This window comes from Prionailurus bengalensis, chromosome X (genome assembly GCF_016509475.1).
Source record: "Prionailurus bengalensis isolate Pbe53 chromosome X, Fcat_Pben_1.1_paternal_pri, whole genome shotgun sequence".
In the NCBI taxonomy this organism is placed as follows: Eukaryota; Metazoa; Chordata; class Mammalia; order Carnivora; family Felidae; genus Prionailurus; species Prionailurus bengalensis.
Window position 1 is genome coordinate 94,339,049 of NC_057361.1, and position 144,179 is coordinate 94,483,227.

Below are 144,179 nucleotides of genomic sequence, written 5' to 3' on the forward strand. Positions count from 1 at the left end.
ACATCTAATTAACAAGTAAAAATGGTTTACATTTGAAGTGTTCAATGCGATGTTTTGATATATGTATATATTGTGAAATGATGACTATAACCAAGCTAATTAATATTTCCCTCATCTCACATAGTTATCTGTGTGTGTGTGTCTGTGTGTGTGTGTGGTGAGAATATGTAAAATTTACCCTCTTAGCAAAGTTCAAGTGTGCAATATAGTATTGTTAATCATAGTCCCGATGATGTGCACTAGATCTCCATCACCATTCTGCTTCTCTAAATGTTTGGTAGAATCCTCCAGGGCATCTCTCTGCTCTTGGACTTTCCCCTGTCGTGAGATTTTTTTTATTTCTCATATGAGCCCTTTACTTGTTATAGGTCTATTCAGATTTTTCTTTCTTCTTGATTGGTCTGGTAGTTTGTGTGTTGCTAGAAATGTGTCCATTTCATTTACGTGATCTCATTTTCTGGCATACTGTTGTTCACAGTATTCTCGTATAATCCTTTTTTTTTAATTTCAGTAAGTTTCGGTATTAATGTCCCCACATTCATTTCTGATTTTAGTAATTTGAGGCTTTTTCTTTTTTTTTCCTTAGTTTAACTAAAGTTTTGTCAACTTTGTTGCATTTTTTGAAGAACAAACATTTAATTTCATTAACCTTACTGCTTTTCTGCTTTCTATTTATTCTGTTTATCTCTGTTCCAGTGTTTAATATTTCCTAGGTGAAATATACTTCATTGAAAATGAGGGATATAATTCGAGCAGAGGGCAACAATGTTGCTAATTGAAGTTTCCAAACAGCCTGAAAATTGATTGGAAGAATTCTGGGATGGAGGGACCCACAGATGGAGGTGACCAAAATTTACATACAAATTATCCTTATATACTCTGCCGACACTGTCTGCATAGGGTGAGACTCCAAGAAGTCCTTAGAAAAGTCCTTAGAAAAGTCCTTCTGGAAAGGTCCGAAGAACTGAGTAGATATTTTTGCATTTTCCAATAGTTGGAGAAACATAGGAGTTCAAGTTTTGCTAAGTCAGGGGAGTTTGATGAACACCCAGGGTTTCCATTAGAAACTCAGAAGGTTTACACTTTAGAACTAAGTGCCATATCCCAGGTCTACATACTGTGCCTAACAAATAAAGGCAAAACTGAAGTAGGTCTGCCCTAAAAAGCCTAAAACCAAACATTCAGATGATAGCCATGATTTGCTAGTAATTTTACTGCCTCCTGTGACAAAATTTAATACTCTTTGGGGGAGAAATAACAGAATCTAGAGTCAATAGAACAAATACGCTGCAATGCTCAGTAAATACGCAAAATATCTAGTCATGTCGAGAAGCAGGGAGATGTGAGCCCCTAAACAAGAAATGGGCAATAAAATCAGATCCACAGATAACCCAGATGTTGAAATCTGCAGACAAGGACCTTAAAATAGCTACTATAAACATGCTAATATATGTATAAGAAAATGTGAACATAGAGAACAGTAAGATGGTTGGGTGCCTGGGTGGCTCAGTCAGTCAAGCATCTGACTTGTGATTTCGGCTCAGGTCATGATCTCACGATTCGTGAGTTCAAGCCCTGCACCGGGCTCTGTGCTCACAGTGCAGAACCTGCTTGGGATTCTCTCTCTCTCTCCCTCTCTCTCTCTCTCTTTCTCTGTCTGCCCCTCCTGGGTGCTCTCTCTGTCTCTCGAAATAAATAAATAAATACACTTTTAAAAAAAGAAGAAGAAAAAGAAGAAGAAGAAGAAGAAGAAGGTGAATTGCAAAGTGATATGAAGTCTTCAAATAGAAGCAAATGAAATCTGAGAACTGAAACCCATAAACTCAGAAATAAAAAATTCACTAGATGTCGTCAATAGTAGATTTGACAATGCAGAAGAAAGGATCAGGGAAGTTGAGGGCAGTAAAATAAATGATTCCATCTGAAGCACTGAGAGAGGAAGCAAATGAATGCAGCCTCAATAATTTGTGGGCCAGTATTATACGGTCTATCGTACAAGGAGGAAAAGAAAGAAGAGGGGGGAAAGGTGTTTGAAAAAAAATGACGGCTGAAAAATTCAATGAAAAGAAAAATCCCCCCCCAAATCCAAAAAGCTGAGCAAACGCTAGGCAAAATCAACGCGAAGCATGCTGCATTAAGCAAATCATAATGAAACTGCTGTGATATACACATAAAGGAAAAATGTTTCCCAGCTAGGATGAAAAGAGACACTCTACGTAGGGAGGAACAGCGATAAGAAGAGTTTCTGACTTTTCTTTATTGACCACAGAGGACAAGAGACATCTTTAATGTGGAAAAAAAAAAAAGTTAACCTGTGTCTTAATTTCCTATTGCCATTGTAACACATATCACAAATTTGGTGGCTAAGACAACATAAATTTGTTATCACCCAGTTCTGGAAGTCAAGAGCCTGAAATGGGTTTCAGTGGACTGAAAGGAAGGTGTCACCAATGCTGCACGGCTTCTCGAAGGTCTGAGACGGTGTTTATTCCCTTGCCTTTTCCAGCTCTTAAAAGCTTCCTGCATACGTTGCTTCAGGGTCCTTTTCTCTAACTTCAAAACCAGCAGTAGAAGCATCTTCCAATCTCTTTCTGACTCTGATCCGCCCACCCTCTTACAGAGTCTCTTATAATTACATTTGGCCCGCCCAGATCATCCAGTATAATCTCCCAGCAAGATCCTTAACTTAATCATATCTGAAGAGTCTTTTTTACTATGTCAGGTAATTATTCACAAGTTTCAAGCACTAGGTTATAGACGTCCTTGGGAGGGCATTGTTTTGCCTGTACCAAAAACTGAAACTCCGTTGAAAGATACTCTTTAAAGAAATAAATAAATGAAGATAAAGACAGCAACAGGAACAAAATCTGAGGGAATTCATCTCTAGTAGCTCAGCAGTACAAGAGCCGAAAAGAAGGGACTGTAGCTGGGAAGAAATGATACCAGACAAGAGCCTAGATCTGCAGGAAAGAGCAAAGAGGATTAGAATAAGGCAAATATGTGGGGAAATATACTAGTTTATTTTCTGTACCATTTGTACGAGAAAATAAAGACAAGGATACTTCCAGTAATGGCAGGATAAGCCGTCATACGAATCCCCGTGCAGATCGTAGCTATAACAACGGGACAAAAATTATTTTAAGGTGAACGATTTGAAAATAACTGGGGAAAGACCACAGGCAGGTTGAAACTAGCTAAGGGTTTACTCTGGAATAACTGCTACTTAAAGAACTGCAAGTTTGTGTATTCTTTTCCTGCAAGTGCTTTCAATTCCCAAACCCTAGTAGTGGAAAAACTCAGCCCCTGGCTCAAGGTGGCAGATTATAGAACGGCCAGCAGCAGAGCAGGGAGAAATTTAAGGTGGAAACTTTGAAGGGGAGAGAGCTATAAAAAGGCTGGTGCCAGGGGCACCTGGGTGGCTCAGTCAGTTAAGCGTCCGGCTTTAGCTCAGGCCATGATCTCACGGTTCAGTAGTTCAAACCCCGCGACAGGCTCTATGCTGACAGCTCAGAGCCTGGAGCCTGCTTCGGATTCTGTCTTCATCTCTCTCTGCCCCTCCCTCGCTGATGCGCGTGCAGGTTTTCTCTCTCTCTCTCTCTCAAATATAAAACATCAAAAAAATTATTAAATAAAAAGGCTGATGTCCAAACTGTGAATACAATATTTGCCCAAATTTCTAGACCGGTCTTAAAACTAGGCATGTAGACATGTAGATAACCGAAGGGAATCTTTTGAAAAATCAAATAGAATCTAGAAGGTGGGAAGTTACCTTGATACACAGAACTCTTCATGATCAGATTTGGGACCTTGCTGTGATTTTGACATAATACATTCTCCAACACACACGCATGCACGCACACACACAGCTTAAATGATGTAAACTAGAGACCTTACTGGCTTGAGAACTCAAGCCTGGAATAACAACGGAAAATTTAGGAAGGAAACTCTAGAAGCAAAGGAACATAGAGTGAGCAAAAGTCTTGGACTGAATCTGCCCAATTTTTAAATTTTGTTAAATGTTTGTCTATTTTTGAGACAGAGGGCATGTGAACAGGGGAGGAGCAGAGAGACAGGGAGACCCAGAATCCGAAGCAAGCTCCAGGCTCTGAGCACAGAGGCCGACGTGAGGCTCGAACCCACAAACCGCGAGATCATGACCTGAGCCGAAGTCGGGCGCTTAACCGACTGAGCCACCCAGGCGCCCCGCTTCCAGCATCACTGGAAGAAAGACTGTGAATCTCGAGTCCATGCAAGTTCAGTGCTTGGTACAGTAAATGAGCAGTAATCTTCAGATGAACAGGTTCCCGTGTCACTGCAATGTGTAATCTACAATGGCCAGTTTTTAATAAAAAAAAAAAAAATCACTTGATGTGCGAAGAAAGAGGAAGTGTGGCCCAAAGCCAGAAAATGAAGCAGTCAACAGAAAGGGGATCTGAGTGAGTTCAGAAGTCAGGATTAGCAGACAAAGCTCAGGGGCAGAGCAACGTCATATATACTATGGTGCTCGTGGATACGTGACTCTGTTCATTGGCAAAATTCATACAACCATTCACCACAAAGAGGACACTTCGTTGTACGCAGACCTAAAAAAAAAAAACAAAAAACAAAAACGAAATCAACCAGAATGTCAGAGGGAAACCAGGAGGGAGCGCAGATTTGGACGAATGAGTCTTCCTGTATTAGAAACGTATAATATAACTTCACCGAGAAGAGTGGGAAAAAGGAGCTGACCTGAGTGTCTTTGTAACATAGTGTTTTGGCTGAATAGTGTAAATCTAAATTAAAAAAATAACTGTATATAAATCTTGTCCTTTAGTTGGTAAAGTTGTTTTCTCAGAGGGTATGGGTGGGCAATTATGGAACTAGATTTGAATCCATAAGTAAAGAGATTGTAGACAGTGAAGGCTGAATTTCTCACTGCCAGCTGAAGAATCGACAAATAGCAAGCAGGAAAAGCTAGAGTGAGTATGGGGTGCCATATGAGAGCCAGAGATATCAGTGGAACCCATGTGTATTTTGTTATAGATAGAAATACATACATACACGCAGGGACTGAAAAGACCTTAGGAATACAGTGAAGTTGCAAGACTATGCCAAACACACATCTTAGTTTCTAAATACCATTTGCCAATAAAACCTCAACCACAGCAACCAAAGAACAGGTCTCCTTGGAGAAATGGCTGATTCAAGGGCTAAAGTCACAAAAATCCAACATGAGCCGGAAGCATCTCAGAGTTCCAGGGAGTAAGGAAGTGTTCAGAACACAAAGGATGGGGGCATGTCAAAAGAATACAGGAACCAAAGGGACACAGCTCTGAGAGAGCTCCTAAACAGAATGATTTGAGCAACAAAATGAATATTGAGAGTATCAGTTTATAACCCTTAAAGGAAACGAAACAAATGCACATGAAATCATACTCCTATGAATAAATTATTGCATAAATAAAAAAAGAAGGTATAAATCATTTTTATAGAATAAGTCCAAGTAATAAATGCAGAAGAAATGCAGGAAGTAGAAAATCACCATTAGGACGGTATAGTAATAATTGCTGAAAGGAAGATCCACAGGGAAATGCTAAAGCGAGGGGGTGAGATGTAAAAGAGAAACAGAATATTTACATAGCCTCCAACTGTCTCACTCAAGAATGCTTTTGCAAGCCATGGAATTTAGGGATCAGTAAACTACGGCCCATGGGCCAGCTTATTTTTACATAACTAAACTTTTGTTAGAACACAGTCATGCCCTTCTGTTAAAGTATTGTCTATGGCTGCTTTCGCGCTACACGGCAGAGGTGAGCTGTTGAAGCGGGATCCGTATGGCCGACAGAGCCAAAAATACGGTAAAACCTTGGATTGCGAGTAACTTGTTCTGCGAGTGTTCCGCAAGACGAGCAAACATTTCTAAGAAATTTTAACTCGATGAACGATGTACGAGTAGGACATGACGCCAGGGGTCACATGATCACAACTGAGCCAATGGTTCTTGAAATTTGTTTGGATTTGCAAGTGCTGTGGATTACAAGCATGTTTCCAGAACGAATGATACTCCCAAACCAAGGCTTTACTGTATTTATTCTCTGACCTTGTACAGAAAACATCTGCTAAGCCCTGATAAAACAACTAAAAGTCTTACGTCCAGAATATATAAAGAATTATTGCAGCTAAATAAGAAGAAATACAGCCATTAAAAACGGGCAAATTAGGGGCACCCGGGTGGCTCAGTCAGTTAAGCGTCCGACTTCAGCTTCGGTCATGATCTTGCGGTTGGTGAGTTTGAGCTCCTCATCAGGCTCTGCGCTGACAGCTCGGAGCCTGGAGCCTCCTTTGGATTCAGTGTCTCCCTCTATCTCTGCCCTCCCTGCTCATGTTCTGTCTCTCTCTCTCAAATAAATAAACATTTCAAACCAAATATTTAAAAATTGGCAAATTATTTGAATAGGCATCTCAGTATCACCAAAAAAGATATACAAACTACTCTGTAAGTACCTGGAGAGATACCCATAATTACTCAGGAAGTGCAAATTAACACCACAATTAGATATCGCTATAAACTCACTAAAACCCCTACAATAACAAAGACTGAAAGTACCAACTGTTGTCAATGATGTCAAGAAACTGGAACCTTAATACCTTGATAGTGAGAATGTAAAATGTACAGCCACTTTTGATAAGAATTTGGCAGTTACTTAAAAGTCACATACGCTAACCATAGGACCCAGAAATTCCAGTAGATGTCTGACCAAAATCAATGGAAATCAAATCTTATGCAAATGTTCAAAGCAGATTTTCTTTCTTCTTGGTGGTGAAAAACTGGAACCTAACTACCGAGCAACTGACTAAAATAGATTACCTGAGGCCACATAGCTGATACGTGGGCGTGCTGAGTTTCGAACCTAGGAAGTTTCATTGTGGGATCCAAGCGCTTAACCGCTCTACTGTCTCTCACATCTGACAGTGATATCTGTGTTAAGGGTCGAAAGTTCTCTCCATTATAAAGAAGAGGAACAGCTACAGGGGTAAACATTAATCAGAAGGTACACTGAAACCTGAAAATCAAAGCACACCGAAGTGACGTGATCAGCAAGCATGATCGTGTTATTTCACCATTCCAGGTATGAAGCAAAAGGAGCAGTTAAAACACAAAGAGGTTACTACTGAAGTCAATAACCAGGAGAACTTAGATCTCTCCTTTGGAAGAAACTAAGAGAAAGTACACTTCGAGAAGAAGGCCCCAAACCATTGTAGGACGTATTTAAAAATATAAGTCAGGGCCCAATTATCAAGACATTCAGCATGAGTTTAAGATGATTTACTTAGTAGTTTAGAGCATAACAATTAGTTCTCGTCTTTATATTCCAAATCCTCTTTAAAAAATTTTTTAACATTTATTTATTTCTGAGAGAGAGAGAGAGACAGAGACAGAGACAGAGGCCAAGCAGGGAAAGGGCAGAGAGAGAGGGAGACACAGAACCTGAAGCAGGCTCCAGGCTCTGAGCTGTCCACCCAGGCGCCCCCCAAATCCTCTTTAAATAGGTAAAGTCTTCAATATTCAAAGAATACCAAAGGGATCTAGAAAGCAACATGGGTCAGAGAAAGAAGGAAAGTACTGGGCAACTGCCTACTTTTTATAGATTTAGAAATTGCCCAAGTTGTTGATTAGAGCTGAAAAGATGCCTGTTGTCAGAAGGGTGGGGGCTACATCTGAAAAGCATTTGTCTTCCTTTCCATTTCTCTTCAAAGATTTGACTGGCCTTTCATTTTCCTGGCTCAGTAAACGACTCAAAAGGTCAGAGTGATTGCCGTGCAAACTGAGAGACAGAACATACAGATTACAGAAAATTCGCGATGATACGCTGCATGCTTGCAAAGTGTCTTCCCCCATCTGGGATAACATTACTGACTTAAGACCGATGCCTCTGAACTTGGACTCACCTGCTTGCACTGCCCCACCTTGCTGAGTGGCTAAGGTTTTGGCTGACACCATCTATGCCAAGTCCCCGATATTAGCATCTTTTGAGAGCTATTTTTGGCTCTCTTCACTTTCCTCTGGCTTTTAATAAATTGAAAAGTAGTTTGGACCACTTTAAAACAATTCCGTTTTCACACTGTGATTTTAGACAACCTCATTTTTCTCTTGTCAAACAGAATGATGTTTCTTTTAGGCAATTTTATTTATGCTCCAACTTTCATTAATATCTTAACTTTACTTAGCTGTACTTAGCTGTTTGATGTGAATAAATTTTTGGTTTTGATTGCCTGCTTAAAATAAATGATTGATCTTAGCAGTCCATCAGAAATCTAAGCTATTTGGTCAGGCATTGGAAGCTACAAGAGCCATTATCTTCTGGAGACAAGATACTTGATGGTGTTTCAATAAGTGATTTAGAGAGAGCAGCATTTCTGATTTCCATCAATCAATTTATACAGTATATACACTCTATGCCTTTGAGAATACAGGAATAGGACAGAGCCAGCTGAATAGACATGACATGAACAATGATTCAATGTATTAATGTATTAAAATACTATCAAAAAAGCACCATTTTTTTTATTAGCCACATGCCTACCATCCAAGTGGTTGGTTTAAAGAAAAACTTTTAGGGAAACCTGGTGAATTATTGATATGAAATATCTCCTCCAATATCAAGTGTCAGATGGGTATTGAAGTGTGTCTGCAGAGTTGATTTTAGTCTGTTTCCATCGTTTATAGTTTATGCTGATTTTTATTCATGTAGCCTTTTCTTCTTTTGTACCTGATTATTCTTTATTTTTCCCTGGCCATTGTATTTGAACAATTGTTGGAAGAAACAGTCTTTCACCAGGAGGGATTTGCGTCTCCTTTTGCTGGGTGCCTATTGACAGTAGCAATTTGAGATCACCTCCATCGAATTTTAGAAGTAAGATGTCCTGCCTACCCATCAAGTGGGTGCTGGACTTTAAACCTTACCTCCCTACCCCTGAAAGGTATTTCAAAGTTCTACTCAGCCTTTCAGACTCTCAGTTGCCTCCTCTAGAATCACCCAATACCCTAATGATCAATTAGTAAGTATTTTAAGTTCTGTAGGCCATAAGGTCCCTGTTATACCCACTTAACATTGCTATCGTAGCATGAAAGTAACCACAGATAATATATAAATAAATGGGCGAGTCTACGTTCTAATAAAACTTTAAATACAAAAATAGGAGCTAGGCAAGATATGGCCTGTTGGTCACAAGTTACCAATCCCGCCATAAAAGTAAAATGGTTCTATATGTCCAACCACCTCCAAAATTTCCATACTATCCCAAATTTTAACACAGTAATTTTATGCTATCTTGTTAGCTCCCAAATACATCTGAGCAGATGATTTTTATATTTTAATCCGCTATCCTGGTTGTTTTAAGTGGGAGAATTAGTCCAAAGTACCTGCCCCACCATTACTTGAAATACAAGTACCCTTTATAGGATTTTTGGATCAGGAAAAGTCCATGAAAAGAAAAGTCATTAATTGTAAGAAAATTTATAATTTCTACCGGTTATAATTAACTATCTGTACTTTGTCAGAAGAAGTATGTTTTTATTAAAATCTCTAAGGGCTCAAAGCATCCCCATTAAGATCAGGAACAAGGCAAGGATGTTCCCTCTCACCAATCCTTTTCGACATCATACTACAAGTACTGACTAATGCAACAAGACAAGAAAAAGAAATGCAAAAGGTATACAGATTGGTAAGGAAGACATAAAACCATCTTTATTCACAGTAGACATGATTGTCTATGTAGAAAATCTAAAAGATCGGCAATGACAAAAATCCTGAAACTAAAAAGTGATTATAGCAAGGATGCAGGATATACGAGATGAATATACAAAAGTCAAACACTTTCCTATGTACGAGCAATGAATATGTAGAATTTGAAATTAAAAATACAATATCATACATTAGCATCCCCAAAATGAAATACTTAAGTATATATCTAACAAAATATGTACAAGATCTATATGGGGAAAAATTTTTAAACTCTGATAAATTAAATCAAAGAATGAATAAATGGAGATTTACCCATGCTCATAGATAGAAGAACTCAGTATCATCAAGATGTCAGTTCTTCCCAACCTGATTTATAGAGTAAACGCAATCACAGTCAAAATCTCAGCAAGTTATTTTGTGGATATGGACAAACTGGTTCTAAAGTTCGTATGGAGAGACAAAGACCCAGACCGGCCAACACAATATTGAAAAAGAACAAACTTGGGGGACTGACACTGCCCAACTTCAAAACTTATTACAAAGCTACAGTAAGCAAGACCATATGACATGGCTAAAAGAACAGACAAAAGATAACTGGAACAGAATCGAGAGTCCAGAAATATACCCAAATAAATCTAGTCAATTAACCTTTGACAAAGAAGCAAAGACAATACAATGGAGGAAAAATAGTCTGTTCCACAAATGGTGCCGGAATAATTGGACATCCACATGCAAAAAAAATCTAGACGTGACCTTACACACTTCGCAGAAATTAACTTCGAATGGACACAGACCTAAATGTAAAATATAAAAGTATAAAATTCCAAGAAGATAACATAGGGGAAAACCTAGATGACCTTGGGCATGGCAATGACTTTTTAGGTGCAACACCAAACGCATGATCCATGAAAGAAATAGTTGGTAAGTTGGACTTGATTAAAATTAAAAGCTTCTGCTGAGTGAGAGACAATGTCAAGAGAAAGCCAAGCCAAACCAGATGGGGATAAAATATTTGCAAAAGACCCCTGATAAAAAAAAAAAAACCGTTATCCAAAAAATACAAGAACTCTTTTTTTTTTTAACTTGTTTCTACATTTATTTATTTATTTATTTTTGAGGGAGTGAGGCACAGCACGAGCAGGGGAGGGGCAGAGAGAGAAGGACACACAGCATCTGAAGCAGGCTCCAGACTCTGAGCAAGTGTTCAGCACAGAGCTTGAGGAGGGGCTCAACCCCACGAACCGTGAGATCATGACCTGAGCCGAAGTAGGACACTCAACCGACTGAGCCCCCCGGGCACCCCCAAAGAACTCTTAAAACTCAAAAACATTTAAAAATGTGCCAGACATTAATAGATACCTCACCAAAGAAAATATACAGGTGGAAAATAAGTACATGAATAGATGCTCGACGTCATACATTATCAGGGAATTCCCTGCTCATTTAAAACAATGATGTATCACTACGCACCTTTTAAAAATGGCCCCAATCTATTATTCTGACGAGACCAAGTGCTGGTAAGGATGTGAAGCAACAGGACTTCTCATTTATTTCTTACGGAAATGCAAAATGGTACAGTCACTTTGGAAGACAGTTTGCTGAATTTTTGCGAAACCAATCATACTCTTTCCATACCGTCCAGCAACCATACTCCTGGGCATTTACCAAAAGGAGTTAAAGTTTAGGTCTATACAAAAACCTGCACATGGCTGTTGATAGCAGCTTTATTTATAATCCCCCAAATTAGAAGCAACCAAGATTCTCTTCTGTAAGTGAATGGTTAAATAAATTGTGGTACATTCAGAAAATCGGGTATTATTCAGCATGCAAAAGGAATGAGCTCTCAAGCCATGAAAACATGTGGGGGAAAGTTAAACGCACATTACTAAGTGAAGAAGCCAATCTGAAAGGCTATGTGCTGTACGATTCCAACTGTATGACATTCTAAGAAGGCAGAACTATGAAGAGGGTAAAAAGATCTGTGGTTTCCAGGGGTTATTTGGGGTAGGGAGAATGAATAGGCAGAGCACAGAGGATTTCTGGGGCAGCGAAAACATCCGGTGTGTTAGTATAACGATGGATACATTTCTCTAGACCCATGGATTATACAACACCTAGAGTGAATCCCAATGTAAACTATAGACTTTGGGCGATTATGATGTTTATCAGTTGTAACAAACGTACCTGTCTTGTGGCGGGTATTGGTAATTGGGAGGGTATGCAAGTGTAGGGGCCGGAGGTGTAGAGGAAATCTCTTCATCTTCCTCTCAATTTTGCCATGAACCTAAAAGGGCTCGAAAATTGTCTTTGAAGAGATAAAACTAAATAAAAACAAAAAAAATTCTTTGGGAAAGAAACAACATTTAAGGGACAATTCCCCCCCCCCCGGGGTTCATTATCAAATGCCTAGAAGTTGTCTTTTATGTCCATGTCTATGAAATTTTTAATAGTTACTGAGCAATTTTATGTGCTTTCCATTTAATTAACCGCCAAAACTACAATCCTGAAATATTTTCATTTCAGTATCCAAAGCGAGACATAATGGGGATGATCCTGATCCCTGGGAAAGGCCTCCCAACGCATTTGTCTTTATTGTCACTAGTTACACTACCGAATTTGCCGTATGTGAATGTGTGTCATATGGACTCCTGAAGGGCTGAACAGCTTTCTTAACGAGCTTAAATAGCTGGGAATTCAAGGTTCCTTTTAAATCTTTTTTTTTTAATGTTTATTTATTTTTGAAAGAGAGAGTGAGAGAGACAGAGCATGAGCAGGGGGAGGGGTAGAGAGAAGGGGACACAGAATCCAAAGCAGTCTCCAGGCTCCCAGAGGTCAGCACAGAGCCCGACACGGGGCTTGAACTCACGAACTGTGAGATCACGACCTGAACCCAAGTCAGACGCTTAGCCGACGGAGCCACCCAGGCGCCCCGTGGGTTCCTTTTAAATCATAGTAATCACAGTGGCATGCTCCAATTAGCAATATAATTTCCTCAAAAACTTAATAGTCTTCTTATCTATTATAGTCCGTTTTGTGTGCCAAAAACCTCAACAGCAGTTCTGTTCAAGACATATTTTCTAGAAAGATTTTATTTATTGGATCTAATGCTTCCCTGTTTCTATGTCAAATCAATGGCCAATTATTTAAGCCAAGGGGTTCAGAATGAGAGCCGTTCTTTTAGATGTTTTTCCTTGAGTCATTACTTCCACTGTAAAAGATTTATTGACCATAACACTCTTAATTTGACCTTTGTTTTGAAACACCTATATCCATTTGTAGAGTTTAACAAGCGAGGAGTTTTATTCTCCATTGGCCTCTGCTTCGAGGGTCAGTTTTACTTAACCTGAGTTTTTCAAAGTCTCTCTTCATTTTATCCTTTACTGTTTATCCTCCAAGAAGCAGTTGCCTTTTCCAACACTGTATTGTTCCTGATCTCGAACTCTCTTTCCTTTTCTGAGCTCATTTTTTCTTATGATCAAACGTTGCCAAAAGCAAGTAACTCCTGCTACTAACATTCTGCTTCCCGATCTCTTCTGAAGTTGCAAGTTCATTAGGTACATGAGCTACATTCCAAAATATAACAGAAGACCTATTTGGCAAATGTTTTGTCAATATATCCTCATCTTTTCAGCCTCAGGTGGTCGTTTCCTCTTCCAAACATTACTGGACTTCAAAGCTAATGTCATTTATCACAGGGTTTTTGTTTTGTTTTGTTTTGTTTTTTTTGGTTATGATGTTCTACTACTGGTACCAACATTTGTGTCGGTCGGGAAAGGCTAGATTATGCTATAAAGAACACACAACTCCTAACTCTCAGCGGCTTCAAAAGAACAAGGTGTATTTCTCATCTCACCACTTGCCCATTTCATGTTCACAGGCCTCTCTGCTTCATGTTATTTCCACTCAAGAGCACAAGGGTGATGGAGCCTCCACCATCATCAATGTTCACGTAGCTGCAGCAGGAAAAGGCAAAACAGAGAATTGTTCACTCTCTCTTCAATGCTTCCACCCAGAAATGACCCATCTCACATGTACCCACGTTTCATTGGCCAAAGCAAATGACTGACTTTAGGAAAGTAGGGAAGTGTGGGCCCCAGAGGGCAGGAGAAGCAAACATATAGTGAGCATCACTAGTATCTGCCATAGAGGAAAGGTCCTTAGAGATCTACTTGGATTTCATCATTTGATACTTGAAACATCTGAGACCCATAAAAGAGGAATTGCTTTTTCACATAGATAATACTGGCTTAAATCCTGGACTAGAACAGTCTCCTGAATCCTATTCCCATCTTTCAACTATGTGGTTTTATTTCAGCTGATTCTTATCAGTCTCTCATATGATACTATAACTTTTGGGATGTTGTACTCCAGTTCTCATGTGCAACCAACATATGGAAATGACTTAAAATTAACCATGTAGCACATATAAGTTTACAAGTATATCCATCACTAACAAAATTGAATTATGTGACTCTATATCAATGGCATTGGAGTCATGTAACATAATAGTGGTTGAAAGATTATTTTTTATCAATAGCCAATGATAAACCCAAAATAAAAAAAAATCTTTGTAAAACAGAGCACACCTTATTACATTGAAGACTTTCTTATTTAGAAAAATATACAAAATATTCAATCAAATTAACCTTATGAAATTAAGAAGAACCAAAATATCTATATATTAAGTGTATGCAATACATCCTAAAAGATTTTTTTTATTTATTTAAAGGCTTTTCTTCATATATCCTCAACCACTCCGAAGGGTCTATTTCCATAGTAGCAAAGCAATATGGTATATCGGACTCAAGGAAATAGGAAAATTTATAATGTTCACTTGGTCTAACCTAGGCTCTCAGACCTCCAAACTTTTAACCAATAGAGTCATATAGTCTATGTCCTCCATAAATATTTTATAAGCTTTTCCTTTTGATTGTGTTATTTATTAACACACTGATAGAATGAAATATCTTGAAAATGATTTCAAGGTTACCAAGCAATGACCTTAAAAATATTGTTATAACAGGGGCGCCTGGGTGGCTCAGTCGGTTGAGCGTCCGACTTCAGCTCAGGTCATGGCCTCGCAGTTCGTGGGTTCAAGCCCCGCGTCAGGCTCTGTGCTAACACACAGCTCAGAGCCTGGAGCCTGCTTCAGATTCTGTGTGTCTCTCTCACCCTCCTCTGCTCGTGCTCTGCCTCTCTCTGTCTCTCAAGAATACATAAACGTTTAAAAAAATGTATTTTAAACAAAAAAATTATTATAACAAAATAGGAAATTCAAAATTTACTTAATATTGTACTAGACTTATCAGGCAAGAGACATTATCTGTCTGCAAGTAGCCTATGGGAATGAGTTAAAATTAATGTATGGTACCTATATGTTTACAAGTATATTCATCACTAAGGAAATTGAGTTATGGGACTACATGCTTTTCTAAAGTAGCTGCCTTATACCTCCTACTGCTTAGGTGGTTTTATGCTGTGTGGCCTTTTCACATTTTACAGCAAATTGGAGAAATTCACACTGGGCAGGAGCCAAAGTGTAGCCAATCCATAGGCTTGCTAGCAACTTATGATTTATAATCTGGTTAAAAAACAAAAACGAAATATGACTTCATCTACTCAGTCACCAGTGAGGTATTTATGTGAAGTCATAGGGAGATAGAGTTTACCTAATGGGGAGGGGCACGCTAAAGTTGAGCGTATGCCAAAAAAGCCATCTTGAAGGCAAAATTTTGAGGAACAGTAAAAAAAGACCATCGAGAATACAGATGCCAGGCAAAGAATGGAGCAAACTGTCAAAGAAGAAGGGACAAAGGGAAAGAAAAACGGAGTGAGAGTGGAGATCTCTGGTGTAACTACCTTGATTTCTTGACCAGTTTTCAGTTTTAGTCTCCATATGCCATAAGCTCTTTGTTTTGAAATCATTTGAATTTTTCTCTGGTCCTTACACTTCATTTATACTGAGCTAAGACACCATCTCATTTTTTTTTTAATTTTTTTTTAACGTTTATTTATTTTTGAGACAGAGAGAGACAGAGCACGAACGGGGGAGAGGCAGAGAGAGAGGGGGAGACACAGAATCGGAAGCAGGCTCCAGGCTCTGAGCCATCAGCCCAGAGCCCGACGCAGGGCTCGAACTCACTGACCACGAGATCGTGACCTGAGCTGAAGTCGGACGCTTAACCGACTGAGCCACCCAGGCGCCCCAGACACCATCTCATTTTTTTTAATTTTTTTTTTAATTTTTTTTTCAACGTTTTTATTTTATTTTTGGGACAGAGAGAGACAGAGCATGAACGGGGGAGGGGCAGAGAGAGAGGGAGACACAGAATCGGAAACAGGCTCCAGGCTCTGAGCCATCAGCCCAGAGCCCGACGCGGGGCTCGAACTCACGGACCGTGAGATCGTGACCTGGCTGAAGTCGGACGCTTAACCCACTGCGCCACCCAGGCGCCCCACCATCTCATTTTTAAAAAGGTTGAAGATTGTTCGTTCCTAAGTGCAGAAGTGAAATAGAATACTAAAAGCATAAAAGAGAAAATACAACCTTGACTTTGAGAACAATATGCTTTTGATTTACTTGTGGTATCTGTGTTATCACAGAAATGAATGTTCCCACTTAGACACTGTTGTACTTTTACTCGCTCTGGTGTAGAGGCTTTAATTACTGTTAATGCCTTATGTTTCATTTTATTGACAGATTTCTACTTTCTGCATGCAACAAGGATTCTTTATACTTTAATAACATATTGCTTTTCTAGGATAATTACTGAGCATCGAGCTCATTGAAGCTTGTTTTATATTGCTAATGGCTTTTCTAAATGTAATTGCATTTCAAGTTGAAATGTCCATATGGACACATTATACTTGGTAATCATTTGAACTCACCTCTCAGCAGTGAAATAAAGCAGATTCTATCACACAGATTAACAGACATGTTACTAACATCTTTGTATCGTATTTGCAATGGGTTATACTTAGAATCATCTGTAATCACAAAGCAGTTTGTTACTGTCACTGTCTTTTGTTGTAAGAGTTTTACTGAGCGTAACGTTCACAGTATAAAAGTCACCCATTCAACATGTACAATTCACTGGTTTTTAATGTATTCACAGAATTGTGGAACCAACACCGTAATACATTTTAGAGTATTTTAATCACCCCAAAAGAAATCCCATACTTTGGTCAAAACTTTCCATTTCCGTATCCCTCCATGCCTACACAACAGCTCATCTCTGTCTCTATAGACTTGACTATTCTGGACATTTCAATTCATGGCCTTCTGAGATTGGCTTCTTTCACTTAGGATAGTTTTCAAGGGTCATCTACATATAACACGTATCATTACTTTATTCCTTGTTAAGGCTAAATCACATTCCTTAGTATGGATTTTACCATATTTTATTCATCCCTTTATTAGTTGACTGAAATTTGCCTTGTTTGGACCTTCTGCAACCAGAAGGTATTTAATTATTTAATTATATTTAATTATTCGAGAAATTTCCAGACGGTTTTCCACGGTAATCATACTTCTTTCCATTAGTACGAGCAGCTATAAGTGTTCCAGCTACTCCAAATCTCACCAACACTTGTAATTGTTAAGTGTTTTTGATTATAGTCATCATAGTGGGTGTGAAGTCATATCTCATTTTGGTTTTGATTTGCATTACCCTGATGATTAATGGTGATGAGCAACTGTTTCTACCCTGATTGGCTATGTATATCTTTAGAGGAAAGTCTATTCAGATTCCTTCCCATTTTCAAGTTGGGTTAGTTGTCTTTTTACTGTTGAGTCCTGAGAGTTCTTTATGTGTTCTAGATGCAAGCCCCTTATCAGATCTGTGATTTGCAAATATTTTCTCCCATTCTAGGAGTTGTCTTTTCACTTTCTTGGTGGTCCATTGAAGTACAAAAGACTCTAATTTTGATGAAATAAAGTTTATCTATTTTTTCTTTCTGGTTGCTATGTTTGCTGTTTTTTTTAATTTTTATTTTTAATTCCAACATATTTAACATACAGTTTTATGTTAGTTTCAGGTGTACCATATAGCTATTCAACAAGTCTATACATTACTCAGCACCCATCATGATAAGTATACTCTTAATCGCCTTCACCTAGTTCACCCATCCCCCACAACCACCTCCCCTCTGGTAACCATCAGTTTGTTCGCTATGGTTGAGTCTGGGTTTTTGTTTGTTTGTATCTTTGTACATTTGTTTTGTTTCTTAAATTTCACACATGAATGAAATAATATGGGACTTGTCCTTCTCTGACTTATTTCACTTGGCATTATACCCTCTAGATCCATCCATGTTGTTGCAAATGGCAAAATTTCATGGCTGAGGAATATGCCATTGTGTGTGTGTGTGTGTGTGTGTGTGTGTGTGTGTGTGTATTCTTTATCCATTCATCTATTGATGGACACCTGGGCTGCTTCCATAATTTGGCCATTGTAAATAATGCTAGAGTAAACATAGAGGTGCATGTATCCCTTTGCATTATTGTTTTCATATCTTTTGGGGTAAATGCCCAGTCGTGCAAATACTGGATCATATGGTAGTCCTATTTTTAACTTTTTGAGGAACCTCCATACTATTTTCCACAGTGACTGCATCAGTTTGCATTCCCACTGACAGTGCACAAGGGTTCCTTTTTCTCCACATCCTCACCAACATTTATTTCTTCTGTTTCTGATTTTAGCCATTCTGACAGGTGTGAGGTGATATATCACTTGGGTTTTGATTTGCATTTTCCTGTTGGATGATGTTGAATATCTTTTCATGTGCCTTTTGGCCATCTGGATGTTTTCTTTGGAGAAATGTCTGTTCATGTCTTCTATTTTTTAATTGGATTATTTGGTTTTTGGGTGTTGAGTTGTATTTATAGATTCTTTATGTATTTTGGATGCTAGCCTTCTATTGGAAATGTAATTTACAAATATCTTCTCCCGTTCACCAGGCTTTTAGTTTTGTTGATTGTTTCCTTCACTGCACAGAAGACTTTTATTTTGATGTAGTCCTTGTAGTTTATTTTTGCTTTTGTTTCCCTTGCCTCAGGAGACATATCTAGAAAACCGTTGCTGTGTCTGATGTCCAAGAAATCACTGCCTATGCTCTCTATTAGGATTTTTATCGTTTTGCATCTCACATTTAGGTCTTTAATCCATTTTGAGTTTTTGTGTATGGTGTAAGAAAGTGGTCTAGTTTCATTCTTTTGCACATGGCTACCCAGTTTTCTCAACACCATTTGTAGAAGAGACTGTCTTTTCCCATCGCATATTCTTTCCACCTTTGTTGCAGATTAATTGACCATGTAATTATGGGGTTTCTTTCTGAGATTTCTATTTTGTTCTATTGCTCTCTGGGTCTATCTTTGTGCCCACTACCATACCATTTTGTTACTATGGCTTTGTAGTGTATCTTGAAATCTAGGATCTGGATACTTCCAGTTTTGTTCTTCTTGGTCAAGATTGTTTTGGTTATTTGGGGTCTTTTGTGGTTTCATACAAATTTTAAGACTATTTGTACTAGTGCTGTGAAAAATGCTGCTGATATTTCTGCTGTCTTTTAAAGCAAATGTCTAGTTAGTCTAAACGGTGAAACCATTTTCCCCCCATGGCTATAGACACAATTTTAACATTTGTTTCTCTAATCTCTACATAACGGAATCAATTCACTTATATTTCCTTTCTTTTTGAATACCAACTTTTTTTAACTTAGAATAAAATTTCAAGTAACTGGTAAGTTTATTTTCTTACCGGTATGGAAGGGTTCAAGTGACATTTGTTTTTTTTACTCTAGTAACGTTTGCTTTATGATTACGCAAACCCAGCTTATATTTGAATTATTGTAAGGTTTAATAATTTGGAGGGGTTTTGGCAACCCATGGTTGTTGTAGGAAATTCTTCTCGTCGTTTTTGTCCACCTTTGATCTGGTTAACAAATCCTAATGCTTTACAGAAACAAATGACCACGTGAGATGTCAATCTAAGTGTGAAGGACTGTGGCAGCCATGAATATGCACCAGCGAAATACCCCACCATGGGGAGCACAGTTGAGTGATAGCCCCAGCTGCTGCTCATGTGGATTCACCACCCTGTTAGTGCCAAGACCACACTTTCCCGGGACTGTTCATGGCCACTGACTGAACATGGCAATGACACTATTTCTGGCCCATTCCTGTGGGGCATGGGATTCTGCTAATGGGCAGTTTGGTTTGTGGACACAACTCCACTGCTCTCTCGGATTTTTCCTACCAAGCCCTACTTTAGTCCCCTCTTCCTTAGGAAGTGTCAGAGTCTGAAGCCTCTCTCTGCCTACCTGTTTCACAGGCTGTAACCTTGCTCTGCCTTCTCCTGCCTCCTCCCTATTTATCCTTCACAGAATCCATTAATTCTATTTTATATTTAATTGCATCTTGGAGTGTGCTCCTCAGAGGGCTTCAGCTAACACAATAATGTTACCTCACTTCCTCTAAATGATAAAAATGAATATAAATCTTGGCCGTGACCTGGATAAACTTCATGGGATGGGGGGCAGGGGGGGTCAGAGTGATTATTTGAACCACCAGTGAAGATTTACATGAAAGCAGTCTCCAGGAGAGAGACCGTAAGGCACACTTTCACACACATGCACAGGGGTCACAGCGCTTAAGGGAAAGAAGATACAGGAGGAGAGGAATCTGTGAGTTTAGAGGAAATAAAAACACGCTCTATGACATAATAACGGAAGTTGAATCTATAGGCACTGAGGAGATGTCAGCTATCACTAGCCATTTTGAATATAAGAAAAGTGCAAAGGGCCTACTACGATGGCACTTGCGGGAAATTGAATGTCTTGTTACTTTGCAAAAATAATTTCCTGCCCCTCAGGGATCCACACAAACAGTATTTAGATGGATGGCTCCTCGCTGTGAGAAGGGGATGAAAATGCTTCACCTGATCTAAAATGGAAGAAGGACGCTCTCGTTGATTTTCTATTTAAGAAAACATTAACACAGGATTCTGGTTGAGGGGACAAACGCTGAAGTCATATGTGAACTCAAGATGCGGCTCAGACACTCAAAAGATGTGACAGAGACCTAGCTTTATCATTATACAGTGAGGGTAATACTACCTACTTTATAAAGATACAGGGAGGAGAATATGGGATGATCCATGCCATGTGAAGGATGCATGCCAGGTCGTCAAACAATATTAAATCGGAAAGAAAGGAAAAGATGACATTGATGAAAAATGGCTATTCGAAAGCAAGTAGTGAAGGATAAGGTAAACTAGTAGAATTCCTAGCTGGTTTCCAAGGCATGCCCCAATATGCACGCAGAGCCCCTCAGAAAAGACTTGAGAAGCTTAGTGGTTCCAGGCATTTAAGGAAATTTCTGCCGATTAGCTATTAAACTAACTGAAAAGAGATTTCAGAGTCCACACAAGAAAAAAGATACAGAACCTATAGACAGTGCAGAAAAGTCACTAAACAAACTACAACAACCAGCAGCAGAAACAAACCCTGGGAAAGAGAATCAGATTTCCAGGTTTGTCATGGTATATAAAATATATAGTGTACATTTTACAAATATATATACATAGTACATATACTATAAACACACGGTATATATAAAATATATAATTATATATAAAATTATATGCAAAACAATCACCTAAGATAAATAGAAAACAAATAGCAAAACAGCAGAAGTAAATATAAACTTATCAGTAATAACATTAAATTTTTTTAAATTTATTTTTATTTATTTTGAGAGAGACAAAGAGAGCAAGCAGGGTAGGGGCAGAGAGAGAGAGAGAGGGAGACAGAATACCAAGCAGGCTCCATGAACTGTCAGCACAGAGCCCAATGTGGGTCTCGAACTCACAAACTGTGAAATCATGACCTGAGCTGAAACCAAGAGTCAGATGCTTAACCAACTGAGCCACCCAGGTGCCCTAATAACATTAAATTTAAATGGAATAAAACTCCAACTAGAAGGAAGAGATGTTCAAACTGGATAAAAATAAATGATCTAACTATATGCCGTCTACATATAGTAGACATATAGCATCTGCTCACTTGGTTTCAAGGATGTAAATAGGTTGAAAGTAAAGAAATGGTAACTGATAGGCCATGAAACCAGTAACCAAAAGACTTTAAGACAAAAATTGTCATTAGAGAAAAAGAAGCACATTTTGTAATGCTTAAAAAAAGTCAATTCAGGGGCGCCTGGGTGGCACAGTCGGTTAAGCGTCCGACTTCAGCCAGGTCACGATCTCGCGGTCCGTGAGTTCGAGCCCTGCGTCGGGCTCTGGGCTGATGGCTCAGAGCCTGGAGCCTGTTTCCGATTCTGTGTCTCCCTCTCTCTCTGCCCCTCCCCCATTCATGCTCTGTCTCTCTCTGTCCCAAAAAAAAAAAAAAAAAAAAAAAGTTGAAAAAAAAAGTCAATTCATCAGGAAGATATAACTATTATGTTTAACAACAGAGCCCCAAAATACATGAAACAAAACGGACAGAATTAAAGGAACAATAGACAATTCAAGAATTATAGTTGGAGTCTTGACCTCCCACTTTCCATAACAGATAGAACAACCACAGGTCATAAAAACTCCACTTGCATTAATGGATACAACTAGACAGAAGATCAGCTAGGAAGGAAATAGCAGACTTTAACAACCCTATAAACCAAGTCGTCCTAATAGACAGCCATTGAACACTTCTCTGGTGCACATGGAACATTCTCTAGGACAGACCGTATGCTAGGCCATAAAACAAGTCTCAATTAAGAGTACCGAAATCATACAAATATTGTTGTCTGACCAGGGACCTAACGTTAGAAATTATTTCCAGAAGTAAATTTGAGAAATTCACAAATATATGGAAATTAAAGCATAGTTAAATAAACAGTGAGTCAAAGAAGAAATAAAAAGAGAAGTTAAAAGTGTTTTAAGATAAATAAAAACATAACATGCTGCAATTTATATGCAATGCAATGCAATTAAAGTTATACTCAGAGGGAAATTTATATCTGTACATGCTTATGTTTTAAATAAGAAAGATCTCAAGTCAGTAACCTAAGCTCACGCCTTAAGAAACTAGAAAAAGAAAAAGAAATCAACCAACCCAAAGCAAGCAAAAAGAAGTAAATGGTAAAAATTTTTGCATAAATAAATGAGATAGAATATAGTAAACAAAAGAGAAAATTCAGTAAAACTAAAAGTTGGCTTTTTGCAAAAATCAACAAAACAGATAACCCTTAGCTAGACTGACCAAGAAAAAAATAGGGAAAACTCAGATTACCAAAATGAGGAATGAAAAATGGTACAATATTACCAACCTTAAAAAATAAAGGGGATTATTGCAGAACACTATGGATGACTGTATGTCAAAAAATTAGATAACCTAGATGAAATGGATATATTCATAGAAGGACAAAAACTTCTGAAACTAACTTAAGAAGAAATAGGAAATCTGAATATACTTATTTCAAGTAAAATGATTTAATTAGTAATCAATGAACTTATGAAGAAAAGTCCAGGACCACGTGTTTTCACTAGTGAATTTTATCTAAAGTTTAAAAAAGAGTTAACACCAATCCATCTCAAACTCTACTGAAATATGGAAGAAAAGAGAACACTTCCCAATTCATTCTATGAGACTGATGTTACCTGATAACAACACCCAAAAGAACATCACATGAAAATAAAACTATGCACCGGAGTGCTTGGGTGGCTCACACGATTGACTGACTTTGGCTCCGGTTCTCATGGTCTCATGGTTCGTGGGCTCGAGCTCCGCATCGGGTTCTGTGCTGATGGCTCAGAGCCTGCTTCAGATTCTGTGTCTCCCTCACTCTCTGCCCCTCCCCCGCTCATGCTCTGTTTCTCTCTGTCTCAAAAATAAATGAACATTAAAAAGAAACTACAGACCATGCAGCCACTCTGGAAAACAGTGTGGAGGTGCCTCAAAAAATTAAAAATAGATGTACCCTATGACCCAGGAATAGCACTGCTAACCATTTACCCAAGGGATACAGGAGTGCCTATGTATAGGGGCACGTGTACCCCAATGTCTATAGCAGCACTTTCAACAGTAGCCAAATTATGGAAAGAGCCTAAATGTCCATCAACTGATGAATGGATAAAGAAATTGTGGTTTATATACACAATGGAATACTACCTGGCAATGAGAAAGAATGAAATCTGGCCTTTTGTAGCAACGTGGATGGAACTGGAGCGTGTTATGCTAAGTGAAATAAGTCATACAGAGGAAGACAGATACCATATGTTTTCACTCTTATGTGGATCCTGAAAAACTTAACAGAAGAGCATGGGGGAAGGGAAGGAAAAAAAAATTAGAGAGGGAAGGAGCCAAATCATAAGAGATTCTTAAAAACTGAGACTAGGGGTGCCTGGGTGGCTCAGTCGGTTGAGCGTCCGACTTCGGCTCAGGTCATGATCTCCCAGTTTGTGAGTTCGAGCCCTGTGTCAGGCTCTGTGTTGACAGCTTGGAGCCTGGAGCCTGCTTCAGATTCTGTGTCTCCTTCTCTCTCTGCCCCTTCCCCACTCATGCTTTGTCTCTCTCTGTCTCTCAAAAATGAATAAACGTTAAAAAAAATTAAAGATAAATAAATAAATAAAATCTGAGAACAAACTGAAGGTTGATGGGGGGTGGGGGCGAGAGGAAAGTGGGTGACGGGCGTTGAGGAGGGCACCTGTTGGGATGAGCACTGGGTGTTGTATAGAAACCAATAAATTTCATATTAAAAAAAAAAAGAAAAGAAAAAAACAACTCCTAGGAATAACCTTAACCTGATAAAGGGCATCTATGAATAACACACAGCTAACATTACGCGTCATGGTGAAAGGTAAAATGCTTTCTCCCTACGATTTAGGTAGAAGATGAGGATGTTCACTCCCACATCCACTATTCATGTTCATGGATCGGAAGACTGAATATTGTTAAGAACTAAGTACCCCCCAAATTGATCTACAGATTCAATGCAATCATCAAAATCCCTGACAGCCTTTTAGGAGACATTGATGAAATTCTTCTGAAATTTATATGAAAATTTAAGAGGCTTCAGATAGCCAAGACTATCTTGAACAAAAAAATAACAAAGAACTCACACTACCCGATGTCAAAACTTACTGCGAAGCTATACTAATCAACACTATCTGGTACGGGCATGAGAACAGACTTATAGTTCAGTAGAATAGAATGAGAGTCCAGAAATAAACCAACACATTTATGGCAATCGACTTGGGCAGGGGTGTTAAGGCAATTCCATGGGGAAAAGAACAGTCGTTTTTTCTTTTCTCAACAAATATTGCTGGAACAACTCGATGGCCCCATGCAATCAAATGAAGGTGGACCCCTACCTCACACGATATATAAAAATTAACTCAAAGACCTATGTGTAAGAGCTAAAACTATAAAACTATTGGTAGTAATCCTAGGGCGAGACCTTCCCGTCTTGGACTTAGCTATGGTTTCCTAGATAAGACACCAAAAGCACAAGTGACAAAAGGAAAAAAAAAATAGGTAAGCAAGGCTTTACCAAAATTATGCTAAGTGAAATAAGTCGATCAGAGAAAGACAAATCCCGTATGATTTCACTCACATGTGGAATTGAAGAACAAAACAGATAAACATATGGTAAGGGGGGGGGGGAAGAGAAGAGAGGGAAACAAACCACAAGAGACTGTTAATGATAGAGAACAAACTGAGGGCTGACAGAGGGAGGTGGGTGTGAGATAGGCTAGATGGGTGATGGCTCGTAAGGAGGGCACTGGTTATGATGAGCACTGGGTGTTGTATGTAAGTGATAAGTCACTGAAATCTTCTCTTGAAACTAATATTTCACTGTATGTTAACTAAAATTTAAATTAGAAAAAAAGACGCTATCAAGACAGGAAAAAGAGAACCCACAAAAGGGGAGAGAATAGTTGCGACATATAGAGAATACATAAAGAACTCTCATAACTCAACAAAAAAGGTCAAACAACCCAATGAAAAACTAGGCAAATGACTTGAACAGCTATTTCTCCAAAGAATGTATACAAATGACCATCGAATACATGAAAAGTTGCTCAATATTATTAATCTTGCAAGAAATATAAAGCAAACGCACAATAGGACACCACAGCACATCCACCGGAATGGCTATAGTGGAAAAATTGGATAACAAGCGATGTCAAGGATGTGGGAAAATTGGAGTCCTCATACATTGCCGGTGGGAAGGTAAGACGATGCACTTTGGAAAACAGTTTGCAGTTCCTCAGAAAGTTGGAGTTGTCACATGACCCAATAATTTCAGCGTTTGCTCTAGACCCATAAAATATGAAAACCTGGATCCATGAAACCCTTATATATGAATGTTCATGGCACCGTTATCTATAATATTGAAAAAGTGGAAAGAGCCCAGATGTCAATCAACTAATGAATGGATAAAGAGAATGTGGTATATCCCTAAATGGAATCTTATTCAGCCACAAAAAGAAATGAACAGATGATGTCTGCTATGACATGGCTGAGCCTTTAAAGTATTTATGCTAAAATGAACAAAGCCAGACATGAAAAGCTACATGTTTTATGATTCCATTTATGAATTTCCATAATTGGCAAATTAATAGAGACCACAAACTGATTAGTAATTACGGGGGGGGTATTTAGAGGAGGGGAAGGACTCTAATAGGTACAGGGCTTCCTTTTGGGATGATGAAAATGTTCTGAGATAGATGGTGTTGATGGTTGCACAAATTTTGTGAATATACTAAAAACCACTGAATTGTACACTTTAAAAATGTTAAGACGGTGAATTTTATATTCTGTGTGTTTTATCATAATAAAAAAGAAAATGAAGTCTGAACAGAATGTCAATACGCACATATCAATTTTATTTCTGTGTCTCTCCGTAAGCAAATAAAAATTAAAGTTAAGGGGCACCCGGGTAGCTCAGTCGGTTAAGTGTCTGACTTCAACTCAGGTCATGATCTCGCAGTTCATGAGTTCAAGCTCTGCATTGGGCTCTGTGCTGACAGGTCAGAGCCTGGAGCCTGCTTCGGATTCTGTGTCTCCCTCTCAATCTGCTCCTCCCCCACTCGCGTTATGTCTCTGTCTCTCTCTCAAAAATAAATACACACTTTAAAAAGATAAAATCCATAGTGTCAAAATCAAGAAATAAGTCTACATGGGAATCTACAAACATTATTGAAAGACATTAAAGAAACCTTAAATAAATAAAGGAAATACATCATATCCATATATTAGAATGCTCAAGATTATAAACTTACATTTCTCCAAAATTTAATCCATACATCCAGGGCAATCAACATCAAAATCCGGGTTTTCTTTGTGTTTGTGGGAACTGAAAGTTTGATTCTAAAATTTCTATGCAGAGTGTTACATTTTTTCAGGGTCATCAAATAGACTAGTGGAACAGACCAAAGCTCAGATTCAGACCCACATATATAGACACAAGTAAGTTATAACACAGCTGCCATAGCTCAGGAGTGGGGCAAGAATAATCTCTTTTTTTAAGTTTTTATTTATTTATTTGAGAGAGAGAGAGAGAGCATTAGTGGGGGCGGGACAGAGAGAGAAGGAGAGAAAGAATCCCAAACAGGCTCCACACTGTTAACTCAGAGCCCTACTCAGGGCTCGAACTCACAACCTGTGAGATTATGACTTGAGCTGAAACCAAGATTCAGAGGCTTAACCAAATGAGCCACCCAGGCACCCCCAAAATAATCTTTTAAACCGATGCTGCTGGGATAACTGCTATCCAAATGAAAATAAAATGAAATCGGATCTCTATTCCACATTATACCGAAAACACACACACACACACACACACACACACACAACCCTACAGTTAGATTTTAGAATTTAATGTGATAAAAAAAAAGTAAAGATCTATAAAGTAACAAAGAAGAATATCTTTATGACCTTGAGATAGGGAACAACGTCTTGAACACAGAGTTCACCAACTGTAAAATAAATGATTGATAAATCTTGCCTCAATATAACTAAGAACTTTTTGGATCAAAATACACCATTAATAGGAGTGAACATGCAAGTCATTGAATGAAAGAAGATATTTGCAGACAAATGAATAAAAGGATTCATATCCGGAGCATATAAAGAATTCCTACAAATCAAAAAGAAAACGACAGGCACACCAAAACAAAACAAAACAAAACAAAACAAAACAGAAAAGGACTTGAACAGGTACTAGTCGAACACAAAACCAATTAGCCATTAAGCATTTGAAAAAGTTCTCAACCTGACCACTCATTAAGGAAATACAAAATAAAACCACATTTTAACGCTATCCACTCCCCCCAAAAACGGTTGAAATTTAAAATTCTGTCAAACAAAAACGTAGGGAAGTGTATAGAATACATCTCTTATGTACTGCTCCTGAGAGTGCACAACCACTTTGGAGAAATGTTTGACAGTGTATAAGAAAGCCAAGCCTTGTGTTTTGTAGTTTGTGATTACACTTTGACCTAGTGATTTCATTCACAAAAGAATGTATATCCTATACAGTGGTTGGCAAACTATACTCCTTGGATCAAATCTTCTCCAAGAGGTAAGAATGGCTTTTACATTTTAAATTTTTTCATTTATTTTTAGAGAGAGAAAGAGAGAGAGAGAGAGCGCGCGACTGGGGGAGGGGCAGAGAGAAAGAGAATCCCAAGCAGGCTCTGCACTGTCAGCACAGAGCCCGACGCAGGGTCCGAACCCACAACCCATGAGATCATGGCCGGAGCCAAAGTCAGACGCTTAACCGACTGAGCCACCCAGGCGCCCCTCCGCTTGTTTTATTTATAAAAGCTTTGTCCTTCTTTTAGTTTCTCTTAAAGCAGATTCCGAGAAAAGATTTGAATTCAGGTAGTTTATTTGGGAAGCGATCCCCGGAAACACAAATTGAGGAAACAAGAAGGCGACAGGGAGAAAGGGCAGACGAATAGTTTGCTTTATTAAGCTAAGTAGTATTCTCGGTAACTGGGGCCCACTTCTACTGTGAGGAAGTACATAGCATTCACCTCAAAATTGTCCCTCTAAAAGACTGCTGTCCCTCATTGGTTGACAATTAACCATGGGTAAATTAGCTCCTGTGCTCTCATGAGCTGACCTGCTAGCCAGCAAAGCAACCAACTGAGGCTTTGGGAAAAGACCTGGCGCAAAAGCCAAAATAAATAAATAAATAAATAAATAAATCCAAAATGACTGTAGGCACCGATTCACGTGGGGTCCTTCCGGTCCATCACGCAGTGGTCCTGCTGAGCAAATCTGATGTTGGCCACAGGAACATGGTGCAGGGTGTAAACCAGAAAAGCCCAAACATCAACAGACAGTGGATATATAAGTCACAGTATATTCATACAGCAGTAAAAATAAGGCGAGTACGACTAAGAAACGCAACGTGAATGCATCTGGAAAACAGTGAAAAAAGCAAGACACACATATATGCAGTGTGATTACAGTTATGTAAATGTCGGAATTTGGCAAAACTAAACAACTTAGTTTACGGATACATACTTACGTGACCTCTGTGATATAAAGAGTGTCAAGGAGGGGCGCCTGGGTGGTGCAGTCGGTTAAGCGTCCGACTTCAGCCAGGTCACTATCTCGCGGTCCGTGAGTTCGAGCCCCGCGTCGGGCTCTAGGCTGATGGCTCGGAGCCTGGAGCCTGTTTCCGATTCTGTGTGTGTCTCTCTCTCTCTGCCCCTCCCCCGTTCATGCTCTGTCTCTCTCTGTCCCAAAAATAAATAAACGTTGAAAAAAAAAATTAAAAAAAAAAAGAGTATCAAGGAAATGATGGAGAAGATCAAGATAGTGGTTTGCTCTCAGGGGCAGGGAAAGTTTTCTGATCAGCAAGGGCCAACACGGGATTTCCAGGACGCTGCCATGTTTTATTTCTTTTTAAATTTGTTTTAACGTTTATTTACTTTTGAGATAGAGAGAGACAGAGCATGAATGGGGGAAGGTCAGAGAGAGGGAGACACAGAATCCGAAACAGGCTCCAGGCTCTGAACTGTCAGCACAGAGCCCGACGCGGGGCTCGAACTCATGGACCGCGAGATCATGACCTGAGCCGAAGTCAGCCGCTTAACCGACTGAGCCACCCAGGCACCCCTGCCATGTTTTATTTCTTGATTTAGGTAGGTTACATAGCTGTTCCCTCTGTAATTACTTATTAAACTGAACGTTTTCATACTTAACTACAGGCCCGAATGTACCATCGTCTAGATTGCCAGTGTCTCCACATTGCTAAATTTGGTTATCCCTGTGCATCTTTATTTTTTTTATTAAATATAATTTATTGTCAGGTTGGCTTCCATACAACACCCGGTGCTCATCCCAACAGGTGCCCTCCTCAATGCCCATCACCCACTTTGCCCTCTCCACCCACCCCCCCCGTCAACCCTCAGTTTGTTCTCAGTATTTAAGAGTCTCTTGGGGCGCCTGGGTGGCGCAGTCGGTTAAGCGTCCGACTTCAGCCAGGTCACGATCTCGCAGTCCGTGAGTTTGAGCCCCGCGTCGGGCTCTGGGCTGATGGCTCAGAGCCTGGAGCCTGTTTCCGATTCTGTGTCTCCCTCTCTCTCTACCCCTCCCCCGTTCATGCTCTGTCTCTCTCTGTCCCAAAAATAAATAAACGTTGAAAAAAAAATTTTAAGAGTCTCTTATGGTTTGCCTCCCTCCCTCTCTGTAACTTTTTCCCCTCTTCCCCTCCCCCATGGTCTTCTATTAAGTTTCTCAGGATCCACCTATGAGTGAAAACATATGGTATCTGTCTTTCTCTGCCTGACTTATTTCACTTAGCATAATACCCTCCAGTTCCATGCATAGTATCCAAACTCTATAAAGGACTCACCATAATCCCTGTGCATCTTAACTTACCTACCATCAACTCTTGATTCAATTGATCATTTCCTTCTTAAAACAGTTATTTGACTTGGTCTCCAGATCTTCATCGACTCCTATGCTCTTATCTGTCCTCCTGTTCCCTTCTTCTTAACATAGTAGTGGCCCAGGACTCAATCCTTGCTTAGATTTGTTTATCTCCAGTTAGTGATCAAATTATTCTCATGTTTTTCATTGCTATTTATTTTCTGATGATTCTTGGGGCACCTGAGTGGCTCAGTAGGTTGAGTGTCCAACTCTTGGTTTCGGCTCAGGTCATGATCTCAGGATTTGTGGGATCGAGCCCCACCTCAGGCTGTGTGCTGACAGCACGAAGCCTGGTTGGGATTCTGTCTCTCCCTCTTTCGCCCCTTCCCCTCCCCCCCCCAAAAAAATAAATAAACATTAAAAATTAAAATAAAAATATTTTCTGATGATTCTTGAATTTTTTATATTTCTTTGTTTCTGTAAGTTGGTATTTTAATTACAGTTCACCTAGAGTGTTATATTAGTTTCAGGTGTACAATATAGCGATTCAACAGTTCCACACATCACCCGGTGCTCATCGTGACCAGTGCACTCCTTCATCCCCATCACCTATTTTAACCGATCTCCCCACCTCCTGATGATTCTTACATTTTTATCTCCAGCCCCCCCCCCAGATACCTCTCCTGAAATACGGACTGCTATGTCAAATTACCAACTTGACATTTTCACCGAGACGTCCGATAGGGATCTCGACCCTGACGTGTGCAAATTGAATCCTTGATCTTCCCATCAAGTACCTACTTCTCCGCCTACCTTCCTCATATCAGTAAACGGCACTGCATACATAAGCAAATCTTGGGGCCGTACCTCCAAATACACAGAAAATTGAATCACTCTGTCACTTTCTACTCCTCTGACCCAGGCTGCCATCATTCTCTCATCTAAATCATAGCAGAAGTGTTTTAACCGAACCTTGGACTTAAATCCTGGTCCCTGCAACTTCTTGTCAACACAGCATCTACGGTAATCTTTTCAGCATTATAATTGCCATCCTATCACTCAGCTATCTGTTCCGAGTCCTCTGGTGGTTTCCGTTCTCCCTCAGGGTGAAATCCAAAGCCCTTGCAGTCATCCACAGGGTCCCACGCAGCAGGGCCCTGCCTTAACTCTCTGACGTTTGTTACTTTTCCACAATTCACTCAGCTGCAGCCACACGGACTTCCTTGCTGTTATTAGAACATGCCAGTCGAGGGGCACCTGGGTGGCGCAGTCGGTTAAGCGTCCGACTTCAGCCAGGTCACGATCTCGCGGTCCGTAAGTTCGAGCCCTGCATCGGGCTCTGGGCTGATGGCTCGGAGCCTGGAGCCTGTTTCCGATTCTGTGTCTCCCTCTCTCTCTGCCCCTCCCCCGTTCATGCTCTGTCTCTCTCCGTCCCAAAAATAAAATAAAAAATGTTAAAAAAAAAAAAAAAAAAAAAAAAAAAGAACATGCCAGTCATGCTTCTGGCTCGAGTCCGGTGTGTTAGATCGTGCTTCTCGGGTAACCACACGGTTCACTCCTTCATATTGTGGCTTAAATGTCACCTTTTCAGGGAGGTACTTCCCGATCGTTCTATTTAAAACTACAACTTCTTGGGGCGCCTGGGTGGCTCTGTCGGTTAAGCGTCCGACTTCAGCTCAGGTCACAATCTCGCGGTCCGTGAGTTCGAGCCCTGCATCGGGCTCTGGGCTGATGGCTCAGAGCCTGGAGCCCTCTTCGGATTCTGTGTCTCCCTCTCTCTCCCCCTCCCCCATTCATGCTCTGTCTCTCTCTGTCTCAAAAATAAATAAACGTTAAAAAAAATTAAAAAAAAAAACTACAACTTCTTCCACCCATACGTGCACCCTACTCCCATTTCCTGCTTCCTTTTTTCAATAACACTTATCATTATGCGATATAATATATATCAAGTATTATGATTTTATATGACTATACATCAGATATTATATACACGTCAGATAATATATATCAAATATTATATATCAGGTAATATATATAGGATAGCATATATGTCAGATATTATATATGTTTCATATATGCATATATACGTGCAGAGGTAATATATTATATATATATTTGTTCTTTGATTCTACCAAAAAGAATGCAAGCTCCCTGATAGCAATGATTTTTGTCTGATTTGTTCCCTGCCATGGTTCCAGTGCTGAGAGCAATGTCTGCCATCTTCTCTCGATAAAATATTTATTGAACTGAACGAGGAAAGAAGGCCAGATAAAGCTTCCTGAACTTTCCAAGCCTCAACTGGTACTTTCAGAGATTTTCAGTTTTTTAATCTTCCTAGTATTTGCTATTTTTCATCAACTGACATGCATTTCCCTGTAGTGAAAACCAATAAGGAGTTTATTTAAAAAAAAAAAAAAAGATGGACAGCCTTTTTTTTTTTTTAGGTGTTTATTAATTTTTGACAGAGAGAGAGAGAGAGAGAGCACGTGCAAGCAGGGGTGGGGAAGAGAGAGAGGGGGAGAGAGGATCTGAAGCAGACCCTGCACTGACAGCAGAGACCCCGATGCCAGAGAGCCCGATGTGGGGCTCAAGCTCACAAACCATGAGATGGTGACCTGAGCTGAAGTCAGGCGCCTACCCGACCGAGCCACCCAGGCGCTCCTGGGCAGACTTTTTTTCCAAGATAGCCCAGAGAAGAAAAGTTACAGCACAGCAGATGTTTTTATTATAGAGAAGGTTCCTTGCCTGAGCAAGGAAAAGGAGTGACGTTAAAATATCAAGCAAGTTACTCCTCTTCTTTCTTTGAAGGTAAATACAAATACAGTAAAACCTTGGTTTGCGAGCATAATTCATTCGGAAACCTGCTCGTGCTCCAAAGCGCTTTTATATCGAGGCGAATTTCAAGAACCATTGGCTCAGTTGTGATCACGTGACATTCGGCATCACATACTACTTGTATTGCAAGACATCGCCCATGTATCAAGTTAAAATTTATTAGAAGTGTTCTCTCGTCTTGGAGAACATTTGCAGAACAAGTTACTCTCAATCCAAGGTTTTACCGTACACATGTATGTGCATAGTTGGAGTTGTATAGGGATAGCAAATTAGACCCTAAGGAATTCACGTATACATATGAGAATATTGACATTGACAGGTTATAGAATTCACTCAAGGTCGCACAGCTAAGTGTTAGAGCTGAGATAGGAGAAAATTCAAATCTCCCAACTATTATCCCAATGCACCTTCATTTTTATACCACACTACCACTGTGAGGGAGAATTTCCAGGCCCCTGGGTCAATGATGGTACCTCTCAGCCATATTTGTGTGCTATGGGGAAGGCACATTTGTATAGGCGCCTCATATCATGGAGAGGAAGAATCATCTTAACTTTTATTCCTACCACGGTAGGTGGAAACACTTTGTGTGAATGCCACCCTTCCATGTCTACAAACGTATGGTTTTCTCATCTCTCTATCTGTCTCTCACACACACATCCACATGCACACGCACATAGAAACATATGCGTGAGCATATATTTACACACAGACACTGCTAGTCTATACCGGTTTCTATGGACATTAGACAAAGCTACCCTCTATTGATGGTTAAATCAGAAAAAAAGGCCCTTGGGTACATGGTCTGGTGATCAGATGTGACGTTTGGGCAAGGAAGAGGTGCCTGCACATGCACACACACAAGTGCGATGAATACACAAACACACCTACATGCCCATACAAGCACATGCTTTGGTTTGGTTACTTACTATTCATATCTTGTCGACTTGACTTGTCAAATAGTAAAGTAAATGTTGGGCCATGTTGGTTTTCATGTCGGCAGAATTCCTGTTTCCATGTAGAGAATTTTCACAATAGACAGCAGGAAATCGTGACATGATCTTATAGCTGCTGACATTGTTTTCAAGGGAGCAAAGGTCAATAAGACCTCAACACACAGGCCAATAAGAATAATGGAGCCATTTGGTGAGTTTGGTACACTGGCTTTCCTCTAGACTGAAGGACGGGAGGAGGGTAAGAACTGGCATTACGTCTTTCCCTTTGAATTTAAGATGGCATTGGGACTGTGGAGAAACTGAGGGCTTTTGGAAACAGCAAAGAATCAGCATGTTAAACCTCGAAACTGTACTCTTTAATGTGACATGATGGTGGAGGTGACTGGATTAGGATTTTTGCTCGGCCTTAGGGGTTGTTATTCAGGGCATGAGGGACACTCCTGCCTTCTACATCTCCAGTCTACCGTGACCACTCTCTGAAGTTCAATGACTAAGTAAAAACTGAATGTCACCTTGGTATTTCATCTTTCGGGCAGCGCTACATTGGACGGGGAAGAAAGGAGAATTAGCCAAATAAGCAAAGGACACGGAACAATATCACTGCCCACAACACCTTGATGGCTGCTTATCTCAGTGGACTAGAACACGAAAATCACAAGGTCAGTCTATAAACGGACTGAATGCTCTGTGCAAAGCATGTACTAAAGGTTTTGGAAATATGAAGCTGATTCAAATATAGACTTACCAGTCGAAAAGGCTGGAAATGCCCAAACAGAACAACGTGATGGGAACTCTTGAATGCACAGCTGAAAAGGCTGTACTTCATTCTAAGAAGCCAATGTTTTTCAACTTTGAATGAGTATCAAAATCCCTTAGGGAGCCTGGCAAATACACAATTTCCCTGGCCTTGGAAATTACATTTATTTCAAGCTGTCCAGGTTATTTTTATTTAAGCCAGATTTGAAGAACACCGTCACAGGCATATGGGAGCCATTGAATGTTGGAAATCATGGGAGTGGAGGAATCATGTTTGCTTAAGAGATTCAACTCTGGCAAGTATGTGTATGTAACATGGAATAAATAACATGTATGTGTAACATAGAGACCGACTAGAAGTGGACCTAACTCTTCTGTGGACTCTTTTGTTTTCTTCTAAACTCTGCTTACAGAATGCCACCCTCCCCTCTGGAACTAACTTGAGAATCAGTGTTTTGATGACCAGGGACATTGGATGAAAAACTTATGAATTATCAGCCCAAACCAATTCCGATTCCTGGAAAACAATTTCTAAATGTCGGTTTGGAAAAGCAAATTTAATATACAAGAAAAGCCCCATGATATGTTTTCATATTAATGTCAAATATTTCCAGGGGCGCCTGGATGGCTTAGTCGGTTAAGCATCCGACTCTTGATTTCGGCTGAAGTCAGGTCATGATCTCACGGTTCATGGGTTCAAGCCCCACATCGGGCTCTGTGCTGACAGCTCAGAGCCTGGAGCCTGCTTCGGATTCCGTGTCTCCCTCTTTCTCTGCCCCTCCCCCACTCATGCTCTGTCTCTCTCAAAATTAAATGAACATTAAAAATTTTTTAAAAAAAGAAAGCAAATTAAAACAATTCACAGGGAATGTACAGTGAACTGGGTAGGAATGAAGGTCCTCTGAAGCCAATTGTCTGCACTAATATCCCAGCTTTTCTACGTACTATTTCTTGGACGAGTCATGTCACCTCTCCGTGCCTCAGTGTCTTCCTCTACAAAACGGGAACTGAAGCGGGATCTATCTCAAGAGGTTGCTGTGAGCTCTAAGTGAATCAGCGCGTGGGTAGTGCTGAGAACATCACCGCGCACATAGTAGGCTCTTTTAAGGATCTCCAATAAAGCGGTGCCTGCATGGCTCAGTTGGTCAAGTGTCCAACTCTTGATTTCACCTTTGAGATTTAGGTCATGATCTCATGGCTCGGGAGTTTGAGCCCCGCCTTAGGCTCTGTGCTGACAGCATGGAGCCCGCTTGGGACGCTCTCCCTCCCTCTCTCTCTCTGCCCCTCCCCTGCTTGCACTCTTTCGAAATAAATAAACTTGAAAAAATGTTTTAAGTCTTCAGGAAACCTTCCGTTGACTAATGATTTCTGTTCAGTTAAGCTCTGTGACAAACACCACAATAACATCTCTGGTTTTCATAAATTACTATCTGATAGGAAATGATAGGGAGGGAGTAAAGCCTCATAATCTGGTGTCCACAGACCTCTGTGTGAATCTTGGCCCTACTTACTGTTGTGCAGCTTTGTTTTCACATCTGTATTACCTAGCTGATAGATTATAATATAATAAAGTGAGATCATCTGCTACATAATGGTTTGATAATATAAGCCTTCAAAGCTAGCATTTATTAACAGTTGATCATTAGTAGTAGTAACAAATGGTATAGAGACCTGAGACTTCTAATCAAAGTGGTCAGGAGACGATTATGATAGAGCCCGATTTTCTCTTCTATAATAATCCATAAGAAATGAAAAATGTAAGTAATTGGATACTTTAGAAAGGTTTTCAAAATTCATGGAGCAGAGGAATTCTGTAGAGCAGTGGTTCTCAAAGTGTGGTCCCTGGAACAAGGACATCAGCATCATTTGAGAACGTGATCAAAATACAAATTCTAGGACCCTGTCCCAGACCTAGTAAATCAGAAAATCTTAGAGTGGGATCCACTGATCTGTGTTGTAAGAAGGTCTTTAGGTATTTAATTTCTTTTTTTTCTCTCTTAATTGAGATGGAATTGACATATAACGTTATATTAGTTTCAAATGTATGACATAATGATTTCATATTTGTATATACTGCAAAAAAAGATCACCACAGTTAAGTCTAGTTAATATCCATCACTATACATGGTTAAACTTTTTTTTTCTTTTATTTTAATTTAATTTAATTTTTTTTAATTTACCTCCAAATTAGCATAGAGTGCAACAATGATTTCAGGAGTAGATGCCTTAGGGCCCCTTACCCATTTAGCCCATCCCCCCTCCCACACCCCCTCCAGTAACCCTCAGTTTGTTCTCCATATTTATGAGTCTCTTCTGTTTTGTCTCCCTCTCTGTTTTTATATTATTTTTGTTTCCCTCCCCTTATGTTCATCTGTTTTGTCTGTGTCAAGCCTGACACAGGGCTTGAACCCATGAAACTGTGAGATCATGACCTGAGTCGAAATCAAGAGTTGTACACTTGACCAACTGAGCCGCCCAGGTGCCCCAGGTAGGCTCTCAATAAATATCAGCCATTGTTACTGTATGCAACACAGAAGTACAAAATACACACGATATGAGGTCAAGTGGTATTACCAGAAATTCTTTCTAGAAGTTTTTAAATGGAATTAGAAGGAGATTGGGGGATGAAAGAGCATCTTCCAAGGACCACTGAAAGATTGTGGTATATTGAAAGTAGTATACTATACTGTGGCATATTGAAGGCATTGGAAGATACGAGTTCCATTGTTAGTATTGTCCCTTATTAGTTGTATTAGTTGTATCATTTAACTTTCCTAAATTTCAGTTTCTTAACCTGTAAAATGGTGAAAAGAGGATCTTTTCCACCTACGCAGAGTATAAATAGGAAAATCAATATTTCTATGCCAAGGGAGGTGATATGTAGGATAGTTTGAAAACTGTTACGTGATATACAAATTAAGTTTTCACTATAAATGCTGAATATATGATGCTCTAACACTTTGTAGTAGTATACAGTCCAATAATAGTAGGAGAGACTGTGACCTAGTAGAAAAATTACGGGCTTTGGAGCGAAATACCTGGCCTTCAAATTCCCCTTCTGCGGATTGGGTAAAACATGTCATCTAAAATGGGATAGTAAGGGACACCTGGGTGGCTCTGTCAGTTGAGCACCTGACTCCTGATTTCAGCTCAGGTCATAATCCCAGGGTCATGGTGTAGAGCCCTGCATCAGGCTCTGTGCTCAGCGTGGAGCCTGCTTAAGAGTTTCTGTCTCTCTCTCTGGCCCTCACCCCTGCTCACTCTCTCCCAAATAAAATAAAACAAAACCGAATTAAATTAAATTAAAATAAATTATTAAGTTAAATTAAATTAAAATCAAATGGGATAACAAAATATACTTTCTAGTGCTACCATGAAGATTAAATGAGATAGTATATGCAAATACATGACAGACGCTAGCATTATCTAGCATACAGTTAGCACTGAAAATTTAAAAATATTAAAATTAGTAAGGTAGTTAAATAACATACATGTCATCTAAGGGCGCCTGGGTGGCTCAGTCGGTTGGGCGGCCGACTACAGCTCAGGTCATGATCTCGCGGTCTGGGGGTTCAAGCTCCGCGTCGGGCTCTGTCCTGAGCACTCGGAGCCTGGAGCCTGCTTCCGATTTTGTGTCTCCCTCTCTCTCTGCCCCTTCCCTGCTTGCTCTCTCTCTCTCTCTCTCTCAAAAAATTATAAACAATAAAAAAAATTTTTTAAGTTAAAAAAAAAAGATATACGTCGTCTAGTTCATCCTCACTTATTCGTTCATTATAACACATATCCGGCTCTCACTTTATGCCGAACACTGTGGTCAGTACAGCTCGCAATTCCTGTGCTAGGAACATTGACTCATGGTGGACCCAATTTACAGTCTCTCTCTCCCTCTATCTGTTCTGTTCAGTGTTATATCCCTAACACCTACAATAGTGCCTGGAACATAGTCTTCAAGAAATATCTGATTGAACGGAAAAGGGACTTGCAACGTAAATAAGGAGATCGGAATTTTTGTAAGGGGTGAGCGATTCTTCTCAGCACACCTGAAATCGTATCACATAAGCTGAGTTTTTCTCCTCTTGCATCCGCTATTTCTGAAGACCGCCCTCAGAGAAAGGTAGCCAAGTTTGGCTATAGCCCTTCTATCAGATCCCAACTCCTTGTCTCAATTGGACTTTCTGTTGCTTTGCCCTGGGAGCCACCAGGGTAACCTCTAATCTTTACTCGCTCTCGTGAGGAATCATGGGAGCCTCCGAGGGCCTTTCTTCCATGACTCTAAAAGCCAGGGCAAACTGGAATGGAAGTTACCACTCACCGCCTTTTTCTGCCTCAGCTCATTACACCGTGGTCTCTTCACATGCTGTGGGCATGAGCTACCTTAGCTCATATCTTAAGAAATCTCTTAAGAGTCTAAGAGACTTAAGAGAGTCTCTTGTCTTAAGAAATCTCCAGGCCAGAAATGGACACCATTTTAAAAAAAATTTTTAATGTTTATTTTTGAGAGGGAGAGAGGCAGAGCGGGGGCGGGGGAGGGGCAGAGACAGGGAGACACAAAATCTGAAGCAGACCCCAGGCTCTGAGCTGTCAGCACAGAGCCCGGACGCGGGGCTCGAGCCCACGAACCGTGAGATCATGACCTGAGCCCAAGTCAGTCACTCAACCGACTGAGCCACCCAGGTGACCCCCCTTTTTTTAATGTTTATTTATTTACTTTGAGAGAGAAAGAGCGCAAGTGGGGAAGGGGCAGAGAGACGGGGAGAGAGAGAATCCCAAGCAGGCTCCACACTATCAGTGCAGAGCCCAACTCGGGGCTCGAACTCACAACTGTGAGATCACAACCTGAGCTGAAACCAAGAGTCAGACACTTAATTCCCTGAGCCACCCAGGTGCCCAGTGAAATGGACACCATTTCTATGTTCTGGGGGGACCCCAAACTTCAAGAGCGATTTCAAGAAATCTGTCTCCTTGCGTGTTTCTAATGCTGCTCTCATCGCCTCAAACATCTAAGCCAAGGAGCTCACGTGATGCTAGTGTTTCCTTTTTGAAAAATATTTCCAGTCTTCAGATAGCCTTTTGGAATTCCCCCTTTACTTGGCATAGAAAGAGAAGACCAAGGAAAAGAGTGTTCTGTCACTAACCAACACCCTACACAGCCCCCAACAAATTTTTCCCATATCTAATCCTCTCCTGTAGATTGGGAAGGAGGATAGAAACAGTTTGACAGCCTGTTCCCAAATTGGTGGCCAAAGAGGGTATTTTCTTTAAACTATGAGGGTTGTGGGGCACCTGGAATAGCCACGGGGTGCCTGGTGGCTCAGTCAGCTAAGCATCTGACTTCAGCTCAGGTCATATCTCACGGGTTCGTGAATTTGAGCCCTGCATTGGGCTCTGTGCTGACAGCTCAGAGCCTGGGGCCTGCTTCAGATTCTGTGTCTCTGTCTCTGCCCCTCCCCTGCTCACGCTCTGTCTCTCCTCTCTTAAAAACCAACATTAAAAAAAAAAAAAAACTATCAGGGTTGTTAGCAACTTTTGTTTCAGCTGAGTGATTTTTAGCACCAATAGTTACAGGAAAGATCAGCCAATAGAACAAACAGCAATCAACATCTTTGTGTGTGTGTGTGCGTGTGTGTCTCATACTATCTATAGCTATATCGGCATCTATATTTATATCTATCATCCATCATTCATCTTTCTATCTACCTATCCATCTATGTGTCCGTGTACTGATTTATTTATCTGTGGTTCTGTGGGATAAAAAATTCCATAAGTTCCATGAGGGAAAAAGCCATGCTTGCTTTGTTTACTGGTCTAAGCCCCAAATCTGGAACAGTTCATGGCACATGGTAGGCACTCAATAAATATTATCAACTATATCAAGACATCAAACATGTAAAGGAGTTATGCAGATTCTTTGAGCCACTGAGTTTGCTGAATAATCATACCTGTCAAAATATAGAGACACTGAAACTGCTGATGTCAATATCGCAGTGGTGTTATCTCAGGTGTCAGGGAAATATACCAAACAATGATGCACTTGAGTGTGAGTGTGTGTATGCTGTTTTCGTGCCTGTGTTCGTGTATGTCTGAGTTCGTATCTTAAACATTTCAAATTCTATGATAATTTTCAATGAATTGTTATTCTAATGGGACTTTAAAATACTGGTAGAAAAAATGGTAAGAAGGGGTTCAGAATCAATCAGATTATAATTGCTAGGTTTTCCTTTGTGTGCATTTTGCTGATTTCAATATTGTCTGCTAGAATTTTTAAAGATCAAGTGAATCAAAGTCTATGAAAAGGCATGTTAGTAATTAAAGACCAGAAGAAAAACATGAATAGAGCTTCTTTTGTTGAGAATTGCGTTATTCATGTATTCACCATCTTATGGAAAAGTAAAATGAATAAACCTTATCTAACAACTTTCTTTTCATTAGTGAACTTTATGTTTCTTAAACTCTATGTCAGTGACTAAGCATAAAACTATTCTAATGATGTATATTCAATAGAGTGTACCATATACATTCTATAGAAATGCATATGAAAATTCACAGAGTTCCCAAGAGTGCCGTGAAAAGCATCGAACTTATAATACTAAGTAATAGCAAAAGGAAATTCAAATCAATTATAACAGAAATTAAATAGGTAAATGAATCAGGTCTCGGCATAATCAGGAAGTATGCCACACAACTGGAAATTGTCTTCAAGATCATTTTCCATTTGAAGCCTATTGATGTTTTCTGCTTAAATGTGTACAACACTAACAGTGAAAAAAAAAACAGAAGAAAATCAGTTAAAACCCTGAACTTCGTTCTCTGCGTTGTGGTGGTTTTCCTCAGTGGCCACAGAAAAATGTTACTATGCCTTGAATTGTCCATGAAGCAAGTTGATTTCCTCAGGGGAATGGAAATAATGTATTGATGTACTGACTCAAAGGAAGTGTCTTTAATTCCTGTGACATTCGGTTGTTAACCTGCTTCATAGTTTCAGTCAGTCACACCATCCAACAGTACATAGTTATTTTCCCAGTTAGAAGTGCTTCTGCTCCTTATCTTCATCTTTTATGTAAAAACAGTAAAAGGAAAAGAAATTAACCATGATAACTCAGTATTTGCAATTCTAATTCATGAGATAAATTATCTCTGCCTCTCCCCATAAGCTTTTTCTACACAGTGTCATGATATTTTAAAGGATTTCATAGCATTGTGTTTTATTTTTTGTAGCAAATATCACACTGCAGTTTTCTGCTTATTTGTTCGACACCTGCTTCCTTATTAGGACTGTAAGCACCTAAAATTACGCCTAGTTTCTAATCACCCCAGGATCCAGCATAGTGCTTGGCACATACTAAGTACTCAGGAAATATTTATTAAAATGAATGATGTCTGAGGCGCCTGGGTGGCTCAGTCGGTTAAGCCTCTGACTCTTGGTTCCACTCAGGTCATGATCTCATGGTTTGTGAGTTCGAGCCCCATGTCAGACTCTGCGCAGACAGTGAGGAGCCTGATGGGATTCTCTCTTTCTGCCCCTCCCCTGCTCCTGCTCTCTCTCTCTCTCAAAATAAATAAATTAAAAAAATGAGTGATGTCTGTGTCTTCAAATGTCGTAAGCATTACTTTTCTCCAGTTTTATTGAGATATAATTGGCACTCTGTAAGTTTAATGTGTGTGGCATAATGCTTTGATTTACATATATTGTGCAATGATTTCCACAATAAGTTTCCTTAACATACACTGTTAAGGAACCATACATATAGACGTTATGTATTCTTTAAAGTACATTTTTTTTTAATTTTTTTTTTCAACGTTTATTTATTTTTGAGACAGAGAGAGACAGAGCATGAATGGGGGAGGGGCAGAGAGAGAGGGAGACACAGAATCGGAAACAGGCTCCAGGCTCTGAGCCATCAGCCCAGAGCCTGACGCGGGGCTCGAACTCACGGACCGTGAGATCGTGACCTGGCTGAAGTCGGACGCTTAACCGACTGCGCCACCCAGGCGCCCCTAAAGTACATTTTTTTTAAAGAAAAACAGATATGAGACTTTGATAACAGTTCCTAGAGTGGAATACAGTCTTATTTCCTATCATGACCAAATGACACTCATTATATAGTTGGCATTGGATTTTATACTAACTACATTATGCCATGTAATACATAAACGTGCAAAACTTCTATTCTCCATCTTAGGGGTAGCCTAATTAGAGGTCAATATGTGAGATTTGATCACTTGGTACCTCAAATATCATAAGTGAAATCTACATGAAGGGGCGCCTGGGTGGCGCAGTCGGTTAAGCGTCCGACTTCAGCCAGGTCACGATCTCGCGGTCCGTGAGTTCGAGCCCCGCGTCGGGCTCTGGGCTGATGGCTCAGAGCCTGGAGCCTGTTTCCGATTCTGTGTCTCCCTCTCTCTCTGCCCCTCCCCCATTCATGCTGTGTCTCTCTCTGTCCCAAAAATAAATAAACGTTGAAAAAAAAAAGAAATCTACATGAAAAGATTTCATAATTAAGCACAAAGGATATTTAAAAATTTTTTTTTAAATTTTTGTTTTTACATTCATTTTTTTTTTGAGAAACAGAGTGAGACAAAGCGTGAGCGGGGGAGGGGCAGAGAGAGAGGGAGACACAGAATCCGAAGCAGGCTCCAGGCTCTGAGCTGTCAGCACAGAGCCGGACGCGGGGCTCGAACCCATGAACTGTGAGATCATGACCTGAGCTGAAGTCGGACACTTAACCGACTGAGCCACCCAGGCGCCCCCACAAAGGATATTATAAATGTTTTGCAACTGGTAAAATGCACAGTGTTCAGAGTCGGTAATTGATATGTAGATTTGTACCAGTCGCATTGCCCTCCCGTGAACGACATATGTGAATCAAACAAACAAGGCAAGGTGGGATCATTTGTGCAGTGCTGGAGGTCTAGAGACCCATTATTCTTGCATCCTATAGTCAGAATATCATCGTGTCTGCCTTCAGGTGAATCTTTCACATAAGGTAGCACTCGGAAAGCCTAGGGCTGTGGCGCATACAGTAAATTTGCAGGGTAGGAGGTATAAAGGCCCAACCTAACTATAAGTGTGGGACACTACCAATATTTACAAAAAGAAGCTGCCATATGCTGAATGCAAAACTGGCTTGGGTCAATACACGTCAACTCTTAAATCCCCGCTTGTAAAAATTTTCCATAGGAGGGGCACTTGGGTGGCTCAGTCAGTTAAGCATCCGACGTCAGCTAAAGTCATGATCTCACAGTTTGTGAGTTCGAGCCCCGCATCGAGCTCTGTGCTGATAGCTCAGAGCCTGGAGGCTGCTTCGGATTCTGTGTCTCCCTCTCTCTCTCTCTGTCCCTCCCCGCTCATGCTCTCTCAAAAATAAATAAACGTTAAAATTTTTCCATAGGAACCCATTTATAGTATTGGATACATGCCAACCCTATAATCTTTAAAAAAGAGTAATAATAGTATGGTTCGAAATGAGAATATAAATAATAAAAGTAATATGTCGTAAACTATTTTTCACTATTTTTATACATCCGTTTTCTCACCCGAGGGTGCAATCCTGTGAGAATAATACAAGCTTTTGTTATCCCCATCGTATGGTGGAATTAAGTGACATGACATTAGTTTAGCAGCTAAAATTCAGACCTGCCTCCTGGCTCAGCACAGTGCTTTTTTTTTTGCTTGTTTGTTTTTATCTGCTGAAAAGTTTTGCACAGCTACTTGCGCAAGCAGCCTGGAATCGTAAGATAGTCTCAGTAGTTTCTGAGATAAACATTTCATTCTCCCAGAAGTCAGGAGAGTTGAGAAAGGTCTCTGAAACTAAACAATACTCGTTTCCCATTTTGCTTCTTATTTTAAGTGCTTTGTTTGATCTTCCAAGATTCTCGTCAAAAAATCCTTTATAGTAAGTGGAAATACTAAAGCAGATAAGTACTGAAGTAGAAAATGAAAAGGCATTAAGAGTGTGCTAGATTTGGAGTTTGTGTATAATACAGTTTAAAACATCGCTGGGCTCTTTTAATGAAGTATGGTCTTTGAATTACTGGCCATTATAAAAGAGGATTCATTCTAAGACATTCCCATAAGCTCAGCTGATTTTATAGCAACTTTATAGTAACATGAATTTCATTAAGAATTAACCAGGTCCATTTCTCTGAACATTCCTCATAAATACCCCAGTGCATTCCCAGAAGAATGTTTCCACTGGTTTCACCCAAAGCTAGGATAACGTGTTCATTTTTCTAATGAATCAAGAAGCCATGTCGGTTATGAATCTATTTGCTTATATCACTTAATTGCAGCATTTCATTCTTTTTATCTTAACTGTATTCTTGCAGGTGCATTGTTACTTTCTAAAATTCTTAGAGAGCCGGAGTGCCTGGGTGGCTCAGTCGGTGAAGCGGCCGACTCTTAGCTTTGGCTCAGGTCATGATCTCACAGTTCAGTTCGTGAGTTTGAGCCCCACACTGGGCTCGGCGCTCACGGTGCCTCCCTCTCTCTCTGCCCCTCCCCCACTCGCGCTGTCTCTGTCTCTCTCAAAATAAATAAACTTAAACATAAAAACTAAACTTCTTAGAGAACAGAATTTACTCAACTGAAACACACCAATAAGATAGTTTTGTTTTGTTTTTTTTCCAACGTCATTCCCTTGGGTTAAAAGCTACAAGGCTCAATTCCAGTTAACTGTGAGAGGTGAAATCCAGCAGAAGAGCTCTTTTGTTTGATTCCATTGTTTTCAAAATTGTAGCGAGGGAAAGAAAGAATGAAAGCATAGACTGTTAATGTCGGATCAATTGGGGCCAGAAGCCTGAAGCACTCGGTCAAAATTGCCAAGACTGCTTCTGTAAGAAACCCTCCGATTGGTAAAAAGTGATCAATAAGGTGGAATTGTAGGGAATGGGAAAATGAGACACAAAGAATGAAGAGCGGTCGGGGGGCCAAAGAAACCTCTTGCTGTGGACTCAACACCATTTGCTGCATCTTGAGAATAGAAAAGCCAAAACCTCTCTTTTCATTTAGCCTCAAGGGAAAGAGAAAGCAGGAGAGCCTGGGCTGCGAGCTAGAATAAAGAATCCCCTGAAAACATGCTGTCTTGTACCCCCAGATTGAAGATTTCTGTTCCGAAGGAACTTACTGCCGTCCCATTCATTTTTTTTTTTTTTCTTTATGGAATGCCCGCTCCGCGCCAGGCTTTGGAGTTTCGGGTAGGTGCACGATGAAATTGGAGTGAAACAAAGTAAACAGTAACGGGAATGCAACCCTTGAGGAAAGACAAGGTAGGCAGACAGGCAAAAGTTTTAATAAACCCTGGTATTTTAATTAAGGAAGGTACCCTATTAATCACAACTAGCCTTCATCAAAGGCTGGCAATCTTCACATGCATTAATAACGCATTGAACCCTGCTCACAGCATGATCAAGTAGGTGTTGATATTGTACGCATTTCACAAATGAGGGAAGGACTCCGGGAGGTTAAGTCACTGGTCTAAGGTCTCACGGACCTTGCAAGACACGAAACCCAGAGTCATACCCCACAAAATCTAGCTCCACATCTCATGGCATTCATTTCTCCAAGGTCCTCTTCATACGTAAAACCACTAGCCGTAAAACCACTGGCCGACAAGGGAAAAGACTTCAAAAGTGAGGTGACCTTTGATCACAGCGGGAAAAGAAAACGTGGGCTTATGCTAGGTGGAGAGAAGGGGGAAGGGGATGAGAGGCTAAGAGAGTAGCACACGCAGAGATAGGAAAATGCAGAGCGGGGTCAGGCTAGTGTGAGGAATCTGTCCTACACAAAATCGCTCTTGAAGGCAGATTGCAGAAGGAAGTGGTGTGATCGATTTATCAAGAGAGTGGGGCCTGGCTGTGGGGAACCTTCGCCAAGAGGAGGCAGGATAGGGGCGCCTGGGTGGCTCAGTCGGTTAAGCGGCCGACTTCGGCTCAGGTCATGATCTCGCGGTCCGTGAGTTCGATCCCCGCGTCGGGCTCTGTGCTGACAGCTCAGAGCCTGGAGCCTGTTTCGGATTCTGTGTCTCCCTCTCTCTGACCCTCCCCCGTTCATGCTCTGTCTCTCTCTGTCTCAAAAATAAATAAACATTTTAAAAAAATTAAAAAAAAAAAAAGAGGAGGCAGGATAACAGTGGAGAGCCACTAATAATCACAGCATAAGGGACAGAAAGTGGTTATTATCACAGCAGCAACAAAATCTGAGTGGCCAAAGAGGACTCTGGTTTTACCTTTTATTTGTTTGAATCTTTACATTCAAAGGTACTTACAGTCGTATGTGTGCATTTAAGAATCAATTAAAATTTAAAAAAAAAAAAGGAAAGCTGAAATTTGGGGAAGCAGTGATTATAAATTGGCCCCAAGGAAGTCTCGTTTTACCATGAATATCACTTTTGTGTAATGAGTTGCTAAATGATCTATCTATCCTGGTTTTTAAAACAAATATCTTTAAAGAAAAGTAAGCCAGCAGACATCATATGTTTTCACTCCTATGTGGAACTTGAGAAACTTAACAGAAGACCAGGGGGGAAGGGAAGGAAAAATAAGCTGCAAACAGAGAGGGAGGCAAACCATAAGAGACTCTTAAATACAGACAACAAACTGTGGGTTGATGGGGGGGGGGGGTGGGGAGGGGGGGAAATGGGTGATGGGCGTTGAGGAGGGCGCTTGTTGGGATGAGCGCTGGGTGTTGTATGTAAGTGATGGATCATGGGAATCTAGCCCTAAAACCAAGAGCACACTATATACACTGTATGTTAGCCAATTTGACAATAAATTATATTTTTCAAAAAGCAAGAAAAGTAAAAGAAAGATGACTAAATATGAATTATATTTCTAAGTGGTTTTTTCTGGAATAGACTAACATTTGAGCATATGCAATCAAACACACAACTCCACCTTTTGCTTGAAAGTTAACACCCAAAGTGGAGGCAAAGCACCTGAATGGAAATAATAAGGCACTAAAGGGTAACTGAAAATGTAAAACAATGGCATATGCCAGAAAGACATTGGATCAGAACCTTGGTTGTTGGACCCATTTAGCTAAAGACAGTTTCTGGGAAGCCACACACCTTTTCAAACCCAGTTCTCTTTGTCTTACTCCCAAGATCAATTTTTGGCCAAATATTAAGTAAGGAAAATTGATGTTTTCCCATTGCTCCAAGCCTCCCCCCACCCCACCATCATCCTTGTCCTTTTCTGTGTTTTTTTTTCCACCTTCCTTTCAGTGCATCCTTGGATTGCCTTCCCAGCTAATCAAGCTTTCAATTCATCCATTCATTCAGCAAATGATTACGATAAGCCAGACGGAAAGTTAGATCCTGGCAAGAGACAAGTAAGTAACGTGTTCTCTTTTGTCAAACGGTTGTAAACTATTGGTGCTCCCAGATGCAAAAGTAGATCATCTCACGAGAGAAATTTGTCAGAAATATAGATTTGGAAGTCACAGGTGAGTCCATGATGTGAAAGCACGAGAGTAGGTGAAATCAGAACCCATCTAACCAAAACCGTTCTTGGCAAGAGTATATAATTTAGGTATTTGCTTGCTCCTTGTTTCCTATCAAAATCTGGAGCTCTGTTTTCTTTCTTTTTTTTTTTTTTATTTGAGAAAGAGTGCGAGTGGGAGACAAGGAGCAGAGGGAAAGACAGGGAGAATCTTAAGCAGGTTCCATGTTCAGCACGGAGCCCTACATGGCACTCGATCCCACAACCTTGAGATCATGACCTGAGCCGAAATCAAGAGGTGGACGCTTCACCAGCTCAGCCACCAGGCGCCCTAGGGAGCTTCATTCTGTTCTTAAGAGGATACATTCTCCTGCAGGGCCATTTAAGAAGCAGATCAAACTCAAGATGATTTTACATGTTGAGATCCTTATTTGGTAGGATATTCTAATACCTGCAGATTCTGCTTCTTCTCACCGTCGTCATTTGTTTTGCAAAAAGGAGCTGCTCTGACCCCTGACCATGATCAGAGTGAGTCACAGGTTCTTTCTGATACCTCTTCTTCACCCACAAGGGGTGGCCTCTATAGGGAAGCATATTTGGACAAGAACTGACATCTCAGCCAGGAGGTGTCATGCCAAGTCTTGTCTGGCTCCATTAGGCTCTCTGTTTTGGAATTTGCAGTTTGTAACCAGAGAGACTAGATCAGGGAGCATTGGGCATTGAGTTGGTAATGTATGTAAACTGGAGACTGAAATGACATTGACAGTATTTAGGCAGAGCAGAGAAAGCATGATTGGAAGAGAGAGACAGAGAGAAGCCAAGAGATCCTGTGACTTGACAAAGTGGGAATGCAAGAGAAGCTGCCTTGTTTCTTGACTGTTTTGGAATTCCTCATGCTCTTTCCCCATTAAGTACGGTTGTTCCTGACAGAATAACACAGACTTGAATCTGCTTTCTATTTGAGAAGCGCTTCCTCTGTCTTTGGCCGGTAAAGCAGGAGGTCTGTAGATCCAGGGAAAATAAATGATTTAAGTAAGCGGCAGTGTTTTTGAAAACGAGCTCACGTTCTCTTCCATGCATCCCCTTGTTGTCAGTGCTGTATGGGACTGTATCAAGACAAGGGGAAGGGCTATGGGGAAAAGGATCAAGGAGATGGTTTTAGACTGCTTCTCATTCAAGCCCTTAGCTAGAAGCCAAAAGGGAACTTTGAGCTCACATGCAGTCCAGGCTGATCAGGATTATACCAGACAGAGCTTTGGAGACAGAGCCATGGGTAGAAGTAAAGTATATTTGCCTAAATTACCCACACTGTGCTGCAAATGCCCCCAAAAGGGTGTGGCCTGATGCTATAGTCACTATGAGATTTGAGACCCCAGCCCAGTCTCTTTCCATCAGAGATTACTTTCCCTGTGGATAGACAGTCCTGTTCCACCTAGCCTTAATTTGACTATACGTAGAGTATTACACACTTAAGCACAAACTAGATTGTCCCAGAAAGAGTTACCAGGATATTAAAGGAGATAGTCATCTTAATTGAGAGAAGAGGTAGGAAGGATTCAAAGCTACTATCTTCAATGCATGGAATCACATGATAACTACCAGTAGCAAATTGGTCTAGAGAGACAGAGAGATAGAGAGATGGATAGATATAAATATAGATAGATAGATAGATAGATCTATACATATAGATATAAAGATAGATACAGATATATATACATATATAGAGACATATTATATTTTGTATTTATATCTAGGGCAAAGAGAACTTTCTTCTCAAAATGTATTAAACAGATTTTTTTTTCATTTTATCTTTTATTTTTTAAATTTTACATCCAAGTTAGTTAGCATATAGTGCAACAGTGATTTCAGGAGTAGATTCCTTAGTGCCCCTCACCCATTTAGCGCATCCCCCCTCCCACAACCCCTCCAGTAACCCTCAGTTTATTCTCCATATTTAGGAGTCTCCTGTTTTTTCCCCTCCCCCCTGTTTTTGTATTAGTTTTGTTTCCCTTCCCTTATGTTCATCTGTTTTGTCTCTTAAAGTCCTCATATGAGTGAAGTCATATGATTTTTGTCTTTCTCTGACTAATTTCACTTAGCATAATACCCTCCGGTTCCATCCATGTAGTTGCAAATGGCAAGATTTCATTCTTTTTGATTGCCAAGTAATACTCCATTGTGTGTGTGTGTGTGTATATATATGTATATATGTATATATATATGTATGTATATATGTATATATATGTATATGCACATATGTATATGTATGTATGTATATATGTATATATACATATACGTATATATGTATATACATATGTATACGTATACATATACATATATATACATATACATACATATACATATACATATATATACATATATACATATATATATATACATATACACACACACAATGGAGTATTCATCCATCAATTCATCCATTCGTGAATGGATGAATTCATCCATCCATCCATTCATCCATCAATAGACATTGGGCTCTTTCCATACTTAGACTATTGTCGATAGTGCTGCTATAAACATGGGGGTGCATGTGTCCCTCTGAAACAGCATACCTGTATCCTGTAGATAAATGCCTAGTAGTGCAATTGCTGGGCCGCAGGGTAGTTCTCTTTTTAGTTCTTTGAGGAACCTCCATACCGTTTTCCAGAGTGGCTGCACCAGCTTGCATTCCCATAAACAGATATTTTAAACTCATTCCAATCAGACCACCTTTGACCAAAGAAGTGGAGTTATCCAATGGGATTAGGCCAGTCGCAGAAGCTACACGGGTGCTAAACCACTGGGGATGTTTGGAAGGCAACCAGATTTTCCACTACAAACTATCTTTTTGTCTATCCAACATGAATACCTACTCCCTTTTTATAAGCTTTGTTTAAAATGTGCAGTATGCACACTCACCTCCCCTATCCAGAGAAAACGATTCAATATTTCATCCAGGTATTAAAGCCGAACCAAGTACAGTATCTCAGGGTTATGTATTGTCCTTGCTATCAAGTCTAGAAGTAGCTGCCTCAGAGTGTGGTGACATATCCGAAAAATGACAATGTATCCATCCCCAGTGAGTGCAGTATACAGTGGTGGAAAAGATTGGGGCAGCTAATAAAAATTCCCACTCAGAGAAGAGAATACTTAGTAAACAATATATTGATTCATAGTGTGTCTCACATGCCATCGGCTAGGATTACTGAAGGACCACGAGTCTCGCAAATTGAATTCATCAGACAATATTGAGCTTGTAATTTAAAAGGATTTCTTTTGTTCTTCATGCCCTGTTTCAACTCTATGGGCGCATCTTCTTTGTCCTTTGTCCTCCATAGGAACATATTCAATGGTCATTGAGAAGAATTCACATTTTGCGGGGGGGCTGAAGGGGGTTGTACAGCCTGCTGTTGCCTGTGTTTGAGGAATGAGGGGTTGATGGGTGGGTAATCAAAGTCAAAGATTTTCTGGTCTTTTAAATGTGAGATTTATTTTTCTCTTTTAGAAACAGGGCTTTGTGCTCTGCTCACCACCCCCCACCCCCAGTCAACCTATAATCTTTGGTTTAATGGACTTTGTTTCCATCTTATTTTCCTACTTCTTTTTTAATTTTTTTTTAACATTTATTTATTACTGAGAGACAGAGACAGACAGAGCATGAGCAGGGGAGGAGCAGAGAGAGGGGGAGACACAGAATTGGAAGCAGCCTCCAGGCTTTGAGCTGTCGGCACAGAGCCCGACTCGGGACTCGAACGCACGCACCACCGTGAGATCATGACCTGAGCCGAAGTCGGTCACTTAACTGACTGAGCCACCCAGGCGCCCCATCAGCTTCTTACTTCTTAAACATACTGAGACCTTTTTGCTAGGAAAGCTTCTCTTAGAGTGTGATGGAGTTTATGTTATTATTTTTACGTATGTATTAAGAAGATATTATTTATTGTGGCACCTGAGTGGCTCAGTTGGTTAAGCATCTGACTCTCGATTTTGACTCAGGTCATGATCTCACAGTTCTGCATTGGGTTCCGCACTATGTCAGTGCAGAGAGAGCCTGCTTGGAATTCTCTCTCCCTCTCTCTCTACCCTTACCCCACTCATACTCTCTCTGTCAGAATAAATAAATAAAAAAATTAAAGAACTTACTATTTATTAATGATTTTCTAGGATAAACAACTTAATGGAAGACAAAGGAGTTGAACACGAACAAAGGCTTGTAAAGACAAAAACGAACATCGTGTGTTTGAGGGGACAATGAGGACAGTCTAACTGGAGTTGAGGGTGTGTATTAGGGATATAGAAAAGAGGAAACTAACATTTCTTGAGTGCCTATTATGTAGCAGACAGGAGCGAGGCACTTTTCTGGTATTATTTCCCGAGCTTAATCCATAATCCATATGTAAGAATTGTCTATTGTACCGTAAAATAGATCTAGAATCTGATCCCTTTCTCCAGTTCCGCCTGATTTTAGCCACTTTCACCACCCCCTCAATTACTGCAATAACTTCCTGACTGGTCTGCTTGCTGACAATATTCAACTTAACCCCAAAGAGAAAAGAAAGAGAAAAGAGGAAAGAAAAACAAAGGAAAGGCAGAGATTGTCAGTAGGATTAAAGAATCCCGACGTAATGATACTCCGTTTACAAGAGAGGCACTTTCAATATAATGTCACAGGTAGTTGAAAGGAAATAGGCGAAAAAGCATATGCCAAAATACATTAGTGTCGTTGGAGGGTAAACTACCAAGGAGGTCGTGGTTGACGGAATCATATAGTCTTTTCCCCAGGCAACCCCCTTCACTGACATTACCCCGAAGTGCAGGACTGGCACTGACCGATCTCCATCTCCCTTTTCCCCTCCGTCTCGACTTCCTCTTTCTGTCTCCCCTTTTTCCCTTCTCTTATTTTCTAATTCTTCCTTCGTTTTTTTTTTTAAGTTTATTTATTTATTTTGAGAGAGACGGAGACAGCATGGGTGGGGGAGGGGTAGAGAGAGGGGAAAGAGAGAGACACCCAAGCAGGTCCCATGCTGGCAGCACACAGACCGCCTCGGGGCTTGAACTCACGACACCGTGAGATCATGACCTGAGCCAAAACCAAGAATCAGATGCTTAACTGACTAAGCCACCCAGGAGCCCCTAATTCTTCCTCTCCTTAATTAGCCACAGAGTAGAATTGCCTACAGGGCAGAAAATGCACCTGGGGGACAACCTATAGGCTATACGTGAAAGCCTTCCAAAAGTCCTAGTGTCTCCTCAGGACACGGGCAACACCGTTAAATCACTGGCTTCTTGGCTCTGCAAATCTTCCAGGAAGGACCTTCACTGTATTTGGTAAAATAGTTATTATGTGGAAACTTAAAAGGATGTTCAATGTAAACTACACTAACACCAGATATAACAGATTTCAAGAAAAAAAGGAGCAATAGAAGGAAAGGAAATATAATCATAGAAGATCAAGTCATCAAGGAGATATAACAATCGTAAACGTGTATATGCCTGGGGCGCCTGGGTGGCTCAGTCGTTTGAGTGTCCAACTTCATTTCAGGTCATGATCTCGTGGTTCATGAGTTTGAGCCCTGCTTCGGGCTCTCTGCAGTCAGGACAGAGCCTACTTCAGATCCCCTGCCCCCCCTTTCCCTGCCCCTTCCCCACTTGTGCTCTCTCTCTCTCTCTCTCACACACACACACACAAATGAAAAAAATGAAAGAAATAAAAATAAATAAATATGTCTATGCCTCATAACAAATAAAACCATGTTAAGCTACATTTGACAGACTTAAAATGATAAATAAGTAAGGATGAAATCATATTTGGAGATGCAACATTCTTTCTCAGCAATAGATAGAACCATTAGACAAAAACTCAGTGAACACATAGATGATATGCATTATTTTATCAGCCACCTTGACTAAATTGATATGTATAGATAATTATGCTCAACGATTGCAGAATATACATTATTTTCGAGGGCAGGGGCGTATGTTACATTAAACGAAACAGAACATATTCTGGGCCGTAAAACAAGCCCTCGTAAATTTAAAAAAGTTGAAATCACCTGAGTATGTTCTGACCACAAAGGAATTATCTTTCGGATAACAAAGGATAGCAATAGGATATCTTGGGGAAACCTTGCGTGTTAGAAAATTAACCAATACACTTCTAAGATACCCGCAAGTCAGAGAAGAAATCGCAGGAGAATACAGAGGAAATATTTCGTACTGAATAATTGTTAAAACATTAAAGGGCAGAGGTTGTGGGATATAACCAAAGCGGTGCATAATTATAGAGGAATACGTAGGCTTCAATACTTACATTAGAAAGAAAGAATGATTCTCAAAGCAATGACCTAAAGCAGGGGTCAGCAAATTATAGCCTTCATGCCTTATCTGGACCACCACCTATTTTTGTAAATAAAGTTTTATTGGGACATAGTCATGCCCATTAGTTGTCTATGGCTACTTTTGCCCTACAATGGCAGAGTCCAGGAGTGGCAACAGAGATCGTATGGCCGGCAAAGCGTAGAGTATTTACTGTGTCTCTTTTCAGAAAAAGTTTGCTGATCCCTGGCCTAAAGTCCCACCTTAATAAACTAGATGAAAACCAAAAGAGCAAAAGAAACCCAAAGTAAGTAGAAGGAAGGAAATAAAAACAAGGGCATGTTACCACAAAATAGAAATCAGAGAAACAGAATACCTAACCCAAAGCGTGGTTTAAGATCTGAGTTAGCAAAACTGGGAGATTAATCTTGACAAGGTACAGAGGGCTACCACCCAAACGTACTTCCTGGAAAAAATTTTCTGAAAATTACCCCTAAGGTTGATAAAGAACATCTACAGAAAATGTAATTGGCTTATATCATACTTAGCGATACAATTATGAATGCTTTCTTCTGAAGATCAGGAACAAGGCATTGTCCTGGAGATACAGGCCATTACACTAAAGAAAAAAAAAATCACTGGAAAGCAAGAAAACTGTCTCTATTGTCCTATAGATCATCTTACGCCACAGTAAAAACGAATAAGTGAATTTAGCAAGGAAGAAGGATATAGGTCAATAAGCAAATGTCAAATTAAATGTGAAAACTTAAGGTCACTTAAAGTCATAACAAAGTAAGGATCAATTGAAAAAATTATATATAAGCTCTCTATGCTGAAAAAGGCAAAATATTAATAACAGAACTCAGAGGAGATGATAATAAGTTGAATTATATAACTTTTTAAAAATATAATTTATTGTCAAGTTGGCTCACATACAGCGTTTACACTGTGCTCTTGGTTTCGGGGGTAGATTCCCGTGATTCATTGCTTACGTACATCACCCAGTGCTCATCCCAACACGTGCCCTCCTCAGTGCCCATCACCCATTTTCCTCTCTCCCCCAGCTCCCCCCGCCATCACCCCTCAGTTTGTTCTCCGTATTTAAGAGTCTCTTATGGGTGTTTATGGATCAAAGTCTCAATATTGATGAGATATGAATACTTCCCATATTATCCATGCATTCTGCACAATCTTAAATGCTAATTCTGGAAAGAACTTTTGTAGAAATTGATAAACTAGGTTCGATACAGAAATTCAAAGAACCAAGGACATCAGAATAAATTGTGAAAAATAAAATACCAATTAAACTTGTAATAGCCAAAGGACATTTATGCAGAAGGGCTTTTAATTATTTCTGTGGCTGATCTGTTTGGCACAAAAATACTCCACCCACAGTGTATGAAATTATACCCTCAGTAACTTTGTCTTCTCCTCTGTCTCCCCTTTTATCCTAAAAAGCCAACTACATCAACCACTGTAGTTATTTTTTTTTTTTTTTAAGAAAAATATTGCTTCTCAATGACGCCCAAGGTAGGACAGAATGACAGGAGTGGATGTTTACAGGAAAGGAGGCAAGACACTGAATATGGGATCGAAATGGACAGAAAGACATAAAACACTATTGAGAACATTAAAGATAAATATTGCCTATTCCCAAATTTTATTGAAGGCTAATCCCTGGCATTGGGAGAGGAGAAATTTTGACCCAAACAGTGAATCTTCCTGAAAATCCTCTTTAGAGATCTACCTAAAATCCCCAGTCATTAAGCAACTAGTTAAAAAGAAAGCAGAGTTGGGCTAAAAGCTAGACTTCCTCAGTTTCCTTTTCTCCATTTCACCTGAATCGTTTCAAATACCAAGTGAACTGGGAAAATATTTATAGGAAACCAAATTGAAAGCTCTCCCAGGATTCTTTTCTATTTAGAACTGTGGCCCTGAGAAACAATTCATTTTGTATGACCACATTTTTAGTTTTTGACATTTCCACAATGACTGGGTCATTTTCTCTAGATCAGTATTATGCTTTAGAAGACAAAACTAACCCTGTTACCCTACTACCCAAATGCGACACAGACACAGTGACATGCCGTGAAGTAGAACACAAGGAACTAAATATTTAATCGTATTTCATTTGTGTTAACCGTTTTGATAAAGGATGAACTGAAATTTCAGTGTTACAATGTCCCCAGTGTAATCTTGTTTCATTTAAATTTTGGCAATATCACTTGGTTTTAAATTTAAAAAGGAGATTATATCTAAGGTGCCTGGGTGGCTCGCTCGGTTAAGCGTCCGACTTCAGCTCAGGTCACCATCAAACGGTTGGGTCCGTGGGTTCGAACCCCGTGTCAGGCTCGGATTCTGTGTCTCCCTCTCTTTCTGCCCCTTCCCTACTCGTGCTCTGTCTCTCCCTCGGCCTCAAAAATAAATTAACATCAAAAAAGAAAGTAGATTATAAGAATACAGTTTCTAAGTTATGAACAACACAAAAGTTAGGGGCACCACGCCCCCATGCCGTCAAAACTGCATTTAACTTTTGACTCCCCCAAAACTTAATAGCCTACTGTTGACTGCCTTATTGCTAACAGAAACAGTCGATTAACACATATTTTGTTTGTTATGTCCTGTATTCTTACAATAAAGTAAGCTAGAGAAAAGAAAATGTTATTAAGAAAATTATAAAGAGAGAAAATACATTCACAATACTGTACTGTAAACATCTGCATACAAATGGACCCACACAGTTCAAACCTATGTTGTTCAAAGTCAACTGGGTAAACATTTTGATGAATATGCTTCTAAATGTCAAAAATAGAGATGGCAATCTGTAAGAATTATTTGATGCTTACCCTTTAAGAGCATCAAAATACTGTTAATTAGCTTATCAGGCTTTTTGAAATATACTTTTAAAAAAAAGCATTGAATGCTACATTCTGTTACCATGTTAGAGGAAAATTAGAATATTAAAATTAGAAAAAGAATATTAAAATCACGTCAGACTACTTTTTTACTAAGTATAATTATTTTACTCACTAGAAAAAATATTTTCTTATGACAAATTCTACTTTATGTATGTTTTTAATATCTTTATTAAATTTATTATAGAAATATTTATATAATGTATAATCATTTCAGATTATACTTCATATAAGGCCAAAATTTATACTGCCAAAAGACAAGTTTAATAATGATTTTTTAAATTGATAGAATATGATTTGGATTGACCCCTAGCGTTTATGTGCCTTTTAAATTTTATTTAACTAATCTTCTATTGCTAGATGTGTAGTTGCTTTTCATGTTTGTTCTGGCAAACAATTCTGCAGGAATATTCTTGCACAGATAGATGTCTGTGTATTATAAGGGTGTCTATAGAATGTATTTCTAGGAATGCATTTTCTGAATCAAAGAAAATATGCATTTTACAATGCTGTGTTGCCAAACTGCCCTCCAAAGAGGCTGTACCACTTTAGACTCCTTCCAAAATGGATAGGTTGTGTTTTTTCCTGGCATCCTTATCAACAATGACTTTTGTGCAACTTTTTCTACTCTATAAGCAAAGATTTGCTCTATAATATCTCATCGTTATTATAATTAATTTTTGGTTAGGCTGAGTGATTATTATATGTTTATTAACCCTAACTGTTTCTTCTTCTTTGAATTGCTTGTTCATGTCCATTTTTTTTTCCTAGTGTACTTCTTCCTTCTCATTGAATTTTAAGAATTTCTATATTATGGGGTGCCTGGGAGACTCAATTAGTTGAGTATCTAACCCTTCATTTGGACTCAGGTCATGATCTCACAATTCATGGGTTCCAAACTTCACGGAGCTCTGTTCTGACAGCTCAGAGCCTGCTTGGGATGCTCCCCCTCTCTCTCTGCCCCTCCCCGGCTCGCACATGTGAGCTCTCTCTCTCAAACTAAGTCAACTTAAAAAAAAAGAATTTCTATATTATAGTAAAGAAATCATTCTTTTATGTCCTTTTTGAAACGGACCGTAAAACTTATCTATACAAAATTACTGGTAAGTAGATAATACTGTTAACTTTTTTAAAAAACTTAAACAATTTGTCAAAATTGTTGAATAAAATTCGTCTCGCCTAAATTTGTAGATAATTTTGTAAGAGAAAAATGAACTTGACGTACATTGAATGTCTGCTTTGTGTTAGAAACTCTGCTGTGTGTGTTTATGTACATTTTCTGTCTAAATCCTTCCTAAGACCTAGTCAGGGGGTTATTTTTCATCTTTAGTGCTACAGATGAGGAAACAGAATTAAATAATTTAAGCAAATTAGTCAAGGACTAGCAGCCAGTAAACAGAAGTAGGACTTTAACCTGTGTCTTTCGGATTATACAGTCTAGGTGTTGAAAGATTTCAGTCATGATTTATCACATCACCTATGTCTTGCTCAAGGAAAGCAATCAGTAACATTGTTTGAAAAACTGAGTGAATATTAAGAATATTGTCAAGTAGATCAGCTTGACCGAAAAGCGTTCAAATACACGGCAATGAGTCTACTGTTGCAGAGAATTAACATATATTAAGGGAAAGTTTAAAGTCGTCTTTTTAGAAGAACTGCATCAAAAATATATGTGCAACACATCAAGGAACATGTAGCTACTTCCCAAGCCTGAAAAATGTTTATTTCGTAGCCTCACGACCCCAACCTTTGAGTGGGTAATTAAGTGATAACATATGCTACATTTGCATCATGCTGCTGACAACTCTGTCTTCTTATTTGGCCATATAGAAGCAGTCATGCTGTCTGCACAGAAAAAAAAAAAAGAGACTAATGTTTTTGTTCCAACTAAATCTCCAGGACACAAACGGTGTCTCAGAATAAAAATCTTAGGGAAAATGATAAATTTTTGTAGCTATCAATCAGTTGAACAACATACACTAACACAAAAAGAAGAACATAAAATACAGCCACTCAATTAATCTCTTCTCCTGCCTCTGAATATATAAATGAATTTTATTTCTGTACAAATACAGGTGGGGAGCAGCAAAGAAAGGTATTCCATAAATTAGTAAAATAGGACATTGAAAATGATACCGTTCTAAGAAACACTAGCCCTTGCCACCTTTACCAGTTAGTTCATCTAAACGAATGATTTGATCATATTTGAAGAACCTATTCCATAAGCATTTTTTAAATTTCTTACGGTTTATTCATTTTTCAGAGACAAAGACAGAGCGTGAGTGGGGAAGGGGCAGAGAAAGAGGAAGACACAGAATCGGAAGCAGGTTCCAGGCTCCGAGCTGTCAGCACAGAGCCCCACGTGGGGCTGAAACTCACAAACCATGAGATCATGACCCGAGCCAAAGTCGGATGCCCAACCGACTGAGCCACCTAGGCACCCCCATAAGCATTTTTAATCGCAGTTTACATATGAGTAGCTTTTGCTAATATTTAAAAAATTAATTAGACATAGCACAGAATATTAAGTCATTTAAAATAGAAGAACTCTTGGATCATCTAGACCAGCGTTGTTTCTCAACTCTTGACTCTGTATTAGAATTCATCTATTGATGGGACCCTGATACGTTGTTTTCTGAAAAGCCCACCTGAGTATTTGTTTTAATGTACAGCCATAGTTGAGAATCACTAATCTTCTTATGTCTGGTTAGTTTGAAATCATGTTTTCCCCAGACACAATTTTACAGCAAAATTAAAAAGTTCAGAGATACTTGGCCAGGACTCCTTTTTTATCTTATAGCAGCAATTAATTTGCACTCTTTTAACGTTTTTTTTCTCTTAAGTGACTTTGATGTCACTGACTTTTAAGTCATTGTTTCAAGCAGCTTTATCATTTATAAATAGTCAAGCTTCAAATTTAACCATTTCATAATTCCGTAAGGCAAATATGTTTGAGTAATCAAAATGATACTCTTTTTATGCTTGATAAATCTCTACTTATTCTTTAAAAAAATTTTTTTTTTCGGGGCGCCTGGGTGGCTCAGTCGGTTGAGCGTCCGACTTCGGCCCAGGTCATGATCTCACGTCTGTGAGTTCAAGCCCCGCGTCGGGCTCTGTGCTGACAGCTCGGAGCCTGGAGCCTGTTTCAGATTCTGTGTCTCCCTCTCTCTGACCCTCCCGCATTCATGCTCTGTCTCTCTCTGTCTCAAAAATAAATAAACATTAAAAAAAAATTTAAAAAAAAAAAAAAAAAAATTTTTTTTCAACGTTTATTTATTTTTGGGACAGAGAGAGACAGAGCATGAACGGGGGAGGGGCAGAGAGAGAGGGAGACACAGAATCGGAAACAGGCTCCAGGCTCTGAGCCATCAGCCCAGAGCCCGACGCGGGGCTCGAACTCCCGGACCGCGAGATCGTGACCTGGCTGAAGTCGGACGCTTAACCGACTGCGCCACCCAGGCGTCCCGATAAATCTCTACTTATTCTTTAAATTTCACTCTCTCTGTGAAACCTTCCTGCATATGCTCCCACAGCAATTTTTACTTGACTGTGTCAGGCAAGTTATGTCCATAATTAAAAAATGAATATAAAATATTAAAAAAAATTTTATTTACATTTATTTATTTTTGATAGACAGAGACAGAGCACAAGTAGGGGAGGGGCAGAGATAGAAGGAGACAGATAATCCAAAACAGGCTCCAGGCTCCGAGCTGTCAGCAGAGAGCCCAACGCGGGGCTCAAACCCACAAACTGCAAGATCATGACTTGAGCTGAAGTCGGATGCTTAACCAACTGAGCCACCCAGGCACCACTGAATATAAAATATTTAATGCATGTAATTTCATAATCACTTCATCATTAACTTATTTTTGTCTTGGTGACAAGACAAAAGTGATAGAACTTAGATTCTTGTCTTGGTGACAAGACAAAAGTGATAGAACCAAGAACTTATTTAGTTCTTGGTGTAGGAGATTAAACATATAGATTATCTGACAAAAATGTTATTATCAATGACAGTATACACACACTTGTATCATTAAATTTATATATTGTATAATATAATATATTAATTTTACATAATATTAATACAATATATTATATATATAATTAATATAAAATTATATTATATTATATAATGACGTGACAGTTTTGTCTTTAGCATGGAGATGAAAAGCATTTTCAACGAAGGTTTTTTCAACGAAACAAGAGGAACAGATCCAAACTGGCCAAAATGGGGCTAGTGTCCAGAGGTGAATACTCTAAGATTTCTTTTTTTTAATGTTTTAAATTTTTATTTTTTAATATATATATATTTTTTTATTTTTTAAAGTTTATTTATTTATTTTGAGAGAGAGAGAGAGAGAGACAGAGCTCTTGAGCAGGAGAGGGGCAGAGAGAGAGGGGTATAGAATACCAAGCAGGCTCCTCACTGGCAGCACAGAATCCCATGCAGGGCTCAATCCCACGAATCGTGAGATCAGACTTGAGCCGAAACCAAGAGCTGGATGTTCAACCACCTGAGCCACCCAGGCGACCCCGTATCTTTTTTTAAAGATTTTATTTTTAAGTCATCTCTACACCCACATGGGGCTCAAACTCATGACCCCAAGATCAAGAGTCACATGCTCCACTCACTGAGTCAGCTAGATGCCCCTAAGATTTCTTAATAAATGTGATTTGTTTAGTCATTGAGAAGTCGTAGTGATTGAGAATATAAGCTGTTTAATTCATACGAATATATACACTGACATTTTACTCTAAGAAGATAATCTTCAAAGGCATTAGACATGCTAGGGCTAATTTAATCATCACATTAAAAAGCTCGTTTAGGAGGGGTGTGGAAAGGTACATAAGTCAAGTAATCAGTGTGTGACCAGTTACTAATCATTTGTTCTTCAGTAATAAGTAGCTTGACTGAAGTCTACTGTTATGTTCTGTTTTCAAACCGATTTGGATTTGCATGGGATTTTGATGTGAAAAGGTCAAAGCAATTTGACACATTTATTTACCAGAGTAGAGGCTAAACAAAGTAACTCCTTAGAAGATCAGAAACAAAGGCATTTCTCTCTCAGGACAGCCATAAACTCTCATGAGATTTAGGAAAGATTAGAAAACAAGCCACCCAGTACTTTGAATGCGTTGATACAGCATTGCATGCAAGTTGGCGGTGCTACTGATTCCAGCCTCGTAACGAGACACACTTAACCACACTTTCTGCTTCTGCTAAGCCTTCAACCTCGTATAAATCGTATAAACATAAAGTCCATCTGCGGTCATTCCTCGTTCCTCTATCAAATGAAAAACCACTCAAGAATGCAGTGTCAGTACTGACCACAGTGTTCGGCATAAAGTGAGAGCCGGATATGTGTTATAATGAACGAATAAGTGAGGGTGAACTAGACGACGTAGATCTTTTAACTTTCTAGTGCTACCATGAAGATTAAATGAGATAGTATATGCAAATACATGGCAGACGCTAGCATTATCTAGCACACAGTTAGCACTGAAAATTGAAAAATATTAAAATTAGTAAGGTAGTTAAATAGCATACATGTCATCTAGGGGCGCCTGGGTGGCTCGGAAAAGAATCAGTCCGTTCTTTTCTAACCCTGCTGCCACCTCCTGTGTTCATCTTGTTTCAGCCCGAATGACCCCAGTAGCCTTTTCCCTACACCCACTGTTATCCCCACGAGCCACCCTCCCCACCATCCCCGCCAGCCAGAGTCTGCATTCTAAATCTGCATTTTAATAAGGCCACCCTCAGTTCCCCCTCACCTTTCTGGGGCGTCTTTCCTGGATCTCAAAACATGTTTTAGAGGTTTCCCTTCCATATTTCCACAGCATTTAGTTCATCGATGGCACTTAACCCAACAGTTTTTATCTGTTTGAGTGCTTAATTTTTTGTGTCTTTCGCCCAGGTTGCATATGGGTTTCAGTCTCTGCCTACCTCTTGCTTAAAAAAAAAATAAGAAGAATTCAACCAAGTAAATTTAAAGATCAAATATGCTATTTTAAAAATTTTTTTTCAATGTTTATTTATTTTTGAGGGACACAGAGACAGAGCGCCAGCAGAGAGGGAGACACAGAATCCGGAGCAGGCTCCAGGCTCTGAGCTGTCAGCACAGAGCCTGACGCTGGGGCTCGAACTCACGAGCCGTGAGATCATGACCTGAGCCGAAGTCAGATGCTTAACCAATTGAGCCACCCAGGTGCCCCTATCAAATATGCTTTATTAAATGATTCATGAATGGGCCAGCACCCCACCTAGCAAATAGAGGGGAGCTCCAAGGAGTTGTGCAAAAAAAAAGTTGTAACTGGGAGACGGGTGGGGCAACAAAGTTATTAACAAAAGGATGGTTCCAGGTAAAGTCACTTTCCCTGAGGAGGAAGGGAAGGAGGTCTGACCATGTAGATGACCGCATCCTCCTTTGGGGCCTGGAGATAGCTCATGTCACACATTTCCTCATTGGTGCTCATCGGAAAATTCCTGACTGCCCCGGTTGAATGTGGCAGTCAGGAGGGAGGTTGAATGTGCAATTAGATTAGGTATTACACCATGGTTTGGTGACTCAGCCTAAGTGATGCCATTTTAAGTCTCTGGTTTTCTTTTTAACCCCCTCCCGTCTCTTTATTCACTGTTCTCAGTGTAAGGCTGAATATTCCAGCCACTCGGGCCTTCTTTCTTGGATCACTGGTTTCCCAACCATCCCTGAACCTCTGCCCTTGCTGTATTCACGAGGCGAATGTCCCCATCCCCAATCTGCTTAATTAACTCCTATATATATATATATATGGAGAGAGAGAGAGAGAGAGAGAGAGAGAGATAAACCTATCTAATCCTCCAGACTGGCTCACTTCATTTTCACAGCATTTATTAGGGTTCAAACTTATAAGCTTCTATGAATTATCTGATTAGTATCCCTCTGCTCTGCAAATCTGTAAATTCCAAGAGAAGAGAGATCTCCAGTGCCTATCATGTAAATTGGCCAACTAATGAATAACTGAATATATGCTCTGTCTGCAAACCTTTCTGTTAAATACGTAAATATTCTCAAAGAAGGTTGACAGGCTAATCTCCAATCAAACCTAAAAAAAACCTCTGTATAGATGGATTTATCACCTTTGAAAAATTTACATGGTCCTGAAGGAGTAATGCAGAGGACAGAAACATTTTAATAGAAGAAAGAAGAGACAAGTGAGTCCTGGTCCTAGATAGGCTACTTAGAGACGTCTCCACTAGGTAGGGCATCGAAATGTGTTTTCTGATTTGTAAAGTGAGACTCACTAGGCCTCCAGTAAGTCTTCAGCATGGGAGAAAGTCTCTTTGGAAACTCCCTCTTGATCTCCTGACTCCATCAAATGGTCCCCCCCAACACTTAACTGTGCAACTCCTCCTGAGCATGAGTCTTGTCCCCGTGCTTTAATAAAATCACCTTCTTGCACCAAAGACGTCTTCAAAAATTCTTTCTTGGCCGTCAGCTCCAGACCCCATCAACCCCCCTCCCATCACCCCAAAACTTCATCACTTAGTATATTGTGACTAAGTAAGCAATCAGTAAATATTACGTATTCCATGTCCTTCAATGAATATTCATTGTACCAAGTATAAGCAACATAACCGAATCAAGTACTCAAGTGAAGAAGTTCAACAGTATGTCAAAGGATGCCGGCTACAGACGTCGGCACCTGAATTAGGATTTCAGTTTGAAAGCTAAAAACAGATCCTGGAGTCCTAGGTCATCCATCTAAAATGTTAGCAGACTTCCAGACATCATTAACTTAAAACATGGTTCATCCAAAAAAAAAAAAAAAAAGAAAGAAAGATAAATACTTGATAGTTCTTTTTACTGTCCCATTGTTAAAGATGTTACAGATTGGGTAAACTCACACCATTGATCAGGCTTTCATAAACTGGGCTCTGAGGGCTTTGAAGAATTTCACAATCTTTGTCAGTAAGGCTTTGTTTTAGCTATCGTTGCTCTTTTAACTAAACTCCAGCAGGGGGAAATTATCATAATGAAATGTCTGGCCTCATACAGTTATATATGTAGGTGTGTATATACTTTATAAATGTATAAGTATTATTGTATCAGTTGCTTTCCTCTCACTAACTACAACTTGCTGTATTTTACGTACCAGCATATAGAACTCTGTGTCATTCTTTTTTTCAAATTTTCTAAAGCTTCTTTATTTATTTTGAGAGGGAGAGCACGAGCAGGGAAGGGGCAGAGAGAGAGAGGGAGAGAGAGAATCCCAAGCAGGCTCTGTGCCGTCAGCGGAGCCCGATGCGGGGCTCGAACTCACAAACCGTGAGATCGTGACCTGGGCCGAAATCGAGAGTCGGATGCTTAACTGACTGAGACACCCAGGCGCCCCTCTGCTTCAGTTTTAACAGATGTATACTATTCCTTTGTAGTGGTGAATTGCATTTGAATTTATCTTTAATTCGTTTAACCTCATCACCATTGATGGACCATTTGTAGTTTCTTTGCTATTTCAAACAATGTGGCAGGGATTTGTTGAGTCAAAGGTATATATTTTTTGTTTGTTTTTATTTTGAGGTGCACTTAGTAGCTGCTTGTCAAATGAAAAAAAATGAGGGAATGATTCTGGAATACACGTAGCAAAAAATGTGTGTGTGCGCATGTGTGTTTACAGTTTGTAAGTTTGTGTAAATGGCATGCGTAACTGATTACCCAGAAATGGTTCAAACTCAGTATTTTTGGTAAATCTGCCATTATTGAAAATATTTCACTACCTCTAACTTCACCCACTTTTTAACATGTTCTTCATCGTCCCTGAGTCCTGTATGTCTGAAGGCGAAAGAAAATTTCTAAAAACTTTGAGTATCAGCTCAGCTCTTGGCCCTTTCTGCAACTTAGTTTTCAAGAATGCCCCTCCACCCCTATATACTCCATCCTTTTATTTACTTTGCTTACCCCCTTCCCTTTATTCATTTTATTTACTCCCTCCCCAAATCAGACCATCTTCATTGTATATCTTTAGAAAGAATCTCTTATATAATTTGTGTGTCCCCTGTTCTCAGAATTATTTATCATTTGATTAAGTTGGGATAATTTGAAAAACTTAAAGAGCAGACAGAAAGTTACCAGATACATCTAATTCAAAGGAACAGTAAATCTGGGCACGTTTGCTTTCTTAGCCACACATTCTATTTAGTTAGAAATGCCTCAGACTACAAAGAAGGAGAAAGGAGGAAATTCTCTAAGAGGGTAAGTAACAGATCTGGGCTCATCTTAAAACAATCATCTAATAAACACCCAGTATCCAAAGCTACTTAAGTGAGGTACTCTTCCTTTCTTACTTGCTTAAGATCATGGTGCCCTCAATGATTTGTTTTACACTTGAAAGTTGCCCTTAGTATCCCTTAGAATCTGATTTACCTGAGAGGAGTGCGTGCTTGGGTATAAGGATGATGAGATCGCCTTTGCTGGAGAACAGCTATGTATGATATTCATTGAGCCTTACCACCTTTTAGGGTAGACTTCTAAATGAACATGGGTACACCCTATAAAGCAACCCTACCCATCCTTACTGAGTATTACGGACAGCTTGTGTTTCCCATCACTGTGGATTTCTTTTGAAAAACATTCTCTGAGTGTCTTCTTCCCCCAACTGGAGAGGGCGTAAATCTGCAATTTCCCACTTAAGCCACTAGATGGCAAATATGCAACAATAAGTCAAAGTGCTGCAGGGTTCTCAGAACCCCCAGGGGGAATTCAAATACTTTGAGGATCAAGTCGGTAAAAAGTGAACACAGGTGTTTTCAAACATAATGCAATACTGAATCCATGAAATGAGGAGTAACTTGAACACTACTAAGCGCAAACACGACGAAAACATCTCCTTGGCAATTTGTTAATACATTCTTAAAAACAAGTGTTCAGACTCCTTCATTGCTTGACAAAACTACCTCAATTTCAAAGTCAAAGAGGATAATTAGTAGTTCAGAACAAAAGTCCTATTGCAAGTGAGAAATGGAGTTCTGGGATGTGTTTCCAGGTTCATGTTACCAGATACTTATTGGGATTTCGAATGATCTCATAGGGCGAGGTATCTATCAAGATTCCATAGCTTTATGGAAAGATTTTGTAAGAGTGTCCAACTTGCCTATATATCTTCATTCCACGTGACCCAGTAATTCCGCACCGGGGAGACTATCTAAGCAAACCATGCAAAGAACAGAAAGAACATTTACAATCTGTTCTTTAAAGCTTTATAATATCTGGACATCTGAAACACTGGAAACATCTGATAATCGGGCAAAATGAAGAAATAGGTGCTGTTTGGAATAATGGAAGATTGTACCTTTGTTTAAAATTACGTTCATTGGGGCGCCTGTGTGGCTCAGTCAGTTAAGCATCCGACCTCAGCTCAGGTCATAATCTCACGGTCCGTGAGTTCGAGTCCCACGTTGGGCTCTGGGCTGACAGCTCAGGGCCTGGACCTGCTTCAGATTCTGTGTCTCCCTCTATCTCTGCCCCTCCCCTGCTCATACTCTGTCTCTCTCCGTCTCAAAAATAAAAATAAATAAAAACATTTAAAAAAATAAAACAAAATTATGTTCATTAAAATTTTGTAACAATACAGAATATATTTATAGTGTAAAGGGTTGGAAAACAAGATTTTAAATGTCTATATGGCACATTTAAAAAATACAGTAAAACCTTGGTTTGAGAGCATGATTTGTTCTGGAAACCTGCTTGTAATCCAAAGCACTCGTATATCAAAGCAAATTTCAAGAACCATAGGCTCAGTTGTGATCATGTGACATTCGGCATCACGTACTACTCGTATTGCAAGACATCGCTCATTTATCCAGTTAAAATTTATTAGAAATGTTTGCTCATCTTGCAGAACACTCACAGAACAAGGTACTCACAATCCAAGGTTTACTATACTATGCCGAGGAGAATGACTACAGGAAAATGTACCAAAATATTATGAATTAACTTTTTTTTTAATTGTCCTTGAGGAGTAAACTTGTGGATTATTTTTCCTTCTTCCTATTTTTCCCCATTTTCCAAATTGTCTATAATTTTTTCTGAATGATCTGTCATAAACATGTATTGATTTATAATGTGAAAAGTAAAGCAAATATTTTAAAAGAGGAGAAGTATTATTAGACAAAGGCAGTTCAACAAACTGAGGACAGAATGAAAATATGAACAGGAGGTACCTATTTTAATTTTTCTCTAATCCACTTTTGGGGTGATAATTGGGGGGAAAAAGAGAAGATATAAGGTAATGGCTTTTGGAGGTAACAAACTTCCACCTGTTCAAACAGAGCTTCCTCCTTTTTGCAAAAGCTGTATTTACTTTAGACGTATATGAATTTATTTCCAGATAAATCTGAATTTGGATTGAATAAGAGGTAACGTAGAATTCCCCTTTGGATTATTGCTTTCAACTTGTATTTTTATTGCCGATGGGTGGACGATTATATTTGTTTCCTCTTATTACGTCTTCTCCTTATGATCTCTTTCATTCATGAATTAATCCAAAAATAATTATCGAGCACTTACAGCCCATCAGACCTTGAGTTACATATTGGGGTTACAGCAGTGAATGAAATAGACTGTAAGGGACAACAACAATAAACAAACAAATAAATATGTAATTTGAGAGGAGAGGGAAGAAAGTTATTTATGTATCTTTTTTTAAAAACTTACACTAGATGTGCCCAACATAAGAAAAACAAATTATACACCATCCCAAGCAACCCTTGAACCTAATTCCAAATTCATATTGATTACGTAGGGTCTGTATAGTTTCAGGAAGTTACTTGGTATTGTCAGCTTAGTATAAATAATTTGCTTTTTTAAAGAAAAAGATTTCTGGCAACTAGGTGGCTCAGTTGGTTAAGCTACCGACTTCGGCTCAGGTCATGATCCACAGTTCGTGGGTTCGAGCCCCGCGTCAGGCTCTGTACTGACAGCTTGGAGCCTGGAGCCTGCTTCAGATTCTGTGTCTCCCTCTCTCTCTCTCTGCCCCTCCCCCACTTGTGCTCTGTCTCTCTCTGTCTCTCAAAATGAATAAACGTAAAAAAATAAAAAATAAAAAAAGAATAAAGAAAAAGCTTTCTTAAAGTTTTTATTTAAATTCCAGTTAGTTAATATACAGTGTATTATTAGTTTCAGGTGTACAATATAGTGATTCAACACTTTCATACATCACCTGGTGCTCATCACAAGTGCCCTCCTTAATCCCCATCACCTACTGAGTCTTTAATGATTTTCTTAAAGCTGTATGTAATAGCATACCACTTTCTCTAATAAACAGTACACAAAGATGATTGGTTTAATGAGCCTCAGGTCAAAAATCTCTTATCCACAATTCCAAAATCCAAAAAAGCTCTAGAAACCAAACGTTTTATTTATAAAGCATTTAGTGGCAAAATCTGATATTACCTAAACTAATCTGACCACTAAACCTGACCTCAGCTGCTATAAGTCTACTAGTGGTTTCTATTTATCCCATCTAATATAAATATTTGTGAGTTTTGTTTCAGAAATATTTAATGTATTTGATTATGTGCTGTTGGCCCTCATCTGATGGGTGATATTACCTAACCTACAGTATCTGCATCCATTACTTTTTTCAAATTCAAAAAATCCTATGTTGTATAAAATACCTGTTCCCAAGAGTTTCAGATAAGCAATTGAGGACGTAAATTCAGATTATCATAATAAATCCACTTGAACTGTCCACCTCTTATTTGAGTAAGGAGACTCAAATCACAGTGCACTCAAAGCAGTAAATTAACTTAGAATATATCAGCCAAAAATAAATTAGGGAATTCGTAATACAATTGGTATTTCATTGCCTTAGACAATAAAGGAAAGGCGAGATATCAGATAAAGGGCCAGTCTCACAGCGTAACATTGAGAAAACCACAAAACCTCAATAGAAAAGGGGAATGGACAAAAGACATGACAGACAGTTCATAAAAAAAGATGTACCAATTAGCCCTAAACATACAAAAATATGGTAAACTCCGCTCATAATAAGAGAAATGCAAGTCAAAGCTCTACTGAATACCATTTCTCATTTATTCGTTTGGAAAAATACCAAAGCTTGATAGTAAGCTTGTTTACAACATTGTAGGAAACGTTCACTCTCATATATTGCCAATGGGAATGCAAAATAATACAAATCCTATGATGGAGATGGGGAATTCAACAATATCTATTTTGTCTAAGAAAGAAGGAACAATATGAGGAGTGTGTGTGTGTGTGTGTGTGTTTATTTTTATAAAAAGAGACACAAGAAACTAAACTGGAATCTACAGAATGTAGATGGTGATGGAGTAAAAGCAATAAAGAAGAGAATGAGGCTTCTCCAACGACTCTGTTGATATATAGTTTTGATTTTCAGACCATGTTGATATTTTACATATTCAAAAACTGAAATTTAGTTAGCAGGAGTAGAAAAAAGTTAAAATTAAATACTAACAGAAATAGATGTACTTATTAATCAAATTAATAACAAAACTACACAGAAAATTAAACCGAGTAACATTTGAACATATGACTCTGCTATGTATCCTCACTGGGCTACATTCTAAAGGCATAAAGAACTGTAAAAACATCAAGAAACTTTACTTATTTTTTGTTAGCAGTGGTATACGGCAGTAATTATAAAGCGATTTTATGCAAACTGTAAAATTGAGCAAATGAGTAAATATATTGATATGTAGGCGGAACTGGTTCCAAAGTGAGAAAAGGAAAATTCGTAAAGAGGAAAAAAATTCTATATATGGACTGGAATTAGAGTTATCAGTATGAACTCATGAATCAAAAGCCTTGTTCACTGAAAGGTCCAAGAATCAATAATACTCCAGGAGCAATAAGAAAACCTATTGCCCACATCTTGGTTTTAAATGTTATTGTTCCTAAAAAGAACCACGACTCCTTGGAAAAAACAGCTGATTTCAGGTATGAGAGGGAAAGTGTAAGACAAGCTAAGAGTATCTTGTTGATATACAAAAGGGAAAATATCAAAAGGATATGAAGGTCAGCTTGAGGAAAAGTCCACTGGATCATTTTGGAAACAATCTAACCATGAAAATAAATAATAATAGCAATGGATTGAAACCCAATGAATAGAAAATAACTCATAGAGGCATAGTGACATTAAAAAGTAAAGTGGGGGAAGTTCTTTCTTGTAGAAAAGTCTATCTAATAAATATAGAAAGAGTAATAGAATTGAAAGACGAATATTTTACAAACACCATAGTAATAATTGCTTCAGTTAATAATATCAAGAGTCATCAATGCATAAAGGCTTGAGCAATAAGACAATCATATAGTCTAAATGTGTCACCTGACAGATTACTTATTAACTACAAAGAAGAAAGTTACCTCTGTAAGAGGGATCTGTTGGATACATTGTTAACCAAGTGGCAAGAGAAATCTGTTGGATACCCTGTGAAACAAGTGATCAGACTTGAAATTACCAATAATGGGACAAAATTACCTCTTGAGGTCATGTACTAAGGAGGGTGGAACATCATCTATGTGGTTTTTCTGTCAAAAACTTTTGCACCTAAATGCAATCATGGAGAAAAAAATCAAATTAGTCCAAATTGATAGATATTGTGCATAATAACTGGCTGGGACTCCTCAAAAACATCACTTTCACTAAAAACAAACTAAAAGAGAAAATATCTAGGGAACTGTTCTAGATTAAAGAAGCTAAAGAGGCATGTCAAACAATTGCAGCTCATGACCTTTGATTGGGTTCTGGATCAGGAAATAAAGCTCTATGAAGGACAATTGAGGGAGCATAGGTATGGATCGCATATTAGACAATGGTATTGTATAAATGTGAAGATCTTAAGTGTAATAATTGCATTGTGGTCATGTATGCCCTTTTTCTTAGAAGATACATGGTGAAGTACTTAGGAGTGAATTGTCATGAAATATACAACTCACTTTCCACATTAAGTACTAAATATACACACGGACGGTGGGGAGACACAACTAACTCTTGGTTAAGTACTAAATATGTTTGGGGGTGAGGAGACACACACACACACACACACACACAGAGCATGCACAGATGTGAAATCATCCTATGTTACTAACTCGGAAATCTCGGTGAAAAGTATGTGGTAGCATATTTTATTATTCTTGCAGCTTTTGTGCGGGTTCAAACTTTTTCAAACTAAAAAGTTATGGAGAAAATATAAGTAGGCGTTATATACGTCTGTTCTGATGGCGCCACCAGTCAGGAGGTATATTACAATAAAAGCAAGTCTCAGGCTAAATTGTGCCACACCTAAAAATATTAACAGGTGAAAAAAAAAGACATATGATCTGTTCTATATTCTTCAAAGCCCTCGTCATCTGTCTTCTTGGAAACTTAGACAACACTTTGCATCAAAGTTTCACTTAGAAATGGGTGCACCAATGTTCCGATGGCAAGATCAGCGAGGCTTCTAATTGCATCAGACAACAGATTCCCATATTAAGTATTGAGGCCCAAGGTAGAGAACTGGCAAAGATTCAGTGTCTTGCCTCTAGAGAGTTTCTTTGAAGTTGTTAGTTGGCTGAGCTTGCACGGCTTTCTAGCCAACTATAAACTTGAACTATTCTCATATCGCTATGAAAACTCATTTCTTATGCTAATTAAAAAAAACCCTAGGTTGTACATTTAGATATAAATACTTGAAAAAAATGGAACATACCCTTGAATAAGTCTCCACCAGAGGAATCTGAATCGTTGCATGAGACTACATCAAAGGTTAACTAACTGCATCTGGGTTACACATTAATGTTGACCCCCACCCATATCATGACGTCATTTATGTCAAAGCATTTTGCAGTAAATTACAGTCAAGGGCATGTAAGCCCCACTGTCTTCCTTTCGGCAAATTATTATATTCTTTTTTGAAAGTATGATATTTGCTAACCTTGGTCGTTCATTTATTTATGAATTTACTCACTTTCTATTGATGAATTTATGAATTCATTCATTCAATATTCAACATATATTTATTGAGTAGTTATTATGTGTTGGATATTGGGCTGTGAAAGACACAAGTAGAGTTAAGATATAGTCCCTGCCATCAAGCTAATGATAGAAACTGAGATGTATAATGTGCTGTGTTGTATAGTCAGGAAGTGTTCCCCACAGAAATTGACCTTTGTTCTAGTTCTCCAAAGATAGGTAGACAAGTCACAGGGAGAAAAAGTAAAAAGATAGGCATTCCAGGAGTAGGAAATTGGATGTGCAAAGGTATATTGACCAAAAATGGTGTGGCAAATTCAAAGAATTGTGAATAGTTTGATATGGCTGAAACATATGCTCCATGGAGGAAGTAGGTTAGGAAAATAAATCGGGGGCAAATTGTGATTGTGTGTGTGTGTGTCATTTTAAAGCATTTATATGTGAATCAGCCAGTGGTTTACAAGCTAGCCTGTTTATAAAAATCACCTGGCACTTATGGCCTGCCCATGGAAATTGTGCCTGAATAAGTCTGGAGTGAGTCTTTGATAAGTGCTCCTTTTAACAGGCTCCCCATGCATGGAGTTATTCAGAAAATGGCAAGTTTGGGAAATGATATTTTGTGCCAATTTTTTCCCATTTGTTTGTTTGATATGTTAGGCTTCCCCAAGAGATCTTGCTTGAGAAACAAACAGGAGTCTCCTAATTTACATTTTATTTTATTTTATTTTATTTTATTTTATTTTATTTTATTTCTGCAAATCCCTGCTTTAGGCAGCAGAGGAGAATGCGACATTCGAATTCATGTTTTAGAAATCTGATTGGCAATAATGTGAAAAATACAGTGAATATGGAAGAATGGAGGCAGAGAGCCAACTTAAGAGCCCTTTACAATAGATCAGGTTTAACATAATGAGGGCTACACTTCAGGTCTCAGCAGCGGGGCTGAAAATGAGGGGACAGATTGAAGCTGCACTTAGAAGGCAGAACACACACAGCTAGTTTTGATTCTAAGTGGGTTGTGAGAGACGAGATTCCCAGATGGCTCCTAGGTTTTTCGTTTTGGTGATGACGTAGATGGTGATTCCATTAACTGAGAGAATAAAACTTTGGCCAAGTGGCAAATCTGGCATGATAGTTCAATGTGAGGTGACTCCAGTCATCATTGAAAAGGAATGCCTGGGACTCAAGGGCGAGGGGTGGAGGAACGCCTGGGTGGCTCAGTCGGTTAAGTGTCCAACTTTGGCTCAGGTCATGATCTCACGGTTTGTGAGTTAGAGCCCCACATCTGTGGGGGCTCTGATAGCACAGAGCCTGCTTTGGATCCTCTGCCTCTGAGAGATCCTCTCTCTTTGTCTCCACCCCTCCTGTTTGTGCTCTCTCCCTCTCTAAACAAACAAACAAACAAACAAACAAACATTTCTTTTTTAAAAGAGAGAAGGAGGTTGAAAATATAAAGTTATTTATCATTCCTATCTAGGTCAAGGGTTCTTAATCCAGGCTACAGGAGTATTTGAGATCTCCGAAAATGTGTGTAAAATAGTGTGTGTGTGTGTGTGTGTGTGTGTGTATGTGTGTATTGTTCCCTGGGGGGGGAAGGGACCTAGCTCTCATATAATTTTTTAAAAGGTCGCTGGCCCCCAAACGGATAAGAACTGATCTAGGTATCAGTTCAAAGTGAACTAGCATAAAATCAGTGTCTCTGAGCATTGTTGGCATTTGGGGTTATTTTGTCCTTAGGGGTGTGAGAGCCCACTTGAATTTCCTTCAAGAATATAATGCCTATCTACAATATTATACAAATGAGAAATTTAGGGTTTGAAGAATAACCTTTTGAATGTCTGAGATTAATTGGGAGAAGATTTTAGGATAAGCCTTACTTGACTGGTTCTTCAAATCGCTGTTCTAACTTAGTAATTACTCACTGCTCTAACTGAGTAATTACTCTGAAATTTCAAAGAAGAGGTGTATTGTGGGTGGGCTTACTCATAACTCGGAAGACAGAGAAGAACTTATTTTATTCCATATTTTAACCTCTGAACAAAAATATGCCTCTGAAAATAAGTGTGTTCAATCCTCCTTTATTAAAGAGATTTTCTGTCTTGAGGTTTTTTGTTTTTTAATCTGGATGTTAGGAGCGACGCTCTTTGGACCGTCATTATATGTGCGTTGCAGGTAATTTTTCCTACGATACACTTGAATGAATTTAAAGCTTAATATGTATATTTAATAATAGAAAAAAGAATAAAAGATTATTTCCAGTGCTTCAAACACTGAAGGGAGCTCCGGTTCCTGTTAAGGTGGAGAAAACAGACTGACCCTACTGAATCCCCGGACAGACCGAATGGAGCAGCTAACTAGGGCATCGGAAAAGTAACTTGGTACTGGGTACAGAAGACTGGGGAAAGATATGAGCACTGCAGAAATGAACCATCTGGCACTGGGTCATCCATTTTTTTCACTTCCGTAGGTCCTGACTTGAACTCACATACAGCCTGTTCCCGGAACTGCACCATGGACAGACAGAAGTTCAAGGGAAGTCCCCTCTTTCTGTTCCAAGTGAGAGAAAGAAGGATGCCCAAGGGGCAGAAAGAGTGGCAGGTATCCTCTGCATTTTCCTGGCCTGGCCTGCAAAGCCGGCTCCAATTCTGGTGCTTAAACCTGTGAAAGTGGTGCAGCAGCAGTCAAGCAAACACCTCAATCTCAGAAGAGGGAAAATCCTTCTCTATTATCTGAAAAACCGTGGCCCACACATTGTGGTGGGATAACTTGTCGCCCGCATGAGCGCGCACACTCTCTCTCTCTCTCTCTCTCTGTCTCTTTCTCTCTCTCTCTCTCTCTCTCTCTCTCTCTCTCCTCCTGCTGCTTGGCCTCAGAGACGGCCAGATATGGGCAGTTTGTTACAAAGCAGAAAGAAAAAAAAAAACACCTTGGATGTCTAGTGAGAGAACCAAAAAACAGGACCTTGGTGAGACAGAGAACATGGAGGAGATCAGGGAGAAGGATGAACTCGAGAATGGGATCCCGTAATGTTGCCAGGGAATTCTGGACTCCAGTCCAAGGTGTGCATGCATCAAATGCGATTCTGTTAGAGCACGCCACAGGTCTCAGGCTGGGCCCCGGGAGGCACACACCGTGGGTGAAGCCAAATACCTTCTAAAGCTTTGGAAACTGGACTTACATAGGAACCATAGCCAAATGAAGGCAAGTAGAAGCATGTGGCCTAAACCTAATTGGCACAATTGACCATTTATTTGTATTTTTTAATTTATTTTTTCATGTTTATTTATTTTTGAGACAGAGAGAGAGCAGGGAAGGGGCAGAGAGAGAGAGGGAGAGGCGGAATCCGAAGCAGGTTCCGGGCTCTGAGCTGTCAGCACAGAGCCGCACTCGGGGCTCAAACTCACAAACCGTCAACTCATGACCTGAGCGGAAGTAGGAGGCTTAACCGGCTGAGCCACCCAGGTGTCCCCACAATCGACGGTTTAAAAACAAATCTCAATAGGATTTTTTTAAGGGACTCAGCATTGTATAGTCTTAAAAATGCCCAAGCGCCAGGTCACAATTGTTCCATAAAAAAAAAAAAGAAAGAAAAAAACAGCAAATTCTGGTAAGGTCTCGAGGGACAATGCAAGCAACAGACATTTACCCTGGGGGGCCCCAATTGTTGCAATTCTCCAAAAATAAAATACATGGCGGTAGCTATCATAACCATGCGTCATGAAACAAGGCAAAATAGTCTTCAAAGGCATAGAAAGACAGAAAATCTCAGAAGAGAAATAGAAGACAGATGTGTTTTAAATGTGACACAAGAGAAATGACAATGGCACGAAACAAACTCACCAAAAATAACCACCCACTGCCCCAGTGGAATGGGGAAATAAGGACTTCTGAGAAATGGCTCCTCCCTAAAAGCCGTGAGGACACAGGCACGTGAATAGTGTCCAGCTCACTGAACACGACCCTGGCTGCGCGCCAGAAATGGCCTCATTTCCTCGTGGACTCAGCTGTAGCCCTCCTTGGCCACAGTCTTGCCACCAGCCCCGTTTACCAAGGGACCTGGGAACATACATGCCCTTCTGTTCCCTCAATAACAAAGTCCCTGAAGTCAGACCTGACCACAAACCTTGAAGTGCATCTTTGCCCAGCTCCGGCGCTGCTTGGCCATGATCCAGGGCAGTCCTGCCTGCCCACGGACCCGACAGGAGACACCCCCATCCATGCCCCCGGTGGCAAGTCCGCCATCTTTGCTCCCCACTGTAGACGCTGAGCGGCCCTGTTACTCAATTGTACCACTCCCGGCCATGGTCCTGGGCCAGTCCTGCCTATCCAAAGACCTGCCAGGTGATCTGGAAGGAGCCCCCCTCCCCACCCCAGGAACCCAGAAGGAGCCACACCTGTCTGCACACCTGGTAACAGGTCCACTGTTTGGGAACCTAAATTAGACCCTAGCCCCAGTGAACTCCCTACTGACCGATGTCCCAGAAGTAGTCCTGTCTGCCCAGGACCAAATAGGATCCATGCCAGCCCAAGCCCCTCATAACAGAACATTGATCTCAGATCTGACTGGACACTGAAGTAGCCTGCTGACCCCTCTCCAGCCTTGCTCAGCTGTGGTATCCTGTCTACCAAGGGCCACAAGGAGGGTCATGCCCATTGGCACTTCTGGTTGCATATATAGAATTGTCCCCTCAGGGCACCTGGGTGGCTCAGTCGGCTGAGCGTCCGACTTCTGCTCAGGTCCTGATCTCACGGTTGGAGAGTTCAAGCCCCGCGTCAGGCTCTGTGCTGACAGCTGGGAGCCTGGAGCCTGCTTCGGATTCTGTGTCTCCCTCTCTCTGCCCCTTCCCCGCTCACGCTCTGTCTCTCTCTCAAAAATAAATAAACATTAGAATTGTCCCTTTACTCAACATTCCAGTTCTGGGTATATAGCCAAGAGAGATGAAAAAAAATGTCAACACGAAAACTTGTACACGAATGTTCATTTTGAAAAGAAAGCATTTTTAAGTTATCTTTTTTTTAATTTGAAATTTGCAAATAAAAAGTACAGGTATGAAATTTTCTGCATGGATTCTAGGCTATGCCCTTAGTAAACAGACTCTGCTCCGTATCTCTCATTCTAAACAGTAATAAAACACCAAAGGGTAGTCTGCAAAATCCAGAGTCCTGTACGTAATAACAAAAATGCAGTGGGCGTTCCATTTTGTAAGGTAGCGAACAGCTTCAGAAAAATTTATCAACAAGGAACGTGGGGAAAAAAAGGAGAATTTCCATTAATACGTATTAAGCTAAACATGCAGTTAAAGAGAAGTTAGTTCCTTCAGCATTCTTAATGAAGCTTTCGCTCCATTTTACAAAATGGAAATGAAATAGATGTATAACATTCTGTAAGTTTAAGGTGCATAAGGTGTTGATTTTGACCTTTGCAATATGATTACCGCTGTCGTGTCAGTGAAGACTATCACATCACGTAATTATTTCTTTTCTGTGCTGGAAACAAGATCCAGTCTCTTTAGCAACTTTGAAGTTTATGATACAATACCGTTGACTGTAAGCACTCTGCTGTGTGTTTAGTTCTCCACATTGGTTCCTTCGGACAAAAACATTCCCAGTTCCCCCATCCCACCCCACCCCCACACTCTGGTAACCAGCTTTCTACTGTTTTTATGAATTTGGCTTATTGAGATTCCACATATAAGCCAGATCACACGGTATTTGTCTTTATCAGCCTGACTTCTCTCACTTGACATAATGCCCTCGAGATCTATCCGTGTTGAAACAAATGGCAGGATTTCCTTCTCTCTCATGGCTGAATAATATGTGTATGTGTGTGTGTGTGTGTGTGTGTATGAGAGAGAGAGAGAGAGACAACATCTCTAGCCGTTCATTCATTGGCAGGCACGTAGGCTGTTTCCATATCTTGGCTATTGTGAATAAGGCTACAGTAAACATAGGGGTGCAGATATGTCTTCAATATGCTGTTTTCATTTCCTTTGGATATATACCCAGAATGGAATTGCTGGATCATATGCTAGATCTATTTTAACTTCTTTGACGGGGCTCCTGGGTGGCTCAGTCAGTTAAGTGTCCAACTTCGGCTCAGGTCACCGTCTCGTGGTTCGTGAGTTCGATCCCTTGTGCTGACAGCTCAGAGCCTGGAGCCTGCTTCGGACTCCGTGCCTTCCTCTCTCTGCCCCACCGCTGCTTGCGCTCTGTCTTTGTCTCACAAAAAAATGAATAAATGTTAAAAAAATTAATTTCTTTGAAAAACCTCCATGTTGTTTTTCATAGCGGCTGTAACAATTTACATTCCAACCAACAGTGTACAAGGCTTCCTTTTTCCCTACATCCTTCTGAGCATTTGGTATGTCTTGTCCTTTTTTTCTAATTGCCATTCTAACAGGTGTGAGATGATATCACATTGTAGTTTGGGTTTGCATTTCTTGATAAGCGATTTAAAACACCTTTTCATGTACAAGTTGGCCATTTTACATGTTTATTTTATTTGTGAGAGAGAGAAAGAAAGACAACATGAGCAGGGGAGGGGCAGAGAGAGAGGGAGATGGAGAATCCTAAGCTGTGACAAGTGCAGAGCCCAACGCAGGACTCAAACTCACAAACCATGAGATCATGACCCGAGCCAAAACCAAGAGTCTGACAATTAACACACTGAAACACCCAGGTGCCCCAAAGTTGGCCATTTTAATCTCTTCTTTAGAAAAAAAATCTATTTAGTACCCCTGCTCATTTTTAATCTGATTTTCTTTTTTTATTGAGTTGTGTGAGTTATTTATACATTATGGATATTAACCCCTTATCTGACATATGGTTTGTAAATATTTTCTCCCATTCTGTAGGTTGCCTTTTCATTTTGTTGATTGTTCTTTTGCTGTGCAGAAGTTTTTTAATTTATTTTTTATTAACTTTTTAATTTTGATTCCAGTAGAGTTAACATACAGTGTTTGGTTGAACATACAAACCAAACATACAGTGTTTGGTTTGTTTCAGGTATACAATATAGTGATTCAACAATTCTATACATTACTCAGGGTTCATCATGATAAGTGTTCTTTTCAATCCCCATCACCTTTCTACCCACCCCCCCCATCCACCTCCAATCTAGTAACCTTCTATTTATTCTCTATAGTTAAGAGTCTGTTTCTTGGTTTGCCTCTCTTTTTTTTTCCTGTGTTCATTTGTTTCTTAAATTCCACATAAAGAGTGAACTCATATGATATTTGTCTTTCTCTGACTTATTTCATTTAGCATTATACTGTCTAGCTCAATACATGTGGTTGCAAATGGCAAGATTTCATTTTTTATGGCTGAATAATATTCACGTGTGTGTGTGTGTGTGTGTGTGTGTGTGTGTGTAGCATCTTCTTTATCAATTCATCTACTGATGGACATTTGGGCTTCTCCCATAATTTGGCTATATAGATAATGCTGCAATAAACACAGGGGTGCATTTATCCCTTTGCATTAGAGTGAGGGTTCTTTGCATATTTCTTTGCATTAGCGTTTTTGTATTTTTTGGGTAAATACCCAGTAGTACAATTCCTGGATCATAGGTAGTTCTATTTGTAACTTTTTGAGGAGCCTCCATGCTGTGTTCCACAGTTGCTGCACCAGTTTGCATTCCCCACCAACAGTGCACCAGGGTTCTTTTTTTCCACATCCTCTCCAACACTGTTGTTTCTCGTGTTGTTGAGTTTAGCCATTCAATGACAGATGTGAGGTGATATCTCATTGTAGTTTTGATTTGCATTTCCCTGTTGATGAGTGATGTTGAACATCTTTTCATGTGCCTGTGGGTCATCGGGATGTCTTATTTAGAAAAATGTCTTCATATCTTCTGCCCATGTTTAAATTGGATTATTTTTTGGGTGTTGCATTGTATCAGTTCATTATATATTTTGGATACTAACCCTTTATCAGGTATGTCATTTGCAAATACCTTCTCCGTTCAGTGGGTTATCTATTAGTTTTGTTGATTGTTTCTTTCACTGTGCAGAAGCTTTTTATTTTGATGAAGTCCCAATAATTTATTTTTTGCTTTTGTTTCTCTTGCCTCAGGAGACATATCTAGAAAGATGTTGCTATGACCAATGTCAGAGAAATTACTCTCTGGGTGTCTCCTAGGATTCTTATGGTTTCAGGTCTCCCATTTAGGTCTTTAATCCATTTTGAGTTTATTTTTGTGTATGGCCTAAGAAAGTGGTCCAATTCCATTCTTTTCCATGTTGTGTCCAGTTTTCCCAGTACCATTTGTTGAAGGGACTTTCTTTTCCCCACTGCATCTTCTTTCCTCCTTTAATTACTTGACCATATAACTGTACATTTATTTCTGGGTTTCCTATTTTGCTCTATTGATCTCTGTGTCTATTTTTGTGACAGCACCATGCTATTCTGACTACATGTGTATAAGCTTCAGTCTGATGTCTTGCTTGTTGATTTTTACTTTTGTGGCTTGTGCCTTTGGTGTCATATCCATGTCAAGGAGTTTATTCACTATGGTTAGTTCTAGGAATTTTAAGCTGTGTGATGTCTTACATTTAAGTCTTTAATCCATTTCAAGTTAATTTTGGGGAGTCGTGCAATATAGGGGTCCAATTTCATTTTTCTATATGTGGTTATCCACTTTTCCGTTTGTTGAAGAGACTATTCTTTCCCCCATTGAGTGTTCTTGATTCCCTTGCCAAACATCAGTTGGGTTTATGCCTAGTCTGTATTCTGTTTCATTGGTCTGAGTGGCTTTTTTTAGGCTGGTATCATACTGTTTTAATTACTGTAGCTTTGTAGTATCGTTTCGAAACAAGAAGTGTCATGCCTCAGGCTTTGTTCTTCTTTTGCATGATTCTTCGGCTATGCGAGGCCTTTTGTGAATGTACAAGTTTTAGAATTGTTTTTTTTTTTCTATTTCTCTGAAAAATGCCATTGGAATTTTGGTAGGGATTGCACTGAATCTACAGATGGCTTGAGGTGGTATGGTCATTTTAACAATATTAGTACTTTCAGTTTGTGAACATGGGATACCTTTCCACTCCTTTGTGTCTTCTTCAATTTCTTTCATTAAGGACTTGTATATTTTATTGGAGAGATCTTTCACTTCCTTGGTTAAATTTACTCCTAAATATTTTATTGTTCTTGAGGCCATTATTTATGGCGTCGTTTCCCCTCTTCGTTTTCAGATGTTTGGGTGTTAGTGTACAGAAAAGCAGCTGATTTCTGTATGTTGATTTTATATCCTGCAACCTTACCGCGTTTCTTGATTAGTTCCAACAGTTTTCTGTTTGAGCCTTTAGGATTTTCTCAATGTTTATTTATTTTTGGGACAGAGAGAGACAGAGCATGAACGGGGGAGGGGCAGAGAGAGAGGGAGACACAGAATCGGAAACAGGCTCCAGGCTCTGAGCCATCAGCCCAGAGCCTGATGCGGGACTCGAACTCACGGACCGCGTGATCGTGACCTGGCTGAAGTCGGACGCTTAACCGACTGCACCACCCAGGCGCCCCTTAAATCTTTTTAAAGACTATCCCTTTCCTACAAAGTGAAGGCCAAATTTGTGATCATGGCCTTTAAGAGTCATCATACTGATGACAGACAGACAGACAGACAGAGTGAGGGATAGAGAGAGAATCCCAAGGAGCCTCCATACCACCAGCGCAGAGCCCAATGTGGGGCTTGAACTCACGAACTGTGAGATCATGACCTGAGCTGAAATCGGGAGTCAGACGCTTAAGCAACTGAGCTACTCAGGCGCCCCCATACATGGCCTATTTTTTGTTGAGGTTTGTACCTTCTATACCCAATTTGTTGATGCTTTTTTTAATGTTTATTTTTGAGAGAGAGAGAGAGAGAGAGAGAGGCAGCGTGAGCAGGAAAGGGGTAGAGAGAAAGGCAGACAAAGAATCCAAAGCAGGCTCCAGGCTCTGAGCTATCAGCACAGAGCCTGACACGGGGCTCAAACTCACGAATTGTGAGATCATGACCTGAACCTAAGTCAGTCGCTTAACCGACTGAGCCACCCAGGCACACCTAATTTGTGATGGTTTTAATGATAAAAGGATGTTGTATCAAATACTTTTTTCTGCTTCTATTGAGATAATCATGTGAATTTTACCTTCATTTCACATTTATTGATTTATTGATACACTGAACCATCCTTGCATCCCAGGGACAAATCCCACTTGGACATCTTTTCAGTGTGTTACTGAGTCTGGTTCACTAGTATTTTGTTGAGATTTTATATATCTATATTCATTAGAGATATTTGCCTGTAGTTTTCCTTTTTTGTTTTTTGTAGTGTTCTTATCTGCCTTTGGAATCAGAGTAACGTGAGCCTCATAAAATGAGCTTGGAAGTGTTCCCTCCTCTTCAATTGTTTACAAGGAATAGAGAAGAAGTGGCATTAATTGTTGAAATGTTTGGTAGACTTCCCCAGTGAAGCTATCTGGTCTAGGGCTTTTCTGTGTTGGATAGATTTTGATTACTGATTCCATTTCCTTATTCATAATTGATACATTTAGATTTTCTATTTCTTCCTGAGTCAGTCTTGATAGTTTGTATGTTCCTAGAATTTATCCTTTTTTCTATATTATCCAATTTTTGGCATATAATTATCCACAGTCATCTCTTATGATCCTATGCATTTCTGTAGTATCAGTTTTTAATTTTTTTAATGTTTATTTTTGAGAGAGAGACAGAGAGACAGAGAGACAGAGCACGAGCAGGGGAGGAGCAGAGAGAAAGGGAGACACAGAATCTGAAGCAGGCTCCAGGCTCTGAGCTGTCAGCACAGAGCCCGGACACGGGGCTCGAACTCACAAACCGTGAGATCATGACCTGAGCCGAAGCCGGACGGTCAACCGACTGAGCCACCCAGGCGCTCCTATAGTATCAGTTTTAATGTCTCCTCTTTCATTTCTGATTTTTATTGGAGTCTTCTCTTTTTTCATAGTTTAGCTTGTTTTGCCAGTTTTGTTTATCTTTTCCAAAAACCAGCGCTTACTTTTGCTGATGTTTTTTCTATTGTTTTTCTGGTCTCCATTCCATTAACTTTCATTCTGAGCTTTGTACTTGCCTTCCTTTTTCTAAATTTGGGCTTAGTTCTTTCTTTTTCTAGTCCCTAGAGGTGTAAAGTTTGGTTGTGCATTTGAGTGCTTTTTACTGTCTTAATATATGCATTTATTGCTATAAACTTTCCTCTCAGAACTGCTTTTGCAGCATCCTATAGCTTTGAGTATGTCATGTTTTACTTCATTTGTTTGGAGCTTTCTTTTTTTTTATTAAATATAATTTATTGTCAAATTGGCTTCCATTCAACACCCAGTGCTCATCCCAACAGGTGCCCATCACCCACTTTCCCCTCTCCCCCACCCCCCATCAACCCTCAGTTTGTTCTCAGTATTTAAGAGTCTCTTCTGGTTTGCCTCCCTCCCTCTCTGTAACTTTTTCCCCTCTTCCCCTCCCCCGTGGTCTTCTATTAAGTTTCTCAGGATCCACCTATGAGTGAAAACATATGGTATCTGTCTTTCCTTCCTGACTTATTGCACTTAGCATAATACCCTCCAGTTCCATCCACGTTACTGCAAATTGGAGCTATCTTTTGGTTTTACTTTTGATTTCTTTGACTCATCGGTTGTGCAAGAGCATGTTGGTTAATTGCCACATATTTGTAGATTTTCCAGCTTTTCTCTTGTTGTTGATTTCCAGTTTAGTCAAAAAAAGATATGTGATGTTATTTTAATCCCTTAGGTTTGCTAAGACTTGTTTTGTATCCTGCCACATGGTCAGTTTTAGAGAATGTTTTGTGTGCACTGGAGAAGAACATGTTTTCTGCTTCTGTTGGAAGGATGTTTATAAATGCCTGTTAGGTCCATTTGGTTTAACATATGGTTCAAGTCCATTGGTTCCTTGTTGATTTTGTCTGGATTATCTATCCATTGCTGAAAGTAAGTTATTCAAGTCCTCTGCTATTATATATAGTGTATTTCTCTCTTCAGATCTGTTACTATTCGCTCAATATAGTTACGTACTTCAATGTTGAGTGCATACATACGTATGATTGTTATATCTTCTTGATGAATCAATCCCTTTATCATTACATAATGATCTTCTTTGTCTCTTGTTACCATTTTTGGCTTAAAATCTATCTTGTCTGCTATAAGCATAGCTCTCCCACCTTTCCTTCATTTCCCACTTGCATGGAATATCTTTCCATCCCTTTATTTTGTGCTTGCGTGTGCCCTTAAGACTGACGTGAGTCCCTTGTGGGCAGTATCCAGTTAGGTCTTTTTTTTTTTCCTTATCCATTTATCCATTCTGTGCCTTTTGATTAGCGAATTCAATCCATTTACATTTAGAATCATTATTGATAGTTGAGGATTTACTAATCCTATCTGATTGTTTTCTGATTTTTTGCACTCCCATTATTTTTCTTTTATACTCTGTTTCTGACTACCTTTGTAAATCGGTGATTTTCCATGGCGGTATGCTCTACCCTTCCCTTGTTCTGTCTGTTTTGTGCATCTACCCTAGATTTTTGCCTTGTGGGTACCATGAGGTTTCGTAAGACATCTCATAGATAGAACAGTCCACTGTAAGCTAATAGCAACTAATCGTCAACCATCTGCAAAACATCCTCTTACTCCCCCCCTTTTATAGATTTGATATTATTATTTCCTTCTTTTTATATTGTGTATTTGATAACACATTGTATTAGCTATACTTATGTGCAATACTCTTTTCCTTTGACCTTTATACTATAGTTAAGTGGTTAACACAACATCCTATTATGGATTTTTAGTTTTCTATGTCTGACTGTGTATTTATCTGAACCAGTGTGTTCTATATTTTTGTATGTTTTCATGTCACTCATTTAGCATCTTTTCCTTTTACCTTGAAGAACTTCAGTCAGCATTTCTTACAAGGCATGTCTGGTGTCTGGCGATGATAAACTCTCAGCTTTTGCTTATCTAGAAAAGTCTTTATTGCTCCTTCATAAGTGAAGGACAGCTTTGCTCGACAGAGTATCCTTGGCTGGCAATTTTTTTTTTTCTTTCAGCACTTTGAATGTTCATTCCACACTCTCCTTGCCTGTATAGTTTCTACTGAGAAAACCACTGGGAGCCTAATGGGGGTTTCTTTGTAAGTTTCAATCTTTTTTTCTCTGGCTGCTTTCAGAATCCTTTCTTTATCCTTGGTTTTTGGCAGTTTTATTATAATGTGTTTTGGGAAAGGTATTTTTACGATGAGATAATAGAGATAATCTATTAGCTTTATGAACTTGGATATCCAATTCTCTCCCCAGCGTTGGGAAGTTCTTAGCCATTATTTATTTAAATACATGTTCTGCTCCTTTGTCCCTCTTCTTCTTCTGGAATCCTAATTATTCTCATATTTGTTCTTTTGATGTATTCCCATAGATCCTGTAGGCATTCTTCACTTTTTTTCATTTATTCTTTTTCTCATTTAACTGGGTTATTTCAAAATTCCCATCCTCTAACTCACCTATTCTACCTTCCAATTGTTCTATACTACTGCACATGTTCTCTATTGCATTTTTATTTCATTCATTGAGTTCTTTGGCTATGTTTGGTTCTTTTCCATGGTTTCTCTATTTTTGTTAAAATCTCATTTTGATCATGTAATTATTTTTGAGATTTTATTGAATTGTTTTTTTGATTTTTCTTGTAGCTTAATGAGTTTCTTCAAAAGAGCTATTTTGAATTCTTAATCTACTGGATCACAAAATTCCATGCTATTAAACTCATTTATTGGAGAATAATTACTTCTTCTTGTGACGATATGTTTCCTTGATTTTTTTATGTTCCCTGTAGATTTGTGTTGCTGCTTTCACATTTGAAATAGCAGACATCTCCTTAAAACTTTGCTAGTTGCCTTCAGATGAAGTATTCTCTTTGATGGTTTTGTTATTTTCTGGGGTTTTCTCCACCTTTGTATGGGTACACCTACTCCACCTTTCTTTGCTCCCTCTTGCGGCAGAATTCTCATGTTTTTTTTTTATTAGTGTGAAAAGTTTTCTTTATTTTTTTATATTAAATATAATTTATTGTCAAATTAGTTTCCATGCAACACCCAGTGCTCATCCCAACAGGTGCCCTCCTCAATGCCTATCACCCACTTTCCCATCTCCCCCACCTCCCATCAACCCTCAGTTTTTTTCTCAGTATTTAAGTCTCTTATGGTTTGCCTCCCTCCCTCCCTCTTTATAATTTTCCCCCCTTTGCCTCTCTCATGGTTCTCTGTTAAGTTTCTCAGGATCCACATATGAGTGAAAACATATTGTAACTGTCTTTCTCTGCCTGACTTATTTCACTTAGCATAATACCCTCCAGTTCACTTTTGCTTTTAATTCCCTTGCCTTTGGAGATGCGTCAAGTAAGAATATGTTGTGGCTGAGGTCAGAGAGGTTTTTCCCCTGCTTTCTCCTCTAGGATTTTGATGGTTTTCTGTCTCACATTCAGGTCCTTCATCCACTTTGAGTTTATTTTTGTGAATTATATAAGAAAGTGGTCTAGTTTCATTCTTCTGCATGTTGCTGTCCAGTTCTCCCAGCACCATTTGTTAAAGAGACTGTCTTTTTTCCATTGGCTATTCCTTCCTGCTTTGTCAAAGATGAGTTGGCCATACATTTGTGGGTCTAATTCTGGGTTCTCTATTCTATTCCATTGGTCTATGTGTCCGTTTTTTGTGCCAATACCATGCTGTCTTGATGATTACAGCTTTGTAGTAGATGCTAAAGTCTGGGATTGTGATGCCTCCCACTTTGGTTTTCTTCTTCAATATTACTTTGGCTATTCGGGGTCTTTCGTGGTTCCATACAAATCTTAGGATTGCTTGTTCTAGCTTCGAGAAGAATGCTGGTGCAATTTTGATTGGGATTGCATTGAATGTGTAGATTGCTTTGGGGAGTATTGACATTTTAACAATATTTATTCTTCCAATCCATGAGCACGGAATGTTTTTCCATTTCTTTGCATCTTCTTCAATTTCCTTCATAAGCTTTCTATAGACTTCAGCATACAGAAAATTCTTATGCTTTTGTGCTTTCTACATATTGTAACTAACCAGATTGGCTACTGGAAACTTCTCTTGTTTTCCAGAAGGTGGCGTTATAGGTCAAGTTTGGGTTTCCCCCCCCCTGGTCGGCAGAGGGTGCCTTTTTACTGAGCACGTTTCCGGTCTACTAGAACTCTCCCAGCATCACACACAGAAGCATGCACAAAGAACCAGCCACAGAGTTGGAAGAAGTAGGGGTATAGCACTCAGAATGTTGGGGTGCCCGTGTACCTAGTAGGGAGATCCCTGAGTCCAGTGGTACTCCCAGAGAACCCTGTGTAGAGCTGAATGCAATCCCTTTAATGCCCTTTGAAATTCTTATGTGCCTCTTTTCCAACTTCCTCCCTGCCCAGTCATGGAGGTACCACTTCAGTGCTTTGGGTGCTGTTGGAGCAAAACAGGTTTCTCCAGCTGACCTGCACACTCATTTACTGCTATCCTTTCCCCAACAGTGGTGGACATCATCACTGGATAGATCAATCCCATGCAGAGTTCCCTTGGGGAAGGAGGTGCTGGAAAGTTTTTCTTCTTACTCTCTCCACTGCCACCAAAGTCATTTTTTTTTAGTTTTTTTGTTCTTTTTGTTGTTGTTTTTTTTTTTTTTTGTTTTTTGTTTTGTTTTGTTTTTTTTTTTTTTTTTGCTACATTCACGTGCTGGAAGTTCCCTTCAGGAAGGCTATGCTTCTGCAAATCCTCTCTCCTGCGTGGGTATCTGCCCACATCAGCACGTTCCAGACTTTTCCCCAGCCATGAGAAGAAGGGTGCAGGCAGGTTTTTCTGGTTCTGCTGGTTCTGCAGCTATACTGAGGTTTGTCTCTCTGTTACCAGATGCACAGATAGGTAAGACTCCTTCTTGACATACGATGCTAGACTCCGTAACACCTGCAAAGGTGTTTTTTGTGAGTGGTTATATGTCTATTTTGTGGTTAAAACTGGGGGAGAAACAGAGAAACATCTTATGTCACTACAATGCTCACATTACCTCACTCTTTTTTTTTAATAGGAATATTTATCAGTATTTCTTAAACTAATTTATGACCTCAAATATTATCCTGCAAGAGAATCAAAGTGGTGGTGGTGGGTGTGTGTGTGTGTGTGTGTGTGTGTGCGTGTGTGTGGTGACCACAAAGTGCAGTCCCAGGGTCTGTTCCTATAGATTCTGATTTTATAGTTCTGAGAGGGGGGTCTAGGGTGGGGGTCTAGGAAGCTGCATGTTGGAAAAGCATCCGCTCTGATTCTAATGCAGATGGTCAGCAAACTGCACTTTGATAAATACACATTTAGACTCTGGTTGCTCGTTTTGTCAGATAAGTGTTACTTACGGCATTTTTAATACGATGTCTTTAAAGAACAAACCTGCTTCTAAAGTTTCACCGTTCATTTTATTTATTGTTCCTACATCCACATGGTTGTCCTCTTCCATAAAAGATCTGTTTCGGTACAGCTTTCAAGGTATCTGAGTATTGTTCTGTGCCCAATTAAGTTATTTGTTATTTTGAAGCTCCGAAGATCTAAACCTCTCTACCCCATCATATCCTCGATCTAATTATCTACCTCTTACCATTTTCACTTGTTTTGTAGCATCCTTTCCTCCATTTCAATCGTCACTGTTTTCTCATTATATTTCCCTATTATAATGAACTAATTTGATTATTGGTTTTTAATAAAACAATACATTGAAAGTCAGCACACACACACACTCTATCTTGACACTCGTCCAGCTATGTGACGTTAGCTCTGTTACATATATTTTCTGGTCCCCAGTTTCTATGCCTGTGAATTAGGAGATATAACTTTTGTCCTATTTTCCATGTCATATTTCCAAGATGCTGATTCTTGATTTGTTTTGGAAAAAATGAAACTGTCCCTTAAAACTTTACTTGTAGTATTACTGCAGAACTTAAAAAAAAAAGGTATAACATTTATTTAGGAAACTATTCTTTGCGGATTCTCTGCACTGATGATTTGCGGTCTAAAATAACAAAAGAAAGATAAGAGCTCAAATCTTATAAAATCTTATAGAATTTTATATACAGATTTATGAAAAATATCCATTTCCCTCATCTTGTAAAACTTACCTCCTGGCCTTCACAAATCTTTTTAAGAACTGACTGAAGTTAAAAATAACAGTGTACTGGGGTAAGTCTGCCCCAAGGCTGAATCATTTATTAAAATTTTTGAAGGGCGCCTGGGTGGCTCAGTCGGTCGAGCATCCGACTTCGGCTCAGGTCACGATCTCGCAGTCTGTGAGTTCCAGCCCCGCGTCGGGCTCTGTGCTGACAGCTCAGAACCTGGAGCCTGCTTCGAATTCTGCGTCTCCCTCTCTCTTTGCCCCTTCCCCACGCATAAACTTCAAAAAAAAAAAATTTTTTTTTTAACGAATAAAGATCTTGAAAATACATGACAAAAAATCCTCCTGTTGCCGGCAAACCATTAATTCAAGAACAGCGTTTGCGATGTGGGTTTAAAGCTATCAATTATGCCTCCAGGAAATTCCTACGATCACCATGTTCTCATGTACTCTTCCCGAAGATACCGTCCCAAAGTGTTGATATGTTTACCAAGGCAAGAAAAGCATTGCATGTTATCAGGAAATTCTATAGTAACTAGAAATACTTTTCTGTTGAGTGTATCATCTCATCCGGAATATTGTTTAAAATTCTGGTTATCACACCTAATATTGTCAGAGCTAGGAAAGATCTAGAGAAACAGCTCTAAAATGATAGAGGGTATTGTTTTTTTTTTAATTTTTTTTTAACGTTTATTTATTTTTGAGACAGAGAGAGACAGAGCGTGAGCAGGGGAGGGTCAGAGAGAGAGGGAGACACAGAATCCGAAGCAGGCTCCAGGCTCTGAGCTGTCAGCACAGAGCCCGATGCGGGGCTCGAACTCACGGACCGTGAGATCATGACCTGAGCCAAAGTCGACCGCTTAACCGACTGAGCCACCCAGGCGCCCCTGATAGAGGGTATTGTACAGGCGTCCACTACAGATAGGCCAAAAAAGAAAAATGTGACTCTTCCGAGGTGATGGCTGAGAGCAGAGGAAAAAAAAAATTAAAAATGGATAAAATGATGAGATATGTTAAAGGTGAGGAATAATTCTTAAAGCCTGAAAGAAGTAGAAGTAGTAGCTAACATTTCTTAAGTACCTGCTGTGTGCCTAACACTTCAACAAGGGTATATGTATCTTCTCATTTAATCTTCATGAAAATCTTAAGGGCGAGATCTATGATTATAACCATGTTAAAGATTAGGGACCTTGGGGCACCTGACCGGCTCAGTTGGCTGAGGGTCTGACTCGATTTTGGCTCAGGTCATGATCTCACAGTTCGTGGGATCGAGCCCCATGTCAGACTCTGTGCTGGCAGTGCGGAGCCCGCTTGGGGTTCTCTCTCCCCCCGCCTCTCTCTCTCTCTCTCTGCTCCTCCTGTCTGCTCTCTGTCAAAAATAAATACACTTCTATTAAAAAATAAAAAATAAAGATTAGTGCCCAAAACATAGGGATATATAAGTAAATTGTGAGCTCACATAAGTAGCAGCATAGCCAGAGATTCTGTTTCCCAAGCCTGTGTGTTTAAATGCGATATTGTAGTGCATACTATTTGTAGCTATAAATAAACATTATGTCACCCATTATTTATCTATTCAATTCAGAAAATTTGTTGAGCTTACAGTATATACTAGGATTTGTGCCTTAAGCACCGGAGATAGAGGGGTGAGGAAACTAAGTCTAGAGGAGGAGACAAATAAATGGGTTTTTTTGCAATGACTTGATATATGCTGTGGAAGAAAGAGACTGTGTAACTTATTCCTAAAACTAAATCGTCTCTTCTGTAAAACCAGAACAAAATGTGCCGATGGGGAGGAGAAGGAGTGCTAAGATAATTAGATAAAGACTAATCAGGGGCGCCTGGGTGGCTCAGTCGGTTAAGCGTCCGACTTCAACTCAGGTTACGATCTCATGGTCTGTGAGTTTGAGCCCCGTGTCGGGCTCTGGGCTGACAGCTCAGAGACTGGAGCCTGTTTCAGATTGTGTCTCCCTCTCTCTGACCCTCCCCCGTTCATGCTCTGTCTCTCTCTGTCTCAAAAATAAATAAACGTTAAATTTTTTTTTTTTAAAATTTAAAAAAAGACTAATCATATCATGAAGAATACAATGAGTAGCTGTGAGAGTTTAGTAAGTGTGGACACTCATCTTGACTCTTCCAGGGACCAGTGAGGGAGGTTTTAAGGAGACAAGCTACATGATCATATTTCTGTTTTAGAAAGACCATTAGTGCTGTTGCTTAGGGAACATTTTTGTGAGGGACCAAGAAGTAGAGAAATCAATAAAGAAGATGGTGATGTTATCTAACAAGAGAGACGTGGATGGACTGAAAGTATATAAAAAGAATTGGCAGGGCTTGGTGATTAAGTGGTCATGGTTGACATAATGCTGTGGTGATTGGTTGGCGTTAGACTTCAAAAGAAGGAGTGTAGGTCAAGGGAGGAAGGAGTGTGTGTGTGTGTGTGTGTGTGTGTTGTGAGATAGGCAGAATGATCAAGAGATCACTTTGGGACATGTGTCAGTTGTATGAGATAAGTAGTGATGTATGTCCATACAGACCTGGCTCTCAGAAGAGAGTTTTGCTATAGATATAGCTTTGGAGCTATTAGCATATTAATGGATGTGGTTGAGCTTCCTCAAAAAGAATGCATAGAGGATATTTTCAAAACCCTTACTCTGAAGACAGTGGTTCACAAACTTCACTGAGTCTCAGAATCACCCTGGGAAATGGAAAATGCATACTTCCAGACCCACACCCAGAGATTCTGATTTAGTCCCTCTGAGATAGAACCCAGGAGGTTTCACTGTAACTGACAACCAACATAAGAGATTCTAATGCAAAAGAATCACGGAACACAGTTTGAGAAACACTGAGTAAAAGGCTAAGTAAAGCACGTAAAAGAAATAAGGAAGTGCTAGGAGCAATGAGTGAGAAGTACTCTGCTACTTTGGAAGAACCAAGGTAATGCTACTATAAACGACTTACATGTAATATTCTAGCTAACGCTTAAAAAGAAAAAGTAATTGATATTGATGTTGTAGCATTAATTTCTATGATCATTCTTCGATACAAAGTAATGAAATTCAGAAGTCATCTCTGTCAGGCCGAATAAACCATAGAAGAGTCTGCTTGAATTTTAAATGACTTTTCTTACGTTGAAAATGTTAACAGCAACAACAACAAAGCAATATTCCAGTCTTCTGATAAAAGTGTCGTGTAAATCTGCTTCCAGGTAGCTCTGAATTTTTTGAAATCCAAATCAAACGTAAACAAGGCCACCTTACAAGAATGTTTTTCAAATGTGATGTGCGTTGCCATTAGCCGGACCAACATTATGTTAATCCTAGTATATTTACAAAATCAGCTATGCTATAAGAAGGTATGAAAACATATTACTGATTCAATTTAGTCCCACTTGATAGTCTCGGAAAGCATGAGAAACAAGGAATGCTAATTGCTGTCTACACAGTCCCTTATTATTTCTGTTGTCCTTGCAGTTAGAAATACACAACACAGAAAAATAACAAGACCAAAAAAATGGGCCTAAAATGTATTCTGAGTCTGAGGAATCACTTGGTTGGATGATAGTATTGTCGCATATATTACCGAGAGACTTAAAAGCTCATGAATGATACGTATATAATGCATTATTTTTTCTTTTTTTGGCCTTTAGAAACAGTTTTGTTCTTTTGCCTCACAAACTTGAACTTGATGTATTTTAACGCGCGTTGTGTTTATCTCTAAAATATTTGGTAACTGATCATTTGTAATTGAAGCTCTCAAAAAAGAACTTAACAAAAACCACTATTTGAATGAAGAAAATGCATAGATGATTACAGATAATCACATCGAAACCTCTTCCTTTTGGATGATTTGGCACACTAATACTATAACCATTTACTGTGTTAGGTGGAGGTCACACGGTATCATTAAAGTGGACACTTGAGAAAAGAATCTAGGATAAGAAAAAGGAAGAAGGCTGTATTGTAGTAATATGCTACACAGCATGATGTTTAGTTATTTTCCTTCTAAAATTAAACCATTTTTAAGCCAACTTTCTTAAGACCACTTAAGAAATTTACTGTTTGAACAAACTCAAAATGTGGATAATCGTGATGCTTGAATAAGGCTTAAGAAGCTAATTGAATCATTTAATTATTTTATCTCAGTTAACTTATTACAAAAGAATAAATGAGCTAAAGACTGGGTCTCTGATTGACAGATCAGAGTGGGACAGAGTTGAAAAGGAATTGAGTCAATGGTAAGGGACAGAGTCCTGTGTTCCCACAGAAGCCTTCATTGTGTTTAATACAGTAGCTTCTACTGGTTTTTGGATTCTCTTATTTTCCAAGACTAAGAAAAAGAAGTACAAACAGCCATTCAACAAGATAGAGACACGTAACCTAGGAAACCCTAGAAGGATCCAGTAGGGCCTGGGATCAGTTGGACAACACTGATAGTCTGTAGGAAAAAAGAAAATTTGTGTTTTAAGGGACGAAAAACATTATATCTAGTATGGCCATAGATGGGCATACACAGACATAAAAATATGCATACAAATCCCTAAAAACATTTACAAGAAGCTTCTAAATGAGTAAAAATACTTTAGCAAAGTATTTCGTTAGAGGTTGAAAAAAAAATGAAGACAGGGAAGACTAACAAATGGCAACATATTCCAGCTTTCTTCTTGATTTTCCAGATGAACCTCACTTAGCAATGATTCTGATTATGCATTTCTGGAACATACAGTAGCAGTTGTATTTGCACATCTGCTCTTTCACAATATGTTTGTAAGTTAAAGTTATCCCTTTGTAGTTCTTAAAATTTAGAATTCTTTTTAAAAAGCAGGAAAACCTCCTCAAGGCACCATAGGAAAAAAATAGCATAAATGGAAAAATATTAGGAAGCCTGATTGAATATGATTACATACACTAACATATCACAGAAGGAAAAACACATGATCAAATTGAAAGATAGCCTGGGTGGCTCAGTTGCTTACGCATCCAACTCTTGATTTTGGCTCAGGTCATGATCTTTCCGTCGTGATCTCAGGTCATGATCAAGCCCCGTGTCAGGCTCCACACTATAGCGTGGAGCTTGCTTGGGATTCTCTCTCTCCCCCCTCTCTCTGCCCCTCCTCTCTCTATCTCTCTCCTAAAATAAATAAATCCATTTTAAAATAAATAAGTACACAAAAAGTACTACGGTCAACATACAGTGTAATATCAGCTTCAGGCATACAATATAGTGACTCAACACCTCTCTACAATACTACCCTGTACTTATCCCGACAAGTACACTCCTTCATCCCCATCACCTGTTTTTTACCCATTCTTCCATCCACCTCCCCTCTGGTAACCCTCAGTTTGTGATTTATACGTTAACTGACTAGAATTTAAATTAAAACATGAAAAAAGACAGATAGAAGTGTTTCTGCACGTACATGTAGAAGCATACGGAGAAATAAAAGGGGTGTCTGGCTGATTCAGTCAGTAGAGCATGTAACTCTTGATCTCACGGTCATGCGTTCAAGCATCACATCGGGCATGGAGCTTACCTCAGAAAAAATATTTAGAGGCCCCTCCCCCCAAAATGTACTCTGGTCATTCCCAGTAAGTCAAGGAAAAAAACGATACTGGGATATATTAACACTTTGATTATTATATAAAAGTATATGTGGGAGAGTCTTATCAATGCAATTCAGGTCAAATAAACAAACAAATAAACGAGGTATAATTATTAATCACCATTAGTTGTAGATAGTAGGACTGCATACAAGGAAACCAATACAAACCAAAAGATTTTTTAAATTAGTAGATTGAAGTCATTTTTGTTAATTCAATATGAAAAATGCACTTTCCTGTACATTGGGAATAAACATTTATAAAATAAAACAAATAAAAGAAACCTTCTTCACATTAAACACACATGCACAAAGGGAAGTACCTAGAAATAAACCTAATTAAGTAATGTTTGACACTCATTACGGAGACCTAAAAATTTTACTGAAAGACCTTAAGTGCTTAAAATAATTAAGTATTTGAAATTAAAAATGACAAAAGAGTCAGGAAATACTTTTAAGAATAACAAAACTTCGTGACCAACATGTTGGCTCATTTAGTAGATGGGGCTGGAAAAACTAGTTAATAATTTGACAAAAAGTTAAGTCTCTCCTCATATAACATATCCAAATAAATTTCAGATAGCGTAAAAAGCAAAGGCCTAAAATAAAAAATTGTAAAGACTCAAAAAATATTGATGCATATATATAAAGAGGAGGACAATGACCTTTCTAAGAATGGCATTAAAGGCAGAGACCATTAAGAAAAACAATGATAGCATACATGATATGAACATGTTAAGCAGCTATATACTGTATGCCTCAAAATGAAAATAGGCAGAATTTAAATGCAAATGACTGAAAATATTTGCATATGACAAAGCTGTTACATATTGTGTATGTAAAAATCGACTATAGTATTATAAATCCAAGATAGAAAAATGCTCAACAGGAAAATGTGCAAAGGGCATGTACAGATAATTTGTAAAAAAAAAATAAGAAGAAAAAATGCAAATGACAAAAAAGGTATAACCTTGTTTGATTTCACCACTAATCAAATAAATATGAATCAATCCAAATGAGTTACCATTGTTTGCCCGTCTTAGTGAAAGGATGAGGGAGGAGACAATCTCATTCACTGCTGACTAGGGCCTAAGTTGGTTCGATCTGGCTATAGAACATTTTGGCAATATTTTGTAATCTTTGTGCAAAATTATATGGACTCATTGAACAATTCTACTTCTAGAAATTTACTATAAATAGGGAATTCCATTAAAAGGGCGATTTGAAAAGTGTGCAAGGATGCATATACAAGGATATTCAAATATAGTATCGCTTATAATACAAAAATATGTAATCACTCTAATAACTCATCAATGTAGTCCAATTAAGTAAACATATACAGGAACGCCTGGGTGACTCAGTCAGCTAAGCGTTGGACTCTTGATTTCAGATCTCTCGGTCTTGAGATTAAGCCCCACATTGGGCTCTGCACGGACAGCAACGAGCTTGCTTGGGATTTTCTCTCTCTCTCTTTCTCTCTCTTTCTGTCTCTGTCTCTCTCTGCCCAACCCCCCCCCCCAAATAAATAAACAAACAGACAGACAAACATTAAAAAAATAATTTACTAGAGGGATTCAACTTCGGATTTGAGCTGGCAGAATAAATAAGCTGTGAATTTGAAGATAGGTCCACAAAGATTATCTAGCCTGAGGAACAGAAAGAAAACATGATGTAGGGAATAAATAGAGCCTCTGAAATTTGTGGCAAACCAACAAGCATGCCGACATACCCATAATTAGAGTCTCAGGAAAAGCAAGAGAGAGGCAGAAAGAATATTTGAAGAATTAATGATGAAAAATATCCCAATCATGGCAAATAAGGTTTATCTGTACATCTAGGAGGCTCAACAAACTCCAAGTAGGATAAACTCAAAGTGGCCCCCAAATAGACACATTATAATTAAACTATTGAAAGACAAAGAGAAAATCCTGAAAGCAGCAGGAACAAAGTGACTTATCTCAGACAAGGCATCTTCAATAAAATGAACAACTAATTGTTCATCTGAAATGTAAAAATCCTTTCGTGATTAGAAAATCATTCAGAAGCTGTGAATAGAACCGGACCAAGTGCATCTACAGAAAATCTACAGCTGCCATCACACTTATTATGAAAGACTGAAACTTGGCCATTAAAGCAGGAACAAAACAAGGATGTCTCTTCTTGCTACTTTTATTCAACATTGGCTTGAGGTTTTAGCCGAAGCTAAAAACAATTTCAGCAAAGTTGAAGGGTCCACAACCAATATACAAAAATTAGTTGTATTTCTGTATACGCTGGCCATGACATATGAAGAATAAAATTTAAAATGAAAAAAAGATAATAAAACACCATCAAAAAATAAAAATGCTTAGGAATAAGTTTAACGAAAGAAGTATATGCCTTGTATGCTGAAAGCAATGAAATCTTGTTGAAAGAAAATGAGGAAAATCTAAATAACTGGAAAAACATCTTGTGTTCGTGGTTTGTAAGATTCAATTTTGTTAAGATGCCAACACTCACTAAAGCGATCTACATATTCAGTAAAGTGACCTACATATTAGTGGCCCCATTGACTTCGTTGTAGAAATTGACAAAATGATCCTAAAATTGATACGAAAACTCAAAGGACACGGAATAGCCAAAACATTCTTGGGAAAGAGTATGGTTGTAATAGCTACCATTCCTGATTTCAAAACCCCCTGTAAAGCTACAGTAATCAAGACAGTGTAGCAATGTCATGGAAGTAGACCATATAAAGGAACATCATTAAGAGTGCAGAAGCCAACACATATATTGTGGTCAGCGGATTTTGACAATAAGTGCCAAGAAACTGTAATGGTGACAGAACATACTTCGAAAAATGGTGCTGGGACAATGGGACATCCACATGCAAATGGATGAATTTGGATCTCTACTTCATACCACAAATAAATATTAACTCAAAATAGACCTAAACGCAAGAAAAGCATACAACTCTTTAGGGGGAAAAAAAGCCAATCTCAAAAGGTTATATTCTATATGACTCCACTTATGTAACATTCTTGAAATAGCAAAACTATAGACACGGAGAACACATTAGTGGTTGTCAGGGATTCGGGATGGGAGTCTGTAGGGAAGTTACGAAAGGGCAACACAAGGGACCTTTGTGATGATACAACTGTTCTGTATCTTTCTTAATTTTTTTCAAATTATTTTGACAGAGAAAGAGGGAGAGAGTCAGAGAGAGAGAGAGAGAGAGATACAGAGGGAGTGAGCAGGGGAGAGGCAGATAGAGAGGGAGAGAGAGAATCCCAAGCAGGCTCCACGCTGTCAGCGCACAGCCTGTTGTGGGGCTCGATCCCACGTTCATGAGACCATGACCCGAGCTGAAATCAAGAGTCAGACGCATAATGGACTGAGTCCACCCAAGTGCCCCCAACTCTTCTGTATCTTGATAGTGGTGGTGGATACACAAACCTACCCATGTGATAAAATTATACAGAGCTAAGTACCCATGGGCATACACACAAATGAATGCAAGTAAGACAGTGGTCACCTGAATAAAAAAGTAACATATGTAGAGGAACATAGCACACTGCCTCACGGGTCTATTTAACAGTTTTCCCTGCAAGAAATGAAATGTTCTAGGGTTTCATTCATTTACCTAAATGGAGAATTGGGCCTCTGACTTAAACAAATGTTTGTATAGTAGATGTATGACTTTCCAGATCTAAAGGAAATCAAACAGTACTGTTGATTGATGCAAAAAGGGATGTTGAATTGCATAAAATAATATGTCATTGGATGATTCCAAAGTTTGAGATTTTTATAACTTGATTATGAAAACTTAGTTTATATAACTTAGTTATACACACTGCCATGTTGAGAAATTGCTGCCTCAATTCAGTTAAATATATTACCACACATAGTTACTGAACAGAATATAAATCAGTAGAGTTTCAATATAAAGGGCAATTTTACTTGATATTTCCTGTGTCCGAATATTTTGAAAAAAGATGCCCAAGTGGCAACTACATGCATAATAAGACCAGAGATTTTGTATTTTATTTTAAAGTTTGTTTTATACTAATTGAATAAGTTATCTTTACTTTCACAGCTTGAAAATTTGTGTCCTAATTAATAGTAATTAAAAGTCAATTTTTAAGTAGAAGAAAAAAACACAAGATGCATCTTCGTTTCTCAAATTAGAAGACAAAAATACTTAAAATGTTCGTAAGACCGGATCCTGAACGCATATAGAATTTCCACTAATCAGAAAGAAAAGGACAGACAATACTCATCAGAGAGCATATTCAAATGTCCAACGCATGTATGTAAAGATGCTTACTCTAATTAGTTCTTAGGCAAATATAAATTAAAATCGTGATGAAATCATATTACACGGCATCCAGAATGACTGTGATTTTCTAATTTTTTTTTTTTTTCAACATTTATTTATTTTTGGGACAGAGAGAGACAGAGCATGAACGGGGGAGGGGCAGAGAGAGAGAGGGAGACACAGAATCGGAAACAGGCTCCAGGCTCTGAGCCGTCAGCCCAGAGCCTGACGCGGGGCTCGAACTCACGGGCTGCGAGATCGTGACCTGGCTGAAGTCGGCCGCTTAACCGACTGCGCCACCCAGGCGCCCCAGAATGACTGTGATTTTCAAGACTGACATTATCAAGTGTTATAATATACGGAGTAATAAGAATCCTATACACTTCTGGTGACCGAGGAAATTGGCACAAGTACTTTAAGCAGTAAAGCTAAGTAAAGCTGAGTACATACCCTAGGACTAGCAAATTTACTCTGAAGTATATACCCAACAGAAACGCACATGTCTATTGAAAAAAATAAATATTTATAGTCATATTCTTGGTAAGAGTCTAAAACTTGAACTCAGCACCATATCTCACCAATAGTAAAGTTGTAGATATTTATATAAGTGAATACTATATAGCAATGAAAAATAATGAATAGTGAGGAGAAACCCCTCAATCATTATATGAATTAAAGAAGTAATACATCTGATAAGTTTGTATAGAACTAAACACACAGATATACCCATAAATGAGTACAAGTAAAACTGGGAAATCTGAATAAGATAGGTGGATTTTATCAATGTCAATATTTTGGTTGTGATATTGTATTATAGTTTTGCAAGATATTATGATGAGGGAGACTGAATATAAGTACATGGGATCTCTCTATTTTTAAAAAAAATCATATAAATTTCTAATAAAATAAAAGGATTATTTTTAGAACAACCCATACTATACGAAGCTAATGCTTTTAAAGGTAATTATGTGGGGCGCCTGGGTGGCTCAGTCGGTCTGTGAGTTCGAGCCCCACGTCAGGCTCTGTGCTGACAGCTCGGAGCCTGGAGCCTGCTTTGGATTCTGTGTCTCCCTCTCTCTCTGCCCCTCCCCCGCTCACTCTCTGTTTCTCTCTCTCTCTCAAAAATAAATAAGTGTTAAAAATTTTTTCGAAGTAATTACGAGCCTAGAGAAAATTATTTTCCATGAAATAAGTATTTTAGGGTATTTAGCTTCATTGTCCACACTCTGTAGTCTCATTGATAAATTCCATATCTTTGCTCAGATATTACTCAAATATTTTAGAAATGAACATGGATGGCTAAGAATTTCTATTCATGACATAACCAGCCATCCTTATTCTTTCGGATTGCATGATATTCTCAAAATGAATATCGATTTGAGGTCATTTAAATGGTTCCTGGTTTAGTCACTTCCGCACACATACCACCCACATTTTTGCTCCCCAAACAGAGGTCCTGCAGGGCCACAGCGCTCACAATGAGTGTCTTTTTTTTTCTTCAAGACCTTAAAAATGTGAAATCATCTATAGTAAAAGAGATTAGGAAGAAGATGTCTGAGATTAAAAATAGCAAAGCATTACATTGCACTACAATGTGTATGTTTCTTCCTAAAAAGCACAGTTTAAAATCATCCAAGCAAAGAAGAAAAAAAAAACTCATGATATTTAGTTGGGGCCCTTGAGTCCTGTTTCTACCATGTAAGAGAAAATAAACAGAATTATATTTTTAAAATATCTTAGGACTTATTTATCTGGGTATCTCATTCATTGCCATATTCACAGCAGGTGGTTTTCAGTTATTGAATGAATAATTGAATGAAATAGAATTGGCTATATAAGACCATCCAGTATTATAAGCAAAAGGAAAATATGGTAGGCATATAGTAAATACGTTATATATACTTGGTTTTAGGAGTTAATAGGGGCCTGGTTTAATTGAAGAAGAAGTTCATGTACAAGAAAAGTGGAAGAGAAGGCTAAGTGCAAGTCCTAGATTGTGTGTGGACATTGGAAATCATGTTATAAAGGTTGAATATTACCTGATAGGCACTGGAGAGACCTGGTTAGGTAAAAACGAAATATTTTCCTATTAGGTTAAATAAGTGATGGATAGCATTCTCCTCGGATGTGACTCCAATAACAGATGGATGGATCAGTTAATTTTCACACATGCTGCTTCTCCATTTGTACCATTACCTTTCAATAACATTATACAAATATGGGACACATTCAGGGAGAATTTTAGTTCCTGAAAATAGTGACAGTTCGGTAGAGAGGCCTCCATCTGTCTTCTACTGTATATAGCTTACCCCCACCCAAAGCCAGTGATATTTATTACAGTGATCATGGATCCTGATCTTTAGAAAAAGTTATACTTTGGGGCTCCTGGGGGGCTTAAATCAGTTAAGCATCTAACTCTTGATTTCAGCTCAGGTCATGTTGTGAGATTGAGCCCCATGTTGGTCTCCATGCTGGACGTGGAGCCTGCTTAGGATTCTCTCTCTAGCTCTCCCTTTGTCCCTCCCTTTGCTCATGCTCTCTCTCTCTCTCTCTCTCTCTCAATAAAAAAGTCATAATCAAATTCTCAATCATTATTTTTCAAATGAACTAAAGCATTTCTCAGAATTCACACCCACTTATATCCATAGTATATATGTGTATATATGCTTTTGAAAAATCAAGGATCATAAAATGCCCTGGATTACAGGAACACATGATCTTGAGAGCCAGGATCTCTGGTACGGCAAAAGGCACAAAAAATGTAATTTTAATTTAAAAAAAAAAAAAGGCACATGACGGTGTGCAATATCCTTTTATAAAAAAGTTGCTAAGAAGGCAAATGACTGACCAGAGTTCTCCTATATATTAAGCAGTAATCGCTGATCATATGTGATTCTATGGAGAGAGACCCAGAAACGTAGAGAACACGTGATATCTCCGTGTGCATATCGTGACTTTCAGCATCCAGTTACTAGAATCAAGTCGGAAATACTCATGTCTTACTTTACCCTACCCATTGATCACTGATACTCAGATCTGAAATGACATGATAAATGTGATGACCTTTTCGCCACAAAATATAAAATCCTGCTTGACATTGGTAGTATCCAAAAGGATAGTGGATGGATACATCTATGATGTATCATAGTTTCCAAGGATCCAACACGGATCCAATATGGAGCTATTCTTGTTTCTTTTTTATATTGGGTCTTCTCCATTCTTTAGAGTGAAATTCTGATTAAATTAACCACACGTGGCTTTACACAGCAGAAACTGGGGAAAACATGGTAAAAGATCCATTGTCAAAACCATGCACGAAGAGAACCAACTTCACGGTTGCCCCAAAAAGAACGACTGGCTGAGTTATAACAGCAAACAAACTAAGGATGTCATGACAATCTGTCTGCAAAAGGAGCGTGGACCATATATGTTACTTTGCACACTTCCCCCCTTTCTCATATCCAAGACATTTTCAAGCCCCATCCATTTTACCTGTATATTGAAAACATATTTTTAAAAGATATACTTTCAATCCATCCCTTTTTCTCATTTCACCAGGAGCCAAGCCACTGTCATTTCTTCCTTAGACTGCTGTCACAGCTTCCTATTTTCCCCACTTCTCCTTTTGCTCCCTTTCAAGCAGTGGCCCCACCAATTCAACCAGAATTATTTTCATAACATGTAAATCTCAATATAGGTCTCCTGTTTAAAACCCTTCTATTGGGGCGCCTGGGTGGTTCAGTTGGCTGAGCGTTCAACTATTGGTTTCTGCTCGGGTCATGATCCCAGGGTCGTGGGACCAAGCCCACATTGGGTTCCTTGCTGAGCATGGAGCCTGCTTAAGATTCTGTGTGTGTGTGTGTGTGTGCACTCCTATCTCCCTCTCCCTTTCCCCCTCTCCCCCACTCTCTCTTTCTAAAATAATAATTAAAAAAAAAAACCTTTTATTGCTTCCCACCACATTTGCTGAGGGATAACGAACTCTGGTTCTAGGACTAGAATACTTGAGCAAAAGTCCTGACTACACTACAAACTAGTGACCATGGGCGGGTGAAGTCACTTAACCTCTGTGTTGTTCATTTATCTGTAAAATGAGAGTATTAAGAAAATTAAGACCCTCCTGAGGTCTTCATGAGGATTCAGTGTGATGACACACTAAACACTTAGATAAGATCTTATATGAATTGACAGTTGCCTGTCTCTCGAACCTCATCTTGTGCCACTTTTCCCCTCCCTGTGTTCCAATCATACGGGCTTTCTTATTGTTTTTGTCCAAATTCACGTAGCACATTCCCACTCCATCTGCCGATTCTTCTTTCACTCGGTTCGTGCCTATTCATTTTTCTGGTTTATTAGTCAACTGTCATTTTTCTGGATTATTAGTCAACTGTAAAAAAAGAATGAAATCTTTTTCTGGTTTCACTTTAAAAGTTAATTTCGCACTGAGGTGCCCGGGTGGCTCAGTCCGTTGGGCGTCCGACTTCGGCTCAGGTCATGAGCTCACCGTCCGTGGGTTCGAGCCCCGCATGGTGCTCCATGCTGGCAGCTCGGAGCCTGGAGCCTGCTTCCGATTCCGTGTCTCCCTCTCTCTCTGTCCCTCCCTCACTCATGCTCTCTCTATCAAAAATAAACATTACAAAATGTTAAAAAAAAATAAATGTTCGGTCACTAATGTTTATTATCATATCTAATGTTCGTTCCACATGCCCACTTGCCTATTTAATTAAGCTTTTAGTTGATTTTTAAACTATCTGTAACCAGTTGTCCACTTTTGAAAATTTCACAGTATGTTTTCATTATCAAAGGCTATATAAGAGAGAGAACACGACAATTTCGTGCTTTGTAAATTCCCTTGGTTATACATGGACAGTGAGCTTTCTTCATAGCAGATTTATATGAAACGGTCTGGCTTCCATTGATTTCCAGGGTTGACTCTTTGAAGATGAAGGGGGTCCGAGTAACCATGCTTTAGGGATCTCTGTTTTGAAGGCAAACCCGGGCCATCTTAGCAGTCTTATATAAAGGAATGTTATCTTTCAATTAAAATAGTGTAGAAAAAGATTCTGTTTTCCGCTGACGTTTGCAGGTGCATAATGTTTATTTTGTCTCCCAGGAGCAAAACATATCAAAGAGTCCTGCTGCTGGCAGTGAACTGGAGTGTTCAAGTGGTTGAGCCACCTGCTCCTAGGCAAGACAGCACCAAACGAAAGTTATCTATTCCATTATTAAACACTACAGGGGAAGGCGATACTTGCAATATGCTTGTTTTTGGACTCTAGAAACAATGATGCAGATTACTCTTACTATTTCTGGAAAAGCAGGATATGGTTCTCTTTTTAGGTATTTAAAAAAAAATTAATATTTATTTTGAGAGAGAGAGAGAGAGAGAAAGAGAGAGCACAAGCGGGGGAGGAGCAGAGAGAGAGGGAGACTCAGAATCCGAAGCAGGCTCCAGGCGCCGAGCCGTCAGCACAGAGCCCGACGCGGGGCTCAAACCCACGAACTCTGAGATCATGACCCGAGCAGAACCTGGACACGGAACCCAGGCGCCCTTTTAGGTATTTGTTTTAAATGAGCGTGTTCTAGTCAGCAATTTGGGAATCTCATCTCTTTTCAGGATACTTCTTTATACTCTATCCTAATCATTTCGTGTTTATATAACCAACCCATTACACAGTAAACTGCAAGCTCAATTTGATGTCTTAGGCTCTCAAACTCTTTTTCCTTGGGTATTTCCTCATCCAGTACCCCTTTCTTCTACAGATCTGTTGTCCAGTGGCATTAGGATGGATGATAATGAGGTGACCAGGCAAATGAATCTTAGCTCGTGTGATGATTATCTAGTATATTGCCTTTAACGTTTTCACCCTCTTAATTAAAGTCCTTAAAGAGTGATGAGCACTTCGAATAATATAAAGGACTGTTGTGTAAAACTTTGCATAATAAGAGCTCTGATTGAGTTTCATTTCATCCCACTTACTTTATTTTATTTTTTTAAATGTATGTATGTATGTTTGTTTGTTTGTTTAGAAAGTGTGAGCATGGGAGGGGCAGACAGAGAGGGAGAGAGACAACCCCAAGCAGGCTTTGCTCTGTCAGCACAGAGCCAGATGAGGGGCTTGATCCAGTGAACCATGAGATCGTGACCTGAGCTGAAATCAAGAGTCGTACGCTTAACCGACTGAGCCACCCAGGGGCCACTCATCCCACTTACTTTAAGTTGAAACACTTAGAGGTGATACCATAAAGAGAATGTTTTCGTATTAAAGTGTGTAATTAACATAAGATGGTACTGTTATCAGAGAAACTGCTCTATTGACTCTATCATAAAGGACTTCTCTTTAAATACCCAGTCCGTTGAATTGACTTCAGAATGTTAAACTTTCCTTGGTTTGAAAGAATATAAAAATCTATCCTTTCTAAAAAATGGATAATATCATCACTCATAATCAGGGAAGTGCAAATCATAATCACGAGGGGTCCATCTCACACGTGTCAGAATGGCTGAAATTCACAACACAAGAAAAAAACGATGTTGGCGAGGATGCAGAGAAAGGGAACCCTCCTGCCCTGCTGGTGGGAATGCAAACTGGTGCAGCCACTCTGGAGAACAGTGTGGAGGTTCCTCAGGAATTTTAAACTAGAACTACCGTTCAATCTTAGCAATTGCACTACCAGGTATTTAACCAAAGAATATCAAAATACAGATTTGAAGGGGCACATGCACCGGTGATGTTTACAGCAGCTTTATCAACAATAGCCAAGCTATGGAGAGAGCCCAAATGTCCATCAAGTTATGAATGGATAAAGAAGATGTAGTATATATATTATATGTTAATATATATTATATGTAATATAATATATGTATTATATGTATATAATTATATGTATATATTTATATGTATATATATGTATATTATATAATCATATGTAATATATATATAATGGATTATTAGTCAACTGTAAAAAAAGAATGAAATCTTGCCATTTGCAATGACGTGGATGGAACTAGAATGTATTACGCTAAGCGAAATAAGTCAATCAGAGAAAGACAAATGCCATATGATTTCACTCATACGTGGAATTTAAGAAACAAAACAGATGATCATATGGGAAGGGGGAAAAAGGAGGAGAGAGGGAAACAAAACACAAGAGACTCTTAATGACAGAAAACAAACTGAGGGTTGATGGAGCAAGGTGGAGACAGGCTAGATGGGTGATGGATCTTAAGAAGGACACTTGCGACGAGCATTGGGTGTTGTATGTAAGTATGAATCACTGAATTCTACTCCTGAAACCAATGTTGCTCTGTATATCAGCTAATACGTAAATTCAAAAAATGGATAATATCAAGATTTGTTTTTAAGGAAACCTAATCATTCCTTTAGCCCTATAATTTTTTTTTTGGAATGACGGCATGAATTGATATTCAGTAATAGTTGTACAGTAGTATCTATGTTTCAGGTTTTATCAATTTATAAATTTATATTCAGGTATTATCGATTGTTTCTTAAGTTTGTAATCAGATTTGTTAAGTGTGACTTCAAGTAATTTTTTAAAATAATGACAAATTCAGAAATACTTCGCTGCTGGCACCATCAGTTGAAATTTACCTGGGAAATATTTTATTATACCAAATATAGGTTTGAAATACAACCTTAAATAATAGTTGATGTATCGGCTTTAAAAAAAAAAAAAACCAACTCCTATTACTGTTGTTGCCACTGGAAGAGACTTTAAGTATCATCTAGTTCGGCTATTTCTAACTAAAATTCGTGATGAGTTCCAATCACCACCCCTATGTATGGGCTCCATGACTCCCACCCCCAAAATTACATACAAAATTGTGTTTGTGTATGAATTATTCATTTGTCTAAAGAGAAGCACCATAGCCCTTCAAATGCCTGAACCTACAGATGTTAAAACTATGCTCTAATAGTTTTTTCCAAAGATCACGTAGAGTTCTGGAAGAGCCTCTACTAGACTCCAAGAAACCAGACAATCCAGTGTTTTTTCACTAATACCTGCTACGTCTAACTCATGTTCTTTGTATTTTGTTACTCTGTTTTCAGTCCATGGCTATAATTTTCATCTTTTGGAAATTATTGGAACTGTCATGCTCTGCTGGTAGGAGTACAAGTTGTTACAAACAGTGGAAAACCATTCAGTGGTATTTACTAAAACTGAACATACACATTTCCTATGACCCAGAAATTCCACTCCTAAGTACAATCCAACAAAAATACACATATGCATTACTGTTCATTGTAGGACTCTTCATCATGCCTCCATACTGGAAGTTATCCCAACACCCATCAACATGAGAGTGGACAGAGGTGCCCAGGTGCCTCAGTCAGTTAAGCACCTGATTCTCGGTTTGGGCTCAGGTCATGATCTCAAGTTTTCGTGAATTCGAGCCCTGCATCGGGCTCTGGGCTGACAGCGCAGAGCCTGCTTGGGGTTCTCTCTCTCTGTCCCTCCCCCACTCATGCTGTCTCTGTCTCTCACAAAAATGAAAAAACAAACGTTAAAAATATAGTAGAGTGGACAAATAAAACAGAGTATACTCACATAACATAATACTATATAGCAATGATCAAGAATGCTCTACAGTTACATACAACAACATGGATATATCTCACAAACATAATGTTGAGACAAAAAAGTCAAGCACAGAAAAATATGTACTGCATGCTTTTATTTACATAAAATACCGCTGAAGAATAGTGAATGGGTGGAGACATAGCGATTTCTTCCATGATTCTGTTTATTAACCTAGCTAATGATGATCCAGGTTTGCTCAGTTTATTAAAGCTCAGCAATCTGTACCCTTAATGATGTACGCTCTCTATGTTGTATTATAATCTTAAAAATACATAAAATATTTCTTAGCAAATATGATGATACTCTCATAGACACTATCATTTTCGTAAATACCAGTATCAGGGACATGAAAATAGACTAACATTTACTGGAAACCTAACATGCGTTGTGTAGTAAGCACTTCACGCTGTCGTGTGTGAAATGTCAATTAATTCTGCTAAATAACTTTGTGAGAATGATATTATCCTGATGCTCAAAGAAAATATGTGCCCAGGGCTACATTGCTAATAACTCCCTTTACAAAACACCCTAGTGATCTGATTATACTGTCCTTAAAAGAAAAGATAAGTCCTTTAAAAATTTCAACGGACTAAGCAACATCAGCCTTGACTTCCAACCCTAGCTTTAAGGTTCTTTCACCCATTCATTTATATGACAGCATTTAGGTGGTCACCGTGTGCCCATGTGCCAGGGAGATACATGTTATCTCTCATGGGACTCCATAAAATACACGTATTGCTTTAAATGACCTCAGAGGTCGTTTTTGACTTTAACATCAAGTCCACCATTTCCTTCAATGCTGCATTTCTCAAACTGGCTTCTGTAGAACTCTAGTTTGTTGGTTGTTATCATGAATTATAGAAAAAACTGTATCATGATCCAATGAATTTGGAAACATTTCTTTAACCAAGATGAACCAGATGTCTTTACTGAGACGCTTATAGAAGCCTGCACCATGCTAACGTGCACTGAATTACCAAGAGCAAGAAGAGAGGATACAGCGTCTCTCAAATTTCTTTCATTATATAACCGGTGGCATTTCATGGAATACACTTCCTAAGGAAAAGTTCTTAGCTCAAAGAACTAAACCCAAATCTGAGCCACGGGAAACTCACCTGAAGTTGAGGTATTTCCCATTAATTATTTTTTTGTGAGGCAGCCGCAAATAAGTTCTTATTCCCTGTTATAAATCAGTTTAATTGTAGCTCTTCTAGTCATAGAACTGAGATACAGATAGATATAGTTACAATTTTTTTGTAATTCTTTCAATGTTGATTTATTTTTTGAGACAGAGAGACAGAGGCAGAAACAGAGTGTGAGTCAGGGAGGGGCAGAGAGAGAGGGAGACACAGATTCTGAAGCAGGCTCCAGGCTCCGAGCTGTCAGCATCCAGCCTGGCACGGGGCTCGAACCCACAAACTGTGAGATCATGACTTGAGCTGAAGTCGGACGCTTAACCCACTGAGCCACCCAGGTGTCCCGATATAGTTATAGATATAGATACATTAATTGCCATCACCCTCTGTTCTTCTGACCACCCATGAAATATTCTGAATTTTCCCTCTTCATTATTTCAGAACCTATAATTAGGACTATCACCCTATATAACCAAAGAGAAATCTAATAAAAATATCAAAGTGAGGCAATCCCCTTAGTGTGTCTATTGAGAAGATTATTAATAATAATTCTGAGATAAAAATTAATAATTTTATGTTTTATGTTTTAGGCCATTCACAATAATTTAAATGAAGTAAACGTTTAAATTTATAATTGGTGAATAGTTGAGTGCCTGGGGTGGTACAATGTTCTTCAATAAGAAATCATGAGTGATAGGGAAAGTGTATCATTTCAATTAAAATATCATACATGTGATGGCATATTTTAGTTTTTGAATAAGATATTAAAACACACATTGTTGTTTACACTAAAAACGTTAATTGAATTATCATGCATTTATCTTTTCATAGTTCATATTCAGATAAAGATTATTAATAAAAATGAATTTCATTTCCAATGGTAGAATATGAAGACCAATAAATCTACTTTCCTCTTTGGATCATCATGCAAATTTCCATGGTCAAGTTAGCCAGAAATAACTACAGTGGCCTTTGTCATTATAAAATTAAAGACTAGGGGCGCCTGGGTGGCTCAGTGGGTTAAGCGACCGACTTCGGCTCCGGTCATGATGTCACGGTTGGTGGATTTTAGCCCCACGTGGGGCTCTGGGCTGACAGCTCAGAACCTGGAGTCTGCTTCGGATTCTATATCTCCCTCTCTCTCTGCCCCTCCACTGCTCAAGCTCTGTCTCTCTCTCTCTTTCTCTCTCTCTCTCTCTCTCTCTCTCTCAAATAAACATTAAAAAAATTAGAAAAAAATCAAAGCCAACATTCAATGGACTGAATGTCCATTCAATGGACATTCAACATTCAATGGAGGGAATGTTGTATTTCCCTCAAAATTCATATGTGGAAAATCTCATCTCAAACTGACGGTATTTGAAAGTTTGGGGGAGGTAATTAACTCATGAGATTAGAGCCCTCTTGAATAAGATGCCAAAGTGCTATCTAGCTCTCTTTCCCCCACGTGTCAGTACAAATGAGTGGTCCACCACCCGGAAAAGGGTTCTCACCAGAACCCAACCACACTGGCACACTAATCTCCAACTTCCAGCCTCCAGAATAAATTTCTACTGTGGGAAATAAATTTCTACTGTGTATAAGCCACCCAGTCTATGGTACCTTTTTATAGTAGCCCGGACTATGACTTAGACTGACACTCACTATATCAGAAGGCCAAGTTGCACCTTATTTATTTATTTTATTTATTTTTAAATGTTTCTACTTATTTTTGAGAGACAGAGAGAGACAGAGCACGAGCAGGGTAGAGGCAGAGAAGGAGACACAGAATCTGAAGCAGGCTCCAGGCTCCGAGCTGTCAGCACAGAGCCTGACGTGGGGCTCGAACCCACGAACCTTGAGAGCAAGACCTGAGCTGAACTCGGCCGCTTAACCGACTGAGCCACCCAGGCACCCCTGCACCATCTTTAAATTGCTAAATCCATTCTTCCTTTCCATTAGCGATTCCAAGGAAAAGTTGAATCAGTTTGTCAACCTGATTTTGCAAGGAGCTTTCCTTTATAATTTTCTACCAACTTACTGATTCCGAAGTCAGCATATTCTAATAGAATTATTTTGTTGATTGCGAACTTTTCCTGGTTTAATGTGGCATGCCATCTTTTACAGAAACTTTATTACCAAGTCATTGATTACTATGCGAAGATTTAGCCCAAATGTTTCTAACTGGTAGAAGTTTTTATGACTCTTCAGGCAAGTTTTTTTTTTTCCCCCTTTAATTTACCTTTTTATCTTTAAGGCTTTTGCATAGTTTGGGGAAAAAAAGCTTAAGTAATCCTGCAGAGTTATGTCCTAGCTTATGGTGTGGTATTTACTAAATCCTTTTGCAAGAAACTCTTAAAATTCATTTTATTTCACAATGTCAATTTCATCACTAAGCTTGCATTTAATTATCTCATCCAAATATTCCCTGGTTGGAACTACAGTTGAAATGTTCTTTTCTGGTGGTGAAGATAATAAGTGTTGTTTAGATGCCTTGAAATTTCATAGGTAGCCTGATCTGATTTAAAAATGGATAATGCTTTTTATTTCTTATATGATCATAATGGAAACATTTTGAAAATCAGAAAAGATATAATTAAAATTGATCACTTAAGATATAATTGGATTCAAGGAACACTAGGAGAGCCCACCTATTGTTACTATAATATCATGAAATTCCCCCAGCTGCTAAGGAACCATTTTGTATCCTTGGAGCTAAAGTGATTTGCTACATAGTTGGAAAGCAGTAGCTGGTTGGGTTTATGTTTTAACCAATATTTTTTTATCCTAATCTGCATTCATACCATGAGATGAGCCACATCACAACTTGCTTATGCCAACCAAGAAAGGGGACAGAATTTATACCCTATCTGAAGGCCACAAACTTAAGAGAATATACCTTCTTTGCTTTTTGGGGCTCTAGGCCAATAAAAAATGCCAACCGCTAACAAAAAAGAACCCTATAAAGATGAAGAAGATTAAAAGATCAAGCAAATGAGGAAATCTGAAATTACAATGAGTTTTTAAAAACTAAATCTTGATCAATTGCTTAGTTATGCTTCCAGGTTTATGCATTTCTTTTTCTCCTATGTCAAGGGTGGTTAACTGCTTATTAGAAACTGCACTGAGACAAAATAAGTTGGGGATGGAAATAGTTGGAGCAAACCTGAACACTCCGGATGGCATTTAAATTAGCAGGTCCTAATGATCGGCGACTAAGGATTCTAAAAGCAATGGCGCATGTTATTGCAAAGCTCTTGGCTGCTATTTTGAGGAAGTTGCTCAGAGCAGAAGTGCCAGAAGTCTGAAATAGAGTTCAATGCCCAATTTTCCTAAAAGGATGATCCTGGAAAATTGTAGACCAGTTAGCTTAACTTCAGTACCTGGGATGATAGTGGAGAAAGTCATTACGCTATCAATTTGAAAATGCCTACAGGGGCACAAAATGCTGAATAATGAGCAACATGGCTTCCCAAAGAACAAATAACATCAGGCACATTTTATTTCCCTCTCTACCAAATTGATATCATTTATAGAAAAGGAGGAAAGAATCATTATATGGTTGCAAACACCATCTTAATGTTTCCATATTGCAGAGTCAATCTTTTCCATATGCTTCTCGAGGGCTAATCTTTAGAGTAGGTAGATAGGGTGTAATTTCAGAGACTCTGGGAAGATTTTGCTGCCCTCCAAAGCAAGATATTAATATTTACTCCTTTATTTCTTTGGCTTAAGCCTCTGTGACGCTACTAATAAGCTGTGTTACTTTGAGAAAATAAATAAACTTTTCTGAGTTTGTTTCCATACCTGTGAAAACTGAAGCTCTCTTCCAGCTGTCTTGATCTGTTACTGAAAAATGAGCTACAAATTCAAGATAACACTTCAAACTGATTCACTAAATACAAGAAGCTTATTAAAGGAGACTATAAAGTCATTCAAATACTGTGACACAAATACAAATAAATGGAAGTAAAAATTACATTAGAAAATGGCTTGGGAGGGTGTCTCCCTCTCTCTCTGCCCTTCCCGTGCTCATGGTCTGTCTCTCTCTGTCTCAAAAATAAATAAAAACATTAAAAAAAATTTTTTAAAGGGGTGGGGGCACCTGGGTGGCTCAGTCGGTTAAGCGTCCGACTTCAGCTCAGGTCATGACCTCATAGACCGTGGGTTCAAGCCCCGCGCGTCGGGCTCTGGGCTGACAGCTCAGAGCCTGGAGCCTGCTTCGGATTCTGTGTCTCCCTCTCCCTCTGCCCCTCCCCTGCTCATGGTCTGTCTCTCTCTGTCTCAAAAATAAATAAAAACATTTAAAAAATTTTTTAAAAAAAGAAAATGGCTTGGGAGGAAGACGGTGATGAGACAAATAATGATCGGTAACATGATATGGTGCACCTGTGTGATAGGAATTTATCAGAATTTTTACTTTTTAGCATTAAAAGAGAAAATTAAAAAGAAAACGATTTAGGAGTATGGAATGTATAACTTACAGACGTGAAGAATATAATGATAGAACACGATGACAAAGTAAGCAATATGTAAAACCTAGTAAGTAATATTCTGTCTGTGCTTGGCATTGACATATCCTTACCATGGAACAAGGAACCATATTTAGCTTAGGATTCTGTATTTGGAAAAGAATGTAGGTATTTACCATTGTTTAGGAGAGTGCAAATAAGGGCACCTGGGAGGCTCAGTCGATTAAGTGTCCGACTCTTGGTTTGGGCTCAGACCATGATCTCGTGGTTCGTGAGATCGAGCCCCACCTTGGGCTCTTTACTGACAGTGCGGAGCCTGCTTGGGATTCTCTGTTTCCCTCTCTCTCTCTCTCTCTCTCTGCCCCTCCCCTGCTTGTGCTTTCTCTCAAAAATAAATGAATAAAAAACATTAAAGAAAAAAAAGAAGAGTGCAAAGAAAACTGATGAAAGAAACCTAAGAGACCAGAGTGCTTAAAGCACTTGTTTTTCTCTGGGGCAGTGTGTACACATGCATGCACACAGACACACACACACACACAACAGAGAGAGAGAGAGAGAGACGTGTATACTTGCTTTAGAAAATACCTTAGGGCTGACTAAATAAGAGGGAAGATGTTGGCCCCTTAACTGGGTAAAATTTATGCAGGAAATATTTATTTCCTACAAACTCTGTTTACTATTGTCATAGGGAAAACCACGTGGCATTACCCAGGAGTATATTGTCACTAGGAAGACAAAATTAACACAGTTGTTCTAAACAAAATAAGGCTGTAAAAGATACATTGTAATCCAATCCCCAAATGGGTAACTCAGGCAATAAATAAGGTCAGTGTCTTGGCAAAAAGAGAGATAAAGAGAAGAGAAGAGACCAATGCACTTCTGCAACTGGGTTGTGCACCCATTCTGGGCTCCCCAAGCATCTCGCCTTTGCCTGTGATTCAGTTCTTGCTCTGTATTATAATTGCGTGTTTCCTTGTCTGTGTGCCCCAGTAAAATGTGAGTTCCTTGAGAGCAAAGACCAGGCCTTATTTATTACTTTCTCTGGCATCTGCTACGTGACTTCACATATATGAGGAAGCGAATCGTATTTGAGGAAAGTGGGGAAGAGACGAATGCTGAGTCAGTGCCAAGGGCGTTTCTTCCATTATAACAACTCGGTAACAAAAAGTTGCCAACAGATGTCTTTCAAAATGCTGCAACTGACAAGTAGGGTCACAGGTGGTGTCATGACAAGTGTATGAGATCATTTCTGTGAGATATTTAGGTACTTTCGCTTCAAGTTTACCTCTTATTTCTCTTTTCTTTCCACTATATTCCATAGTCGCAAAGAAGGACAGTGGACCCTTGAACAACATGGGTTGGAACTGCACAGGTCCATTTATACGCAGATTTTTTGGTAAATACAGTTCAGTACTGTAAATATATGTTCTCTTCCTTATGATTTTCTCAATAACATTTTCTTTTCTCTAGAGTCCTTTGTAAGAATACAGTATATAATACCTATTGTAAGAATACAGTATATAATACCTATTGTGTACAAAATATGTGTTTATCAACTACTCTGTTACTGTAAGGCTTCCAGTCAACAGTAGGCTATTGGTAGTTTTTTAATTTTTATTTATTTTTATAATGCTTATTTATTTTTGAGAAAGAGAGAGACAAGGGCAAGCGGGGAGGGCAGAGAAAAAGGGAGACAGAGAATCCAAAGCAAGCTCCAGGCTCTGAGCTGTGAGCACAGAGCCCGATGCAGAGTTCGAATTCACGAACCATGAGATCATGACCTGAGCTGAAGTCGGACGCTTAACCGACTGAGTCACCCACGCACCACAGTTCAGTTTGTAAAGAGACAAAAGTTATACAAGAAGTTCTGTCTGCGTGGGCGGTCAGTGCCCCTAGCCCCCACACTGTTCAAGGGTCATCTGCACTTGTAGTTCTTTTCTTTAACAATTCTTTTAAACAAGTCTTTTCTTTTTTTTCAATATATGAAATTTATTGTCAAATTGGTTTCCATACAACACCCAGTGCTCATCCCAAAAGGTGCCCTCCTCAATACATCACCCACCCTCCCCTCCCTCCCACCCCCCATCAACCCTCAGTTTGTTCTGAGTTTTTAAGAATCTCTTATGCTTTGGCTCTCTCCCACTCTAACCTCTTTTTTGTTTTTCCTTCCCCTCCCCCATGGGTTTCTGTTAAGTTTCTCAGGATCCACATAAGAGTGAAACCATATGGTATCTGTCTTTCTCTGTGTGGCTTATTTCACTTAGCATCACACTCTCCAGTTCCATCCACGTTGCTACAAAGGGCCATATTTCATTCTTTCTCATTGCCACGTAGTATTCCATTGTGTACATAAATCACAATTCCTTTATCCATTCGTCAGTTGATGGACATTTAGGCTCTTTCCATAATTTGGCTATTTAAACAAGTCTTTTCTTAACCACTCGCTCTCCAACGCCTTCCTCTGGATTGACTTTTGTGCCCTCGCTCTGTGCTCCAGAGCACTCTGTGTTGAACTCTTAATGAATTCTTCTAGGAGTTCCTTAAGGTAAGAGACAGTGTCTTATTCATTGCTTTATGAACAATGCTTAGGGAAGGGTTTGGCAGAAAATAAGCTCGCCATAAATATTGAGATATTGAATAAATGAATGGATTTGGAAGACCTTACAGAGTAGTTAAATATACCTAAAGAAAACCGATGTCTTTCTATACATCAGGCCCCATTCTATGTACTTATATAGTAAATCATAAAATCTTTTCAAAGACATCATAAGTTACTGTTATCCGAATTTTACAAATAAAGAAATCAAGGTGCAGAAATCTAAGTAATTTGTTCTAGGCTATACACACCTGGCAAGTGTCAGAGAAAATATTATTAAGTAGTATATCATATTGTCTTTGTACTTAGGATCTATGCTGTCCATGAAAGATAGATAAGATTGAGAATAAAAGAATCAAGACAGAAAAGCATCCTTACAGAATCCTTACTACGTGGCATGACATGAGCTGAAGAACGGAACATGATGTACAAAAAATTCTTTTTAAAAAGACAAGAGAATAATATAATTGATAGTGTTTTGAATGTTTGTATTGGGAAGCAGTGGAAGACAGACTTGGATAGGTAAAGAGGAGGGTTGCCGATATGACTGAATGCCAAAATGTGGAGTTTAGACTAAACGAGAAAGGGTAGGAACACAGTGGATTCTTGAGTAGGTAAGTGGCTCCTGGGAAACTTAATATAAGGGGATTTGCCCAGTCAAGAATGAGGAGAACTGCCAGCCAGCTGGAGTTTTTAAGCCAATGTTACTTTGGTAATTTATCAATGCCCAAGGTCTAGCTCTTACACCAAAAGGTTTAGAAAATCTTTGTGCCCCATACTTTAAGATTCTGGTATGACCGACTCAAACAAAAGTATCAATTAGCAAATATTTTTGAGCACCTACGCTACATCAGGCATCACATTAGTTAGACATTGAAGAACGGTGATGGAAATGGGCAAGATTATTTCCATGGAATACAGTTACTATAATCTGAAAAAGAGGATGTGTCTTACAAAAGTGGAGGAAGTGGTGGAAAAAATAAAACAAGTGAGGATCCCTTGCTGGTATAAAAAGCCAAGAAATAATCCCGAAAGTGGTTACAAATAAGCAGAGAATTGAAGGATGACTAGAATAGACGGTAAAAGAAAGAAGGACTCCAGGCAGGCAAAACACAACATGTACAAAGGACTTGAGATTGGAGAGATCATATCATGTTCAAAGACCTGAAAGATGTTCTCTATGAGTGGATCAGAGAGAGAAGGTTACTCAAGATGATATCAGAGAGGAAGACTAAAGCTAAATCCCACAAGATCTTACAAAACATTAAAAATAATTTATTTTTGTCTGTAATGTGATCAGAATTTATAGGAGGGCTTTAAGAGTTCAGGATCCGCTCTTATAGTTTAGTTTATTATTTTAAAAAAACCTACTCAGACTTCTTCTTCCAATAAACTGGTAGACTAGACAAGATGATTGCTCTTATAATCATAGCAATTAAAAGTTCTGAATGACTTTTTTTTCTCCATGCATTAGTAAGGAAGTAAGAAATACACAGTAAAAGAAAAAACAGTAAGTCAAAAATCTAAGGAAAGGAAGAAACTGAAAAAGATGATCAAGGTACTAAAATAAATTTATACATGAGGGGGAATCTTCCACATACGATGAACTTTAACTTCAGGTTTCATGGCCTCATGGAGTTTAAGAGACTGGTCATAAATCTCAGGTTCCATTCAAGTTAGAGAATAATATAAGACCCCCACATAAATCTTGAACCCCAAAGGAATAAGCCATTCTTATAGGTTTATTTTAAAGAAACTGCCATATTAAAATGTAAGCTCCGGGTTGTACTTTTGGGAATGGCTGAATAGAATATATTAGACTAATCATCCCGAAAATAAAAATCTATAAACTCTGGAAAATACATATTTTGAAAAACCAACTACTTGAAGACATTGGCAAATGGACAAAGAATGGAGATAATAGAAAGAGTTGATAGCTGGATGGAGGAAATAACTAACGAATGAGTTTCTCATTTCGTATGGGTTTTTAGCCTGAGGATAAGTCCCAATTATAGCACTGGGAGGCCAACATGCAGCTAGAAACCTGACAGTTTTACTTGTTTGAACAACCAGAGAACAAAGTCTGGGTCAGTCACAGCAGATGGAAACTGTAGGAGGAAAGATCATAAAGAATAAAGCCACAGACAGGGAGCTCCAATTATGTCCACAAGGTCAACCTAAATCTCTGACTGACTTTTGAATCATGTTTACATAGGATAGAATCCAAGCAGCCAAGCCACAGCTAGAAAAATTGAACTAATATTTCTAAGTTTGGGGTTTGAATTTAGACAAATCAACTATTTGCCTAAAACAGAACAAGGTTTGAACTTAGACAAGTCAGCTATTGGCCTGAAACAGAACAAAACAAGACAAAATCAGTACGCTTCAGCGGAAAGAAAATGGAATCCAGAGTCTCTGTAATATATCAACTATAAAGTACAGAAGGCAGCAAAAAAATTACTCGGGAATCTGAAGAAACAGGTAAATATAACACTTATTTTTTAAAAAGTTAAGAATGCCAACACTGACAACCAGAAATTTAGAGTATCAGAGAAATATTTTAAAACAGTTATTATAAATTGTACTCAAGGACATAAATAAAAACATGCTCATAAGGTATGAAATACAGGATATCTCAACCAAGAAGGGAAACTATTTTTTTTCAAGAAGGGAACCTATTAAAAGGAATCAAATGGAAAATCTAATCCATAAAAATAAATGCAATGGCTGAAATAAAAGTTCACCAGAGAGGCTTAATAGCAAGTTGGCGATAATGTATAAAAGAGTCAGTAAATTTGATAATTGAGTAAGAATAATCCAGTCTGGAGGAGAGAGAGGAAAGGTTGAAAAAATAAACAAGCCAGTTTACTCACTGATCTTCAAAGAAACGTGCATTGAGTGAAGGTGGAAATAACTTTTCTTAGAATTTATAACCATAAGCTTGCCATATATGAGCTTTTAAGAAGGTGTGGTTTATATATACAATGGAATTCTTACTCGGCAATGAGAAAGAATGAAATCCTGCCATTTGCAGCAACGTGGAAGGAACTGGGGTGTATTATGCTAAGTGAAATAAGTCAGGCAGAGAAATACATATCATATGTTTTCACTCATACGTGGAACTTGAGAAACTTAACAGAAGACCACGGGAGAAGGGAAGGGGAAAAAATAGTTACAAAAAAAGACGGAGGGAGGCAAATCATAAGAGATTCTTAAATACAAGGAACAAACTGAGGGTGGGGGGGGCAGAGGAGAGGGGAAAAAAATGGGTGATGGGCATTGAGGAGGGCACTTGTTGGGATGAGCACTGGGTGTTGTATAGAAATGATGAATCACAGGAAACTACCCCCAAAACCAAGAGCACACTTTTACACACTGTACGTTAACCAACTTGACAAGAAATTATATTTAAAAAAAAAAAAAAAGAATTTGCAATACCTGGCTAGCCCAAGAACAATTCATTCCTAGAATTAGTTTCAAGTTCTCTAGGACCAGGTGTATTCACAGATAACCCCATCAGAGGCCACCATAAACATCATCTCTGCAAGAATCCAGGTTCATGCATGTCCCAAGAAATGACAATGGATACACTTCTAAGGAAAGTCACTGATACCACAAAACATGCAAAACAAAACAAAAATTAAAAAAAAAAAGAACAAAGAGACTGAGCAGCAGTCAGAAAATCAGTCCTGCAATGTGTTCAGATATTGGAATTCTCAGGCTCAAATCATAAGTGTTGTATATTCAGTATTTTTAAAGAAACTTCTGTTGAAAGTTTCTAAGATGTGATTATTGAGTAAAAGACTACAAGAGTTAGTGAAGCCGATTGGGAAGAAATCAAAACATAATCTACAATTAAATATAATGTTACAAAATAATGACTCAATAGACAGAATAAAAACAGATTTAACCCAGGATATAATTAGTATACTGGAATATAGATCTCAGGGGATTATTCAGATTTACAGCTCTGAAAGGCAACAGGGAACAAGAGATATGCAGGATATAATTTTTGCTTCTCTAGAGTAGAAAAGGAAGCCAGATTATAGTGGAATAGAAACTTCAGTTGTGCTTAAAAGAAGATGCATGGTAACCTAGGATTCCACCACTGGAAAAAAAGCATTTTAGTAAAGATATTTTCAAAAAATCATAACAGAACACATGCTACTGACTAAACCTAACTAAAGGGAATTGGGCAAGATATATTTGGGTAAAAGGGTGACAGGTGAGAGAAGTTAAATTTTAGACTAACGGAAATTATCGCCTATGTGAATAAATCTAAACAGATGTTATGGTGTTCAGTTATGCATAAAAATCCCCCCAAGCATGGTGACAGAATGTGGTGACATCTTGTCACACTCACGGATTCAGCAGGACAATAATTCAGACAAGGTACTTCAGGGATGGCTTGTCTCTCTTCTAGGACAACCGGAGCTCGACTTGAAAGACTTAAATGGCTAGGGTAACTTGAACAATTGGGGACTGAAATCATCTGCGGTCACCCTCACTCACATGTCTGTGGCCAGAACTGTATGACTCAAAGGCTGGGCTCCTCTGGGACTGTCTTTCAAAGAGGACGCGTATAGCTTCGCCACGTGTCATGGACTTTCAACAGCATGACAACCGGCTTCTGAGAAGTGTCCCAAGAGGGAACAGCAGGAGAACGAGTACACCAAGAGGCCAAGGGAAAGGCTGAAGACATTTCAAAGCTAAGCTGATTTGTCCTAGAATGTTACGTTTACTACATATTAGTCAAACAAGTTAGTAACACCAGCCCATAACCAAAGGGGTGGCGAATAAACACAATAAACACCACTTCTTGATGGTAGAGTGGTAAGATTACAATGTGCCGTGAACAATAAAAATGTCTTGTGAGGTGAACAAGAAGATGAAGCTCTACTATATTGTAACCAAAGCATACATGTCAGGTGAAAGGTCGATTGCCAGCAAAACAGAAAATCCTTGTTATTTTAGAAGAAGATAAGAATATCACTTAAATTTAGAGCCTGATAAGTTATATATATATATATATATATATATATATATATATATATTAAAATCTCTAGTGTCACCACTAGAGGAAAAGAAGCAGAGTGAATATATCCCAAAATATGACAGAGGAAATTAAAAAATTGATTGAAAAGAAGGCAGAATAGGGAGAATAAAGATACAGAAAGAGGAGATAAGTGGTAGGCACAAAGAAGGTGATAGGAACATCATATTAGTAATCATAATAAGTAAAAAAAAAGGACAAAGATTAGAAAAGAATATAATAAAACAAAATCCAGCTATGTATTGTCGACAAGATACAGACTGAAAACATCGGGATACAGAAAGTTTGAAAGTAAAAGAATGAAAAGTGCTACGAACCAAATAAAAGAAACCCTGGGAAGGCTGGGTTTATATCAGACAAAATAAATTTTAACTGAAAAGGCTTTACTAGAGTTAAAAATGATCACCCCGTAATGATAAAATAGTCACTTAAAGACAAAATTATAACAATTCTAACCTTCTAAATTTGGTCCTTTATAAAAAGTAAATAGAATTGATAACTGGTAAGACTGATACAGGGAAAAAAAAACACAGAAGACACTAATAAGTAACATTAGAAATAAGGACATAAGTAGAGATGTTGCCGATATTATGAGGATAAAATAGAGCTATTCTAAACTTTATTCAAATAAATAGAAGCCTAAAGGAAATATAAACATTCCCAGAATATATAATTTACCAATTCTGACTGAAGAAGAAATAAAGAACTGAATCTTACAAAAAGGAGAAAAATATTGAACCCATTGTTTAAAATATTCCTATAAAATGTTTCCAATCCTAAAAGTTTTGACTGATAAGTTATTTTTTTTTCAATGTTTATTTATTTTCAGAGAGAGAGACAGAGTACAAGTGGGGGAGAGGGAGAGAGAGAGAGAGACAGAGAGGGACACAGAATCCGAAGCAGGATCCAGGCTCTGAGCTGTCAGCACAGAACCCTATGTGGGGTTCAAACTCACGAACTGTGAGATCATGACCTGAGCTGAAGTCGGACGCTTAACCCGCTGAGCCACTCAGGCGCCCCTTGACTGAGAAGTTCTAATAAACATCCACAGATATGTAATTATAGTCTTATACCAAACCTTCCTAGATAATGGCGCACATACTCACCAAAACCATTTTCTTTTTCTGAGCAGTAGGAAATTACATTTTCCTGCCAGTTTGGATCTAGGTGGAGCTATGTGACTAGTTCTCATGACTGGAATGCAAAATGAAATGATGTGTCATCTTTGTTCCAAGTAAGTTAGGAGTGGATTTGTCTTCTCCATACCGTCTACACTTTCTTTTCCTCATCTCTTAACCATGTTTGGAACATCAAAGCCATGTCATTGAAAAAGGCTTAGTTGTTAAATCAACGCATAGAAGATTGTTAGATAAGTACCCAAACAGAATGTTACCTGAAGAAGTCATGAACCTTTACTGTGTTCATCCATTGAGTTCCACAAGCTAATCTAAATGTATGCGGATGCGCAAAGGGCCATAGAAAGTATTGACCAATACAATTTACATAGTTGTTGAAATCCTAACAAAAATGAGCAAACTGAGGTATCTATGAGTAAAAATGTTGATACACTAAGATCACGTTGGGTTTAACCTACTATGTCTTTCAGTTCCCTATTTCTCGGCAAAATTCTACTCCAAAATGTAGTAGCTTAACACAACAAACATTTATTATTTTTGTTTATATGTCTACAGGTCCACTAGGTGGTTTTTCTGATCTGAACCGAGTTTAGCTGATCTCAGCTGAACTCCTTCATGTATCTGTGGATGGCATAGCTCTTGGAAGTTAGATGGTATAGGATGGTCCCAGCTGAGACAATTTGTCTCTGCTCCAGGAGGAATCTCATTCTTCAGCAGACTAGTTTGGGCTTGTTTTCATGGTGGAGACTAAGGTCCAAAAGCGAGAAAGCCCAGTAATGACAGAGAGTGAGTGGAGGCACACGAAGTCTATTTGAGTCTTAGGTTTAGAACTGATACCCTGTAACTTCTGCTACATCTATTGAACAAAGTAAGTAACAAGGCCAGTTCAGAATCAGAGTGGTTAGGGACAAGAATATCAGAAGGCCAAGTATAGGGATACAGGAAGAGCATTCATTGGGGACATCATTTAGTATGACTTACCACCTAAACATGTCAAAGGAGAAAAATCATACGATCAGCTCAAGGGATGGGGGAAACGATTTCATTAAATTAAGTATCTATTTGTAAAAACAACAACAACTCTTTGGAAACTAATAACACATAGAAAATGTCTATTCGATTAAGGGTATCTACCAAAAATGTACAGCAAATATTGTATCTCATGGTTCAACATGAGAAAATTGGAAAAATTCCCTCTGAGATAGGAACAAGACGGGGATCTTCAGTTTTACCGCTTCTATCTAATATTGTACAGGGGTCTTAGCTAGTATGGGATAAATAGACCCCTTTCCCAATAGAAGATGCAAGAATTGGATAGGAAAAAATTAAACTGTCATCGTTCTCAGATGATATGATTACCCACCTTAAAAGCCAAAAACAATTCCACTTAAAATTATTAAAATGAAAAAAATATTAAAATGAACAAAAATTGAGCAAGTCTTCTAGATTTAAAAATTCAACATATAGGGGCACTAGGTTGGTTCAGTCACCTAAGTGTCTGATTCTTGATATCAGCTCTGGTCGTGATTCCAAGGTCGCAAGATCAAGCCCCACATTGGGCTCCACACTGAGTGGAACCTGCTTGGGATTCTCCCTCTCCCTCTCTCTCTGCCCCTTTCCCACTCACACATGTGAGCTCTCTCTCTCTCTCTCTCTTTTTTCTCTCACATTAAAAAAATAAACTTAAAAAAAATCAGTATAAAAAGTTGAATTTCTATATACTAGCAACAGAATATATATATATATAGTTTTAAAACATTATACATAGTATAAAATATATATTTTCAAGGTATAAGTCTTATAAAAGATGTGCAAAATCTTATGGAGAAAATTGCAAAGCTTTATTTTAAAACATTAATAAGGGCCCAAATAAAAGGGTAGACATCCTTTGTTCTTAGACTAGAAAATAATATTTTAAAGGTGTATTTTAAATGTTCCACAAATTGGTTTATAGATTTAATGCAATAACAGTATATGTACCCAAATTGTTGTCGTTGTTGCTGTTGTTATTTGGGTGTTAAAACTGACAAGCTAATTCTAAATGTATGTGGATAAGCAAAGAGCGAAGAATGGTCAAGATACTGCAAGAATTGATAAGTTAACCAAAATAACAGAACTGAGATCCTTTCCACAGAAGACATATAGATGATCAACAGACACATTAAAAGATGCTCAACATCACTAGTCAACAGACAAGTGCAAATCAAAACCATAACGAGATATCACCTCAGCTGTCAGCTTGGCTAAAATCAAAAACACAAGAAATAAGCTTTGGCAAGGATGTGGACACAAAGGAACCTTCGTGCACTGTTGGGAATGCAAAACGGTGCAGGCACTGTGGACAAAAGTATGGAGACTCATCAAAAAATTAAAAATGGAATTATCATATGATTCTGTAATTTACCCAAAGAATATGAAAGCAGTATTTTGAAAAGATATATGCAACTCTGTGTTTACTGAAGCATTATTTACTGCGGTAAATAATTCCAAACTATGGAAGCAACATAAGTGTCCATCCGTAGATGGGTAGATAAAGAAGAGGTGATATATATATATATATATATATATATATATATATATATAATAGGATATTCCTCAGCCATAAAAAAGAATGAAATCTTGCCATTTGCAACAACATGGATGGATCTAGAAGATATCATGCTAAGTGAAATAAGTCAATCAGAGAAAGACAAATACCATATGATTTCACTCATATGTGGAATTTAGGAAACAAAACAAAGAAAAAAGAAACAAGTAAAAAACCAGATTCTTAACTATAGAGAACAAACTGGTGGCTATCAGAGGGAAGGTGAGTAGGGCAATGAATGAAGTAAGTGAAGGGACTGAAAGAAAAAGACCTGAGACCCTAGAACCAGACCCACCCATTAATGGAAATATTTTATGACAATCCTGTCATTAAGATCAGTGAGAAAGAAAATGAGATTTCACTGAAAGTAGTGGGACCACTGACTAAGCATATTGAAAACATGAATTAGGGGCGCCTGGGTGGCGCAGTCGGTTAAGCGTCCGACTTCAGCCAGGTCACTATCTCGCGGTCCGTGAGTTCGAGCCCCGCGTCAGGCTCTGGGCTGATGGCTCGGAACCTAGAGCCTGTTTCCGATTCTGTGTCTCCCTCTCTCTCTGCCCCTCCCCCGTTCATGCTCTGTCTCTCTCTGTCCCAAAAATAAATAAACGTTGAAAAAAAAAAAAAAGAAAACATGAATTAGACCTCTGCTTTGCATGATATACCAAAATTCGTGCTAACGTATAAAATATCCATAATTCTAAACAACAAAACAGTGTGACACAATACAGAAGATACCTTTTTGGCCATGTGGGAAATAAGCCTTTTTTGAGCATGACACAAAATTTGCAAATCAAGTTAAAAGTTAATAAATTCGGCCACATTAAAACTTAGGACATCTGTTCAAAATATAACATTAAGAAAGAAAGAAAAAGGCAGAGAACGGAACAAGATATTTGCAGCATCTATAACCAACAAAGGATTCATGTTGAAAATATATACGTAAAGAAACTCTCCTAGTCAAGAAAAAGACAAACCTAGGAGAAAAAAAAATAGACAAGACTGTCACAGGCATCTTATGGAGGAAGAAACCCAAATGACCAATAACTATAGGAAATACACTAGTATCTCATACTATCTAGATCAGTGAAATTAAGAAATACCAAGTGCTGACAAAAAATATAGGTCAGTGGACACCCAAACACTGGTGGTAGGTGTATAAATTGGCAGAACTGCATGGAAAAATCTATTTAAGATCCCCATACCCTGCAATGAAACAATTTTTGCCCTACGATTATACCCTAGGATAGAGTTTTCACATCCTGAGATTCATGGATAGAATTTATTTTTTTAAAAAAAAATTTTTTTTTCAACGTTTTTATTTATTTTTGGGACAGAGAGAGACAGAGCATGAACGGGGGAGGGGCAGAGAGAGAGGGAGACACAGAATCGGAAACAGGCTCCAGGCTCCGAGCCATCAGCCCAGAGCCCGACGTGGGGCTCGAACTCACGGACCGCGAGATCGTGACCTGGCTGAAGTCGGACGCTTAACCGACTGTGCCACCCAGGCGCCCCTTGAATTTAAAGGTCATGTGAACTGGGATGGAAAAAAATATATATATATATAAATATATATATAAATATATATATAAATATATCTATAAATATATATAAATATATTTAATATATATTTAATATAAAATATATATATTATATATAATTATATATATATTTATAGATATATTTATATAATATAAAATATATATAAAATATATATATAAATATATAAATATATATAAATATATTTAATATATATTTAATATATATATTTATTTATATATTTATATATATTTATTTAATATATATGTATAAATATATAAATAAATATATATAATATATAATATATAAATATTATAAATAGATATATATATAAAAAATAGATATATATATTAATTTTCAGTAGTCCTTAAATGAAATTTAACATCTCCTTTATTTATGAATGTAGACAACAAGCCACAATAGGATGCACAGTACCCATGACTTTGTCACCAAAGTAGCAATGGTATTTTTGTATCACATTACGTTATGGCAGAGAACTGGGTATAAATATCCTTTATGCTCATCACTACTTCAACATCAGATAAGTAATTAGACCTACCCCTAGACCTTGTTATTTAATGCATTACTAAAGGTATGTAATACTGTATAAGAAATTTGTTGACATTTTCGTAACCGTGTTTCAATAAAATCGGCTTCTTGTGTGCATTTAAAAATTTATTCTGAGGAGTCCAGTAAGCTTCACCAGAATTCAAAAAAGGCCCACCGCACAGTTAAAAACTCTGCTGCATGGGGTGCCTGGGTTGCTCAGTTGGGTAAGTGTCTGACTCGATTTTGGCTCAGGTCACGATATCACAGTTCATGAGTTTGCTCCCCACATTGGGCTCTACGGAGCCTGCTTGGGATTCTCTCTCTCTTCCTCTCTCTCTAGCCCTCCTCCTTCTCAAAATAAATAAATGAACTTTAAAAATGCTGTTTTAAGAAACTTCTACTCTAAAAAACCCCTTATGTTCCACATATGAGTGAGTCATGTATTTGTCTTTCTGTGACTCTTTTCGCTTAGCGTAATACACTCTCGTTTCACCCACGTTGTTGCAAAAGCAAGATATCATTCTTTCTGATGGCTGACTAATATTCCATGGTATATTATATGTATATTTATATTCTTTATCTATTCATCACTTATTGTGATGAGCACTGGGTATTGTATGTAAGTGATCACTTAATTGTCTCCTGAAACCAATATCACACCATATGTTAAGTAATGAGAATTTAAATAAAAACTTTAAACAAGCAAACAAACAAACAACAAACTCTTACACAAGCATGGAAGAGTGCACATGGCGGGACTATTTTAAAAAAGGAAAAAATATTGATAACCCAAAGATCCATCACAGATGGGTATTTTGCTACAGTGAAAATGAATGACTTATGCACAAAAACATGGATAAATCCCGAGTGAAAATGGAAGTTGTGAAAGAGTGTAGACTTTGTGATTCTAAATTTTTTTTCAACGTTTTTATTTATTTTTGGGACAGAGAGAGACAGAGCATGAACGGGGGAGGGGCAGAGAGAGAGAGAGAGGGAGACACAGAATCGGAAACAGGCTCCAGGCTCTGAGCCATCAGCCCAGAGCCCGACGCGGGGCTCGAACTCACAGACCGCGAGATCGTGACCTGGCTGAAGTCGGACGCTCAACCGACTGCGCCACCCAGGCGCCCCTAGACTTTGTGATTCTAGATGTAGAAAGTAGAAGAGCATGGAAAATAAAGTATTGTTATAGGGATATAAACATGCAGTGAAACTATAAATAAATGAGAAGAAAGGATGATCACCAAACACAGGGCAGTGAGTTAGGAGGAAAAGGTATGGAATCAGAGAAGAAACTGCAGAGGTAATGTTCTTTTTCTTAACCTGGGTAGTAGGTACGTAGGTGATCATCATAGCGTAAATCTTTATAATTTACATGTATTTCTGATCCTTTTGTCTGCTCAGTATTTGCTGAAAGCGATATTAAAATGTGTGTAACGCTTCCTGCTTTGTGAAGAATGGGATGAAAGAGATCGATAGCAGAAAGGGACAGGCTCCTAAAGAAGAGGTCACGGTGGTCAAGATCAAAGATGCTTGGGCTTGGGCTTGGGCTTGGGCTTGGGCTAAGGTTTTCATAGTGAGTAGACATGAAAAGAAATGGTCATTTTCAGGATTCGCTTTAGAAGTAGAAACCAGAGGGGTGTCTGGTGGGGGGCGGCGGGGGAGCTCAGTCTGCTGGGCAACCCACTCTTAATTTAGGCTGGGGTAATGATCCCAGGGTTGTGGGATCGAGTCTCCCATGGGGCTAAGCATGGAGTCTGCTTAGGATTCTCTCTCTCTCCCTTTGCTTCTCCCCACTCGGTTGCTTGCTCGCTCTCTCTCTCTAAAATAAAAGAAAAGTAGAAGCAACAGATGCTATTGAAGGAAAGAAGAAATGGAAGAAGTTCTGGGATTTTGCTTGAGTAACTGGATGGACGTGGAACTATTTAAGGGATTGAGGGAGGGGACGCAGTGGAAGAGATATGTTTAAAAGAGAAATGGAGGCTTTAGGGGCGCCTGGGTGGCTCAGTCGGTTGAGCTTCCGACTTCGGCTCAAGTCATGATCTCACAGTTCGTGGGTTCAAGCCCCACGTCCGGCTCTGTACTGACAGCTCAGAGCCTGGAGCCTGCTTCAGACTCTGTGTCTCCCTCTCTCTCTGCCCCTCCCCTGCTCATGCCCTGTCTCTCTCTCTCTCTCTCTCTCTCTCTCTCAAAACTAATTAAACATTAAAAAAAAATTTTTTTAAGGGAAATGGAGACTTTCAAAAATAACCTAGTAAGAGAAGTATTATGCACTGGGGGTGGGGCTAAGAGTGGGGTGAGATAAGTGACACAAGGCATAATCTCCCCTTTCAGAATCGATGAAGTTTATCCTGTACGACACTTTTTTAGTCCTCTGTGCAGCAAGCCCGCATCTTCTAATCTATCTTCAGATAGTGATTTTGGATATTATGTAGCTTGAAAACTTGAAGTGAATTTTCTGGGTGGTTTATAAGCTATCTGTAGGGGTATTAATGAATACTGAACTTGCACTGGGGGGAAAAAAAAGAAGATGAAGAGTCGTGTTTCAGACCTTAAATTTTGAGAAGTCTATCCAGGAGAAATGTCCCTGGGAAGTTACTATTTACATATCTGCTGTATAAACAGAAACATAGGAACCGTAACGTCGTTGAGCCAAGAGAGAATCCTGGATCCACTGTTAGCTTTATTTTTTTTTTCAGTTTATTAATTTAGTTTTGAGAGAGAGAGAGAGAGGACACAAGCAAGAGCAGGGGAGGGGAGAGAGGGAGAGAGAGAGAGAGAGAATCCCAGGCAGACTTTGCGCTGTCAGTACAGAGCCGATGCAGGGCTCAAACTCACAAACCGTGCGATCCTGACCTGAGCGAAAATCAAGAGTCGGACGCTTAGCGGACTGAGCCACCCAGGCACCCCTCCATTTTCCACTTTAAATCTGGGGGGAAAAAATTAAGATGTTTTCTCAGTGTCCAGGCCTCTTCAATAATCACTGGTGAGTTTGGGAATGTGTTCTTTCAGGCAAGTCTCTACATTTATTTATTTATTTATTTATCTATTTATTTTTGAGAGAGAGACCGACAGAGTGCCAGCAGTAACTTTTTAGGTCTGCATAAAGAGATCAGCAATCGGAATGCTTGCTCTAGGTCACTAAAGGGACATCACCAGCATCGCAATTCAAATGAAAAGAAGGACTTGCGGATGTTCAGATTCTTTCCCTTCAAATCATTTGAAAACCCTTTCCTATCTCCCACTCATTTGCTCCTTATAACACTCTTGTAAATTGGCTGAGGCGGATTAACAATTGTATCGTTTTAGAAATGAAGAAATGGAGCCAGAGAAAGGCAAAACTAGCTGCAGCAAACTATAAATAGAGCCCCGTGACTGTCACGATTTAGACATTTTGCTAAATTCTGTTGTGTATTTAATCGCAACTTCCCCTAGGGAATCCTACATTAGGGGCGCCTGGGTGGCTCGGTCGGTGGGGCGTCCGACTTCTGCTCGGGTCATGATCGCATGGTCCGTGAGTTCGAGCCCCGCGTGGGGCCCTGTGCTGACAGCTCAGAGCCTAGAGCCTGCTTCTGATTCTGTGTCTCCCTCTCTCTCTGCCCCTCCCCTGTTCATGCTCTGTCTCTCTCTGTCCCAAAAATAAATAAACGTTAAAAAAAATTTACAAAAGCTGCTGCTTTAAAAGAAAAACCAAGGACCGCCTGGGTGGCGCAGTCGATTAAGCGTCTGACTTCAGCTCAGGTCACCATCTCATGGTCCGGGAGTTCCAGCCTTGCGTTGGGCTCTGGGCTGATGGCTCAGAGCCTGGAACCTGCTTCCGATTCTGTGTCTCCCCCTCTCTCTGCCCCTCCCCTGTTCATGCTCCGTCTCTCTCTGTCTCAAAAATAAATAAACGTTAAAAAAAATTTAAATTAAAAAAAAAAGAAAACCCTACATTATTGTAAAAATTATACCACAACAAAAGTGTATTCGAGGTATTATATTATGCACAGTGTGATACTTAGAGAGAGTGCTATGTTAAATAGTTTCTCAATATTGATGTGTTTAGAACGCAAAAAGCATTGTCAAATGTAGAAATTCCTCACGTAACAGGATTTATTTTAATGTGCTAGCTAAATAACGAATTTTGGGTTTGATTCGTTCAAGAAGCTTTTGTTTCCCTGTGCTACAGCTGTTTTAAAGGTAGTCTGACCAAGAAAGTTTTTTTTTTTTTAACGTTTATTTTTGAGACAGAGAGAGACAGACCATGAACGGGGGAGGGTCAGAGAGAGAGGGAGACACAGAATCGGAAACAGGCTCCAGGCTCTGAGCCGTCAGCACAGAGCCTGATGCGGGGCTCACACTCACGGACCGTGAGATCTTGACCTGAGCTAAAGTCAGACGTTTAACCGACTGAGCCACCCAGGCGCCCCTGACCAAGAAAGTTTTAATTTAAAAAAATGTCCTGCTTAAGCTCTGCCTGCTTACCACTGTTGGCCAGAGTTTGAAATAATATTTTAGCTGGTTATTTGGGATGGAAAATACAGATCACTTTCATTTTTTGCCTTATATACTACTTTACTGTTCCAAGTTGAACTTTCATAATCGATATATGTATCACTTTTGGAGTCACAAAAAAGTAGACAAGAAAGATCACTTAAAATGTTTTAGACTGTGATGCCTTCTCTAGAATTTTGTAGAAAATATCATCTTATTTTGTCATAATAGCCAAACGTAAGATAATGCTCCGGAAGATACTAGGTCTGAAGTAACATAATTGCTGTAACTGTATGTAAGTATTATGACTCATTGAATATGTGCTGTCTTTTTATGCTAATCTAATCAGATCATTTGAGGAAAAAAAGTCAGGACCAGGAACCCTTAGCGATGCATTTTGGACCACATGTAGTCTTTGAAATATACAAAAGTAGATATCATAAAGATTTGATGGGAAACATTTCTGCAGCAATTTGGTTATCACTTAATTCACTCTTACATTGAATAATCATAAGGAGGATACCCATGTTTAAAATATACCCTGGTACATATATGCTAGAAAATGCAATGAGACCCATTCCTAGTTCTACGATGTTGAATCTGAATTTCAGCTCTAAAGCTCTGATTCAACATCTTTACATTGAGCCCCTTGAATCAATGTTTGACTCAAGTTATTTCAAATCTTGCAGAAATGTATGGGCTAAAAACTAGTCTCCAATGCCATTAAAGATGGCAGTGATTTGGGGAATCTCCTTAGTAGGAAAGTCTGGAATAGAGATTGAACACTATTATAGGAGAAAAAAACCTTAGGGAAGTAGTCATTTCCTTGACTGGGAAAATGTGTTTAGATTCCTTGATATATATGTATTCTTTTTTTTTCTTCCTAAGAGTCACAAAATCTCATTGGTTTTCTATTGTATTTGAGTTAGACAGAATTACTTATGACACTTGTTAAAGACAGCTAAGGAAGACTCTCTTCGAAGGAGAAATATCATGATAGGTGTAGAGCCCACTGCAATGGGATCTTACGGTGGGAGAGAGAGATTGGGCTCACCTCCAAACAGAAGAAACAGTGGGAATTTATAGCCGAGGAGCAGGGTGTGGTAAGTGGATGGAAAATTGTTGAGAAGAAACATCATGTATAAGGGGGGGGATTCTAGATAAACTGGTTAAACTGATTTAGCAGGATTCTTGCTAAAACTGGACAAGGCACAGACAAACACAGAAGTCCACAAGTTGAAGCCTACTTGAAAAAGAGCTCAGAAGGGCCTGAGTAGAGTTTGCTCGAGGAGAGAATCTTTGTCATTAAACTCATTTTTAAATTTGATTGGGAGCTATGGGGGAGATAGGAACGGAACTTCACATTTTATGGTTGATAAGGGAACATCGTGGCCACTCTCTTTTAGGTAGCGTTGGTAAGGAATCATAAAGCAAATAAAACTTTATAAGTTTGTCAAGCCTCATGACATCAAAGTTATCCAGTCATACAATTGTTGGAAGCTCGTGTCTTTCACTACTCATAGTCCTTTGCTTCCCTTTACCCAGAAAAGTCTGCCCCCACAGGTCTTATCTCTTGGGCAGTGAATCCCAAAGTTAAAAGCTAATTCTTGTGTTGGATACGTGGTAACAAATGTATAATTTGAACAGCAACACCCCGGTAAAGCCTACATATGGGATATTCTTCTAGAGTCGCCCACCAAAGAAATCCAAATCTAAAGCAGTGGCCCTATAAAAGGTTTATCTTTGTCAAGAAAAAAATTAACTCAGAATCAAAAGAAGGCATTGACAACTCTTAGCTTTGAGAAGTCAAAGTTACTAAATGACAGCCTCTAAAAGATGATAACCTAACCCCAATTGTTTAAAATCATTGTTACCTTGCATGTCTATCTGATAGAGGAAATTCATGTATCAGGACCAGCAAAATAGAAGCCTCTCCAGTGGCCTGGCCCCTGTCACAAATCTAAAGCTAAGTCAGCCCATGCTTATGGGAAACCCATGTCAAGGAACCATAACATACACCAGTCACAGTCTTCCAACTCAGCCTTAGCTAATTCACCTTACCCTAGAAAACAGAACCTGTTAGCCTTACCAAGAAATCCCTGACCTCCTATCCAATCATTCCCTGTTTCCACGTTGCTGCTTCGAAGAGTCCGTAAAATTCTCTCTTGCACAAAATTCTAGGGAAGACCGCTCCACCTTTTGTGAGACACTGTGTGCCCCCCATCCTTGGACTGTTGCCCTTAAATAAAGGCCATCGGACTAACTACTAAATTGCTCATCCTGCCACCTAACTAACCGTCATGACACGAATGAAGGTGAGGAACAGAGATTATTTCACCCAGTACTGGAGATAAATAGAAAATGGAGGCACAACAAAAGCTAGTATGCAGAAAATCCTCCCTTATAACTCATATAGGAAAGAAACTATACCGGCTTTCCAAGTTTGACAGGAATTAAAATTTAGTATGGATTTTATTTTTATGTTAGAGAGTGCGCAAGTTGGGGAGACGAGCAGAGGGAGAGAAAGGGAATCGCAAGCAGGCTCCACGCTCGGTGACGAGCCTGACCTGCAAGGCTCAATCCCACGAACCATGAGATCATGACCTAAATCTAAATCAAGAGTCAGAGGCTCAACCGACTGAGCCACCCAGGCACCCCTAATATGAAATGCTGAGCAAAAACTTTTGAAGCTTAAAGAAAATTTTCTATTAATAAGAAAAATTTTGAACAACTATTCTGAAGGAAAGGAAAACCAGAAGGATGGAATAGTAAACATAAATAAATATATTAGGTGACGTTAAAACAAACTTTGTCTTCATTTTATTTTTTACATCATGTCAGATGATGAAAAGTGACCTTTGTGATTGTAGTGTCTACCCCCCCCCCAAATGTACTGTCTTAATTCCTTTATGGAGCTGAAATAGAAACAAAATGTTTTTTTTTTAATTTTTTTTAAATCCTTGTTTATTTTTGAGAGACAGAGACAGAACGTGAATAGGGGAGGAACAGGGAGAGAAGGAGACAGAGAATCCAAAGCACGCTCCAGGCTCTGAGCTGTCAGCACAGAGCCCGAAGTGGGGCTCGAACCCACAAACTGCAAGATCATGACCTGAGCCGAAGTCGGACACTTACCTGACTGAGCCACCCAGGTGCCCCAGAAACAAAATGTTAATACATAAGTTTTCAAATACCTACCCACCTCAGTTAAAAAAAAAAAAAAAAAAGCAAGTTCTTTAAAGTCTATAATCACAGGTACAGATTCTGTTGCATCCTAAAAATACTCTAACAAAAATATGATTGCTAAAGAAAATTTGCATTGTATCTTTTTTATATCTAATGTTGGGGGGCTTTTTTTTTGTTTTGGCAGGAAAACAAAGGGTTGCAGATAGATTATTTGGTGTAAGTCCCTTGAATCCCGGGTAAAAGAACCTAACGTTGAAATTTAATGCCTTTGTGTATCAAGAAATTTCAGCTGGGGGCGCCTGGGTGGCTCAGTCGGTTAAATGCCTGACTCTTGGTTTCAGCTCAGGTTGGTTCGACTCTTGGTTTCTCACAGTTCATGGGTTCGAGCCCCAGGTTGGGCTCTATGCTGACAGCACAGAGCCTGCTTGGGATTCTCTCTCTCTCCCTCTCTCTCTGCTCCTCTCCTGCTCTCTCTCTATCTCTCTCTCTCTGTCAAAATAAATAAAGTTAAAAAACAAAAAAAGAAACATCAGCTGTACTCTGATGCTGTAAGATTACATTAGAACAAACGTATTCTGAACGGAATATTCAAGAAAGAGAATACGCTGTGTGTATCTTTGGGAATCTTTTGAAGTTCACTTGTAGAGAGTTAAAGCTTTCTCATGAATGATATTTTTTCCCGGGGCCAGACCAGTTGTCTCTTCCTGGCATTTGTGACCCTTGTATCCCTTAGAACTAACTGGTACTTTTAATAATGGAACCGAACGAGGTTGTTTTTTTCAATGTAGTACTTTTTGTTGCTTTGCTTTCTTGATGGGATGCAAACCGCAAGCTACTTAACATACTCCAAGTGCTGCTAGAAAACGCTGTCATTAGCATTTTGAATGTCTTTAAAAATCCTCTCCAGTCTGGTGGCATATGTATGGGATGATAATGAGTGAAAGAAATGATCTGAGGAATGAATAATGTTTTTCTATTCATAGGTACCATATCGACCATGACAACTACATCTGGGCAAACTGGTCATGGGATAGTATTATTCGGGCAGGCAGAAAATCTTGGTGTGGGGTTTGAGGAGCAAATTATAACTGGAATTCCTCCGATGTTGCCCCATGTATGTGAAGTGTCACTATAGGGCAAGACAGCCTTGTGGGGAATTCCAATTTTTCCTTGCTGGTTACAAAAAGAGGTTTGAGTCATCATACTGTTTAAAAATAGAGAGGCAAGGGGCACCTCGGTGGCTCAGTCGGTTGAGCGTCCAACTTCGGCTCAGGTCATGATCTCGCGGTCCGTGAGTTCGAGCCCCGCGTCGGGCTCAGTGCTGACAGCTCGGAGCCTGGAGCCTGTTTCCGATTCTGTGTCTCCCTCTCTCTCTGCCCCTCCCCCATTCATGCTCTGTCTCTCTCTGTCTCAAAAATAAATAAACGTTAAAAAAAATTTAAAAATAGGCGAGGGGGGCGCCTGGGTGGCTCAGTCGGGTGAGCATCTGGCTTCGGCTCAGGTCATGATCTTGCATTACGGGAGTTCGAGCCCCGCATCGAGCTTGCTGCTGTCAGCTCGAAACCTGTTTCGGGTCCTCCTCTGTCCCCCTCTCGCTCTGCCCCTCCCCCGCTTGGGCTCTCTCAAAAATAAATAAACATTGAAATAAATAAATAGGCGGGAAAGAGTGAAAACTTCAACATTAAAGGTCAATTCGAAGTGTCATACTCAAAATATATAAATCTAAGTAGGAGGATAGGGGCCAATATTATCTTGCTACGGAATCCACGTTAAGTTTCTCACCAGGCTAAAAAGCAATAAAGGCAAAATGAAGTAGCAGGATTTAATCAACCAGGAAATATAGGACAATTCCATTACAATGAGCATGGAGTATGTGGGTAGAAATGGACACTGTTGGAAACATCTAAATGGTAGGAAGCAAGGAAGTAGGATCCAGGGGTACTTACCTTCAGGAATAATATCGGAGTTGTCATCTTTTTTGGCAAGGGGCTATATCTTAGGCTAATTTGGATTATTTTTGTCACTTGTTTTTAATTTAACGTTTATTCATTTATGAGAGATGGAGAGAGCCAGAGCATGAGTGGAGGAGGAGCAGAGAGATAGGAAAACAGAATCCGAAGCAGGCTCCAGGCTCTGAGCTGTCGGCAGAGACCCCAATGCGGGACTCGAACCCGCAGACCGCGAGATCATGACCTGAGCCGAAGTCGGACGCTTAACCGACTGAGCCACCCAGGCGTCCCTAATTTGGATTATTTTTATTTTTAATGTTTATTTATTTCTGAGACAGAGAGAGACAGAACACGAGAGGGGGAGGGGCAGAGAGAGAGGGAGACACAGAATCCGAGGCAGGCTCCACGCTCCGAGCCGTCGCCACAGAGCCCCATGCGGGGCTCGAACTCACGGACCGTGAGATCATGACCTGAGCTGAAGTCGGCCGCTCAACCGACTCAGCCACCCAGGCGCCCCCCTAATTTGGATTATTTTTAAACGAGAGAATGGAAAAAGCATATTATCACCAAGTTCTTTCTAATGACAGATAGTGGAGGCTATATAAGTGCATATCTTGTTTCAATGGCATACCTAATTCTGACGGTACGTATCGTAATGGCTATACTTTCGCATAATATAGTTGGAAAAGACATGGTATCGTATTTATCTATTGTGATACCTTTGGTTCCCCTCAATTTCACAAATACTAAGCGAACGTCAGTGAGTTTCCTTTTCAGTTTGGATGGCTTTCCGGTTTTATAAGTGTGTCTAACAGCATAATAAATACAGAAAATACAAATAACGTAAAATTTAACAGTGAGGAGTTATTTCTATTCGTGTCAGGATTTTATCCTCAGTCAGACAGTTGACTTTTTTAGATTAGAAAAGCGGTTCATCTCAAAAAATAGAATAGTTTAGGGTACATATTAATGTGCCAACCTGCTAGCTTCTTCTGTAAGAGACTTGGTGTCACCCTATTACTTTGAACAAAAGCATGGCAATTATAACATTGGCTAGATAACTTGTATTTTCTAAGACCAATTTACGATATGCTTTTTAGGTAATAACATTTTTCTTTTTCTTTTTTTGTTTTGCTTTTTCTATAATAGAAACGAAGTCGGCGACCCGCCCTTGCTTCCAGGAGGAAACCTAAGAACATTCATAAGGTATCAGCATTCTAAAAGGGGCAAAGGAAGGGAGAGAGAATCACAAGCAGGCTCCATGCTGCCAGCGTGGAGCCGGATATGGGGCTTGATCCCAGGAACCATGAGATCATGACCTGAGCCAAGGTCAAGAGTCAGATGCTTAGCTGACTGACCCACGTGCTGCCAATAAAATATCGGCATTCTAAAACATTTCTTATGTTTTTCTTATCATTGTGAGTCGCATTTTCATTTTATCATAATGCAGAATGTGTTTACCTTTGCATTTATTTTTAAAAATTTTTTAAATGCTTATTTTCGAGAGGGAGGGAGAGAGAGAAAGAGAGAGAAAGGGAGAGAGAGAGAGCGCAAGCAAGGGAGGGGCAGAGAGAAAGGGAGACACAGAATCCGAAGCAGGCTCCAGGCTCTGAGCTGTCGGCACAGAGCCCAACGTGGGGTTCGAACCCACGAACTGCGAGATCATGACCTGAGCTAAAGTCAGAGGCTTAACTGACTAAGCCACCCAGGTGCCCCGACCTTTGCATTTGATTGCTTGTGTTTTCATTAAAACTGAAGCACTCAATTCCTATAGACCTATTTCATGATATCACTGATTGGAACTTAGGTTTCATGATGCCACTCTCTCTAAACTTAACACCTGTAAAATAGAAAAGTTTGGTGTAATATCATTCACCTCTTAGACAAATGTAATTCTGTTTTCCTGCCATCAGCGTGGCAAAGAGGAATCATTTTTCTTCTGATGTATTTCTGTGTAATACATCTGTTTACTTACAGCTCGTCACGCAGGCTAGGAGACAAATTAAATTTGATTTCTTCTTCAGACATGAATATGCAGATTTGATAGTATCCACATTCTAGAACAAGTAAAGCTCTTGAACAAAATAATTTTACAGGGCAGTTCTTTGAAACAATGTGGTTTTGTTCTTCCTCATTTTTCTGACAAAGTAGAACTTTCAAAAAGTTGAAAACATAATTCATACAAATGTAAGTTCAATCATTCACATTATTTATTGATGTGGGAACCAGTAAGACAGTAAATTAGTTCTAAGAAAATCTGGAGAGCTAGATATTTGTAAGCAAGTTGTTAAGGTTGGGAGCACACAATCCCCCAAATATGGCACCTTGGCGTATCGAATATTTTAATCTAGAAGAGTTTGAAAAAAAGCACAGAAGGAGGAAAACCATGCTGACCTTCTCCCTGCTGCTCACCCCCCTTACCTGGCCCATCTCCCCGGAAGCAGGTCCTAAAATTCTCATGTAGGAGGTGCCTTCCTCTACCTGGAGGAAAGGAACATCCTCGTCGGCAAAGACAAGAAAAATCCTAACCAGCAGGTCTTGCTAAATTTCCCCCCAGTTTAGTACACTTACTTCATACTTCTTAATCTATCAAATTCCTCCACAACTCTCTTCATCAAACGTAGCATGAAAGTACTCAGGTCCGGGGGCACCTAGGTGACTCAGTTGGTTAAGCATCTGACTTCCGCTCAGGTCATGATCTCACAGTTCCTGAGTTCGAGCCCTACTTCCGGCTCTGCAGTGACGGTGCAGAGCCTGTTTCAGATTCTCTGTCTCCCTCTCTCTGCCCCTCTCCTGCCTGCTCTCTCTCTCAGAAAGAAACATTGCTTTAATAAAGTGCTCAGGTCTGTTTTGGGGGGACTTCATTTCTTTATAAAAGAAGTTTATCAGTTTTCTTTACATAAAACTTAACTATGTATGGGGTTTTTTTCCCTGTTCATCTGTCTTTGTTAGTTTAATTTTCAGACCCAGCCAGGGACACTAAGAGGGTTGAGGAAAACTTTTTCCTCCCCTGTAAAGTTAACAAAAGAAAGCTAGGGTACAATCGTTGGGCTAAAAACAAAAATATTTTTTAAGTAGTTAATCAAAAATAAATTTTGGAAGCTCATTTGTTATTGAAGAGAAATTATTTATATCTGTATCAGACAAAAATTTACATGTAACTTTATGAACTCTGGCAACTTGAACCAATAGTAAGCAGTAAATCAAAGTATATAGCCTTAAATAATCCTTGGGTGAGCTGGAAAACACTGTTTGTATTTGGTTATTGAAAAGACAGTATAGAGGTTCCTCAACAAAATTGAAAATAAAACTGTGTGATGATCAAGGAATCGCAGTACTGGACATTTATACAAAGAATACAAAAACACTGATTTGAAGGGATATATGTACTCTTCTGTTTATTGCAATAGTATTTACAATAGCCAAATTATGGAAGCGGCCCAAGTTTGTCCATCAATAGATGAATGGATAAAGATGTGAGATATAGACATAGATATAGATATAGATATAGATATAGATATAGATATAGATATAGACATGTGATATATGTGATACACACACACACACACACACACACACACACACTGGAATATTTTCAGCTATAAAAAAATGAGATCTTGCCATTTGCAACCACATAGGTGGAGTTAGATTTATACTAAGAGAATTAAGTCAGAGAAAGACAAATATGATGTGATTTCACTCATATGTGGAATTTAAGAAACAAAACAAATGAACAAGGGAAAAAAGAAAGAGAGACAAACCACAAAACAGACTCTTAACTATAGAGAACAAAATGGTGGTTACCAGAGGGGACGTGGGTGGGGAGATGGGGGAAATACAGGAAGGGGATTAAGAGTACACTTACCTTGATGAGCCCTGAGTAATGTAGGGAACTGTTGAATCACTATACTGTACACATGAAACTTCTATAACCCTGTTAACTACACTGGAACTAAAAACATAAAATAAAATAAAATAAAATAAAATAAAATAAAATAAAATAAAATAAAATAAAATAAAATAAAAACATGATAAAATAAAATGAAAAGACATTCTACCCCTTTCCTTTTGTCCTATTTCCAAGTATTAAATAAACGTTCTTAACAATTCTCTTCATATGCAAAACTCGAACAAAAATATCAAGACAAAGTCCTCACATTTAGATACATTTGCTTTTCTAACTGTTTGAAAGTCTGTCATTCTAACTATGGCTTTCCAAACAACCCGTTTGATCCAATAAGTGACGTAGATACAGCCACTTTAAAAGAAACATAAATTAAATGGGTAGCTGAATATGGTACCTAATCTGAGCAAACAGGCCAAGTCAATAAAATTGTGTCCACCTTTTAAATGTCATATAATGGATGGTTTTTGTTGTTGTATGACATTGGGGTTCAGATATTCTTTCAATATCAAATAAACTTTGGTAAGACTTAGTTACAATTGCATAGTATGACCTTTTGCTAGAAATTCATTAGAAAAGTTTAATCTTCCCTCACAGAATTCAAGAAAGCATGCCCATCGTCTTAAATTCTTCCCCAACATTCTAATCACATGCTTCTCTAGCCCTTACATGCCTCTTCTCCTACATTTTTGAATTAAAAAAAAACATAGAAGTTCATATAGGCAAGAATTTTGCCTTCATTTATGTGTTTCCAGGACCTACTGCAGTTTGATTCATAATAGGTACTGAGAAATATATACAAACTGGTGAATGGATGGATGGATGGATGGATGGATAGATACATTGATGGATGAATGGATATGAGTCATAGACATGGATGGCTCTGTCCCAACCTGAAGCCAGGCTTTCCTTCTCTGAGTTCATAGCAGTGAGAGCCCTGCCCTCTTTTTTTTTAACCATATATAGCTATATTAAATATAAAGGGTATGTTGGCTAATCCTCACACATTCATGATTATATTTCTTACCATCCCTTTTTCCTTCCTTCTTCTCTCTTCTTCCTTCCTTCTTTCCTTCCTTCCTTCCTTCCTTCCTTCCTTCCTTCCTTCCTATCATTATTTAATTATTTTCAATGCTACATCCTCATTTTTAAGAAATAGACAATCTGACCCAAAATAATAACCCTCATAACAGGATACCTGAATTTTTAGTTTAGCGATCTAAAATGGAGGGAGAGGAAGGATTCCTCTAGATGTTTTGAGGACTGAAAAGAAAAAGCAAGTGGAAAGTTTTGATCATAAGCCAAGTGCACACAACTTGTCAAAGAATGACTTTGTCGATATCAAGCTGATTTTACAAGGAAACGCATTTCAAGTTGTTATTCCTGGTGCACGGTACCCAGAATATGTAACCACTATTCTATTTGAGAATCTTCAAGCTCACTGAACTTTTAATCCGTTCTTAAGAATCCTAACGTTTGGGACTGCAGATACAGAAAATAAAAGAACCAAGAAAAAGATTGTTTTTTTTAAGTTTTTATTTAAGTTCCAGTTAGTTAATATACAGTGTAATATTAGTTTCAGGTGTACAATATAGTGATTCAACACTTTCGTACAACACCTCGTGCTCGTCACGACAAGGGCCCTCAATCCCTATCGCTTATTTCACCCATCCCCCTCCCACCTCCCCTCTGGTAACCATCAGTTTGTTCTCTATAGCTAAGAGTCTGGTTCTTGGTTTGCCTCTCTCTTCTTTCCCCCTTTACTCATTTGTTTTGCTTCTTAAATTCCACATATGAGTGGAGTCATACCGGTATTTGTCTTTCTCTGGCTGACTTATTTCACTTAGCATGATATCTTCTAGATCCATCCATGTTGTTGCAAATGGCAAGATTTCATTCTTTTTTTGTGGCTGAGTGGTATTCCATTGTATATAACACTTCCTTATCCATTCATCAGTTGATGGACACTTGGGCTGTTTCCATCATTTGACTATTGTGGTCAAGGCTGCTACAAACATTGGAATGCATGCATTCCTTTGAATTAGTATTTTTGTAACCTTTGGGTAAATACCAGGAGTACAAGTGCTGGATCACAGGGTGGTCCTATTTTTGACTTTCTGAGGAACGTCCATACTGCTTCTGAGTGGCTGCACCAGTTTGCATT